Source organism: Leuciscus leuciscus (genome assembly GCF_965113295.1).
Source record: "Leuciscus leuciscus genome assembly, chromosome: 20".
Taxonomy (NCBI): domain Eukaryota; kingdom Metazoa; phylum Chordata; class Actinopteri; order Cypriniformes; family Leuciscidae; genus Leuciscus; species Leuciscus leuciscus.
Window position 1 is genome coordinate 35,551,410 of NC_138744.1, and position 144,179 is coordinate 35,695,588.

General features: G+C 38.6%; 5 protein-coding genes, 1 long non-coding RNA gene and 2 pseudogenes across 11 annotated transcripts; 6 read left to right on the forward strand and 2 right to left on the reverse strand.

Moving 5' to 3' along the window:
• The first annotated feature begins 6,868 nt into the window (after window positions 1-6,868).
• LOC309483406 (leukocyte elastase inhibitor-like) lies at window positions 6,869-11,389 on the forward strand. 2 transcript variants are annotated; one of them, XM_082149236.1, is made up of 7 exons: window positions 6,869-7,152; window positions 7,278-7,454; window positions 7,652-7,831; window positions 7,945-8,062; window positions 9,811-9,953; window positions 10,034-10,201; window positions 10,915-11,389. In XM_082149236.1, the coding sequence occupies exons 1-7, from the start codon at window positions 7,141-7,143 to the stop codon at window positions 11,329-11,331; spliced, it is 1,215 nt and encodes a 404-aa protein (XP_082005362.1). In that variant the 5' UTR covers window positions 6,869-7,140; the 3' UTR covers window positions 11,332-11,389. The 2 variants fall into 2 exon arrangements, with proteins under 2 accessions (XP_082005362.1, XP_082005363.1); XM_082149237.1 differs by having other exon boundaries at window positions 6,872-7,137.
• A 4,249-nt stretch (window positions 11,390-15,638) lies between these two features.
• On the forward strand, window positions 15,639-22,269 carry LOC309483409 (leukocyte elastase inhibitor-like). Its single transcript, XM_082149239.1, has 7 exons — window positions 15,639-15,762; window positions 15,911-16,087; window positions 16,255-16,434; window positions 16,548-16,665; window positions 20,733-20,875; window positions 20,994-21,161; window positions 21,786-22,269. The coding sequence occupies exons 2-7, from the start codon at window positions 15,920-15,922 to the stop codon at window positions 22,197-22,199; spliced, it is 1,191 nt and encodes a 396-aa protein (XP_082005365.1). The 5' UTR covers window positions 15,639-15,762; window positions 15,911-15,919; the 3' UTR covers window positions 22,200-22,269.
• A 7,154-nt stretch (window positions 22,270-29,423) lies between these two features.
• LOC309483573 (uncharacterized protein) lies at window positions 29,424-32,456 on the reverse strand (the record flags this gene model as incomplete). The annotated part of the gene is made up of 3 exons (XM_082149465.1): window positions 32,391-32,456; window positions 31,590-32,222; window positions 29,424-29,428 (listed from the first exon to the last, which is right to left on the reverse strand). The coding sequence occupies exons 1-3, from the start codon at window positions 32,449-32,451 to the stop codon at window positions 29,424-29,426; spliced, it is 699 nt and encodes a 232-aa protein (XP_082005591.1). The 5' UTR covers window positions 32,452-32,456.
• Window positions 32,457-33,437: 981 nt separating this feature from the next.
• Window positions 33,438-115,085, forward strand: LOC309483407 (leukocyte elastase inhibitor-like; annotated as a pseudogene). Its single transcript, XR_014211707.1, has 6 exons — window positions 33,438-33,512; window positions 33,656-33,827; window positions 34,456-34,635; window positions 34,722-34,839; window positions 35,199-35,520; window positions 114,613-115,085. The product of XR_014211707.1 is annotated as a leukocyte elastase inhibitor-like (transcript).
• On the forward strand, window positions 43,030-51,585 carry LOC309483408 (uncharacterized protein). Its single transcript, XM_082149238.1, has 8 exons — window positions 43,030-43,811; window positions 44,758-44,923; window positions 46,964-47,410; window positions 48,348-48,399; window positions 49,271-49,347; window positions 50,004-50,071; window positions 50,332-50,375; window positions 51,250-51,585. The coding sequence occupies exons 1-8, from the start codon at window positions 43,599-43,601 to the stop codon at window positions 51,251-51,253; spliced, it is 1,071 nt and encodes a 356-aa protein (XP_082005364.1). The 5' UTR covers window positions 43,030-43,598; the 3' UTR covers window positions 51,254-51,585.
• Window positions 52,861-62,627, forward strand: LOC309483417. Of its 2 annotated transcripts, none has more exons than XR_014200550.1 (4): window positions 52,861-53,412; window positions 58,755-58,993; window positions 60,207-60,391; window positions 61,683-62,627. It is a non-coding gene; the product is annotated as an uncharacterized lncRNA (long non-coding RNA). The 2 variants fall into 2 exon arrangements; XR_014200551.1 differs by lacking the exon at window positions 52,861-53,412 and adding an exon at window positions 53,447-53,832.
• On the reverse strand, window positions 62,738-90,384 carry LOC309483393 (uncharacterized protein). Of its 2 annotated transcripts, none has more exons than XM_082149219.1 (15): window positions 89,168-90,384; window positions 74,497-74,616; window positions 74,129-74,376; window positions 73,805-73,867; window positions 72,794-72,856; window positions 72,179-72,247; window positions 72,053-72,094; window positions 71,838-71,957; window positions 71,413-71,583; window positions 70,459-70,715; window positions 67,686-68,005; window positions 67,431-67,606; window positions 65,048-65,220; window positions 64,279-64,493; window positions 62,738-63,574 (listed from the first exon to the last, which is right to left on the reverse strand). In XM_082149219.1, the coding sequence occupies exons 1-15, from the start codon at window positions 89,178-89,180 to the stop codon at window positions 63,306-63,308; spliced, it is 2,319 nt and encodes a 772-aa protein (XP_082005345.1). In that variant the 5' UTR covers window positions 89,181-90,384; the 3' UTR covers window positions 62,738-63,305. The 2 variants fall into 2 exon arrangements, with proteins under 2 accessions (XP_082005345.1, XP_082005344.1); XM_082149218.1 differs by having other exon boundaries at window positions 72,053-72,100.
• A 15,298-nt stretch (window positions 115,086-130,383) lies between the features above and the next one.
• Window positions 130,384-143,255, forward strand: LOC309483414 (leukocyte elastase inhibitor-like; annotated as a pseudogene). The gene is made up of 6 exons (XR_014211708.1): window positions 130,384-130,559; window positions 130,938-131,101; window positions 131,188-131,305; window positions 131,660-131,802; window positions 131,888-132,055; window positions 142,952-143,255. The product of XR_014211708.1 is annotated as a leukocyte elastase inhibitor-like (transcript).
• The last annotated feature ends 924 nt before the right edge of the window (window positions 143,256-144,179 follow it).

The window sequence follows — 144,179 nt, forward strand, 5'->3', positions numbered from 1 at the left end:
TGTTGTGTGTTTTAAGAACTACAGTCTTTATGATTATGGTGACACACGTATGTTCACAGTTATTGGGTGTTTTTAGTGAGAATAAATCGTTATAATTTTTTGATGTACCGTTTGTTTTTAAAGGAATAGTTAACCCAAAAATGAAAATTCTGTCATCATTTACTCACGAATTTCTTTCTTCTGTTGAATATATATATGTATATGTGTGTGTGTGTGTGTGTGTGTGTGTGTAACATTTAGTTTTTAGTTTTTGCTGTTTCATGATAAATTGGGAATTATGACAATGGAAAAGTATTTTTAATTACCTTGAGAAGGTAAGCTTGCAGAAAATACAAGGTCACCTCTACATTTAATCAGCTACACGTTGCTCCTTGTAAGTGCAGGCTCAAAAAAATTACTATAGATTGCAGTCACATCTTATCTAAAAAATAATCACAAATGACCAGACCCTGGTTTCCAGTTTTTCTTTTTATTTACTTTGGTACTATTTTCACAAGCAAGGTGTACATTCTCAAAACTCTTATTACTAATATCACAACAGATCATCAAAAGTGGCCCTTTTTTCAAACATTTTAGAATATTTTCAATTGTGTTAGTACAATACACAAAATCACAAAGTATCCTTTTCACAACACAAAATATCTGTTTCATGTCGCTGAGTTACAGATCATTTTCTGTCGCGTTTCAGAATGATCTTCACATTTAGAGAGACGGGAGAACGCGCCGGAGCGATAGCCGACCCCAGGGGGTTAAAACTAACATCTCAAATCAAATATAATGCTTTTTTATAATAACAACAACGTTATAAGATTTTAACGATATAGGTCAAAAATATAATAAATATGTAATATAGTCATCATATTTAGCAAAATACTCCTCTCTATAGCAATTTTTTTTTAAGTCCAACTAACGTGCTATGGTCATTAAATGGCTTTCCAGGGTTAAATGTAACATTACGTGACATATTTTTTCTCCAGCTGTTTTATGGACCTCTTTCCGCAGTTGAAAAACACTGATCGTTCGATTTTATTACATTTCGATAAGTTGAACTGTATCTTTCAAATTATCTATTGATCATTCGTGTTTATTTACCATTAACTAGTAGTAAAGGGTAACTGATGATCGGTTCACGTGCCGCTTGAACTGCGATCTGTCAGAGATCTGTCACGTCACATTTACAAGGGCCAAAACGGTGTTTATTGTTTTAATTTCATCATTTAGAATTTCAGTAACCTTCTCTGTCTTGTCTGTCGGTGTCAGTGTCCTCTTTGCTTCATGATTTTTCTCTGCGTGAGAAAATGGATGTGTGGCCTGAGAGTGTATAAAAAGTGACAATGGGCTACTTGCACTGAGCCTCTTGACGCACTTCCACTTTATAGTAATACATATCACTTATTTCCAGTATATATATATATATATATATATATAAGCAAGTGTATACATTAATACTTAAAGCTGTGCTTATGCTATATCTTCAAACAGGTTCCCCAGCTACCGTCACCTCATGTCCTTTTGGAGGCTAATCGAGCCTTCCGTCCACAAAATAATTCATGTGTCCAGGTTCAAAGCTGCTGCTAGGAAAAATGAAGAAAAATGAAGAAATTACACATGCACGGCTATCATATGCCTCCACAACTCTGAACATACAAGGATCTGGTAAAGGGCCCACCATCCCTCTGTAGAGTCCACTTCTGTAAAGATATGTTTAACATGAAAATTAATGTTGACAATGTTAATTTTTATAAACATAATCTTTGCATTTCTATCTTCTGTAATAGTGTGGATTATTTTGAATGTCTGTTATGGACATGTTTAAAGCAAATGTCTTTTAAAAATATGGTCTTCATATTGTTATTAGTTATTTTTGTATCCTGTACATGAAACATAAAACAAAAGTTTCAAAATGCCACAGCTGAACTTACCTCACTCCACCTGGTTCTGTACGATTTGGTACAGGTTTTGTGATGACCATGGAATTGATGGGTCCTGGTTTTACACCCTAAAGACAGAAGGAAATAGCCTAAAGCTAAAACTGTAAACAAAACCCTTCCACAATTGACATTTTCTATAAGGCAGTGGTGTTCTCTTTCCCTCTACTATTCTGTGAACATACTGTCTGGTTCAATGATTACCATTGTTCGTGGTTTATGCCAGCATTGCTCTGTTTCTGTGCAGCTAAGCACAGGGGGTACAACTGCCATATTAAGCTGAGAGTAGTGGGCAGTTTGAAAAAGTAAAGCAACAGTATGGTTGCACAAAGCAGTGCCTGCCACACACAAGCACTTGCTGTGCGTTACCACCACAGGCGAAGCATCCCGAAGTCCAACCTATAAAAAAAATAAGTACAATTACTAATAAGTATTTCTGAAAGTAAAGTAAAAGTTAGTAGATGTTAGTAGTGTGTTAATGTTAGTAGAACGATAAACAAGGTGGCTTTGCAGGACCAGCTTATTGGATTTATGTGATTATTTATAGCAAAATTACAGATTTCAGATTCTTCTACAAAACCTCCTTATTTTTATTATTTTTAAAGAACATGGAACACATCTGAACACATGAACACTTGTACTGGGTTTTCAGAACAGTTAACCCTAAGCCTCTAGCCTGCTATTAGACTGTGTGGTGGTTCATTCTTCCTCATCGACCTGTAACACCAGGCCCTAATGCTGATTTCCCGTCAGCTTGTCTCTATTTGATACTATAACAACACAAGTACATGACGTTAACGTTAGCTGAAAAAACAAACGTATAACATTATCTGTTAAACATAATCTATTCTAGGCTGTTAGACGCTAGCTAACAGTCATAGCATTGAAAACTTTGGAACCTTAGGTTTTTTTCTTACGTAACCGTGTACATACGAGGCGGCATACAATTTAAAACCTTTCTCCAGCTTGCTTGATGGGGCTTTGCTGTTTTTTTGGCAAAAACGATGAACATCATTAACACTGATCTTCGGAAGATCCTGAAGACAGCGAGTGTAGTAAGTAGCCATGGTAGCCATTGCCATAACCGGAAACGAGTGATATGTAATACGTAGTACGCGGAAGTAGTTGTGCAAGTAGCGCATTGCTAGCCTGGCAAGCCAGACCTACATCAAGATGTTAGGTCTGGCAACTCACCATTGTCAGGGCTCAATCCGAGGGGCGGGATAAACGGCTGTCTTTCAAATTCGCTCTGCTTGCAATAGGACAGCGCTACAACCAACCAGAGCGTTTTCCCAACAGCGGAGCTAGTTGAGAGATTAAACTTTTGCCGTATCTGGCCGGCAAAACTACGAACACATCTTCCTGTTTTAAGAATGACTTAATTGCCGTTTTTTGTTCTTTTCTCAGAGAAAAGCTTAACTCTGTCAAAATCACGGACAAAGCCAATTCGAAAGACCGCTGTTCTCCAGCAGCAGCTCTTCTTTGTTTTCAGGTAGCAGGGAATTCACACGGAACCGTCACAACTCTGTCGTCATTATGTAAAGCCCGCCCACCGACTCTATAAACGATGTGATTGGCCTGACTAGAGTTTGGTTTTTCCAGCTCGAAAGTCAACGGAGAGTTGCTAGACTACCTTGGCTGCAAATTTAGCTGCCGCTAGGGTGCGTCTTGATTTCTAGGCTAGCGCATTGCGTGAGTCTCACGGTGAATTCGTGAGAGGTGGCAGCCCTGCCGTTTCAGTTTGTAAATGTTTTTGGCAGGTGTGCTTGTGCTGCCACGGTCTTGTTCATTTGCCATGTTGTTTGAGTATCTCTATGGCATACGCTGATCCCGTTCGGAACTACGGGAGCCCAGAGGGAAGCGTCGGCGGATGTAAAAGAGAAAACCGATTTTCATTCAAACAAATCGACGTAAACCACATTCGAGTTAATCGATAAAATCAATTTATCGCCCTATTTAAAACAGTACTCTTTCATTTTAATCTTTTTTTAAATTAATGTAATCTTTTTGCGTTGTTATCGTATAGTGGGTACAATTTTGCAGATTGACAATTATAATACATTTTCAGTGACTTAATCACAAATCAACTCAATGAAATGCTGAACAACTCAATTAAACTAAATGTGAAGGGGAAACATCCCCACCCAGTGGTGAATATACACAATACTACATGAATAAAACAATGAATCCATTAAACACATTTATAACAGCATATTTTATACACATTACCTGCACAATGGAGATATAAAACGTTGAAATAGGGGTTTCACTTCATAGAGAATTAATCAGTTCTACATAAAACACAAGACAATTCACAAATTAATTACGATTGTGCCTCGTAATACAAAGTCAAAATAACTCGATATAAAATAACACACTCGACGCCAAACACATTTCAAAAGTTGCCTAACAAGTTCATTGCGGGATAAATCCACAATAAAGCAGTTACTTATGTGTTATGGACACTTTTAACTGATAATTCTCCGACTGCTCAAAACGTGCCACTTACCCACAGCATGTCTGGTTATCTCTGCTGTGGGCGGTCACTATTACGTACACGAAATGCCATCACGCATCAGACAGATGGCGCTGTCCCCATTTATGCAGTAATTTAACATTTCACACTCCGTTACATATTATTGTATACATATTAAAACAGTATAAAATATGCGGTATTGCTGTAACGTTACTCATCGGCAATAAAGGCCAATGTCATGTATACCGGTGGTTGTATGGAATAATTTACGAAGGTTTAGAGGAAATTAAAAGTTAATATTACTCATACAATAAAAGTCAATATTACTCATGAATAAAAACAGTTAATATTACTCATAAATATAGTTTTTGACCCTATTTACTTTGTTAGCGCATATTACTAGTCTTGTGGTGAACAATTAATCCGTGCAAGTTAATACACAGAAAAAAATTGTTTGCCGTGGTAATCTTTAATCAAAGTCTGAAAAGTTACTTCCGGTCTGGAATGGCGGTCCCTCTATGATGACATAGGCTTGACGGCTTGGGTTGAAAGACGCTTAACCACTCCCCTCAAACGGTTAGTCTGCTATGAGTGAGAGATGGAGAGGAGGAGCGCTAGAGTAAAACCCTGCCCTCTGTTCAATATTCCGTTTCACTGGGAAATACGTCACAACACTGGAGAAAAGTCGTTTGCAACTTCCGGTTCACAGGGACTTTAATGTACCAAAATGCCAAATTTTACTTACATTTACTCAGTTCATACAGTGTATGTAATTGATTTCACTGCATTAAAATTGTATCAATATTTTTAAATGTAAAAATGTTAATCCAATTTTTTTTTTGTAAATCATAGTAAAAGTGTTTAGAGTGTTGTCTGTTATTTAATCCAACTGGTTTTAATGGTTAATCGAGGAATCATTTGGTACACCTATAGATTTCTATAGATATTGATTCTATATACAGTTTTTATAGAATTTGTTTGCAATCCATAAATTCCGATATGGATAACCAAATGTAATGAATTTTTACATAAGTGGTTAAAGATAATAACCACCACTATGTTCAAAGTGTGTGCGTGTGTGTGTGTGTGTGTGTGTGTGTGTGTGTGTGTGTGTGTGTGTGTGTGTGTGTGTGTGTGTGTGTGTGTGTGTGTGTGTGTGTGTGAGAGAGAGAGAGAGAGATAACAAGGGAGAGGAGACTGTATGACTGTATTGTAATGACTGTACAGTAAAATCAGATTGATCAGAGATGCATCAGTAGAAGGGAGACGTATGGCATCAAATACAGCATTTTACATTACAGTATGTTTGCCATATAATACTGTAAACAGATTACCATGGTAGAGACTGCCACATTAGGCTACTGTAACTCACCCTTCAAAGGTCAACTACAGTAGCCTATAGATTCAGTCATTTTGCACAGTGAAAACATTTACTGTAATCCCAGCAAACTCTGTTCTAGCACAAAACCGTATAGCAGTTTCATAACTTCATCACACTTGTGTGTGTGTAATATATATAAATAAGCCTACAGCCTATGTTGCATGATCATATATTCTGACACATAAACAGCATAGAAACCATAAAATAATTAGACCAACATTTACTTGCATCAAGTAACTCTGTTGGTAGGCCTATTTTTATTTCTGTATAGTATTAATACAATTGTTACATTTATTGTATTGCCACACTTTAATATGTGAATTATATTATCAGAAAACTGAACATTTAGCGTTGTCAGGCTTTTATTTGTGTTTAATGGATAAAACAACCACTGCTCATAAACATGGCTGCTATAAATTTGACCTGCCACAAGATGGCGCTGTTTTCGACACTCTGGTGCTTCGAATCTTTTCTTGAAACATTCAGGGGAAAGCCTCAGTGCTTCATGAGGCTTCATTTGCCCATCCCTAGATTGAGATAACCTGTAAATCTGTTGTTCCAGGTGGATACACATCAGTTGAGTAATTGTTACAAGCTGGGAATGATACAAGCTGATTTCCTGATTGGCTTAAAGCCTGGGCATTTTAGGGTGAGGCAATATTTATTACAACAGCATACACAACTGTCGATTCATTTGATAGATAGATAGATAGATAGATAGATAGATAGATAGATAGATAGATAGATAGATAGATAGATAGATAGATAGATAGATAGATAGATAGATAGATAGATAGATAGATAGATAGATAGATAGATAGATCTATTATATCACATATGAAAAGGCATTTCATGATACACATATGCACACCACATGACCTTGTTTTACCAACTGACACGAACTGCTAATAATTGTAATTCAAAAGATGTTTTAATTATGTTTTTATTGTTTTGTAAAAGTCTCACAGTGACACCTATACTTCCAACCATCAACAGCTAATCCAGTATTGTGTTGTACACACATTATAATTCATACAATTATCATTTATCTTTCTTGTGTTCAGGTTAGTTTCTTCAGTTACACACAGTTTTATTTTTGAAATTTTTTTTTTACTTATGATAAACAAATCAGAAGGAATCACTCAATTTAAGTCTGATGATGTTCCAGGTGGATAAACATCCACAAACATCAGTTGAGTAATTACAGGGAATGTTACAAGCTGATTTCCTGATTGGCTTAAAGTCTGGGCGTTTTAGGGTGAGGCAATATTTATTAGAACAACATCCACAACTGTCGATTCATTCTCCTCAGACACGCTGGGAAACTTCATCATTTCTGACGACTACTCTAGGTAATGCTCATAGAGGTACTTTTATGTATGCGATTTAAATGGTAACTCACACAGTAATAACATTAGATCTAATAGAACTAGATTGTGTGAAGAAGATTTTCAAATCTGCTGTTGATAAAACTACTGATATTTCTTTCTAGCTTGTGAAAATGGAGCCTTTGACTGCAGCAAACACACAGTTCTCCCTCAACCTGTTCAAGAAGATCAGCGGAGGAAACGCATCAGGAAATGTGTTCTTCTCTCCTGTCAGCATCTCCTCGGCTCTGGCCATGGTGTCGCTCGGTGCAAGAGGAAACACAGCAGATCAGATGATTAAGGTGATCTCACACTTATGTAATATGTTTTATGGTCAGTAGTTCAAAATTCTAAATGTATATATAGGCTATATGTGTGTGTTTGATGCATCATCATGCTCAGTATTTTAAACTATTATATGCTGTATTTTACTATATGCTGAATTTATCAGAATAGTGAGGTTATCTTTATTAATTCTACCCACAATAATGCTGTGCAGGTCTTGGGCTTTAAAAACCCTCTCAAACCCGACGCTGCGACTCCAGGACATCATGATTCAGTGGACCAAATTCATTCCAGCTTCAAAAAGTTTATGAGTGAGCTGAACAAACCAGGAGTCCCGTATGTGTTGAGTCTTGCCAACCGCCTCTACGGAGAGCAATCCTACCAGTTTGTTGAGGTAAGACTCGAATCAAATAATCCTAGGTTTGCTCATGTTATTAAAGGACAAGTTTCTGGAAATGTTCTCGGCTCTAAAATCATTTGCACGTCAATCGGTTTGCTATGTTACAGAAATTCCTCAGTGACGCAAAAAGCTACTATGAAGCCGGACTGGAGAAAGTGGACTTCAAGAACCAATCAGAGGCTGCTCGTGTCATCATCAACAAATGGGTGGAGGAAAAAACACAAGGTGAAATCCAGCATAAACTTACTCTACAAATAATTCTCTGTGTTTTTGCTGCTTTTTAAGTTCAGCAAAATGTTTTTTTAAGGACCATGTTCAGCTTTATGAGATATTGAGTTGAGCCTTTTAGTTTTTCGGAGGTAAAAGTTTGAACTTCAGTGCTCTTTTTATTTGGTGTTTAAGTTTCCATTTCAATGAGAACTTTGAGACAGACACTTTAATATTGTTTTTTGATTGATACCTAGTTAAAGGGATGGTTCGGAGTAAAATCAACCTAGGGTCCTTTGCACCATGACATCGAGCCAAACACCCCCCCAGAAGCCTTTTTCCCTTGGTCGAACATTATTAAAGTTTATTTAGCTTATTTAGAGAGATCAGCCGGATGGCTTAGTGCAGGCGCTAATGGCTCCAAATTTGTATCTCGTAAATTACCCCACTAATAATGCCCAGAATGGTACCAAACTTCTACAGTAGTACAAATAGGTTCTGTACTCATAAAACGAGGCATTGGAAAGTTTGAAAGTACATCAGGAGTTTATTTAAATAACACTTGCCTGACGGCTAATGCTACCGCTAACCTGGACACCGACGTCACTTCACTGAGTTGAGAAAAGCACGTAAAAGTCCTGACAGAAAGTGATGCATAGGGAGGTAGTGTAATGTAGCCGTCAGGCAAGTGTTATTTAAATAAACTCCTGATGTACTTTCAAACTTTCCAATGCCTCGTACAGTACAGAACCTATTTGTACTACTGTTTAAGTTTGGTACCATTCTGGGCATTATTAGTGGGGTAATTTACGAGATACAAATTTGGAGCCATTAGCGCCTGCACTAAGACATTCGGCTGATATCACGAAATAAGCCCTAACTTTAAAAATGTTCAACCAATGGAAAAAAGGTTTCTGGGGGGGTGTTTGGCTCAATGACATGGTGCAAAGGACCCTAGGTTGATTTTACTCCGAACCATCCCTTTAACAATATAGTGTTCACAAGTTCACACTTACATATATTCAGATATAATATAAAATATGCGTATTTGGCGTGCTGTCCAAGGAGAGGGCTCCGAGCTCGTAAATTGGCCCTAACCCAGAACACTCTCACCCATCTCTGACTGGGAATAATCAAGAGTGAGGAGTTGGGGTGGAGGAGGGACGCTGGAAAAACCGAGTCTGTCGTGGAACAGGGGTAAGTCGGCTATATAAGCCTCCTCTCGCGCTGATAGAGTAGATTATATGAACGTGCTTCTCTCGAACTTTGTTAATAAAACGTAATTTAGAGATTCAATCAACTAATTTAGACCTATGAAAATCTATTCAAATCACTGCTCAAAGTGGACAATTTCCATTTATGTCATGACAACTCTCGAAGTGATTAGCATGGTTATGGGTAATGGGCTGTTGCTTTTATTGCTGCGGCAAAGCAAGTACGGGATTTGCTTCTGCCATACACACACAACACGCTGCTGTGAGCAAGTAAGACACGCTGCTGCTGTACAATATAGCATACATGAATTACCCGTAGCAGATCAATACAGGTGGAGCTGGGGAAGGTGGTGGGTTTCTGAAAGCGCGCTGCACTGCTAAGGCAAATGCTACCAAAGGATTTGATGGTTGAGCAGAAAGCTCATTGGCTACTGATACGGCAGGAACCAATCAGCTGCGCCCTATAGATAGAGATGTGATTATGAACAGGTGAGTTAAAGGACCTATTAGCCAGCGCCATCTTGAGTTTCATACCAGAACTTTGTATTTTAGAGAAGATTAAGGACTTGGTGCCAAAGAGAGTCATCGATGGGATGACGAGACTCGTCTTGGTGAACGCCATCTACTTCAAAGGAGACTGGGAGGAGAAATTCAAAAAAGAAGACACCAGAGATGGGCAGTTTAAGCTGAACAAGGTGAGATTTCATGCTTTTTAAAATATTTTCGACAGTCACGGAAAGAGCAGTTATAAAGTGTTTCCACTGATATTTGGCAGATTCTAAATAAACCAGTGGAGATGATGCATCAAGAGGAGAAGTTTCGTCTGGCCTTCATCCGAGAGATCAACAGTCAGGTTCTGGAGCTGCCGTATGACGGGAAGAATCTCAGTATGTTGATCATCCTTCCTAACAAGATGGAAGACGACACCACTGGCCTTCAGAAGGTGAAACAGCACAGATTGATCTTTTTCTTTTTGCAAGTAAAAGGCCTTTTTGTAAAGACGTTCACCTTCGCTCGTGCTTCACATGTGTTTTTACTGTGAAATCATTTCTGATATTTATAAAGTACACGTAAGAATACCTTTTAAATTATTCTGATGAACACTTACTGGACTGAAGCAACTTAGGTTTACTTGATTATCCATAAATCATTTTTTTAGAAAAATCGTATTTTAGTATAAAATATGATCTATCAGGCTTTTGATGAGTGTTTATTTGTTCATCTCAATCATCATTGTATTGCATTGCATTATATGTTTTAAAACTACAGAGTTTTGATCATAAAACTAAACACTTAAATATCATCTTACTAAGACATATTATTGGCATATATAGAGGGACGACTGATATTATACGTATTTTATGTCGTCTGCTATACTGTTATAAAGATTTCATTGATTTCAGTATAAGCTATCAGAATAAAATTTTTCCTTTTGGCCATATAAATTGCAGCATCTGCACCAAATTGGATATTTTTTCTTAGCCTGTCAATAAAATCGTATATAATCAAGTTACTGTCTCCATGACTTGCATTTTGTTTGAATGAAATGGCCGATCCAAACACAAAGAAAAAATCATCATATCATTGATACTGTACAAACAGACCCCAGTTTATGCAGATAGACACACATTAACAATATCTCACTTTATTATCCAGCTTGAAAAGGCACTGACCTACGAGAAGCTCATGGAGTGGACCAAACCCAGCAAGATGATCCTAGAGCAAGTTCAAGTGTCTCTGCCCAAATTTAAGATGGAGGAAACCTACGACATGAAGAGTCTTTTGATCAGCATGGGAATGGAGGATGTTTTTGACAAGAAGAAGGTGAACCTTTCAGGCATGTCCTCCAACAACGACCTGGTGGTGTCGAAGGTGATCCATAAAGCCTTTGTTGAAGTAAATGAGAAAGGAACTGAGGCGGCTGCAGCCACCGCCATCGTCATGTCTTTGGGATGCTCAATGAATCCACCCCCTCCCCCAAAAACCTTCACTGCAGACCACCCGTTCCTTTTCTTCATCCGACATAATCATTCCAATGTCATTCTGTTTTATGGACGCCTCTGTTCTCCTTAAAGATAATGATGATAACATTCTATATGACTTCTGATGAATAAAATGATTAAATAATTGAGTGAAATTGTCTGTATGCATTTAGTTTCACAGAGTCATTTAAGAATCTTGATACAGTTCTGTACAAGATAGAAAGTGTACAATTACAATTTCTTTTTTAATGGATTAATCTGTTCAACATTTAGTTTTTTTTTTTGTATGCTACTTATATATAGTTCTGTCCTCCATAATTTTCTTGGCATTGAATGTACAAGTTCACAACAAATTTTCACATCTACTCTGTTTACCTCTTGGATGATGACCTTGTCTCTACAAAATCCCCCACAGACGCTCAAAAGTGTTGAGGTCGGGTGAAATACTTGTTGACTGAAGGATTTTAACCATAAGAGAATGTACAGTGTCATTATCATGTTGAAAAAGATTTTGTATTAGCCTACATAAATTCAGTGGTCTGTGAATTCATGACATATTTATTAAGAAAATCTCTCCCACTACTTCAGCACTTATTCACGCCTTTATAGGAAATGTATTACTGAAAAATAACCAAATATCTCCGAAAAGGACAGATGAGAGTACCGGGAGTATATGCGAGCTGCCGTACACTAGAATCAATCACTGTGTGAACAGCAAAACAGAACATGCACGCAACTATTCGATTTTAAACTCTTATAGTCAGGTAAACAACACGTAGCACTGGCAGCGTTACGTCAACGTTCGTTGGTCAAGTCTGTGGAAACACGCAACAGGCCTGAGAACAGGCTCTGGCTCCAGAACGCGAACCATTCTGGTGGAAATGAGGTAAGCAGAGACCAGACACTTCTCATTGTACTCCTTCCCCTTGCAATTTTATACATTTTAGATGCTGTTAGATCAATGCATTTCACTTCTGCACGTTGCGTCTTGCAGTGTGAGATGAAAGCTTAAAGTCAGCATGAAACGGAAGTTGCGATTATCCTTTATTTCCCTGTTGTGATGTAAATCTGAGTTAAATGGCTTCTGAAATGAGAAAAAAAAGAAAAAAAATAGGGCCGGGCTTGATTTCGGCCATCGGTAATAGACCTTTCACACAACTTCCGTATTTGTGACCGGAAATACGCAATCGTCGTGATAATCTCCTTCCTCATCGGTCAGGGCAACAGGTAAACAAATGGGTTAGACATTATGTCTAAGTGGACACGCTAATGATTTGTCATTCTAGTTAACAGTTCAGTAACAGTTAGCCTGATCGCTCTCTACTTACCTTGATACTTATGGACAAATTACTTGTGGAAACTTTTTACCCTTTATTGATTTTTTTTTCTTTTTGGTGACAAGAGTTTTCCTCTACGAGTCTTGTAACGTCGACAAATGTAATATATGACAAACCCGTTTGTGAAGTTGTGTAGACTCTCTGATCCATTTTCTCTTGCCCGGGTATGTTTTTCTGATGTGTCGACGCTTGACAGGAACTCCGCTTCCGCAACAATTACGTATTTCCGGTTATTGTGTGAAAGGTCTGTAGACTGGATCGTTGGAAGTTGGTTGTTGCTAACAATATGGAGGCAGATCTGAATGTCAGTTTGAACTCAGTTGTGGAGGATTACTCTCCACCGGACTCACCGTCAGCACCCTCCCATTTATGATTTTTTATTTAGGAGCCCAACGACGATGACGAGAACGAAGATGATCAACTGCAGCTAAATTTTACGGACAGAATCAACCCATATTTATTCGAACAACTGCTTCCCGCGAACTGAGAGAGGGACCAAGGCGAGGCAGCTAATGGTCAAGTTCACCCTCGAGAGCATCTCGACGTGTCCGAATGGTAAAAAATAATTTCTAAATGTAGTTATTGACCTGCCGTAACAACTGTCATAACAATGAGGGGCATTCATCGACATACAAAAAGCGGCATTTCAGAACATCCATCTAAAAAAGTTACACGATTCTTTCTAGTTAGCAAGTTAATTCGTTTTACTAACCTTCACATTCGTTGACGCCCCAACTGTGTTCACAGATGGGACAGCTGTGTCTGTCAAATGTAGGACTTGAACTAAACTCATTTCATACCGTCTGAAATTCTTTAAACATTCTTCAACAAAATGCCTTGCACACAGATGCGAATTCGCCGGTATTCCTCCTTCTTCAAAGTGTAGGAATTCAAGCCACAGAGCACGCAGACTGGGTTTTTTGGGGACAGGGCAGAAGACTTGAGGAGTAGCACAACCAAAAAGGCACTTAATCACCATAGTGCCGATTGCTAATTGCTATTTGCTGCGATCTTTTCACTGACAGGTTTCTGGAGAGGAGGTGTGGAAAAGATAGCCTTGCCCTCGCGCCATAGCACATGACAGGAAGAAAAGAGAAGCCGCTTCAAGGGGAGAGAGAAGGTTAATGTTTTTGATTAAAGTTTATAAGGGCACATACATTTTTTACAAATAATGAAGTGCACAGATAAATAATTTATAATAAACACTACAATGTTACACAAAAAATAAGAATTGTCAATTTTGATTTCATGGTGACTTTATGGTGAAGGCCTGATTGTTCCAGGGACTTTGTCACAAGTCCATTCTTGTTGAGTTTCTGGGTTATTTTTGCTATATTTTCAGACTTGAAACATTGCTTTGGTCCTTATCTTGGACCATTGTCTTCTTTTGTGCAAAGAAATGTGTCTTCTGACAATTCTCCCCTAAGTGGTTAAATTATTTACTTTTACCATCGTCACCCCGTTCAGCTGAGTCCCTGTCTCCACCTCAGACCCACGAACCAGCAGCTTTACCTTTGGGCTTCACATGGAAGTCACCCTGGTCCGTCGGCCTCTCTGCTTCGCCGGTTCCTCCACTCACCCTGATTCCGCCTCCGTTGATCGGTTCCTGGGCTCAACCCAGCCCTTCAGCCAAAGCTCCACCCTGGTTCCTCCCACCGTTAGCTCCACCTTGGTGTTTGTCTCTGACTTCTCCTGGTCATCCCTGTCCATCACCATGCCCAACTCCAAAGCCCCCTCCCACCGCCCTCAGTTGGACGAGGACGCGCCTTTCCAAGGGGGGCGTAATGTCACGTTTATGTTCTGTTTAGTTGTTCCTGTCATGTCTGTATGAGTTCTCGTTAGTTTCTATGGTTACTGATTAGTTCCTTTTTGTCCAGCTATTCCTGTTTAGTTCCCTCATTTACTATGGCTGCAACCGAAAAAGTTGCCCTATCAGGCAATGACTTTCCTGGCAGCGTTTGCGCATGAAGGTACCTCACACAACTGATTTCGGACAGACTTCTGAGGCAGTGTTACGGTTTAATGATCTACAGCAAAATAGAGCGAGCTTTGGTGAAAACTAATATTTAATTACTACAATAGTGATTTCTCTCTAGAAATGACATCATAAGTGGAAAACATTGATAAAAAATTTACATTTACACACAAACTGACGACCAGCCGCAACTTTCAGACGCCATAATATTATTCTAGCTCAACTGTCACAGACTGGAAAGCACAGGATTCTGGGATATCAAAGGCGATGAAGAATACATCTATGCCTCCTTCAAAAATCAATCAGAGGAAGGGATCTCAGGAGACAGGAAGTGAAACTAACCGGCTAAAAGGCCTTCCGACCTTGGGACGTGTCCTTCAAAGGCAGCATTTATCAGTATTCGGACGCAGCCCACATGTACATTTACTCCCTGATCGGTTCAGTCCGTTATTGTTTCGTGTATGTGTCTTTCTACTTCTGTTTCCAGTAAAGTGTATTTTGAAATATTATCTTTCTATCATATATATATATATAATAATACACATATTACCTAGCCTAATAAATAAATACATAATCACATTAATTATTACACTTGGGTTATATTTATATTATATAATTATATCACATATGAAAAGGCATTTCATGATAGACATATGCACAACACATGACCATGTTTTACCAACCAGCTGACACGAACACCTTAGTAAAGATTACAGATCACAATCACTATGAAGTGTTAATAATTGTAACTCAAACGTTGTTTAGACAAGCATTTGTACTTTGGGTGTGTGTTGATGAGGATTATTATTTTTATTATGTTTTTATTGTTTTGTAAAAGTCTCACAGTGACACCTACTTCTAACCGTCAACACTAATCCATTATTGAGTTGTTCACACATGATTAATACAATTATCATTCATCTTTCATGTGTTCAGGTTAGTTTCTTCAGCTACACACAGTTTTTATTTTTTATTTTTTTGCTTATGATATAAAAATCTGAATGAATCACTCAATTTAAGTCTGATGATGTTCCAGGTGGATAAACATCAACTGAGTGATTACAGGGAATGTTACAAGCTGATTTCCTGATTGGCTTAAAGCCTGAGCGTTTTAGGGTGAGGCATTATTTATTAGAACAACATCCACAACTGTCGAATCATTCTCCTCAGACACGCTGGGAAACTTCATCATTTCTGACGACTACTCTAGGTAATGCTTTTAGATGTATTTTTATGTATGCAATTGCAAGTAACCCACACAGTAATAACATATGATTAAAACAGATCTAATTGAACTAGATTGTGTGAAGAAGATTTTCAAATCTGCTGTTGATAAAACTACTGCTATTTCTTTCTAGCTTGTGAAAATGGAGCCTTTGACTGCAGCAAACACACAGTTCTCCCTCAACCTGTTCAAGAAGATTAGCGGAGGAAACGCATCAGGAAATGTGTTCTTCTCTCCTGTCAGCATCTCCTCGGCTCTGGCCATGGTGTCGCTCGGTGCAAGAGGAAACACAGCGGCTCAGATGATTAAGGTGATCTCACACTTATGTGGTATGTTTTATTTAGGTTGTATGTGTGTGTTTGATGCATCATCATGTTCAGTATTTTAAACTATTATATGCTGTATTTTACTATATGTTGAACAAATCAGAATAGTGAGGTTATCTTTATTAATTCTACCCACAATAATGCTGTGCAGGTCTTGGGCTTTAAAAACCCTCACAAACCCGACGCCGCGACTCCAGGACATCATGATTCAGTGGACCAAATTCATTCCAGCTTCAAAAAGTTTATGAGTGAGCTGAACAAACCAGGAGTCCCGTATGCGTTGAGTCTTGCCAACCGCCTCTACGGAGAGCAATCCTACCAGTTTGTTGAGGTAAGACTCGAATCAAATAATCCTAGGTTTGGTCTTGTTATTAAAGGACAAGTTTCTGGAAATGTTCTCAGCTCTAAAATCATTTGCACGTCAATCGGTTTGCTATGTTACAGAAATTCCTCAGTGACGCAAAAAGCTACTATGAAGCCGGACTGGAGAAGGTGGACTTCAAGAACAAATCAGAGGCTGCTCGCGTCAACATCAACCAATGGGTGGAGAAAAAAACACAAGGTGAAATTCAGCATAAACTTACTCTACAAATAATTCTCTGTGTTTTTGCTGCTTTTTAAGTTCAGCAAAATGTTTTTTTAAGGGCCATGTTTATCTTTATGAGATATTGAGTTGAGCTATTTCGTTTTTTGGAGGTTAAAGTTTTGACTTCAGTGCTCTTTTTATTTGGCGTTTAAGTTTACATTTCCATAAGAACTTTGAGACAGACACTTTAATAGTGTTTTTTGATTTATACTTGATGATGATAGTTTATTTGTCATTGCATATCTCTACACAACGAAATTAAGATGACATCAATCACTCAGTTAGCAGCCTAGGGGATAAAAGTAACACCGTCAACAACAGTTCATAGATAAATATATATTAATAAAAATAATAATATATATATATATATATATTTAAAATGGATTAATAAAACTAAAACAATTATAAAACACAATATAAAACAAGTCCGGATTTACTTAGTCTTTCAACCTTTCAGCAGTTCATTAATGGCCCTTGGAAAAAAACTGTTTCTCATGCGGTTTGTCCGCGCCCTCATGACCCTGAGCCGGCCTGACGGTAAGGTGTCAAACAGAGTGTAGCCAGGATGTGTAGGATCCGCCCTGATGCTTGCAGCTCTTCTCTGCAGCCTACTGGAGTAGATGTCGTCAAGGCTCAGAAGAGGTGCCCCAATGATTCTCTGGGCAGTTTTAATTACCCGCTGCAGGTCTTTTTTCTCCTCAACAGTGCAGCTGGAAAACCACACTGTACAGCTGTATGCCAGCACACTCTCTATTGTGCATCTGTAAAAGTTTATGAGGAGTGTCTGCGGGAGCCCAGTGCGTCTTAGGGTGCGCAGGAAAAAAAGTCTCTGCTGAGCTTTTTTCCCTAGCTCTTTGGTGTTTACTCCCCAGGTCAGATCCTCCGCCAGATGTAGCCCCAAGTATCTGAAGCTTCGGACCTGTTCCACCTCCTCTCCATGTATCTCGAGAATTTCATGTTTGTTGTTTTTACATTTTCTAAAATCAATTATGATTTCTTTTGTTTTCTTTGTATTAAGAATTAAATTGTTCCTGCTACACCATGATACAAGTGATTGGACCTCCTCCCTGTAAGCGGTCTCATCATTGTTGGTTACCAGCCCCACCACAGCTGTGTCATCTGCAAATTTGAAAATGGAATTTGAGTCATGAATGGCAAAACAGTCATAAGTGAATAGTGAGTAAAGGAGCGGACTAAGAACACAACCCTGGGGAGTGCCGGTGTTAAGGATGGTGGTGGAGGAGGTGATATTTCCAAGTCTGACATGCTGGGGTCTGTCAGTAAGAAAGTTCTTAATCCACTTGCAGAGGTGAGAGTCCAGGCCAAGTAATAGCAGTTTGTTGACTAGTTTGCTGGTATTAATGGTGTTAAAAGCTGAACTGAAGTCAACAAAAAGCATCCTGACATATGTGTTGGGGTTCTCCAGGTGAGTGAGGGCAGTGTGAAGTGCGAGTGAAATGGCATCATCAGTGCATCTGTTGGCTCTATAGGCAAATTGGTGTTGGTCCAGATTTGCTGGAATGAAAGACTTAATGCTGTTTAATACCAATCTCTCAAAACATTTCATTATAACTGGTGTTAATGCTATTGGTCTGTAGTCATTTAGACATACAACAGTTTTCTGTTTTGGAACAGGAATGATGGTAGCAGTCTTTAGGCAGATAGGAACTATAGCCTCCTTCAGCGACTTGTTAAATATGTCAGTCCAAACAGCTGCAAGCTGATGAGCACATACCTTTAGTACACGTCCTGGGACCCCATCTGGTCCAGGTGCTTTTCTGATGTTAATGTTCTGCAAGGCCCGTTTGACCTGGTGCTGATCTAGTACGATCGGTTGCTCATCCACATGAGTACTGACGATGGCCTGTCCTGCACTGGCTCCATCCTCAAAGCGGGCAAAGAATGTATTCAGCTGGTCCGGGAGAGAAGGGTCAACAAGAGAGGGTGGGCCATAATTTGCGGTATTGTTAGTTATTGTCCTGATTCCCTGCCACATGCTGCGATGGTTATTTTCTTTGAAATGCTGTTCAATACGCAGCTTGTAATTTTTCTTAGCAGAAGTAATCCCCCTTCTCAGGTCAGCTCTGGATTTCCTGTAAGCTTCCTGGTCATCAGATCGCAAAGCAGCATCCCTGGCTTTCAGAAGAGTGTATACGGTTCCGTTAAACCAGGGCTTCTGATTAGGGATCAATTTAACATTTTTTGTCTGAATGGTGTTTTCAATACAGAACTTAATGTATGACAGTACTGTGGTGGTGTATTGCTCAATGTCTGCATGGTCAAAGAGCTCCCACAAAGTATCTTCAAAACAGTCCTGTAGTGCAGATTCTGTTTCCTCAGTCCAAATCTGCACAGTCTTGATTTGACATTTAGTTCTGCTAGCAACAGACCTGTATTTTGGTCTCAGGAAAAGGGCCAGATGATCAGATTGACCGAGGTGGGGGGCTGGCAGTGCTCTGTAGGCTCCCTTTATGTTCGTATACACCTGATCCAGTGTTTTCCCCTTCCTTGTTTCAATCTTAATTTTTTTGTAAAATTTAGGTAGAACTGATTTTAGATTTGAATGATTAAAGTCTCCCGCCACAATGAAAAGACTGTCGGGTAGCTTGTTTTGTTGTGCACTGATAGCCTCATACAGTTTTTTCATGGCTAACTTAGCGTTAGCACGTGGGTGAACATACACAGCAGCCACAAACACAGCAGTGAACTCCCGGGGTAAATAGAACGGTCTGCATTTTAGCAGCAGGAATTCCATGTCTACACAGCAATGTCTCTCCATGACAATAACATTCTTACACCAGTTATTATTTATAAACACACATACTCCTCCCCCTCTCGTCTTACCAGACTGTAGTGTGCGGTCTGATCTGTAAACACTGCGGCCCGCTAACTCCACAGCTGTATCTGGGATGTTCTCATGTAACCATGTCTCTGAAATTATTGTAACACAACCATCCCAGCGGTAATCCGTAGTCCGTAGTCTCATCTCGTCCATCTTGTTTACGAGAGAACGGGCATTGGCAAGAAATATGCTAGGCACAGCAGGTTTGTGTGGAGCTAGACGAAGCCTGTCCCGGCTCCCAGCCCTCTTCCCCCGCTTTTGCTTCCGCGTCCTTCTCGGTCTGTATTTCTTCCCGGAGACTCGGATTTGTTGCCTACGCTTCTTTGGCCGAATAATCTCCACCGGGAATGTCCCAAAATTGCCAGGTACATATACCGAGCTGTCGTTTCTTATCGTCAAAAGTGAAGATCGAGTGTACTTCACCAAAAAGCTGCTAAGCAATGGAGAGACACAACTTCCACAACTTCCGCCATTTCGCCATTTTGGTTAACAATATAGTGTTCACAAGTTCACACTTACATATAATCAGATATAATATAAAATATGTGCATTTGGCGTGCTGTCCAAGGAGAGGGCTCCGAGCTCGTAAATTGTCCCTAACCCAGAACACTCCCACCCATCTCTGACTGGGAATAATCAAGAGTGAGGAGTTGGGGTGGAGGAGGGACGCTGGAAAAACTGAGTCTGTTGTGGAACAGAGGTAAGTCGGCTATATAAGCCTCCTCTCGCGCTGATTGAGGGCTGCGTTCCAGTCCACTTTTAGACACGCACTTGCGAACTTCCCTAAGCACTTCCCCTCGGGGGAATCCCTGCCGCCATTTTAAAGTGCGTTCCACTTCGTGAAGTGGATAAGGGAAGTTTATATGGACAGACCCTCGTTCCCTCGATTTTGACCGATGGAGCGAGTCTACTTCATATGTACACTTCAGGCGCCTATATGTCCCACAATGCAGTACGATTGTGACGTCACCACAAATCTCGTCTAATCACCACACAACAAACAACTCTATGAATTATATATATTTTTTCATTTAAAACAACCCAAATACACCTATATACATTTGGATGCTGAATTAAACAAATTATTAAAGGGAAAAAATAGGCTGCGCCCTATAGATAGAGATGTGATTATGAACAGGTGAGTTAAAGGACCTATTAGCCTGCGCCATCTAGAGTTTCATACCAGAACTTTGTATTTTAGAGAAGATCAAGGACTTGGTGCCAAAGGGAGTCATCAATGGGATGACGAAACTGGTCTTGGTGAACGCCATCTACTTCAAAGGAGACTGGGAGAAGAAATTCAAAAAAGAAGCCACCAGAGATGGGCAGTTTAAGCTGAACAAGGTGAGATTTCATACTTTAAATTTTTTTTTAAGTTTTAATAAATTATTTAATACTTTTAATAAATTATTAACTGTCACTAAAAGAGCAGTTATAAAGTGTTTCCATTGATGTTTGGCAGATTCAAAATAAACCAGTGAAGATGATGTATCAAAAGGAGAAGTTTCCTCTGGCCTTCATCCCAGAGATCAACAGTCAGGTTCTGGAGCTGCCGTATGACGGGAAGAATCTCAGTATGTTGATCATCCTTCCTAACAAGATGGAAGACGACACCACTGGCCTTCAGAAGGTGAGAGCACAGATTGATAATTTTTATTTTTTTAGCAAGTCTTTTTGTAAAGATGTCTACCTTCGCTCGTGCTTCACGTGTTTTTACTGTGAAATCTTTACTAATAATTATAAAGTATACAAAATAATAACTTTTAAATTATTTTGATGAACACTTACTGGACTGAAGCAACTTAGGGTTACTGGTTTATCAGGCTTTTGATGAGCATTTATTTGTTCATCTCAATCATCATTGTATTGCATTGCATTATATGTTTTAAAACTACAGAGCTTTGATCACTTAAATATCATCTTACTAAGACATATTATTGGCAGATATAGAGGGACGACTGATATTATACGTATTTTATGTTGTCTGCTATACTGTTATAAAGATCTCAATGATTTAGATTACAAGCTATCAGAATTTGATCTTGGCCATATAAATTGCAGCATCTGCACCAAATTACATATTTTAGATCAGTTTGGGCCTGTGAATAAAATCATATATTAAAGTTACTGTCTCCATGACTCCACTGGCCGATCCAAACTCAAAAAAATAATCGTCACATCATTGATACTGTACAAACAGACCCCAGTTTATGCAGATAGACACACATTAACAATATCTCACTTTATTATCCAGCTTGAAAAGGCACTGACCTACGAGAAGCTCATGGAGTGGACCAAACCCAGCAAGATGATCCTACAGGAAGTTCAAGTGTCTCTGCCCAAATTTAAGATGGAGGAAACCTACGACATGAAGAGTCTTCTGATCAGCATGGGAATGGAGGATGTTTTTGACGTGCAGAAGGTGAACCTTTCAGGCATGTCCTCCAACAACGACCTGGTGGTGTCGTCTGTGATCCATAAAGCCTTTGTTGAAGTAAATGAGAAAGGAACTGAAGCGGCAGCAGCCACCGCCATCGTCTTCGGTGTGACATCTGCAATGCCATCCTCTCCCCCAAAAATCTTCACTGCAGACCACCCGTTCCTTTTCTTCATCCGACATAATCCCTCCAATGTCATTCTGTTTTATGGACGCCTCTGTTCTCCTTGAAGATAGTGATGATGACATGATAATTCTAGATGACTGTGTTCCTCTGATAAATAAAATCATTAGAAAATAATTGAGTGAAATTGTAAGTATGCATTTATTTTAACGGAGTCTTGATACAGTTCTGTACAAGGTACAAAGAATGTAGAAAATGGTATTTTGGATTAATCTGTTCAACATTTAGTTTAATTTTTTTTGTATGCTACTAATATATATAGTTTTGTCCTCCATAACTTTACATATAGGCTTCTGACCGTTCTTGGCATTGAGTGTACAAGTTCACAACAAGTTTTCAAATCTTTTCTGTTTACCTCTTGGATGATGACCTAATCCCCCACAAGTGCTCAAAAGTGTTAAGCTCGGTTGAAATACTTGTCGATTTAAGGATTTTGCCCATGGGAGTGGGAGAATATATAGAGTTATAGTCATGTTGAAAAGGATTTTGTATTAGCCTACATCACATATTTATTAAGAAATACTCTTCCACTACTTTAGCACTTATTCATCCCTATATAAGAAATGTACTACCACCGATAACAATATACCTAAAAAAAAAAGGACAGATGAGAGTACACAGTTTATGCGAGCTGCCGGTACACTAGAATCTCTTCCGGCACTGTGTGAACAGCAAAACAGAACATGCACGCGAACTGATTGATTTTAAACTGCTTATAGTCAGGTAAACAACACGTAGCACTGGCAGCGTTACGTCAGGGTTCGTTTGTCAAGTCTGTGGAAACACACGACAGGCTCGTGACTGGCTGAGAACAGGCTCTGGCTCCAGAACCATTCTGGTGGAAAAGGGGTAAGCGGAGACCAGACACTTCTCACTGTACTCCTTCCCCTTGTAATGCCATACATTTTAGATGCTGTTAGATCAATGCATTTCACTTCTGTACATTGTGTCTTGCTGTGAGATGAAACAGTCACTCTCCAAAAATCAATCGTCACAAAACGAAAGCTTAAAGTGAAGGCCTGATTGTTTCAAGTCCATATATTTTCACACTTAAAACATTGCTTTGGTAATTATCTTGGACCATTGTCTTCTTTTGTGCAAAGAAATGTCTTCTGACAATTCTCTCCTATGCGGTTCAGTTATTGTCAGCATTTAGTCTGAGAATGATTAAATGAGCTACATAACACTTTTTATATATTTCAATTTTTTTATAATAATTCAGCGATGCATATATGGCCACGCTGAACATGGCACTATGGATGAGTAAGTCATGATCAATCACACTGATGGTGTATGGAGCTTATAATATGACAAAATGATTTGAATTTGAATTGTGTAAATTTGAATTATTTGCAAGTGTAATCTAACTAAATTGAATTTTAGGTGGTAGTTTAAATAGTTCTGAATTTGATTTGTTTTAAACGAATATTGAACGTTTGAAATTTAACAAATTGAAATGTTTTTATGGCTGAATTGTATTTTCAAACAGCTAGTTTTTTTGTTCTGAATTCGTATAGTGCAAATATTCAGTTTAAAAAAATACAGATTCAAGTTTTCAAGATGAAGAAATTCGGAACTTCAAATTCAGTTTTCTAAAATTCAAGTTCAAAAATTCAGATCTTACAGAAAGTAGGTCACAGGTCATCCACAGGGAAGAGTAAAGGATCTCAGATAAGTCGAACAGAGCATTTTGGCTGCACTGCAGTAGTTTTCTGCCGCAAACGCGGTGGTGGTTCAAGAGAATCCGTGTATCTTTCGTTCAGTCGTTTTTTTTATTTAATATTAAGAGTAGAAAAATGAGAAAACAGCTTGAGTATTAGATTTCTTCTAATATTCTAGTAACAATAGTCCGCTGCAGCAGTTGCACGGAGCTTACAAAACGCGTGTATTGCAACTATAGGCTACATTTAATTTTCTCATCAAACAACTAGACTAGCGAATGGCTCGGCACAACAGAAGACCCTAGAAAGGGCTTTCTCTCTGTGTAGACCAGCAGTTGGTCTGAATTTGCCTATTTTCTCGACTGTATCGGCTAAGTCACGTTTTATCATGAAATACGCTCTGATTTATTCCAAAGTGACTCAGGCATATATAATGCATTTAATGTTAAATAATCTAAATGTTGACTTTCAAAAGTAGGCCTGCCAAGAAGGCTATTCTCTGTATTTTGGTTCATTTTTGGTGAGCGCCAGAAAGATCTAAAGAGACCGAGACGCGCTAAAGCAGCGCATCATGTTGTTTTATTTATTTTTCAATGGCATGATATTTTGTAGTCATTTTGAATGTACACAAATAAAAATATACATTTTACTGTTTCGGATGATGTCATATTATCTGTATGACTAAATAACAAAGTATTAAGTTATTTCCCAGCAGTGGAACAAATCCAAGTGATGGCGCTCGCGCATCGCGCTCTCACACAACATAGTATCAGTTCTGGCGTTGCTTCATATCGCAGACTGTTCATTATCAAAATGAAACACAGTCAACCAAACATATAAAAAGTTATTCTGCATAATTTAATTGGTCTGTTGTACAATATGAAGGGCAAGCTTTGCCGCACACAGTCCTACTCCAAACATTTCCCTTGCTGTGAAGACGCTGATTTAGCCTATAGGCCTACGTGTATTTTGGGACTCGACTGAAGTATGACGCCTTCTTTATATTAATAGTTAGCATCCACATGTTACATTGCAATGAAAACTTTTGACTGAATGAGAGATGCGCGACCGTTTCGATTTAAATAAATTTGTTTAGGCTTGGCGTTTATAAAGGGCACAATATAGGCTATTTTTATAGTCTGTAGCCTATATATTATTTTATTATAGCCTAGCCTACATACTTATTTTTCATTCTTGTTGTTTTTTGCATTCATTTGTCATAAGGGAAAGTAAAATAGGCAACACATAGCCTACATGTTAATAGTGTTATCATGTAAATGCTGTATTTTATTTACAGGTCTTTTACACTATTGCTGAATAGGCTAATATAAAAAAAAAATACAAATAATTATGACGCCTTTCTCTCTCAACATGATCCAGTGTGACTTGCACTCATGTGCATGTGACTTATTTTCTGGCAAATACGGTCAGTTAAAAAATGTTGCTGTATTATTACAAAATGCATAGAGTGGAGACCATTTGGGCAAAAAAACTAATAAACAAAAAACAAACATATTGTGTTCATTACCCCCACCCACATTTGGGCTTAATCACTGTTATTATTAGGAAATGTATTTAGGTGTAGACAAAATCAGTTATGTTTATTTATAAATATGAACGTACCTCGCATTTCCCGGACACTAGCCGTTAGTCTACTTCTTTGGCCTATTTTTTTTAGCTGGCCAGTTCTCAAAATCTGTGTGGAAAAGCTGCGGAGCGAGGAGAGAACGCACAATGGCTTTGCTTTGGAAGTTTTTTTTTGGAAGTTTTTTTTTTTGAAAGTTTAGTTGCCAGAGAAAATAACACACCGTTTTGTTTAACATCAATTGATACTCAATATTAATTAAATAAATAAATATAATGTCAGAGAATGCACAAAGCGCATCCTTTTGAGATGTAAATTATAATACATTTTAATAAAACACACAAGGCCTACATCATAAAACTCAGAAGATTATGTATTTTAATATATTATATTATAATACAAATAAAAAGGCGTCATACTTCAGTCGAGTCCCAAAATACACGTAGGCTATAGGCTAAATCAGCGTCTTCACAGCAAGGGAAATGTTTGGAATAACAAGTAGGACTGTGTGCGGCACAGCTTGCCCTTCATATTGTACAACAGACCAATTAAATTATGCAGAATAACTTTTTATATGTTTGGTTGACTGTGTTTCATTTTGATAATGAACAGTCTGCGATATGAAGCAACGCCAGAACTGATACTATGTTGTGTGAGAGCGCGATGCACGAGCGCCATCACTTGGATTTGTTCCACTGCTGGGAAATAACTTAATACTTTGTTATTTAGTCATACAGATAATATGACATCATCCGAAACAGTAAAATGTATATTTTTATTTGTGTACATTCAAAATGACTACAAAATATCATGCCATTGAAAAATAAATAAAACAACATGATGCGCTGCTTTAGCGCGTCTCGGTCTCTTTAGATCTTTCTGGCGCTCACCAAAAATGAACCAAAATACAGAGAATAGCCTTCTTGGCAGGCCTACTTTTGAAAGTCAACATTTAGATTATTTAACATTAAATGCATTATATATGCCTGAGTCACTTTGGAATAAATCAGAGCGTATTTCATGATAAAACGTGACTTAGCCTATACAGTCGAGAAAATAGGCAAATTCAGACCAACTGCTGGTCTACACAGAGAGAAAGCCCTTTCTATGGTCTTCTGTTGTGCCGAGCCATTCGCTAGTCTAGTTGTTTGATGAGAAAATTAAATGTAGCCTATAGTTGCAATACACGCGTTTTGTAAGCTCCGTGCAACTGCTGCAGCGGACTATTATTACTAGAATATTAGAAGAAATCTAATACTCAAGCTGTTTTCTCATTTTTCTACTCTTAATATTAAATAAAAAAAAACGACTGAACGAAAGATACACGGATTCTCTTGAACCACCACCGCGTTTGCGGCAGAAAACTACTGCAGTGCAGCCAAAATGCTCTGTTCGACTTATCTGAGATCCTTTACTCTTCCCTGTGGATGACCTGTGACCTACTTTCTGTAAGATCTGAATTTTTGAACTTGAATTTTTGAACTTGAATTTTAGAAAACTGAATTTGAAGTTCCGAATTTCTTCATCTTGAAAACTTGAATCTGTATTTTTTTAAACTGAATATTTGCACTATACGAATTCAGAACAAAAAAACTAGCTGTTTGAAAATACATGTCTATAAAATTCAGCCATAAAAACATTTCAATTTGTTAAATTTCAAACGTTCAATATTCGTTTAAAACAAATCAAATTCAGAACTATTTAAACTACCACCTAAAATTCAATTTAGTTAGATTACACTTGCAAATAATTCAAATTTACACAATTCAAATTCAAATCATTTTGTCATATTATAAGCTCCATAATGGTGTAGATGGCGATCGGTTTTGTGTGTGTGTGTGTGTGTGTGTGTGTGTGTGTGTGTGTGTGTGTGTTGCTATACTTGTGAGGGTCAAATATAATGACAACCGACTAGTGAGGACATTTTACTGGTCATACATTTTCAAAAGGCTTATAAATTGGCCAAATTGTTTTTTTTTATTTCTTTTTATGTTTCTGTGATGGGTATAGGGGTAGGGGTAGGGGTTGGGTTAAGGTGATAGAATTAACCTGATATAAAATCAATGGAAGTCTATGCAATGTCCTCACTACTATAGTGAAACAAACACGTGAGTGTGGTTCAGGTATAGGCTACATACGTTATAAATTATAAGGAACAAAAAGATATCCAAAATCCTTGTCGGGATATTTTTTGGTTCCTATGACGAAAACAGCTTATAAATCATACTAAGTGATGTTTTTTGAAAATGTAAAACTGCAGAAAGTTTTCTGTGATAGGTAGGGTTAGTGTAAGGGGATCGAATATACAGTTTGTGCAGTATAAAAATCATTATGTACGGAAAGTCCCCATAAAACATGGAAACCCTACATGTGTGGGTTGTGGACTTCACATCAATTTGCTCCAGTTTCACTGTAATACTGTAAATCACGTCAGATATAATCATTCACTGTAATACTTTAAATCACAATCAAAGTCACAATAGCTGATGCATTCCTGTAATATTAGATCTCTTTTAGACAACAGATATTTAACCTATAGTCACATTTACGGTCTGTTTAGGGTACGTTTACACGACAACGATATGAGAAGTTTTTCCTTTGAGTTTTCCGCGTACAGACGACAACATTGTCAAAACGATCCCCATTTACACGAAACGCGAAAACATCTAAAAGCGCTGTATTCTTCTACTAGGCCATTAGATGGCAATGAAATACTATAGATTGAACACGTAATACGCATGTGCGTGAAGCGTCCTTGTCTTCAGAGATTTGTGCACTTTGAAACCAGGGGGGTAATCTATCAGCCGGAAACTGAAGCTTCCCCGGGTGCCGCTATTGCTTAGCGGACCCTCACCTGCTGTTAGCATATCATTGACTCCAATTCATTTTGGCGTCACTTTAACAGCGAATAACTTTACATCTGAGGCGTTTAAAGACTCCATTTGTCCATTATTTATTTCTAAAGAAACACGAAAATGTATAAAAGGCTCCATTACCTTGTATCGATTGCGTCATAACCACGCGACTCTCTGTCGCACAGTAGAGAAATTACCGTATGGACAGGAGGAGAAGCTCGCGCGCAATCGGGGGGACGTGGAGGCAAAATGACAAAATAATTCATCAGAATACTTAGCAAAAGTTGCTCCTGCTCCTAGCTCATGGACAGCTCCTACTCACACTCTCCGTCTCTGCAAGTTTTGTAAGGGAATGATTCAGATTTCTCTTGGCACAGCTACTAGAAGACAGACGGGTTGCTCACGTCACATCTACGTCGTCAAGCTCAGTTTGAGTCTGCGCAGTACGCTCAGCCATCAGGAAGTGAGTGCTTCTAATTGACTTCACTTTTCTCCGTTGAATCCAATGGGGTCGCTGTGTCCATTTCTTTTACTGTCTATGTTTGAAACCCATTTTCAAAATTTCGCATTTTCATGCACCCAAAACGCCCCTTCGTTGTTCCTGTCACGTCTGTAGTTCTCGTTAGTTTCTATGGTTACTGATTAGTCAATCTTTTTCTAGCTTTTCCTGTTTAGTTCCCTCTTGTACATTTAATCTCTGTTCTGTTCAGTCCATTGTCGGTTATTGTTTTGTGTATGTGCATTTCTACTTCTGTGTTTCCAATAAAGAGGACTAAAGAGGGCGATGTTTTACAGCCACGAAGATCTGCTGAGATTCCGATACAATGTTAAAACTCCACCAAAGTTCCTTCATGAACCTTCTGAAATAATCTGTCCTATCCATACAACTAATAAAGAAAGAAGAAAGTGAAACAGAGGGGCTCTAGAGTCGTTTTCCTCTTTGTTCTCTCCAAAATAAAATGCCCGTACTCACAGCATTGGTGAAATATAACAGAGACTTCAATAGAGCTACCCTGATCTGCATTACGGAGACATGGCTGACGGAGGCGATTGACAACATAAACTTGGACGGATACTCATTAATCCGCCTGGACCGTGACAGTGCCAAGTCAACCAAAACCATTGGAAGAGGACTGTGTATGTTCGTTAATAGCAGGTGGGCGAAGAATATTAGCCTGCGGTATGTGAAACACATTGCTCAGCTCACTAAGAACTATTGACTCATTCAGGCCACATTATTTGACCTCGTGAATTTGGACAAATAACAATAAATTTAGAGTATGTGCCTTGGCCAAACTTTGCACTTGCTGCCGAAAGCATAACTGCTAATTACAACAGAGCGCTGTGCAGTTCTGCCGATGAGCCAGTCTTTTTACTTGGAGATTTCAATAAATGCGATGTATCTAAGTTTTTGCCAAATCTTGAGCAGTATGTAACCTGTCCGACAAGACTGGTTAAGTCTCTGGATAAATGTTTTGGTAACATGGAAGGTGTATATAGTATGTGCCGAGGTTACATCCACCTCTGGGACGCTCGGATCACAATGTTATTCATCTGTTACCAAAATATAAGGCAGCTATTAAAGAGGATTAAGCAGGTTCAAACGGGTCCATAGACTTAATGGAAGAGCTAAGAGGCTGTTGTGAGTGTACTGAAGGGGACTAGATTTGAAACATGATTTAAATATGAAGAAAATTGCTTTCTTGCAGAATGATCAGCAGAAAGTAAAAGAATTAAATAAAGCAGTAAAACGTAAGATAAAAGATGCACAGAATGAATATAAAGAGAATGTTGAAGAGAAATTCAAAACGTGGAATGTAAGAGATGCATGGAAGGGTTTGCATACAATGAGATGGGTAAACAAAAGAAAAGAGTTCAACAATATGAAGTTTGTGTTTGTTCATTAAATCTCCTCTGCACTTGAATCCTCGTCTCTCGTTTAGTATTCCGTGACAGAACGAACCAGCCAAATATGTGGATTCAGCGGAGTGAAATTTTTTCTGGTGAGGATAAGGGATCTTCAATTTCCTTGTTTGAATATTTCGCCAAATGTGCTCAAAGGACTATGGAGGAGGAGAGGACCATGGCAGATGACGGTCAGCAGAAAGGCAAGCCTTCACCGCTGGTCCCGAAACGGAGGAGAGGAAGGAAGAACCCCTCCGTGACTGTTCCGGTGGTCCCAGTTCCGGTGATCCCGAGTCCGGTGGTTCCAGTTCCTGTGGTCCCAGTTCCGGTGGTCCCGAGTCTGGTGGTCCCAGTTCCAGTGGCCCCGAGTCCGGTGGTCCCAGTTCCGGTGGTCCCGAAACGGAGGAGGAGAAGGAAGACTTCCTCCATGCCAGTTCCGATGGTCCCTGTTCCGGTGGTCCCTGTTCCGGTGGTCCCAGTTCCGGTGATCCCAAGTCCGGTGATCCCAGTTCCAGTGGTCCCAGTCTCGGAGGTCCCTGTGCAGTCTGAGATAGACAGAGCAGCTGAGACTCTGTTGGATTACTTCGAAAGACTATACAAGATCCTAGAGTTTCCCAGAACTGTCCACGTCACATCTGCCCAGCCAGAGACTGTCCACGTCACGTCTGCCCAGCCAGAGACTGTCCACGTCACGTCTGCCCAGCCAGAGACTGTCAACGTCACGTCTGCCCAGCCAGAGACTGTCCACGTCACGTCTGCCCAGCCAGAGACTGTTCACGTCACGTCTGCCCAGCCAGAGACTGTTCACGTCACGTCTGCCCAGCCAGAGACTGTTCACGTCACGTCTGCCCAGCCAGAGACTGTTCACGTCACGTCTGCCCAGCCAGAGACTGTTCACGTCACGTCTGCCCAGCCAGAGACTGTTCACGTCACGTCTGCCCAGCCAGAGACTGTTCACATCATGCCTGCCGAGCCTGTGTCTTCGGACAAGATGGCCGCCGCCGAGCCTGTTCACGTCACGCCTGCCGAGCCTGGGTCTTCGGACAAGATGGCCACCGCCGAGAGTGTACACGTCACGTTCGCCGAGCCTGTGTCCCCTGACAAGATGGCCGCAGTCAAGCCTGGGTCTGTTCCTGAGCCTGAGCCGGTGGTCAAGTCAAGTCAAGTCAAGTTTATTTGTATAGCGCTTTTCACAATACAGATTGTATCAAAGCAGCTTCACAGTATTAAATTAAAATAATACAACAAAGTTTGTTTCAAGAGGAATTTATTGATTGATAAAATTAAATTAAATATCCCCAAAATATCCCCAACTGAGCAAGCCAAAGGCAACTGTGGTGTCTGTTCCTGGGCCGGTGGTATCTGTTCCTGAACCGGTGGTGTCTGAGCCCGAGCCGGTGGTGCCAGTTCCTGAGCCCGAGCCGGTGGTGCCAGTTCCTGAGCCCGAGCCGGTGGTGCCAGTTCCTGAGCCCGAGCCGGTGGTGCCAGTTCCTGAGCCCGAGCCGGTGGTGCCAGTTCCTGAGCCGGTGGTGTCTGTTCCTGAGCCGGTGGTGTCTGTTCCTGAGCCGGTGGTGTCTGTTCCTGAGCCGGTGGTGTCTGTTCCTGAGCCTGAGCCGGTGGTGTCTGTTCCTGAGCCTGAGCTGTCTGTTCCTGAGCCTGAGCTGTCTGTTCCAGTTCCTGGGCCGGTGGTGTCTGTTCCAGTTCCTGGGCCGGTGGTGTCTGTTCCAGTTCCTGAGCCTGAGCCGGTGGTGTCTGTTCCAGTTCCTGAGCCTGAGCCGGTGGTGTCTGTTCCAGTGCCAGTTCCGGTGGTGCCAGTTCCAGTGCCTGAGTCGGTGGTGCCAGTTCCAGTGCCTGAGTCGGTGGTGCCAGTTCCAGTGCCTGAGTCGGTGGTGCCAGTTCCAGTGCCTGAGTCGGTGGTGCCAGTTCCAGTGCCTGAGTCGGTGGTGCCGGTTCCAGTGCCTGTTCCGGTGGTTCCAGTGCCAGTTCCTGCGCCGTGGCCGCCCGAGGGGTCTTCACCGCCCTGGCCGCCCGAGGGGTCTTCACCGCCCTGGCCGCCCGAGGGGTCTTCACCGCCCTGGCCGCCCGAGGGAAGGTCTCCGCCCTGGCCGCCCGAGGGAAGGTCTCCGCCCTGGCCGCCCGAGGGAAAGTCTCCGCCCTGGCCGCCCGATGGACTGTCGCCTCCGCCCTGGCCGCCCCGATGGACTGTCGCTCCGCCCTGGCCGCCCGATGGACTGTCTGCTCCGCCCTGGACTCCCGAACTTTGTGTGCCTCCCTGGCCTTCTGAACGGTCCATTCCCCTTTTCCCGCCCTGGTCTTATGGAGCGTCTGGTAGCCGCTCCGTAGGGAGGGGGTAATGTCACATGCCTGTCCTGTCTTGTGCTGCACATGGGTGTTTCGTTATTTTGGGCCATGTGCTCGTGTCTATTGTCTAGCCCCTCCCATCTTGTTATCTGATTATTGGTTAATTTGTCCCACCTGTCTGTCTCGTTACCCTCCTTTGTTTGTTCCCCTATTTAGCCTCCTTGTGTTTGTAGTCTTGTGCTGGTTCGTTGTCCGAGTTACCTGTCCTTGATGTTCCTGTCTGTTGGCTATCTGAGTTCTGAGTTTTTGTACTTTGTTTGTGTTTGTTCATTAAATCTCCTCTGCACTTGAATCCTCGTCTCTCGTTTAGTATTCCGTGACAATAATACATATATTATATAGCCTAATAAATATATACACAATCACATGAATTTTTATACTTGGGTTATATTTATGTTATATAATTATATCACATATGAAAAGGCATTTTCATGGTAGTAATATTCACAACACATGACCTCGTTTTACATAACCAACTGACATAAACGCCTAAAGGCTACAGATCACAAGCACTAAATGAGTGCTAATAGTGCTAAGTACTAAGTGCTAATAATTGTAACTGAAACGTTGTTTAGACAAGCATTTGTACTTTGGGTGTGTGGGGATGAGGATAATTTTTTTTCAATTATGTTTTTATTGTTTTGTAAAAGTATCACAGTGACACCTACTTCCAACCGTCAACAGCTAATCCAATATTGGGTTGTACACACATAACGATTAAGAATGACTAATACAATTATCATTTATATTTCTTGAGTTTAGGTTAGTTTCTTATGATAAACACATGAAGAATGAATCACTCAATTTAAGTATTATGCTGATCCAGGTGGATATACATAAGTTTAATAATTACAGGGAATGTTACAAACTGATTGGGCTTCAAGGCTGACCACTTTAGGGGGAGGCATCATTTATTAAAACGACACCCACAACCAGAGATTCATTCTCCTCAGACACGCTGGGAAACTTCATCATTTCTGACGACTACTCTAGGTAATGCTTTTAGAGGTACTTTTATGTATGCAATTTAAATGGTAACTCACACAGTAATAACATTAGATTAAAACAGATTGTGTGTCATGATGAAGAAGACCTTCAAATCTGCAGTTGATAAAACTACTGCTATTTCTTTCTAGCTTGTGAAAATGGAGTCTTTGACTGCAGCAAACACACAGTTCTCCCTCAACCTGTTCAAGAAGATCAGCGGAGGAAACGTGAAATGTGTTCTACTCTCCTTTCAGCATCTCCTCGGCTCTGGCCATGGTGTTGCTCGGTGCAAGAGGAAACACAGCAGATCAGATGATTAAGGTGATCTCACACTTACTGTATGTAGTATGTTTTATGGCCTGTAGTTCAGAATACAAACTGTATATAGGCTATATGTGTGTTACGTGCATCATCATGTGCAGTATTTTAAACTATTATAATCTTGTATTTTAATACTAACTCTAAAAAGTTGTTGTTTCAACCCATGTTTGGGACATACAGTATATGGACAAACCTAACTGTTGGGTTAAAAACTGAGTTAAAAATTAAACCAACGGTTGGGTTTGTTCATATTTGACCCAAACATGGGTTGAAACAACACAGCATTTTTTAGAGTGCCCCTATTTTAACGTTCTAAGTACATGGTCTAAGCACACGGCTCAAGCAGACAATCTACGGGACAAGCCGGATTCCAACATATATTTATGTACACAATAATGATGTTTTACATTGTAATCCTTTTATTTTTTTTATATTTGGCATGTGTGTGTGCAGCTGCGCATCCCTTTGTGTGGACCTGCCTATAGGCGCACATTACTAACGCATCAAAAAACAATTGCGTCTTGCCCGGCGCCGCATTGCACCAGGTGTATGATAGGGCACTATATGTTGAACATATCAGAATAATAAATGTATCTTTATTAATTCTACCCACAATAATGCTGTGCAGGTCTTGGGCTTTAAAAACCCTCTCAAACCCGACGCCGCGACTCCAGGACATCATGATTCAGTGGACCAAATTCATTCCAGCTTCAACAAGTTCATGAGTGAGCTGAACAAACCAGGAGTCCCGTATGCGTTGAGTCTTGCCAACCGCCTCTACGGAGAGCAATCCTACCAGTTTGTTGAGGTAAGACTCGGTTTATTCACTGGAGGTTCTGGAAATGTTCTCTTCTCTAATATCACTTCCACCTCAATCGGTTTGCTATGTTACAGAAATTCCTCAATGACGTAAAAATATACTATGAAGCCGGATTGGAGAAGGTGGACTTCAAGAACAAATCAGAGGCTGCTCGTGTCAACATCAACAAATGGGTGGAGAAAAAAACACAAGGTGAAATCCAGCATAAACTTACTCTACAAACAATTCTTTGATGTATTTTTGCTGCTTTTTAAGTTCAGCAAAATCTTATTTTAAGGACCATGTTCAGCTTAATGGGTTCTTGAATTGAGCTATAAAGTTCTTTGGAGGTTAAAGTTTTGACTTTAATGCGTTTTTTATTTGGTCATTAAGTTCATAAGAACTTTATTCCATAAGAACTTTGAGACAGGCGCTTTAATAGTGTTTTATTTTTTTTTATTTTTTAGACTTACATAACAATAGAGTGTTATAGATTCAGTAAATTCCTTTAGGCCTATGAGAATCAATTAAATCACTGATCAAAGTAAACAATTTGTCCATTTGTATTTTAGAGAAGATCAAGAACTTGGTGTCAAAGGCAGACATCGATGAGAACACGAAACTGGTTTTGGTGAACGCCATCTACTTCAAGGGAAACTGGGAGAAGAAATTTCCAAAGGAAGCCACCAGAGATGGGCAGTTTAAGCTGAACAAGGTGAGATTTCATGCTTTTAAATTTTTTTTTAATTTTTTTAAAAGAAGTCAATGTTTCCTCTGGCCTTAATCCCAGAGATGAACAGTCAGGTTCTGGAGCTGCCGTATGTCGGGAAGAATCTCAGTATGTTGATCATCCTTCCTAACGCAATGGAAGACAACACCACTGGCCTTCAGAAGGTGAGACAGCACAGATTCTGCTAGTATGGTGCATTGTTTAATTATTTGGAATAGCAGTTTAACCCTATAAAGAGTGCTGTTGTCACAAACTACTCAGAGACACACACACAGGTTGAGGATCCAAATGCAGCTGTTTATTGGGGCAATCCAGAATCGTAATCCATAAAACAGGCAAATGATCAAAACCACAAGGCAAACAATCCAGATAACAACAGGGAAGAAAACACAGGCAAACAGGAAAATCCAGAAAACCATAAGATCTAAAACTATTACACAGGAAACCAGAAAAGCGCTCAGAAATGCAGTGTGACACAAACAAGACTTCACAAAGTAAGAATAGATACACAGGGCTTAAATAGGCAAGAGTAAACGAGATAACACACAGGTGCAAGTAATCAGAACACGATGAGTCCAGGCAAGGGGTTATGGGAAATGTGGTTCATGATATGATCAAGGAGACAGTAAGAGTGCCCTCTTGTGGCTATCATTGAACTGGAACAAAGAGCATAGAGAGGTTAGGTTTGGCCTCTAGGGCCGTGTCAAAACAGGCAGGGAATTCAGTAATGGCCTCAGTGGCCATAACACGGCATGTAGGACATTCAAGAGTGATGTCTGTGGCAAGGCAAGCAGAGTCTTAAATCACGGCTTCCTTGGCCGAGACTATGGAACTTAGAACGGCCTCTCTGGCCGAGACGAGACAGGCAGGGAGTTCAGTAATGGCCTTCGTTGCCATAACAGGGCAGGCAGGCTGTTCCAGATTGACCTCTGTGGTCATAATAGAACAGGTTGGGAGTTCCAGGGTGACCTCTGTGGTCGTGACAGGACAGACTGAGAGTTCATAGTGACCTCTGTGGTCGTAACAGAACAGATTGAGAGTTCCTAAGTGACCTCTATGGTCATGTAGGGACAGGCAGATAGTTCATGGACAGCCTCCGTGGTCACATATGAGCAAACAGTAAGTTAAGGGGTGACCTCCGTAGTGTCATAGTGGACAAAGAGTTCATGAGCGGACACTGCCACCTCAGAAAGAGTAGATGAAGTGTGAACTGCCCCCACACACAAGATGATGGTGGTTGCCTTCACTGGAAGCACAGCCGACAGTGGAAGGACCTCTCAGATCCACAGACTTGGGACCACTGGAATTGAATGGTGCGGGACCACCGAACTAGAAAGTGCTGAGACTACTGGGCTGGGGACAACTGAACTTGGATGCGCTGGGCTCGAGGACGATGTTGGGACCACTGAGATGCCAGCCACTCGCACGACATCAGCGGTGAGTCCACCAAACTGGAAGCCAGTCTCAAATACCTAGGGACCGCTTTAGTAGCTTCAGGAGCAGTGGCCATGATGGCTGGAGACCTGCCGTGGTGGCCATGACGTGAAGAGGCTCTGGACTGGGAAGCACTGAGAGCACTGGACTAACGATCACTGGACTTGGAAGCGCTGGAATCCACAATGGGCAAAGCTCTGTGGCCATCAGAGCTTTATGGACAGTGTAGTTCATGATATTTGCTATGCAAATTTCTACTGAATTTCTTAGGCCTCTATATGATCAACATGACCAAATGGCAAAACTTGTTGCACACAATCTACTACATGCCTTCTGTAATCTTACAGACAGTCTATATAATTTTGACACGCTGAAGTAAGAAGATTCAATTGCGAGCAAACAATGGAGTTTATTTAACACAAAATAGAGAGCGAGAAGAAACAGGTCATATGTAGAAGGTGCAGGTATAAGTCTCTCTAGGTAGCGCAGGGATGTAGAATGGGCAACCTGATCCTCTGTGGAAGATGAAGGAGCGATCAGACCCACACAAACCCAGGCACGAAACTCAGGAACTCCAGAATATTACTCTGAGGAAGAAATTCAGAAAACTCAGGAAGCGCCAATAATCCAAACACGAAACACAGTTAACTCAGAATAGCCAGGAGACAAGACACAACCCCAGGAACATCCACAATGATCTGACAAACACAAGGCGAATGGCAATGAATATAAATAGGCACGCCTGATCGGTTGCAGCTGGCACCGATGATCAAATCAGTTGTGATCAGCAGCCACACACAAACACACTGTGAGAGAAAGAGTCAGTAAATTCATGAACTGTGACAATTTTAGCAAGTAAAAAGGCCATTTTGTAAAAAGGTCCACCTTCAGCTTTTGGTTCAATATTTTATTTTTTATTTTATTTTTTTTACTGTGAAATCTTTACTGGATTATAGAAAGTGAGTGTAAGAATAACTTTTATATTATTTTGATGAACACGATCATGCAAGTATAAAATATGATCCATCTGGTTTTTGGTGAGCATTTATTTGTTCATCTCAATCGTCATTGTATTGCATTGTATTACATGTTTTAAAACTACAGAGCTTTGATCATTGTACTAAGCATTAAAATATCATCTTACTAATACATAATAGAGTGACTACTGATATTTAAAGGGCACCTATTATGCAAAAATCACTTTTACATGGCTTTTGAACATAAATGTGTGTTGGCAGTGTGTGTACACAACCACCCTATAATGATAAAAATCCACCCAGTGCTTTTTTTTAAATCCGCATTCCCCATAAATCATAAGCATGGTCTCAGAACAACCCGCTCTCAGAATCGGGGCAATGTGACGTACTTTTGCACAAGCCCCGCCCATGTCTGTTGATTGACACTGCAGTTTTAGCATAGACCCGCCCTGAGTGAGCTGGACACAGTACGACATTGTTTCGACGCTGGAGCAACTGTAGACAAGAATGTCTCCAAAGCGATTGAGGTGTTTTGTTTTTGGATGAAAGAATGAACATAGCAGTCTTCATTTACTCTCGTTGTGACTCGACGATGGATATGTACCAACAGTTCTTGATCAAGCTTACAGTCTCCGGAGCGATAGGCCTGACGTTACTGATCACGGCAGAAATGAAAGTGAGAGCGCGCTCTTTATTACAGTTAGGAGTTGTTTTACGGATATACACTTTACCAGTTTATTAAGCACCCCCTGAAAAGGTGTGTATATATTTGTTTACTGTTAGTTGTAATGAGTGTTTTGTTTACTTATGTTGATGATAATGAAAGGGAGAGATTTTATGGATGAGACTTTAATGCGGACTTCTTATATAGTGTTTGTTGGCAACCCAGTCTCACGGCAGTTCGTGACATAGTCACGAAATTTAATCTATTGATTCGTGTTCGTGGACACGAATTTCCCCATTTTTTCGTGTCACTCTGCACGACTTTCAATCTAATGTATTTCAATGGGACGTATTTTTCGTGCCTGCACCACGTTTTTCTTTCGAGAGCACAGTATTGTTTTTTCTCAATTGTTATTCATTTTGCAAACTTTAAGAGCTGCATTACTCAACATTTAATCAAGAGATTTTAATCCTCGTTTTTAATTGCTTTATATTCGGTAGGTTACTCAACATGAATCTATTGATTCGTGTCTATGGGCACGAATTTGCTTCTTTTTTTTCGTGTCAATCAGCACGACTTTCAATCTAATGTATTTCAATGGGGCGTAGATATGCACCACGTCTTTCTTTCGAGAGCACACTATTGTTTTTTCTCAAATGTTAGGCTATTCCTTTTGCAAACTTTAAGGGCTACATTACTCAACATTTAATCAGGAGATTTTAATCCTTGTTGTATTGCTTTATATTCGGTAGGCTACTCAACACGAATTGATTCGTGTCTAAGAGCACGAATTTCCTTCTTTTTTTCGTGCCACACAACACGACTTCCAATCTAATGTATTTCAATGGGACGTATTTTTCGTGCCTGCACCACGTCTTTCTTTGCAACATGGTCTCACCCCCATTCGTCACATAGGCTATGCCGTCTGGTCATTTCCCCCTCACGTCCAAAGCCGACGTTGAGGGTACCCCCTATTCGTCACTTGACAACGGAGAGGGTCGTTCGATAGATTTGAGTGCAAATCCCTCATCTTTGAATTTTGAACTTTGATTATTTTTCTAACCCTAACTTTTTTCCTCTCTTTTTTATATAATTTTGGGCTACATTAAAATTACATAATTACAGGACGGTATATTTTCTATACCATGCCTTAATTTAGGTGGGATATTTTATAATTTTCGATCACATATTGTGCTAATTTCCCCCTTACGTCCATAAGCCGACGTTGAGGGTAGCTAGCTGAAACCCTTTTCTAAATCGGTAATATCAACGATTTTTCCTCTCTTCTTTTATATAATTTTGGACTACATTAAAACGACATAATTGCAGGACTGCATATTTGCTGTAGGCTTAAAACATGCCTTAATTTATTGTGGGATATTTTACAATTGTCGATGGTATTTCAATTTGCAATGGCTTATAGCAGGGGTGGGGAACGTCCGGCCCCCGGGCCGTAACCGGCCCCCAAAACAGTTTGATGCGGCCCGCGAGTCAATTCCTCCCCCCACAAAAAAAAAAAAAAAAAAACCTTCAGAAACAAAAATCTCAGCAATTACTTGTGATAGAAAACACAAAATAGGCAAAGTGGCAAGCAGTACAAGTCCACGAGCCGTGAGAGCAGGGCGAGGCCAGTAGCGCGAGTGTTAATGAGTCACCTGCGCGCCGCACCGGTTTCAAGTTTCTCACGGATGAGCTTCGGGGGCGCACGCGCCGTACCGGTTTCAAGTTTCTCACTGATCAGCTTCGGGGCGCATAAAAGGATCGGAACGATGACAGCGGAGGACCAGACATGGACTTTGTGTATGTGTGTGTGTGTGTGTGTGTGTGTGTGTGTGTGTGTGTGTGTGTGCGCAGACTAAATCACACGACTGTGTGTGTGTGGTAGTCGTCCACGAGGGGCTGCTGCTTTCACTTTCGTTTTGTCATTTGCGTATTAAAGTGGAATGAGTGGCCGACTAAAAGTGGCCGACAGCAAGTGGAATGAGTGGCCGACAGCAAGTGGTATGAGTGGCCGACAGCAAGTGGTATGAGTGGCCGACAGCAAGTAGAATGTGTGGCCGACAAAAAAAAGAATTTTTTTTTTTAACTACAAGCAACCCAATTTGTCTAGATCTGTATTATTTCCTTTGTATAATGAGCTTAAATATTGCTGCGCAGTCGTGTGAATTAGTCTGCTTGATTAACATTATTACAATGTATTCCTATTTAACTCTGATATGTAGCCTATATATATATATATATAAGGTCCTCGAATGTGTTCGAATATTTCACCAGCATCAGCCTTTTCACAGTTTGTATCACTCCGCTTGTCTGTGCTTGCGCAACTTGCATCATTAGGCCAGTAGGTGGTGACAAGTGACTGTCTTTATGAGTGAACAATTGAAATTTAATTGAACTGATTTAATAGTGCCAAAAACATTGATTAACTCAAGAAAGAAACAAGTTGCTGAAACCAATCTTTAATGCTAAAAAGTTTACATCTATGCAAAATAATCCTTGAAAGATTTCTCATTTAAGGCCATTCCTGTTTGGAATATGTGATTGTGTATTGTCAACAATAAGCAGAAACATTTTGCATTTCCATTTTGTGGATCATTCATTTCAACATTTATCCTCATTCTCATGTTTAAGAATCTGTTATCTGCTTGACAAATAATTTATGCTACTGCCCACTGACATGCTTTTAAAGCAGCACTCAGTAACTTCGGGACTTCTTCGCTGTATTCTCGCTTTTTGCTCGCAGGTTTCTCTCTAGAGCTCCCCCCACAGCTTCGGAATAGATATTTGACAACACTGTCGTAAAAACTCGTTGTTGATTCTCAGACACCAGAGGCTATAGATCAACGACATCAAAGCAGATGGGACGTTCTTTAAAACGTCTTCTTCATTCGGTTTCGGACAGCGTGAGGGAGCGCAATAATGACAGCATTTTAGCAGATTTCTTTTGGCCGTAAAGCAATTGTTTACATCGCGAGACCTGATATCACGCGAGACTTCCTGACGCAGCGGCCCGCCGGCTCAAAGTTGCAAGTGCGTATTTTCCGCTCACGGGCACCAGGGGGGTGCGAAACGACCACCATTCAACCTGAAATAAGTAATATAACCATTCCAATGACTCCGAAGCTGTTCAGTTAAGGTAAAAAAAGTTACTTAGTTCACCTTTAAAGCTATATTCATCAAAAAATGTTGGCCTTCAAACACCTTAAAATGCACATATGTAGGTCCGAGAAATCAAAATTTTCGCTGGGGAGCATGCCCCCGAACCCCCCTAACTACCTCACATTTGAATGTGTGTGTCTGTGTGGTAGTATGGCCTGGTGTGGCTACAGTGCCAGGACTGAATTTTTTAACCAGTCTGCCCCCTGCATATAGGCCTAAAATATACATTATTCTCTGTATTGAATCATGTTATCTTGTTACCCACCCCAGCCCCTGATGTTTCGGGCTCAGCCCCTGATGTTTTTAAAACCTAGAAACGCCCCTGCTCATTACAATGGCCCTTAAAGAATGTAAAAAAATTGTAAATGGCCCTTTATAGGAAAAAGGTTCCCCACCCCTGGCTTATAGTGAGCCTACTTTGCTTTTTTTTTTTTTTTTTTTTCGCAAAAAAAAGAAAAAAAGAATAGCCTAGTTTTATAGAACTTTCATCTCAATACTGATTATGAAGTTGTAATAAATTAATTATATATCCTACTGCAGAAATGTTTAAATTACTTTATATGGACATATCCTTTGGCAAAGAGATGGATGCATTCTGGGAAGTGATATGTGTTTAAATGTAATGGCTACATACTCGTGTTTCCTTCACTTGGACATTTATGCTGACCCCTTTAAAATTTTTAGCACGGATATAAAATATTAAGACTGTACTTTTTAATTATGATTGATATTTTGGCGCAATTTTGTGCAACACGTCACTGTGTGTGCGACCATCGCAGAAACCATTGCCCAGCGCGATTCCACCACGGTAAGTCGCTTACAACAGCCTAATAAGCAAGATGAATTCATAAGCATTATTTACACGTCCAAAATTAATAAAATTACGAGTTTATAAAAAAAAAAACATGTTCTAAGCCTAGATGTAGGCTATATATGTATATATAGGTATATAAAAAAAAAACATGTTGATATATATATATATACATATATATATATATATATATATATATACATATATATATATATACATATATATATATATATATATATATATATATATATATATATATATATATATATCTCAACATGTTTTTTTGTTTTTTTGTTTTTTGACGTGTAAATGCTTATTGAGAATTTATTGGGGGAATAGTAACTTTAATTGGGGACATCTAGATGATGTAATTTTCTCTCGATCATCGTGGTTCACACACAACGTCACTGTAATGTGTCAGTAATAACAATATTATCACTTGATCTAACGTTATAACGTTACTGCACATAATGCTGGCTTTATATCTGGGATGGCGAACCCTAGACACATAACGTTACACGCCATTAAAAAAAAAAAATGTTACGTGACTTTTAACAGTAGCACAGGAAATAGGAACAACGTGAATCTGTATTTATTTATCCTAAGAATCTACACGAAAATTGGAATCACTCACTATTAGAGTACACTTTTTAAATCTTATATCAACATAACACTACATAATTAACATTTTCTGTTGTTCTCCCTGCAGATCCTGTCAAACATCACCTGTCGAACCTATCCGAACCTGATTTTCAAAACCCAAAGGCACTTTTAAGAGCCAACCTCTATCTCTTCATTATTTTCTATATCTTACATCCTCTCTGTTCTCACTATCTATATTTCTGTCCATCTCTTCAATCTTTATCTATCTCACAGTCTTTATCTATTGCTCTTTCTTTCCTCCCTGTCTGTCTTTGTCTACTTGTCTGTCTTACCCATCTTTGTCAGTCTGTCTGTTTGTATCTGACTGTCTGTCTGTATCTGACTGTCTGTCTGTCTGTATCTGACTGTCTGTCTGTATCTGACTGTCTGTCTGTCTGTATCTGACTGTCTGTCTGTATCTGACTGTCTGTCTGTCTGTATCTGACTGTCTGTCTGTATCTGACTGTCTGTCTGTCTGTATCTGACTGTCTGTCTGTATCTGACTGTCTGTCTGTCTGTATCTGACTGTCTGTCTGTATCTGACTGTTTGTTATAATGCCAGGGGGGTCTACAAAAAAGATCTGCCCCTTTTGCCAGGGGATTTTATTTTGCGCTCAAAAGATCTGCTCACATTGTAAAAAGGAGCAGCCTCTGAAGCAGCGCCTCAAGAAGAAGCTTCAGAGGTTTGATGAGAAGCGAGAGGAATGGGTGGTTGGTCGTAAGAAAAACCACAACACTGCATCCATCAAGGATGAAGCCAATATCATGGTACGTACAATTTCATACATGACAGTAAACTGTCCAGATCATCTAGGAAGTACATTCAGTGGTACCATTTGTTATTAAGTGAGCATGCCAGCGCAAGGTCAGAAAGGCATTATTTTTTGCCAATATAGATTAATTTGAATCTTTTTTTTCCAATGATACTTTGTCCTCCCTGTGTCATCAGAATCAATTTAAAAGTATAATTTAACTATCAACTTTGAAGGCACACGTAATTGTGATTTGTAGTTTTTATTTTAGTGGTAATACCCTTAAGTAATCACATCTTCACCGTAATACATCACATACCTAAATGATCTACCAGAGCAAAATTTGAACACACAGCAAATATAATTGAAACTCAGGAATTCTTGAGTTCATAACATATACAGGCATGCATTATGACAGAATTACAGGTGCAATTTAATAATCAAACTTTCTTATCGAGTGGATGAGAAATAACACATGAACTGCATTCATACTGTACTACTCAAAGCACTTTAAAATGTGAATGCGTCAACTGTAAATATGTGCAGCATTCACCCATTTGGTCACGTAATCACTAAGGTTCTGCCTTTATTTTTAATAAATCTTTAGATTGTCATTGTCCAGTTGCACAATGGTTACAGAATCTTATCAATGTAGGTGCAAAACCCGAGCTACTAATGTTACAAAAATAAATATTTATATAAAGTTATATAAAGGGTTCCCTCATGGTGTCAGATTAATCTTTTTACTGTTTTTCTATATAGAGTTGTTTTTTGCTTCTAATGTATGAGCCTTTCCTGTTTGCACATAAAGCTAAACTCACCATTAGGTTAATAATCCTGAATGGCAGTAACCTGGATGCTGTCATTAATAATGTTATAAATTTTTAATTAATATTCTTAGTTATTTTTTATGTTGTTTTTCTATTACTTTAAACAGCAAACACACAATTTTGTCATTGCAGCTTGAGAAACTCCATGCCATTGGCTACAAACCAGTTCTGCTACTAGGAAAGGAGAACAAAAAAAAAGAAATTAAGTGCGAAATATTAACGCCTCGCTGCACACTCTCCACCTTTGCCCAGGACTACCTACAGAAGATAGGTTCATTTTATGAATACCTTTGTGAAGGTGAGATGCATGCACTGTATCTTAAAGTCACAGTTCACAACTTGTGTTGAGTACGCAAAATATTTTATTAATGTTTAAATCTTAAAGGAATGGCTCACCCCTAAAACTTAAATTCAGTCATTCTTTTTTTCTGCTGCTGAATGCTTGTATCATCATAGTCTACTCTATGTGACGTCTCTACCAACACATTTAATGTAGACGCAAATGGGTAGAAAAACATAAAAATTCACACCTGGCAATTGATTATGGGAATTGAAGTAAACTGTTTCAAAACAGTAGTTTCCTGCAACTGCAGATGTAGACATGTAGATTCTGGGCCCTATTTTAACGATCTGAAACGCAAGTGTCAAAGCACAAAGCGCAAGTAACTTTGTGGGCGGGTCTCGGCGCTGTTGCTATTTTCCCGGCGGGATAAATGACTCTTGCGCCAGGCGCAAATCTAAAATGGGTTGGTCTGAAGTAGCTTCATTATTCATAGGTGTGGTTTGGGCGTAACGTGAAATAAACCAATCAGAGCGACATCTCACATTCCCTTTAAGAGCAAACGCGCTTTTTCCATAGCGGATTGCTATTGTAACGGCGGATTTGCCAGGCGCGCGCCAGGAGCGGTTCACAGCCAAGGAGAGCAACGCTCTCGTCACGGCCGTAAAAGAGAGAAGTTACATTGAAATGGAGAAACCCACCCAAATTAACTTCGGTTAAACAGGCGTATGATAATTTGGGTAAATGTGTAAGCTAGATGTATGCTTTTATAATAAATTGTCTATCTATCTATCTATCTATCTATCTATCTATCTATCTATCTATCTATCTATCTATCTATCTATCTATCTATCGTAATAATGTATGATTTGCAAAAATGAAAACTGCTGCTTCTGTGTAGATGAGAGAATCAAAGTGTATGCGCGTTGTGCACACGCTACATTGATTATGGCCAAGCATGCACCCTTAAAATAGCATATGAATAACATGCGCAACGCGCCACTGACTTTAAACTATTTTTTTCCTGGTTAGTGGCGCAATTGTTTTCTAAACCTGCAAAATAGCAAGAAGAAACGTTTGCGCCGGAACACGCCTCCTCTTTGCGCTGAACCGCCCCCGGGAGCGCAAGTGTATTTCCTAACTTACCGACGTGCTTCTGTGGAGGGAAAAGTCCGCTGTGCGCGGGTGCAAAATAAGAATGATACATGCGTCGGTGTACAAAGTCACTTGCGCTGGGTGCAAGATAGGGCCCTCTAAGTGTATTGAGCCCTGTTTGTATTAATAGCATGCAGCACACTGGTCTACAATGGGATTTGGCACCCAGAGTTAAGTGCATTCAAGCATATACTGTCAACTTTAGAATTATGTTTGGTATGTTTTTGTAGGAGACATATTTCATTTCTGTTTTCAGCCCACATACAACCATATTTTTAATGTTTAGGCACTCTGACCACAGCAATTTTTGTAGTGACATACTAATTGAACACATTACATTTGCAAAGACCCGTTTTGGTCACTGGGTCAATGAATCAAATGATAATGAATCTATATATACTCATTGAAACAATATCGAGGACAGTGCTAAAATGTAGATCATTAACGGAAATAGCACAAAGAAAAAGAAAACCATCAAATTTTTGCTGGATACACCACAAACTTACACTGCTACTAACTTTGAGGCATAAAGCCCAAAGTTTTTTAGCGCACGCAGTCTAGTCTTAACTGAATAGTTTGACCCAGACTGTAAACGAACATTATACTTGTCATTTTTTCAATAGATATTATGAGCACTCTGGGTTTTATTTTTCTGACTTAAAGACATATTGTATTGGTTATCGTCATAGAAAATCAATCAAATATATTACAGATATCTAATACATCCAGTAGACTCTCAATAGTTCTCCTGCAATCAAAAGTGCCTTCAAATCTGGTTGGGGAAAATTTGGTATATATTATTCAAACACATTTACCTAACAGTTAAAACAGGTACAGATCAAGCTTATGGTTAACCTCTATGTTTTAAATAAGCAAAACACAACACTTGTTTAACTTGCACAGGATGGACCCAGGATTCCAGTGGCAATGAGGATCAGCTGATTACTCTGCAGCTCACACCCTGCGAGGCGAGCCCCACGGGGGGGCAAGTGGAGCAGGCGGAATCCACGGAGGGGCAAGTGGAGCAGGCGGAATCCACGGAGGGGCAAGTGGACCAGGCCGAATCCACGGAGGGGCAAGTGGAGCAGGCGGAATCCACGGAGGGGCAAGTGGAGCAGCCGGAATCCACGGAGGGGCAAGTGGAGCAGGCGGAATCCACGGAGGGGCAAGTGGACCAGGCCGAATCCACGGAGGGGCAAGTGGAGCAGGCGGAATCCACGGAGGGGCAAGTGGAGCAGCCGGAATCCACGGAGGGGCAAGTGGAGCAGGCGGAGTCCACGGAGGGGCAAGTGGAGCAGCCGGAATCCACGGAGGGGCAAGTGGAGCAGGCGGAGTCCACGGAGGGGCAAGGTAATTAGAACAAATTTAAAGAGTTACAGTTTATATTTGTAAAGGCCAAAAGTGTTTGACCCATGGGTTACCTTAACTTGACTTCCAGTGTTTTTCCCCCATAGAGCTTGATGCAGGTTAGGGCTCTTTTCAACGAAATGAACTCAAACACACCATGCTATAACTTTTTTGCTGCTTGATAAAGTAAAACTCACTAGGTGATGATACACAGGGCAACTTTTTGAGCAATGTTGCTGGGCAATCTTGCCGAGCGATTGTTCCTTGGGCACTTTCACATTGAAAATGGGCAACACATTTCTATCTGGATAATTTAGATGGGTTGTGGGCCCTGTGTCTCATCTGGTTGCCCGTTGACGGCAACATTGCTCAAAAATTTGCCCTGGGTATCATCACCTACAGGGTTCTCATTTTCAATGGATAATCTGCTAGAAAAGTTGATCTGATATTACATAATTAGATAGATGAAAGGTCTATCTGATTCTGTACTAGGGCTGTTGGAAGGAATTTTGTGAGTCTATTATAAATCTAAAAGTAAAATAAGTACTACTAATCAAATGCTGAAATTACTAGGCCAAATTTGATTATTAAAGATATTAGGATAATTTGAATATTCAAAATAATTGGGAATGTCAGTGTCCCATGAACACTTAACTTAACCATTCTCCCACCCCTTGCGTTCCCTGAACAAGTCAGCGCAGGATCAGCGCTTGTTGAAACAAATTAGGATTATCACAAACAGGAAGGACAAAAACGATAAAATGAAACACGTGGAGTTAATGGAGCAACCTTAATTCAATCGTAATAAGAATGCATGTACTTTACACCTATTAATACATGTACTGCCACACTTGTGCGATGTTGTGATCTTCAAGTATTTTAAATATTAAGTTAAAGATTTATTTGGTATATGAGTAATTTTCTTTCTCCAAACCCACAGCTGTCTTCACAGGGTCAGCCAGGGGCACAGTCGCAAGTCGAAAAAAAAAAAAGTCAGGTATGTAAATAATGTTTGTCCGTCCTTCGGATGAGATGTTAAACTGAGGTCCTGACTCTCTGTGGTCATTAAAAATCCCAGGGTGTCCTTCGAAAAAGTAGGGTGCGGTGGGGTGTAGGGGTGTAACCCCAGCATCCTGGCCAAATTTGCCCATTGGCCCCTGTCCATCATGGCCTCCTAATCACCCCCATATACTGACTGGCTTCATCACTCTCTCCTCTCCACCAGTAAGCTGGTGTGTGGTGAGCGTTCTGGCACAATATGGCTGCCGTGGATGCTGCACATTGGTGGTGGTTGAGGAGATTCCCCCTTCCATGTAAAGCGCTTTGAGTACCCAGAAAAGCGCTATATAAATGTGATGAATTATTATTATTATTATTATTAGGGTAATTATTGGTGGTTCTGATAACTGTTACCATAGCTTGGTAACTATGAAACTCATTAGTCAAGCAGATTCTCTAATAAGTAAATTAATTACTTAAATAGAATTTAAAGGGGACCTATTATGTTAATTTCCAGTTCTATATTTTTATTCTGATACTCCACTAGAGTAGCTTTGCATGATCCTAAAAAAGTCCTTATTTATCTTGAACTGGTCCTTTATGCAGACCCGGTCTGAAACAGGTCATTTTAGATGGAATATTCTAAAGGCCTACTATGATTACTATTTTCCAATGAGCCTGCATGTGATGTAAAATCTGGAGCCAAATTAAACAGCGTGTTTGCACACACATTAACTGAGAGGATGGTCTTTTCTCATATTTCAGGGGTGTCTAGACACACCAGGGACACATATTTATGTTGAAAAGACATTACAAAGTGCATTTTGTTTAATTATTGTAAATGTGTTTTGGTTTTTTTCTGAGTGGATATAACTGGACTGTAATCTTATATCCCACAGGGGGACCAAGGCATATGCCTGAAAGGAAAAGGCCACAAAAGAGTAAGTGCATGTAAATGCAATGATTCATACTTTGCTAAACATTGCAACTTAACCCCTGTTAATTCGCTTTAGTTCAATTGCTTATTTTTTTAACTACTACAACAGACAATTTCCGGTAGTCACAATTTTATTTATTTAATGAATTATTTAGCAAACGCTTTTATCCAAAGTGACTTACATATAAATACAATATTTACAGTACAAGCAGTCAAATCAACAACAGGGCAACAATACTGTATGTAAATGTGGTGACCAGTCCAGCTAGTTCAGCGTAGCACACATAACCATGATTATTCATAATAGATATAGAATAGGAATGATTAGTATTATTGAGATTATTACAAATGACAAGCTATAAATTCCAACAGGCTTAATTAGTCAAATTTGACCAAAATGCATTGCCAAGTAGTAGAAGCAGCAGCAGTGGAGTATTCTCAGTTGTGAGCTGTGGCTTAGCAGTAGGATGGTTATTCAAGCAAGCACACCACATTGGAACCGAGAGTAATTTGGTTCCATGATACATGTTTTGATTAGTGATAAACATCACTTGTCATCCTTGCAAGTCTGGTCACTACTTAAGTCTTCATAGTTGTGTTTATTTTGTTTCTAATCTAACTATCTAAGAAATATTTGAAATGTGTTTTTAATGTTCACAGATTGCTCCTACCACACTCGCCTAGAGGCTTTCCCCATCAGGAGTGTATTAAGAGAAAGAGTGAGAAAGGTTAGACAGTCATAAAGGAACTGCAGAGTGTAGGCAGTATGCAGAGTGTAATATAGGATCTAGAAACTTCCTTGTGAGTTGGCAAATACATATTATACATACCATAATTGTTAGGTAGATACTTTTTATGTGTTCAGTCTTTTTGAATTACAGTTTATGAGGAAGTGTCTTCTGAAAATCAATGAAACTCAATGCCTATAATCAGACATAATAGCCTTATGCTAAGAATGGATTTTATTTTTTGTCTTTTCTTACATTAGGGCAAAGCAGAAATGCTGGTTGACTGGGAGCCCTGTCCAGTATGGTATGTATTATTCTGTTCTTCTGCTTTATGAATTAATGCATTCATTATTTATTTGCTTAAACTTTTTTTTTTTGCTACAATTTTTTTATTAATCTGTTCTGTTTCAGATTAAACAAGCCTTTTAAACAAGTGTAAAGCACACATCATTACCGAACATGTCTTTTATAAGTATAAGTTTCATTTTCCATCTATGAAGGACCACCACCATTAATGCATGCATGAAGGTGGTGGTCCTTCATAGACGGAAAATGAAACGTATACTTATAAAAGTCATGTTCGGTAATGTTTTAAGTTTATTGGAAACCTCAACCAGTAACAGAAAAAAATATCCCTTCTGTTTTTAGTGGTGAGCAGTGGCGGGGCATTCCTGGCAGCCAAAGGATTCACTCCAAAATAATGAAAATAAATAAAATGTATATTTAGAACTCCATTTTGGTTTCAGACTATTTATTAAATTGTTTCTGTGCTGCATTTGAAGTCATATCTCATCTTTCTGTAGTAGTGAAAAGGGGAACATCTCCAAGAATATGACCTGGAGTTTAATCTCGAAAGGGAATGTACTAGAAATGTACTTAATCCAACTGAATTTTCTTTTTCAGATGTTATTCAAAAGCATGTTTCATATTTCATGATTATAAATTGCACTGTTATTTTATTACAGTTGACGTGTAATTTGATTTCATGTTCTGTTTTCTGTGCTTTTCAAGTTCACTTAACCTCACAGTCCACTGTTAAGAAATACAACCTTATGGCTTGTTTGACATGAAGCTAAAATATGAAGTTCAACAAATAAGACTGTCCTTCTTTATACTCGCACATTATATCATATCTTTTACATTGTCTCTCTCACTCTCTTCTACTCCAAACTCATTAGCTGACTGGGTGTTTTATGTCCAAATGTATTATCATCTCAACCCTCTTGAGCCAATCGTGTCATACAGTAGGTCCCCCTCCACTGTGGTCATCAGGAGAAGAGCTCCACATTCATCTAGATCTCAGCATTGCTACTCACCCCTTCACCACCACCACCAGTGTCGGCTCCATGTAGGGGATATCCCTTTTCATATCATGCTTTTCTCTTAAAAGAATGATGTCTTGATGTGGTCCAATTGCCAAAGACTATATAGTTTCAATTTGTTATGCACCTTGTCAATAAATTTGTTTGATCATTCTTTAAGCCTCTAGTGAGTAATTAAGCAATAAATAAGCATTTGGCATATTTTCACTTATATTTTTGTGAAAGAACACAAATACACTACAATAACACTTGCAAAAGATAATTTTTGTTTTTACTTTTCCATACATAAATTTAATTCAAAACAATATGAGGATGAAGTGGTTGAGACAAAAGAAACAGACTACATTGAGCATATTTATATGTGAAATTTGTTTAACTTTACAAGTGGATTCTTTTTTAATTAAAATTTATATAATTTAATCAGGGCTCTCAAGTTTGGTGAGGTTACATTTGTTAGGGGAGGAGCCACTCACATATTTGAAACAGTGGCCCCAAGTTTTTGCTTGCAGTTCAATTTTATCTATTGTTCTTGACCAGCACAAACAAATTATAGCAATTGGTAAATCTGATAAACAGACTAATTCATCCAAATAAAATAAATGATTTTATCTTCTAGAACTGAACAGTTTTTGTCACTAGTTAAAAAGCCAAATATTGATTTATTGAGAAGGTCTTGATCTGGAGAGTAGCCTATTTCACACATTTTGGAATTCTTTAATATTAGGATATTGTTTGTATACTTATTGCATCTAATTCTGACATATTTATAAGTGGCAGTTTATTACATCCATCAGTTGGTAAAACAAACATTTGCAGGCCATAATTAAATAAATAAACATAATGTTAAATAAAACTTTTTTTTTTTTAAGTCGCTCTTTGAAGGGTAGCATAACTCCCGCCGACAATCTTGAATTCATGTCTACTGTAGCCTACCAGCTAAAACCACAGATTTGAAGCCTTGGCGATTTTTTTTTTTTTTATCCTAATCATATATAAATATAACATAATGTATGTTTCGGCTGTATAATGTATGTTTCTTAATATAGAATAGTAAAGACACATTTTTATAACATTATTCCTGGTCGGGAAACCAGAAGAACTACAAGTATGGTGACTGATTTGTACACTTTGTAAGAAGTTCAATGGCGCGTCTCTCGTGGGAATTGTAGTTTATACAGTTTTTTTCCCAACTGCTGACACACAAAATCTTTTTTATGTCACACTATGGCAAGCCGTTTTAACATTTAATCATTTAAACCGACTAGTCTCTATTTTCATGCTACTAGTACTTATTTTTTAGATACTAGTATCTATTCCATTAAGTACTAGTACTTATTCATTAGCTACTAGTGCTTATTCTTTAGGTACTAGTGCCTATTCTTTAGATACTAGTACTTATTCATTAGATACTAGTACTTATTCATTAGATACTAGTACCTATTAAATAGATACTAGTACTTATTCATTAGATACTAGTACCTATTAAATAGATACTAGTACTTATTCATTAGATACTAGTACTTATTCCAATAGTGACTAGTATTTAATTATACCCAACTTGTTAAGAAAAAATAGAACTAGTGCTTATTTTTTAGTTACTAGTAACATTTTAGATCAAAGATATCCTTACCTTAATAGATACTAGTACTATTTAAATAATCAGTATGCAAATAATATGTTGAATATTAATGAACCAACAACATATTAAAGAGAGATGACAGGAAACGGAAAGAGAAGAGGAGAAGGAATTAAGGTGCAATATGTCAGAGGTTGTTGAACAAATTCGCAGAAAATGCAGTTATGTAGAAAGAGCACATGGACATGGAGTCTTAGGAAGCGCACATCTGAATGCCATTGATTCGACTTTATTGAATTTAAGAAGAATTGAAGGCACGCTGTCTCCTGAAACAATGGAAGAACTTGTTAGTAGTCTATCGGATCTCAGAGCTTTCGTCAGACAGTCCGTGTCTCTCGAGGAGCGCAGGGCAGACGCCTTCACAGTTCCTAGAATTCGCTCAGGTCTGTAGCATATTTTTACTTGAGTTTTCACAGATGCTGCTCGGAAACACACTTTTACTTTGGTCCCGTTCAAAAGAGGCCGGTATTTATTAATCTCGCGCCTCGCCTCTCGTTTTCATGTCTGTTCCGCATTCCCCAAATCTTTCCGAATGAATAAATATGGTGTTCATGAGAAGACTAATTAAAAAGTAAGTAAACCTCTCCGTGTCTGACCAGCGCCTGTAGTGTTTACCGAGATGACTGGTGATAATAAAAAAAAAGTAATCAAAATGCCACAGCACTAGAACGAATTAAACTACTGACATTGGCTTTTGGTTTTATGAACTGATGCCTTGCAAATACCTCGTTACAGTAGCCTACGTGAACGAAGGAATAATTTAATATCCACTGTAGTAAGTCTACAGTATTCACTGCAGCATGGTAGGCTACCTTTAATATTATTTTCAAAAACTTCAATTCGATATGTTATGTAAATAGGTAAAAAAAAGAAAAAAAGAAGCTTGTTAAATGTGAACACATGCAGTTCTTTTTTATTGCAAGAAAATAAATATCACTGCATGCAGGGGCGTGTCTAGAGGGGGGGCACGGGGTGGCACCGGCCCCCCCTGGAATATGACTGGCCCCCCCTGGTGCCCCCCCTCCAATCTCATTGGGTTAGATTTATTGTCAACCTGAAAATGCCCACCGCACCACTGGACCAGAGCGCTGTCAATCACTGTTTGATTTGAGACTCGCGCGAACGCGAAGAAGAAGCGAGCACAGTAGTATGGCAAGCCAAGAGGCTCAGAAATACGCCATAGATTAATCGCGTTTAAAGCCAAACGCCGTCAAATACGGCGTTTTAAACCGTATTGGACGCCGTAAAATACGCCGTTGTAATTACAAACGCCGTAAAAGACGCGCGAAATACGTCAATGACGCCGTATTTGACGGCGTTTTAGTGTGCATGGAAAGCGCCGCTTTTTACGCCGTTCATCTCGCCATATGACGCCGTAAAAAACGCCGTTTTGGTTGCACAGAGCGCGCGCTATTTTACGGCGTTTTGCTTATAGTATAATGAGACACGCCCGCTGATTTCCACAGCCAGTAAGTTTGAACTGTTCTCTCCCAATAAATGATGAACTGAGTCAGACCAGACGAATTCAGCACGGATCATTTGTGGTAATCCAATTCGTATGCTCCCAAGGAATTATTAATTTTATGTATTAAAATAATCCAAGATAAATAATAAACTGAAATTAAAGAAAATATTAAAGAACATTCAAATCAATAAAGCAAAATGAATAGGATTTTCACATTTTAAAAGGGTGTCACACAGGGCTTAATTTGAGCCGGAACATGTGAACATGGGTGACACATGACTTGCCCGCTTGTTGTGCTAGTTGAGATTGCTGTTAGCCTCGATCGTTTCACTCAGGGGAAAAATGTCAAAAAGACAGCAAAGTTTGCTTAACTTTTTCAAATACGCTGGCCAGTCAGATCCCAAACAAGCAAAAATCGTTTCCGCTGATCAAGAATGTGGAGACCATGGTGGACACAGCAGTAGTATCGACATAATATCTCGTTATTTCGACATAATAAGGGGACATTCTAATCTGCAATAAGCCACATTAAGCGTTCTTATAATGGTTTTCTATGGGGGGAAAATACTTAACGTGTAATTGCGTTCTGGGCTCATCTGATTTTTTTTTTTTTTTGTACATAGCATAGCCCACATTGTTATGATTTTAGTATCATAATGATTAATAAATGCACGCACAATTATCCGTGAACTTGATTTGAACAAATGCCTTTCAACTTGTGTGTGCAAAATTCAGTATTAAATGAATGTGCAGCAATTTGTACAAATAGAGAGTCTGTAGGCCTACTGTACTGTTGTAGCCATTAAATAAGCGCATTTAGTTTCATATTTGTTAAAATATTATATATAAATATATGTTATTTTTTCCATTTATGTTGATTTATGAAAAGTGAACAGCACGAGTAAGATAGGATGCGCAATATGAGACATGGAGAGGTTCAGACATGATTTTGACCAATTCATTAAGTTTTGTTTTGTAGAAAACCTTTCTTTAAAGTGAATTTCGTTTTGTATAAATTGTATCTTAATTTTAATAAATTTTTCATCAACCAATTGCGGACAATATAATCATGGAGGCGCCCGCGCGGTCTCTTGCATTGCACGTTAACTGGAGCGCATCTCATCCTAACACTTAACGAAACTCAGTGTAAGCCTCACACAGAGAAATACATCAAATACACAAAGCTTGAAATGTCTTTAAACTAAATAATAATAATAAAAAAAAGAAAAAAAATTATAATTCTCATTTCCGTTTAGTTTAAGTTTTTCAACTAATAGTTATATTTTCCTTTATTTCAGGTTTATTTCGATTAGCATTTAAATGTTTTTTTATAGTTTTAGTTTTACTTTACTAACCCTGCCTGGGCAAAACATCAACAGAACTGTACATTTTCCAACTCTTTCAAGCCACGAATTTTTACAAATATTCACGAATTATTTAATGCCGGTCTGGGACACAATATTAGGCCAATCACACTCATCCAGGCCAATTAACCTACAGCTATTGTTGCAAGCATAATTTACATTTCTTTTCAGAATAATGACTCAAATGTGGGAAAGAAATAACTAGGCTATGTTATTTTTATTTATTTATTGTCATTTGCTGAGTTTGCTCCCCTTGCACCTTATGTTTTATCTTTTAAAATGACGGAAATTATTTCAAAATTCGTATTTTAAAAACGGCTTTACTCACTGAACTTCTATACCCACAAACGGTTGACTTTTTCCCCCAAGTCGTTTATTTCACTATGAACTGGACGATGGAAAGGGCAAAATATTTGAATCTTCATTTTACAAAAATATATTGGATATAACGAAATGTAATAATGCTATTTAATGAATATCAATGTAATATGAATAAAACACGAATTTAATTAGCCTACAAAAATCGGAATACTATTTAATTCTGGAAGGAGATAGCTTATAGACATACCAACAAACCTGCCACATTTTTTAGAAATAGCAAAAAATACATTCGTCTTATTTTTTTCAAATAGGCCTATTTAAAACACAAATTCATAGGGCATTCTATGGGTTATAATATTTTGTGTTATTCAGCACTTAGATGGAAATGTGCCGAGTTAAGCCAATACGACCTGGATTCTTTTCCTTATTTAATAACTCCTCATATATGAGCATAAGAATTGGATTAAATGATCCGTGCTGAATTCGTCTGGTCTGACTCAGTTCATCATTGATTGGGAGAGAACAGTTCAAACTTACTGGCTGTGGAAATCAGGGGGCGTGTCTCATTATACTATAAGCAAAACGCCGTAAAATAGCGCGCGCTCTGTGCAACCAAAACGGCGTTTTTTACGGCGTCATATGGCGAGATGAACGGCGTAAAAAGCGGCGCTTTCCATGCACACTAAAACGCCGTCAAATACGGCGTCATTGACGTATTTCGCGCGTCTTTTACGGCGTTTGTAATTACAACGGCGTATTTTACGGCGTCCAATACGGTTTAAAACGCCGTATTTGACGGCGTTTGGCTTTAAACGCGATTAATCTATGGCGTATTTCTGAGCCTCTTGGCTTGCCATACAGTTGGGCGTTTTTAAAACCGGAGGAAAGAGACACCACGGCACCCACCACACCATTGGACCAGAGCGCTGTCAATCACTGCTTGATTTGAGACTCGCGCGAAGAGAAAGCAAGCACAGTTGCGCGTTTTGAAAACAGGAGGAGCGATACCCCACGACACGTCAGTGTTTACGGTATGTAGCCTACATGTATGATGAGCGACTGAGTGACCTGGGAGTGCTCAATGTAGAGTCACGGAGAGCCAAGTCCCTGGACATGGATGAGTTTATCAGACTATTTGGTAGCCAGCACAAAAAAACGCAGGATACAGCTGTTCTGAGGCAGAGCAGAGCATAACACATGTGATGGTGCAGTTAACCCACAGGAACAGGCACATTTCATGCTGAGAATGTTTACACACACACACACACATTTAATTTTTGTGTTGAAAATAAAGTAATGCAAAAAGTAAAGTAAATAAAATAATGTTAAATTACTAAATAATGTCTGTGTGATTTTTATTTATTATTTATTGGAACAGAACCGTGTTATCTAATCCATGCAAAACACACAAATTTTATACCATCTATATTAGAGCACTTGGCATTGCACAAGACTTTGGAAATCGTGCTTAATATTTTCTAAACCAGTATTTATTTTCAGTAGAATTTTCTGATTGGCCCCCCCTGACTGATTCTTGGTCCCCCCTGTGCCCCCCCATTTATAAAATCCTGGAATCGCCCCTGACTGCATGGAATACATTAACATAAAAAGGAAAAGGAAAAAATACAGACAAATACAATCATAATTCTTAAAAAAACTTGTTCTTGTTGTTATCAATGAGTTTAAAGTTGTTTTTTACAATAATGGAATTCCCAACGATAAAGATCAAATAGGGAGAGTCTTGATATTCTATGTGCAGTTAAAAAAATGCATATAAAGTTGTCATGATATCATTGTTTTGTTTTAATTAAAATGCATGGTTAGTTATAATTATACAGATAATTTGAGCTAGAGAAGTCATACAGTATAGGCCTACATTATTGATGCACAGTATTTATTATTCAAGAAAATGGAAAATGTTGGGTGAGCCCAAAGTTAATTTTTGCCCCAATACTGATAAAAGTCTATAATCACCCCTGCTGCCAAACATTCTGTTCTTACAGGGTTTCCCAGTAAACAATACCTGTCTAAATATGTTTATTAGACATTGAAATATACATCCATAATGATATTGGTAAGATCAAATGACAGTATTTAAAGCAAAGCACGTCATTAAAAAACAAAATTAAAGGAGAAAAGGAATTAACAATTTATATTAATCTCAACAACCCAAATTTTGCATAATACTGGTGCATTTGCTGGCTTTTTTAGTTATCATACAATGGAAACTAGCTGTAAATAAAAATATGTTTTATATTTAAGGTTTTGTATTCATATACTTACATTTGAGAATACAATAATTTATTCAAAAATAAATGTGGCAATAAAAGAAAAGATAATTAGGTGTCCCTACATCAGCTTCAGGACTTTGTCTTGTATTGGTACATATTTCATGTTTATGCTTCATAAAAAACAAAATCCTATCACTGCCATACGACTAAATGCATTACTATTCATGGTTTCTGTTAAAACATGATTTGCATATCCTCAAGTAAAGTTTCGTTTAAATATTTTACACAATAAAACATTAATTGTTGTTAGTCAATTTTGCTTAACAGTGTGTGTATATCCATAGGTCAGCGAGGGAGACCTAAGGTCACAGTGACGAGACAACAGCTGGAATTCTTGGTGACCCAGGGCTACACCATCAAGCGCATGGCCCAACTTTTGGGATGTTCGGCATCATTTTTATATAAGAGGACAAAAGCTCTGGGGCTGCCAACTAGGAATTCCATGTCAAGATCATTGACTGATGAGGAGCTGGAACAGCACATTAGACGACTTCATGGGTTATATCCCAGATCTGGCAATGAGGTAGTACCAAACTTTTTTATCTCTATATTGTTGTACATTATTATTGTAATTTTACATTTTGTTACTTTAAAGTTAAGTTTTTAAAATGTAGGCTGATCCCGAGTAAGAGTAGTATTCTTGTATGCAGTTCTGATCAGAGGTGTTTAAGTTAGCCAGAATCCACTCACCAATCAAACCACTCACCATGATTTACTCACCCTCAAGCCATTCTAGGTTTATGTGAAATTCTTCTTTCAGATGAATACAATTTGGAGTTATATTAAAAAATGTCCTGGCTCTTCCAAGCTTTATAATGGCAATGAATGGCTGTTTCTGTTTTGAAGTCCATAAAAGTGCATCTATCCATCATTAAAGTGCATCTATCCATGATAAAAGTGCTACACACAGCTCTTGGGGTTAATAAAGGCCTTCTGAAGCGAAGCCATGCGTTTGTGTAAGAAGAATATCCATGCACTTAAGGTGTAAGTAGACTACGTATGTGCGTTCGGCTGGAAGCTAGAATTTTACTTTGTAATGTGTTAAAGGTGCTCTAAGTGATGTTGGGTGACGTCACTTCTTGTTGACGTTTAAAGTATTGTCAAACAAAACGGAGGCTAGCTCGACCCTCCCTCCTCCTCATCCGCGCACTAACTCCCCAAACCCCACCACAAATCCTTCTTGTCGGTTATTGGCTGGAACACTGTTTGTTTTGTGGTGCGGGTTTTCCCAGTTTGTTTTTGTTGCCGTTTGTGGAGCCTGTCTACAGAGACCATGTTTTAGTGTGTTCAGGGGACAGGCAGCTAGTGGATAGTGAGGAGATGTTTGCTGTATGTGACAACAAATGTTTTGGCCTAAAAAACGCGTGACATCGCATAGAGCACCTTTAAATATGGATATTTTTCTTACACTAACTCATGGCTTCACTTCAGAAGGCCTTTATTAACCCCTCAGAGCCATGTGGAGCACTTTTATCATGGATAGATGCACTTTTATGGACTTCAAAACAGAAATGGCCATTCACTGCCATTATAAAGCTGGGAAGAGCCAGAACATTTATTAATATAACTGATTGTTTTCGTATGAAAGAAGAATGTCATATACACCTAGGATGACTTTAGAGTGAGTAAATCATGGGCTAATTTTCATTTTTGGCTGAACTATCACTTTAAGCATTGTCTGTGAAACTGGGGGGTAAATCAAACTCTGTAATCATTTGCATACCAAAACATCACAGATGATGAGAGCATTGCTGCGAGCAGAAGGATTGCTGGTATCACGACAGAGAGTGAGAGTAATGTTGACGAACATTGACCCAGCAGCAGCTGCACGTAGATGGAGTGCTGCCGTGGCCAGAAGAACATATCATGTGCCATATCCAAACAGTCTGTGGCACATGGATGGAAATATGCGTCTCATCAGGTATTTAGGATTTTCTTTTTATATATATATACAGTATATACAGTACTGTGCAAAATAGTTTTAAGTCAGTTATTTATATATTTTGCTGTAGTGTGTCAGAAGGAAATATCAGTTTACATTTCCAAACATTCTTTTTGCCATTAATTGTAATAATCCAGTGAGATTTGTGTATGCACAAGGAGTCTGACAACAGCCGGTATGATCTGATCTCACCATCATCGAGTCCGTCTGTGATTACATGAAGAAACAGAAGAAACTGAGACAAACTAAATCCAGAAGAACTGCGGGAATGTCTCCGAGACGCTTGAAGAAACCTTCCTGCAAAGCTACAGGACTGTGGAAAGCACTGGCACTCGTGTTAAAATGCTGTAAAGTGAGAATGCTTTCAAAAATAAAATCACAAATTGAATTTATTTATGATTTTAACTTCTATTAACTAATTCAAATCAATATATGGTGCAACGACCCTTTGCGTTTAAAACGGCTTTTGTCCAGGTACACTTGCGCATAGTTTTTCAGGAAGCTTTGCAGGAAGGTTTCTTCAAGCATCTCGGAGACGTTCCCGCAGTTCTTCTGGATTTAGTCTGTCTCAGTTTCTTCATGTAATCACAGACGGACTCGATGATGGTGAGATCAGATCATACCGGCTGTTGTCAGACTCCTTGTGCATACACAAATCTCACTGGATTATTACAATTAATGGCAAAAAGAATGTTTGGAAATGTAAACTGATATTTCCTTCTGACACACTACAGCAAAAGATATAAAAAAAAAAGGTGTTAACATGCCTAAGACTTTTGCACAGTACTATATATATATAGAGAGAGATATATATAGATTATATATATATATCTATATATATATCTATATATATATATATATATATCTATATATATATATATATATCTATATATATATATATATATATATTAATCCTTGTGTTCTTATGTGACTGACCTTAATTGAAAAAAAATTTTTTTTACATATTTTTTCTTACATAAAGCAAATCTGTTTAGCTGAATCCTCCACGTCCACTGTGTGAAAACCAGTAAAGCAAATCTAAATAGACAATTAGTATGGGTGCATTGTAATGTCAGTGTTTTGGCTGATCAGATTGTTTGTTGAATTTTCTATTCATTAAGAATAACAACTAATCCACAAAGTATGAATCAGCAAAAATAATGGCAAAAATAAATCACAAATCATTTTAATTTCTGCTTATTAGTTTTTTAGTGAGTTATAGCAGTATGGTAGAGCTGTTAAATATCTGATGGGTTTTTTTTTTTTTCAGATGGGGCTTAGTCATTCATGGAGCTATAGATGGATAATCTCGCCTTATAACATACTTGAACTGTAATACCGACAACAGAGCTGCCACAGTGCTCACACAGTTCTTAAAAGCCACATGTGTTTATGGACTTCCATCTAGAGTGCGGTCAGATAATGGTGGAGAGAACACACAAGTGGCATTGTTCATGAATGTTGTTCATGGAGTGGAGCACAGAAGCCACATCACAGGGGAGTCTGTACACAATCAGAGGATTGAGCGCCTTTGGAGGGATGTTTTCCTGCATGTTTTGCACAGTTTCTACAATGAATTCTACAGCTTTGAGGACAATGGCACCCTAGATCCTGCAAACGACGTCCACAAGCTTTCTCTTCATCTTGTGTATTTACCTGAAATTCAAAGTAGATTGAGCAGGTTTCGTGAAGCCTGGAATCATCACCATCTGAGAACGGAAAACAACCGAACACCCTCTCAGATCTGGACTGATGGCATGCTGACCAACATGGGGGTAAATAGCACGTCTATCAACAATGTGTTTGGTGATGATCCATTCACGGAGCAGAATTTAGAGGGACTTCTGGCACAACATGGCATTAACAACTTGCCTGCTGAAATGGTTGACCAGTTCCCTGCCGTTAATGTCCAACCACCCAGTGTTGATCTCAGCCAGGAACAACAGGAAGAGGTTTTGATTGCCATAGAAGGCATTGCGGACTTCAAATTAAAATATCAAAGGTGCTGCAATGAAATTTCCCATCGACTTTCATGAACTGTGTTAAAATAAATCTGAAAACCTGTTTGCTGAGTGTTAAGTTTTTAAACCTATTTGTTTGTCAATGTAGAATAGACAAAATATTTTTTCAGAATATTCAAGTCAATTTTTCTCAACTTCCATGCTGCCAAACAGGTAAACACTTTCTTTGCAGTGTTTTCTTTTAATAAAAACCATGAAGAAGATTTTTTTTTTCACAATATTTTACACTGTGGCCTCAGTAGTTTTACTTGTATATTTCATACACACACAAAAAAAAACACCCTTTAAATATATTTGTTTGAGTTTTTATTTTAATTGTTAACATTTAACAGTTGTGTACAAATTTAGAGTTTAAGTACCAAGAGGTTAAAACGCATTATGGATAGAACTTATCCAATTTGTTGGGATTTTATAAGGTTGTTGACCAACGTGTCAGTTTATCACCCAACTAAACCAGTTTTTGCTAAACAGTTTTTTTACTAAAAATAAAATAAAATAAAAATAAAACTTTTAAAGGGATAGTTCACCCAAAAATGAAAATTCTATCATGTACTCACCCTCAAGTTGTTCCAAACCTGTATGAGTTTCTTTCTTCTGTTGAACACAAAAGAAGATATTTTGCAGAATGTCAGTAAACAAACAGTTGATGGACCCCATTGACTTCCATAGTAGAAAAAAAAAAAAAAATACTATGGAAGTCAATGGGGTCCATCAACTGTTTGTTTACTGACATTCTGCAAAATATCTTCTTTTGTGTTCAACAGAAGAAAGAAACTCATACAGGTTTGGAACAACTTGAGGGTGAGTACATGATAGAATTTTCATTTTTGGGTGAACTATCCCTTTAAACAAACTTATGAACAAAGTAGATCTTACTCTTGACCAAACCCTTGAGTGTTGCAAATAGCAAAGTCCATGTTAGACTTAAAATTGGCATAGTCTTTGTGTAAAGGGAGACGCAAGCAGTTGATGCACGTGTTTGAAGTTGGAAACTTCTCTCTTAGTGAAGCAGACCAAGGTGTAGAATCGGGAGTATGTAGGAACTCAATGGATGGCTGAGGCTTTAATCCAATTGCAGGCAGAACATTGCATCCAGTTGCGAACATAAGGATTTTTTCTAGCGAGCAGTTACAGTTGCCCTCTGAAAAAGAAAAATGTGACAAGGCGGAGTAATAAGATTATCATTTATAATTTTTTTTAGCTTTAAATTTTGGGCTGCCATTATATTGCTGGATTAGCCAGGATGTGTTTTAATATGACGCGTTGTATTCGTCTGAAAGAAGAAAGTCATATACACCTAGGGTGGCTTGAGGTGCAAGTAAATCATGGGATCATTTTTGTTTTTGGGTGAACTATACCTTTAACTTGGGTATGCTGATTCCAAAAACGTGGTTGGGAGCAAGTTCAGTCAACCCAGAATATGTTCACAGTAAAAACACAAAGAAATTCTCAACAGAGCGCCGAATCCATGAGTCGCCATGGAAAGGGACTCAAAGAAAGAGTGTGTCGCTGTTTGCGTCCATTCCCACGGTGACTCATGGATTTGTCACTCAGTTAAGAACATGTTTGTGTTTTCACTGTGAACATTGACTGAACTTACCCCTGGTTGCGTTTTTGGAACCAGCCAACCCTGAGAAAGCAAGGACTGGGTTAATTAACAGAGTTCAGGGTATCTGTGATGGTAAGTTAACCTTGCTTTAAGGAATACACCCCTTGTTACTAAGGCTACCAAGCCAAAAGAAAATTATTTTTTATGATGTAAATGGTACATGCCGTTTTATGTTGTTACTAACTATTCCCATTGCACAAGAAGTCATTAACATACCAATCAGTAACATTACTTGCCTTCTGCATCTAGAAGGTAGTCCCTCCAGAAGGCTACTGCAGTGTTTTCTTCTGCCCGCCTGTTACTTCCAGCAACAGAGTAGCGAATGTTAAACAAGTCTTCAAGGGTGTCTGCAGTAAGTGGCTGTTGTGGGCTGCAGAAAAGGGGTCTGAAGGCTTCTTTGCGTTTAACAACAGCCTCCAACAGGCCAAGAGTTGTCAGGCCCTCCCGGAATCTTCAAGAACAAAAAAAATAGTTGTGCATAAAAGTATTATTTGTCCTTTTCAAACAACATTGTCACATTTTCATGGGATAATGTTTTGTTATTTATGATGACCGGTAAACTATACAATTCTCTACAGTTTGATACATAATTACATTTATAATAAATACAGATTAATTTTCATGGAAATTATGTGAAGAGACCTCTATTCAAGAGTATAAATTCAAGTTGTAATCTACCTGTTGCTGCAATAATAACTCTAATCTCACTGATCACTCGTCATAAGAAAAAAACTAATCCATATTTCAGGTTTTAGAGATTGCAATGATGTGAGAGGACAAGAAGAAAAGCACACATAAAAAGTAAAGAACAAAATTGCCAGAAAAAATTAAATAAGTTTGGAATGTCATACTAAATGTAAAGTTAATCTGTAAAGTAAATTATATAATAAAAGTAAATTAAATCTGCCCTACTGTCCAAATATGTGGCCATTAAGAAATATTAAAACTGATAGTGCAATTGAATCAACTAATCTCGAGAGCATGATCATTATAAATCATTCTTACCGTTCAAGTGGGCCATGGACTCTATTCACAACCTGAAACATTAAAATATCGTCTACAAGTTGATCCTTGTCTCCGAGGCATTTTATAGCTCGAAGACAGCCTGCATTTGCCAGGTACTCTGTAATACTCTCAGTTGCCTGACATAACTCGTCCATGGTCGCAGCATTTGCAATCTGGAAAATATACGTATATATATATATATGAATTTTAATTTATTACAATGCAAATTGTGACATTAAGTAAATAATAATAATAATAATAATAAGTTTTATTTATATAGCGCCTTTCCAGGGCTCAAGGATGCTTTACAATAAACAAACAACAATAAAGGCAATTGACAAAGACAGCACAAAAAACAACAGTAGGTAGGTGAGAATGTAGGTACAGTAAAAGAAAAATGGGTAGATGGGGTGGCAACCAGCACAATACAAACAGATATAACTTAAAAAAATTTAATAAAAATAAAAAACGTACGAATTATGACATTCAGAAAATAGGTGAGTTTTGAGCATGGATTTGAATTCAGAAATAGTGTTAACAGAACAGAGTGATCGGGGGAGAGAGTTCCACATTTTGGGCGCAACAACACTGAATGATCTGCCCCCCATTGAAGCAAGGCGATGCCGAGGGACGACGAGAAGGCTGGAATCAGATGATCAAAAAAAAAAAGCAATATCACAGAAAGCAATATCACACTCTGTGTGCATTTTGGCTCTATGTCAGCACATCTGTGATTCGGCTGAGTGTGACATTGCATTTATACAACAGATTGATGGCACAATTGTCAAAAAAAAAAAAAAAACAAGAAATCTCTTTTGTGCGAAACTACTTCCTTCCACCACAGATTCAAATAAATGAATGAGGCATTTATACAAATCTCAAGTTGGCAGTTTAACAGTTTGAGCCCAAGCCTCCATTACTAACTCTAAAACGTCACTTTAGAACTACCAACGAAGGAATGCGGAGTTGCTTCATTGAAGCGTAGTATAAATGTAAAGTATTTGGTAGAAAGGGAGATTGACTCAGTGAGTGTATTCTGCAAATTCCAGAAGTACTGTCTGAGATGGCCACTGATGGCCTGGAGCTCACATCCCTGAAAACGGCCAAGTACATTTTCAAATAGGTGCTATCTTTATAAATTAACCGTATATTTGAAGTTTAAACAACTACATTCTCGCCTAAAAAAAAAACACCTCTTAAAAAAGTAGTATTTGTAAAATGATGGTGGGTTTGCTCATCCATGAAACTTGCTGTGAGAAATCAGTTAGCAGAGTGATACAACCGGTGAAACGGTTCCTGTGGAGATACTGGTAGAACATCGCATGGCTGGAAAGACCTCAGCCAATCAGATTCAATGACCAGAACTAATTGTTGTATAAATATAATAAAACTGCTAGTTCCTGTCCTTGATTCTGATTGGTCAATAGCGGTTTTATTCACGATAAAGCACAACTATAACCCCTTCACCCAACGGTTCTGTTTATCTATTCTTAGATACATCGCGATGTGGGTGTAGACGATTCTGAATCGATTCACAAATGTCAAAAATCGATTTTCAAATGTTGTTTTCTTCTAATAACACAATATTGATGGAACACAAAAGGCAGAACTCTGAAGTGCGGACGTGCAACGCCCAGACAGTCTATGGCGTGCGCATAATAGAGACGCATGATGGCTGAGCGTGAAATCCGAACTGCACTCTCTTTGTTAAAAGCTAACGTACGGAAAATTGCCATAATTTCATTGTGGCCTATTTTGTATTTTTTTAATGAGAGCTGCTTTCTGTATTGTTTGTTTTTCACATCAATCTGTTTATGCTGTAAAATAGATCTGTAATACGTAGGTTTACTGTACTGCCCTCCACAGTCACTGTGTGTGTCAGTGCAATGACAGTCACAACAAGTTACATTTTGACTGTGCTCTCTGCAGATGTTAATGTATGCAGATGTTTTGTACAAGCTGTTTTTGATTGTGTCATACAGCAACAATTTCAAGTCATAAGTCTTAGACTCTTATTTATTTGTGTACAAGAGCAACTTTTTTATGTGAGCTACTGGTACATAATTCTATTTTTTTTTTGTATGAAAGCTTTTTGTGATTTTGCACAAAATGTCCCAATGTTGGGACATGTGCTGGCAAATGTAACCTTACAGTTGACTTGCCAAATCACTTCCATTTGTTTTATTAATAAAAGATATTGGAAGTTAATTCTTTATGGGTCATTATAAATACTTTGATTTAAAAGTACCAAGTAGTCACACACACACAAAAAAAACGCATCGATAATAGTTTAGGCATCGCAGCCCTCTGAATCGAAAATCAAATCGAACCGTGAGGTGCCTAGAGATTCCCACCCCTAAAAAGTTACTTATACAAAAAATACCTTTTGGATTTTAGCTTGCAAATCCAAGTCATTCACATCATCTATGGTTGGTGACACGTTCCCGTTACAGATGCATTCGAACAAAGTTGATGAAAAGAATCCAGGAGAAGGTCCCCCGTGAACCATGCTGACAGCAATTGCTTTACCAGCAAGGTAGTATCTGTCTTCTCTGAAAGCTGGAGTGGAAAAGTGACAATTATTACAAGGTTGTAAAAACAAATGTGTGATTGAAAAACGTTAAATTAAATAGCGCACCAACTGAGTCAAGAGCAAGGTTTTTTCTTCCATCTGGGCCAGCAAGCAGTGCAGATTTTTCAATTGCTTCCATAAGCAAGGTGAGGAACTCTCTCCTAGGACCTCCCAAATCCACAGCCTCCTCAAAATTTCCACATTCATCAGAGAATCGGACAGAAATTCTTTTAAAAGGATCGTAGTATTTTCGTGTGAATGCTCTAAATGCACCATCTAGTACATTTTTTCGATTAATGTTGAATCTGCAGCTTTGATTGTAGTTTATTTCTTGCCCAAGCTCCAGAAGAATCTCCTCTGTAGAACAGTCCAGGTCTCCCATGTACCTGACAATGTTATCACAACACAATAAGCAATTTAAAGGGATAATCCACCGTTTTTTCATATTAAACTATGTTATTCCCTTAACTAAGACAAGTTGATGCATACCTCTCTTATCTCAGTGCGTGCACTCAATCGCTCTGGCGCGTGGCCTCACTTTGATAGCACTTAGCTTAGCCCAGTATATTCAATGGTATCTAACAGCAATGAATTTAGAAGTGACCAAACACATCAACGTTTTCCCTATTTAAAAACAGTTACACAAGTAGTTATACGACCAAGTAGGGTGACACAAAATAAAACGTGGCGCTTTTCTAAGCGGGTTAAAAAGGATAACTATAATGTATGGCGGAATAGAACTTTTGGGAATACTTCGACTCGGCGCAGTAAAAAGTCACGCCTGATCCTCTTCCTCTTGACAGAAGTGAGAGGAAGAGGATCAGGCGTGACTTTTTACTGCGCCGAGTCGAAGTATTCCCAAAAGTTCTATTCCGCCATACATTATAGTTACTGGGCTAAGCTAAGTGCTATCAAAGTGTCACCGCGCACCAGAGCGATTAAGTGCACTGAGATGAGAGAGGTATGCATCAACTCGTCTTAGTTAAGGGAATAACAGTTTAATATGAAAAAAACGGTGGAGTATCCCTTTAAGGGGTAGTTCACCCAAAAATTGTCATGATTTACTCATCCTCATGCAATGCGCAATGTATATGGCTTTCTTTCTTCAGATAAACAAATGAAATTTTTTATAGATAAATGCATGTAATACAAATGAATTGCTGCCACTCATTTGAAGCTTGAAAAACAACATGTGACGGTAATCCATAGAAACCCAGTGGATGAATCAATGCCTTCTGAAGCTAAACAAATATTTTTGTAATTTTAAAACAATTGCTTCCAGTCTACTGTCATAGAAGTGCATTGGGAAGTTGTGATGTATGATGCAAGTGCATTGTGCAGCTTGTGCGAGATGCGGCAGTCATCAGTGGTTCTACATTACTTCTGACACAAGCTTCACAACCCAATTACATTGTCACAATTTCCCTCTCATGGTCACTCATATGACAGTAGACTGGAAGCAATGATTTATAGTAAAAAACAAAACAAAAAATGTATTTAACACACACACACAGACACACATTCATCCACTGGGGTCGTATGCGTTCATGACCTCAAGGCTAGATTATTGTAATGCTCTACTGGGTGGTTGCCCTGCACGATTAACAAACAAACCACAGCTAGTTAAAAACGCAGCAGCTCGAGTTCTTACCAGAACCAGGAAGTATGACCATATTAGCCCAGTTCTGTCAACACTGCATTGGATCCCTATTAAACATTGTATACATTTTTAAATATTGCTGATTACTTACAAAGCACTAAATGGTTTAGCTTCGCGGTGCTTGAGCGAGCTCTTAACGCATTATAGTCCTTTACGTCTATTGCGATCTCAAAATTCCGGCCAGTTGATAATCGACTGCTGGTGGTAGATCCTTTTCCTATTTAGCACCAAAACTTTGGAACAGTCTTCCTAACATTGTCCGGGAAGCAGACACACTCTGTCAGTTCAAAGCTAGATTAAAAACACATGTATGTGACCTAGCATTCACATAACACATTATAGACTTCTATAATTCAATGTTAGGCTGCATAGATTACTGCTAATCTATAAAATTCTGTATAAAATCTTTAAGGCCAGACAAGTAGTTTGTTAAGGCTTGGTTTGTAGGGAATTACAAACCTGCGCACATTCAAATGCGCATAACTATAGAATTATTTCTTGATGCGCACGTGAGCACCATCAGCGTTTATCACAGGTTCGTGTTTAAAGTCTGAGTAGAGAGAACGATGTCGTCTTAACGCCCTCTAATTTAATAACTAATGATCATTGCGACGGAAGTGAATCAATCAAAACTAATTTAGCTGGAAAATATCTTTATTAAAGAACCGCTATAAAGCCAAAACAATCTCTGTTACCTTAAATTATCTGTTTATCACTGTAAAGCCGCTTTTAACAATCTACATTGTTAAAAGCGCTATATAAATGAAGATGACTTGACTCGTATACGGCCCTGAACCGTAACGAAGAAAAAAAATTAAATCATGCGTTTTAATTACAGAATTAAAGGTTGGACTCCATAAAGGTTTTTTTCTTTTTTCTTTTGCGGAGTAAGTGTAATTTTCACACTGTCCTTTGTGTATGGTAGTCAGGGCAAGATCTTAGTTTGAAACATAATTCTGTAGCAAAAGATGATTGTCTCTATTCAGTGAATCATTCAGTGAAATATTCAGTGAAATAATCATGTAATTACTACTTTATTTTCGTAATGTTTCGACATTTTAAAACTTAAGGGCCTAAATACTCTAAATTGATTTATCAACTTTTAATACTTTTTAAGACCCCGCGGACTCCATGTATAAGTAAAATTAAACAAAGCAACAACTTCACAATGGAAGCCACTTGATTTCAGACCCATCTTGAAGTTCTTGGTCATCTGGCTCATCTATGTCATTGTCTGGCATTATGTCAATGTAGTTGGTGTATATTTCTGGTCCAGGATCCACTATTTCCAAGTCACTTTGGAAGACCTCACTGTGGTTGGAGATGATTAATTCTTGAGAACCAGAATCCATTACTTCAAGGTCAACCTGGATGACCTCACTAGCCTCAAGTTCGTCTGAAGTTGTTAAAACTGGATTTTGCTGCACACAAATGGCCTGAAATAAAATAAAATATTCCATTAGCATTTATGAAGGATGACGACTTTCTGTGAATTCCCTTGAAAACACAGTATGTGTAGCATACACTGAAAACTTTTTAGGCTTCACTTTTTACCTGGAAAAAAGGCAGTTTATAAGTCTGAACAACGTAAATCTACATTTTAAATGTTTTGTTACTTTGCAACGATATCCCTAACTAAATTAAAATTCCTTAAAATTGTTATCAGTCATGTGATGAGCTGAAGACAAAAAAGAATGAAAACCAAACACAACATCTCACAGCGAATCACTGAGAAACGTCCTGCTTTTTATGAGGTCATTTTGTTGCAATAATCAGTAATAAAACAATAATGAATAAACAAATTACAAGCAGAAGCTTAAATAAATACAAAATATACTGCACTGTTTAATTCATTAAGAAAAAAAGATTAAACATTGCAGTATATTTTTCAGGTAGGTCTAAAAGTAGTATTCAGATAAGAAATACCACAGAAATTGAATAATCAAATTAAAAATATTTGTGCAGTCTTAACTGTTTAAATTAAATCTAAATTAATCCTTAATAAAAAGTTCCCGTTTGTTGTTTGATTATCATTAATGACACAGATAACGAACAATAGACAGAAGCAGGTTTAAAGACTGCGGTCACTTTAAGACCTAAGGTTAGGGTTATTGCCAATAGGAATTTATTTACCTGTACATCCTCCATGTCCATCCATCGAACATGGATGTTCAATGGGGAAATCAGGTAATGATCCAGAAGAGTTCCAGAAATTGTGTTGATTATTGATACTGCTGAAGTAGCTTCCTTAATATAAAAATACTCAGTGGCTGAGGAGTGTGTTCCCACAAAGTCAAACAGGACCTGAAAAAACAAAAATGTTGAAATGCCCGTCTTGGCGAAAATTCACATAAACACTGTCGGTTATGTCTGAAGGAAAAAGGGAAAAAAATAAAACGCGTGTAGCACTATATTGGATCCATGAGAGCAGGCTAACTGTCCGTTCACACCACCGCTGACGAGAGCATCAAAATTCGCTGTAGCTGCCCTGCCAACAACACTGTAGAAAGATTTGATAGACTCAACATAACATTATCTTGATTATTTAACAACTTTACCTGCATTTCATCAGATACTTGGAACCGTCTAATTTTTATTGTGCCATCCGGGAAAGTAAATTTCAGTGGTATGCCTTCAGCTGGTTCTTCAGTTCTCCTCATAAGTCTTTCCTCTATTATCTGAGAGACATAAAAGTTATTTGGAAAAAACTGTTGGAATGTGCATGCGATTTTTAAAAGGAGCGCCTTCCTGAGTATAGGTAAGCTGAAAGCACCTTTAAGCGCCTTTCTTCATATTGTGACATTTCTTGTCTCCTCTGATCCTGCCAATAGGGAAAACTATCAGGATCCATAAAAAATATTTTACACATGCAAATAGTTACAAATATTAAAAGACATACCTTTTCCTGATCAGCTCGCAATGATTGCTCATACTCTAGGTCTTGTTGTCTTCTTATAGCTCGCCACTCCTGTGAAGATATATTTATACAGTATAGTTCAGTCATAATATTTTCTGTAGTAATGTCAATTAACTTAAAATTGCCTTGTATTTAAATTTGTGCATTGTTACAATACTTTAAAACTGTGGTTAAGAGGATTGCTTTTGTAAATGGACACTAAAATTTCCATAGCAATAAATGGTTGGTGGTCATGTTATTATTTTCAGATTCATCTGAGCAACTAGGGCTGCCCCCTAATAGTTGACTATTTGTTAGTCAACTAGAAACAGCTTAGTCGAACAACATTTTATTAGTCGGTTAGACACCGAAAAAAATAGACCTTGTAGCGAAGTCACACAGTCCGTATAGGAACAGATGGTTAACAGTGGTTCCTTGTGGTAATTACAGTATGTCGGGCAGTAAATCCAAAAGTTTGCCAATATTTATATTTAAAGTAATTCAATGAATATAAACATGCAATTAGTTGACTAATGGCTTAAATGAACAACCAAAAGTAAGAAAAAAAAAAACTTTAGTCAGCCCTAGTATGAGCAACTGAAATAACTTTTACATTACCTCTAAACCATTTGTTGTTTCAGGTCCATCTGCTATTGCTGGATTTAGTGGCATGTTGCTTGTCTGCAGAGACATCACCATGAAAATCTCAGTGAATTTAAAGCATAACCAATGAAACATTTGGATGTAATATGGAATATATATATATATATATATATTAGATGTCAAATATTTATAGTTATATATTTCCCTTTTGAGCTAATATGCTACACCAACTTTTCAGAAACATCAGTCAATCAAGCATTTTTATTACAGAACTTTAATAATTAGAACTAAAACGTATCAACCACGTTTAAGGGGTCATAAACTGGCTTTTTAATTTTTTTTATATTGTTGTCTGAGGTAAACTTATGACGTTCCCTTGGTTTTAACAGTCAAAAACATCAAAATTAATAAGTAATAGGCTATTTTCTACCCTGGTTTTGAGCCTAGCTCCTGAAACGCTCGGTTTTTATGGGTGTGCCGCACTGAAGACTTGGAAGTAAACGCCCACTTCTATGATTGGATAACAGTTTTGCATATTTAATGAGTTTCATTTAATGTGCGAATCGATGGGCGGGGCTAAACAGGCAGTGTTGAAGTAGGCTTTGATCTTCTTCTGCAGAGGCAGCTCTTTGATGTCATAGATTCCCACTTTTAAAAACCTGTTGTTCTCTGTGCCTGGTGTCAATAAAAGCTTTTACTGGACTAACAAGGAAGTTTTCAGTTTTGAAATTTACAGGATATTCTTATAGTATGATGACCTCTTATTTGTCAAAAGCTAAAGGAAAATTTGATTTCTCAGTTCATCACCCCTTTAATGAAAATATTAACAATGAACTGATGAATTATTTAATTTAATGACTGCCAATGAGATGATTGGTCATTCAGTGTTTCTGTACAAGACTAACAATAAAGAGGTCTGACAATAAAAACTAACTGTTATAAAAAATAAATAAAAAAAGTTTAATATTTTATCAGTTTAAGTCTTTATTTTTTTTCATAATTTAATTCTGTAAAAAGAAAAATTACCTCTAAACCATTTGTTGTTTCAGGTCCATCTGTGATTGCTGGATTTGGTGGCATGTTGCTTGTCTGCAGAGACATCATCATGATGAAATCTCACAGTGAATTTTAAAGGGATGGTTCAGAGTAAAATCAACCTAGGGTCCTTTGCACCATGACATCGAACCAAACATTTAATAATGTTCAACCAATCATTAATAATGTTTGGTTCGGGGGGGGGGGGGGGGGGTTTGGTTCGATGTCATGGTGCAAAGGACCCTAGGTTGATTTTACTCTGAACCATCCCTTTAAGTACCTTTAATACATTTGTACACTGAAACTACAATGTACCTGGCACACTTCAGCACGAGGGACAACATAAAGTCTGCTTTTCCCCACAATCTTCTTTAGATCTCTCATAGAGTTTGCTTGGATCTTCTTAATGCGTTTTGCCTTATCCACTTTTGCCAACTCAAACCCAATCAGGTTTAAGCTAATCATAGGGAAGCTCTGACAAACAAAATTATTTAAATCTCCCAGACTCCAGTTCAAATCGATTGTGGACAGTTGGCCATCTGCTATCTCCTTTGCTGGAATTCCTTGAAAAATATATTGTGAAATCTATTGTGTTTTGAAATATATTCATAAACATAACTTTAAAAAACATTTATTTATGTAATACAATGAACCACTCCATAGCTTCAGAGTGAATGACAAACCTAATCCATTATTTGTCAGAACATTACGCTCAGATAAAGGAGGCAGTCTCTGAATATCTGGTCCTGGAAGGAGAAAGAGGCCCACTTGCCAGGTTGAACGTCCTCTTCTGGTGGATGTGCCTAATCAAAATAGGGATTAGTGTTAATCAAATTTATGTTCTTTATTTCCCTGTATTGCATGGCCCTTCAGCACTGCATGATATCGTCCTTAATGGACAAACCCAATCCATGTCTTGTAGTCTCTAAAAAATAAGTTGATGAGTTGAATCAGGTGTTTGGTCACCAATGGTCTTTAGTTATTAGTGGTCTTTAGTATTTAGTCCTTAATAAGCTGTGGTGATTGTTTGCAGGTGTGGATGGTTACAAATTTGTGGAACATCACAGGATGTAGGCTAATAGGTGCACTAGGCAATGTTTTTTATTGAAGTTCAGACCTTCATGTTTCCCTGCTTTATTCATGGATTTCATCAGGTCCCTTTCCACAGGTGTATATAATCAAGCACCTAGATTATGAATGCAGACTGCATTGTGCTTGATTAATACACCTGTGGAAAGGGACCTGATGAAACCCATGAATAGTATGGGGCTGCATTCCAGTCCAAAATTGTCATGCCCTTCACTCGCTAACTTCCCTCCGTCTCGTTCACTCGGATGTACGTCATTGCTTACGTTGCACGAGTGCCCCCTACTGGCGGAAACTGCAATGGGCTGAATTGGAACGTCCTAAGCCCTTGATCACTTGGAATCAGCTATGGAGTTGATTTAGGGCGTTTTTCCACTGGGTTCGTTTGCTGCGGTCCGAACCCGAGTGCGCTAGTTCCCGGCGCCCCCCGCAGCGTTGGTCTGGTTTCACACTCAATTAGTTGTATCGAACCCAGGTGCGTTTGCAGTGATCTTACGTCATCGCAAACGCACACGGAAAACGCATGGAGAATACAACTCGACTGAGCATAGCTGTAATTTGTCTGTTTTTTTGGTGCTATTATGCACAACATAGTGAGGGACAACTACGTTTATGTTCATTACATGGTGTAATTCAGCACATATCCAGGGGACGCTGTGTTTCTGCTGCTCGCAGAAGATTTTTCACTGATGCGACAGTGATACGCATGCGCGGGATACTATACTTCCTGAACAAGCACGCACCCGAGTCCGTGTTGCTTGCACATTTACGCGAACCGCGCCACGGATCGGGAGCAACCGAGCTCAGACCACCTCCTCCAGGTAGTCTCGGGTTCGGTACTCTAGTGCGCACCCGGGTCCAATGACAGCGTTCACATTAGCGATTTTTCATGCGAACCGTGCCCCGGTCCGCACTAAACTGCCAGTGTGAAAGCGCCCTTATATGTCTATTGCTGCGTTCCAGTCCACTTTTAGACACACTCGCGAACTTCCCTAAGCACTTCCCCTCGGGGGAATCCCCGCCGCCATTTTGAAGTGCGTTCCACTTCGTGAAGTGGACGAGGGAAGTTTAGATGGACAGACCCTCGTTCCCTCGATTTGGACCGAGGGAGCGAGTCTACTTCATATGTACACTTCAGGCACCTATATGTCCCACAATGCAGTACGATTGTGACGTCACCACAGATCTCGTCTAATCACCACCACAACAAACAACTCTATGATATATTAATTCTATTTTTTTTTATTGAAAACAACCCAAAAACCATATATACATTTGGATGCTGCATTAAACAAATTATTAAAGGGAAAACAAATGTAAATAATAAATAAACTCCACAGCTGATGTTGAGGCAAAAACAAGTAACTAACAAAACAGCATCAGGCATAAGAGACATCAAGATCAAATTGTCCTTAAAAGATATTTATTTCTTGCAAGAAATGTTCCCAGTCCACCCGCAGACCAGCTGCAGACGGAGTGAGACCCAGAGCAGAGGTTGGGCCGCATTTTTATAGTGTTATCTCTTTCAAAAGCTATCTCTTACAGCCCCCACTAAACAAAAGACACAGAGGAACCCCTGTGGCTCCCCTTACCCCCTAATCTTCTCACCTCTGAGTCACACACACACCCTGCAGCTGTATTAACATCATAAAATAAACTCAAAATACAGACAAATGAATGTATGGCATTCATTTGTTAAATCATTGAAAATAAAAACAAAAGAAAAGATTAATTTTTTCCCACAACAATTCCTCCTCTTTATCATTCTCTGATAAACTATATATAAAAATTCAGCCTTGTTTTCTCATTTTAATTAAACCCATTACGCTATTAAATCTTCAGAATAGAATCAATTCAAGTCTTTACATAAGACTAGAATTAATTCAAGTTTCTTACATCACAGTTATGCCCTTCATGTCTTATTCTCGTATACCTGATCACTCTACTTGAACTTTGAAAAAGTAAAAAGCTTGTATCAAATAAATAAGCATTTTTTCTGAAACCGAGCTAAAAATGAACAAACATTGTTATCGCATTTTCCTGGTTGAGAACCAGACCCTCAGTCATCCCAGACATAGCTCAAAGCATATAGTAAGAAAAACGTAAATGATTATAATTGCAACTTCCGTCACTCGTACCATCTGCATATTTTGTTCATCCCTAGGATAGACTGTACCCATTAATAACAAAATTATCAGAATAACACATACAATCATAACACTATGTATTTGTCTTTGTAGCTTTTTCAATTAATCACAATATTTTGTCAGGAAATGGTTTTACTTCTAAAGCTATATTTAATTCAAATCTATTTAATAAAATCTAACCCGAAAAGTTTTATAATTTGATCATTCGTTGTTCGAAATTATCCCTGACTCTTCCATTACATACCGTCTTTTTTTTTTTCTTATCACCATACTTCACATTAATTAATAGATCTTCTACCTGAAAACACATTTTTTCTTTGCACAAGTCAAATTATTAGATTTATATCAATACTAAGCCCTAATTTGATTCAATCAAATAAAAATCACAAAACTTTTCTTCAACCATTAATTGGTCAACATTTTCTCCAGATATGTTGATCATCTCGTTGCCTCATGGACGTTCCATCTTCACCAATATGACACTTTGCATGCCGTAGAGAGGATTTTTCCAACGTTGGCGGGGTAGATAGTTTCTAGCACATATCATTGATCCCCCACTTTATTCTTTGCGTTGGTGTTTTGGGTTGCTGACGTTGGTTGGTGTGGTTAAGGTCAGATGCTTCGACCCAGGTCTAACACTCTTCAATCATTTTCAAATCCTTACAAGATTTTCCCTTAGATCACGATCGCACCCCCACTGGAATGAGTCATTTACTGTCTGCTGTCACCTGCGAAAGCAGACCTTAAGTGATTTTGTTTGTGACCGCTTGTCTTGCCGTCCCTTTGGTGTGACCTGTGAAATTTTCAACCTGAAACATATCACCGGATAATTTCTTGCTCATTGAATAGCACTCGGGGTCCTTGTTCCCCTAAAAAACATTCAACCCATGTTGCTCATGTTAACAAAACAATACAGAATCAGTTCTGTTTGGTTCAATCCGTTCTGACATCCTGCAAAATGAAAAATGTTAAGTTATGCGCAAGGTGCCCCCCTGAAGAGTTCAGGCCCCCCCCTGAAGAGTTGAAAGGCTCTTATCTGACCATTTGTGTGTGTGTGTGTGTGTGTGTGTGTGTGTGTGTGTGTAAAAGTCTGCATCTTCTGTAAAGAAAAACAAATGTTGAGGTTATTGTCACATAGTTTTCTTTTGTCTGCTGTGCTGCCACATCTGCCCTGGCGTTTCCTGTCGAAACAATTCTTGTTATTAGCACACTTAAAATACAAACAATGCACACAATTAAACCCAATGTCCTCCCAACATTTATCTTCCCACCTGTGCGATGGCTTTCAGCAAATGTGAACCCCAAATTGTCCTTCTGACCCCCTGAAGAGTTGAAAGGCTCTTATCTGACCACCAGTGGGTTCCTCCTGGACTCACATACCGATGTCCTCTTGCTCGCAAATCATCTTTTCAACAGCCTCCTAGGACTGTAACTAAAATAATCATAGTCATAGTCAATCCTTAATAGTTCACAAATGTCAAAATACAAATATTTGACTCAAATTAGAACCATTACAATAATCTAAAATACATTATGCTATGATCTTTTCTAAGGTTATCTTTAGTTTAAATACTCAATTCACCTAACCTTCGTTTTTTTTTTTTTTTTTAAATTTCTCTTGACTCATCACAAGCTGTTCTCATCTTTAGCCACCACCATGTCTAACGACCTTCAGAAGTTCAAAAATTTTCTTTGCCCATAAGGCAACCAACATCATGTTCCTTATATAAATTAATACGTCTTGTTACGGTCTCTACAACAAATAATGACAATCACCTCACGGTCTCAGTTGGCTCTTTAAAGCCTATTTCCATTAGCTCTTAAGCAATAATTTTCTTTTCTTCATGGTGTTGTCTCCCTGGCATAGATGCAGACACGTCACAATGGAGGACAAGCCATACAATCAACGCGGTTTCTTGTCAGTGGTATAGGGGCTCACATTTTCTGGGGCAGACTGAACTTCTTACAGCTCATCTCGCCTCTCAATAATCTGCTGAAGCTGATCGCCACTCAGTCAATCAGCGCCACTCTCATATCCATCTCACATAAAAAAAAAAAACACCTCCATCAGGAAATGCCCAGTGTTTTTGCGTGATCCTTCTGTCTTAGGTTGTCCTTTTGGCCTTAAGATCTTACCCGTCTTTGAAGTAATCACTCGTACACACTGGTAACCGCTTTTCCCCATTACAGAATCTGTGACCGTTTTCTTCAACATAATCTGTTGTTTTCTGGAGCTTAGGAAAAGGCGCATTCAAGAGTCATCAGAGCCATTCGGACTGCCTACTAGTGTTAAACATAGGGAGACGGATTAATAACAGCAGTATTTAATCACTTAAATTCATTAATCATTTTAAAGGCAGCAACCTAGCTGCTTAGATTATACTCAGTGAATTTAGATCACAATCGTACATTCAGTGTACTTGTCAGGGTTTGGGTAGGTGGAAGTAGCGAGGACTCACGTGCAGATCAAATGGGCTTTTATTAAGCATAAAATAAAACAAATACAAACAAAACTACCCCGAGGGGGAAAAACAAGACAGACTAGACTTGACTCAGCTTGACTTGACAGCAGGGAAACACACAGCATAGATACGACGACGAACCAGCACAGGACTGCAAACACAAGGAGAATAAATAGGGAGAGCAAACAAAGCAGGTAACGAGGGAGGACAGGTGGGGAAAATGAATCAATAATCAGGTAACAAGGTGGGCGGGGTTAGACAATCGACTAGAGAGCACATGGCACAAGGAAACACATGACAAGCCATGTGCTCACAACAAACAGGACTAGAACACAAAACGAGACATGAACACGCAGCTAGTGAAAACTCATAAGCCACGTGTTCACACAAAACATGACAACATGAAAGCACACAGCCAGTGAAAAACAAGCTGTGTGCTACACAGCACAAGACAAGAAAAAACACATGCAGACAGAAGAGCGCGCGGCTCGAGCGAACTCGAAACCGCGCGCGCTCACGTGACAAGACAGAGCGCACGAGAACAAGTGAAAGCTCATTCCGTGCGCTCACAAAAGAAAACAAACACGCGGAGCATTGATGTCCGAATCCCGACACAGAACCGAAACCTAACCAGACAGACGTGTCGGGATCCAAACACCACGCCCCGCACATATAACAAGGCACGTAGACAAGTGAGTGCACGGCCCGAGCGCGCTCGGAACCGCGCACTCACACAGAGACGAGACAAAACAGGGAGTGTCAGAGCTCTGTCACAAAACCAAGAAATTAACTAGACCGAAGTGACAGAACCCTGACACTACCCCTCCTCCAAGGGACGCCACCTGGCGTCCCAAAGCGGGACATCAAAAACAAGACAGGAACATGACAAGACAACTCACCAACAGACAACACAAGACAGGAAGATCAAGACACAGAGACAAAGTGGGGAGGGAGGGAGGGGAGCCAAGTCAGAGCCAGCAGGAACATCCACAAAGTCAAAAAGAGGGACCAGGGAGGGACGGGCGGGTTGAGCCAGGGAGGCTCAGACAGATCTGGGGTCATGGCAGAAGACCAGGGTGGAACCGGAGGGACAGACCAGGGAGATTCCGGCGGGTCTGGAATCCTGGCTGAGGGCCAGGGCGGTGCTGGAGGAACTGACCAGGGAGACTCAGGCGGGTCTGGAATCCTGGCTGAGGGCCAGGGTGGTACTGGAGGAACTGACCAGGGAGACTCCAGCGGGTCTGAAACCCTGGCTGAGGGCCAGGGCGGTGCTGGAGGAACTGACCAGGGAGACTCAGGCGGGTCTGGAATCCTGGCTGAGGGCCAGGGTGGTACTGGAGGAACTGACCAGGGAGACTCCAGCAGATCTGGAATCCTGGCTGAGGGCCAGGGCGGTGCTGGAGGAACTGACCAGGGAGAAACCGGCGGGACAGGAGTTCCAGCTGAGAGCCAGGACAGTACAGGGACCTTGGGTGGTGTCAACAGGACAGGTTGCAAGGGCAGGGCCATCAGGGCAGGCGGAGCAGGCTGGCCAGGCTTGGGAAAGACAGGGACTATAGTGAGGAAGGCCATATAAGGAGGAGCAGGCTGCTTGGCGACGGCTTCCGGGCTGGCAACGGGCTCTGGGACCGCTTCCGGGAGCTTGGCCGAACCCGGCATGACTGGGAGCATGGGTGGCGCCGGCAGGGCAAGGAGCTTGGGTGGCGCCGGCAAGGCCAGGAGCTTGGGTGGCGCCGGCAGGGCAAGGAGCTTGGGTGGCGCCGGCAGGGCCAGGAGCTTGGGTGGCGCCGGCAGGGCCAGGAGCTTGGGTGGCGCCGGCAGGGCCAGGAGCTTGAGCGGGGCCGGCAGGGCGAGCAGCTTGAGCGGGGCCGGCAGGGCGAGCAGCTTGAGCGGGGCCGGCAGGGCAGGGGGCCTGGACGGCGAGTCAGGGATAGCAGTCACCTCTGGGACGGTCCCCGGACCCGGAGCCACCGGACAAGTCGTTGAGGAGGCCTTTCTTTTCCTCTTCCGTCTCCGGACCACAGACACAGGGACCACTGGAACTGGAACCACCGGACTCGGGACCACCGACACTGGGACCCCCGACACAGGGACCACCGGAACGGGAACTGGGACCACTGGCCTTGAGTGAGCAACAGGAGCCCTCCTTCTCTTCCTCCGTTTCCGTGAGCAAGGTGGTGCTGCTGCAGTCTCAAGAAACGCCACAGGGGGCGTTGAAGTCTCTTCAGCCGCCAGTGGGGGCGCTGCAGCCTCTTCAGCCGCCAGTGGGGGCGCTGCAGCCTCTTCAGCCGCCAGTGGGGGCGCTGCAGCCTCTTCAGCCGCCAGTGGGGGCGCTGCAGCCTCTTCAGCCGCCAGTGGGGGCGCTGCAGCCTCTTCAGCCGCCAGTGGGGGCGCTGCAGCCTCTTCAGCCGCCAGTGGATAGGAGGCAGATGAGGCGGAACTGTTCTTCCTCCTCCCTCTCCCCGAAGGGGTCATCGGAGGACTGGGGACCTGGCAGCTTGTGAGATGAATAGGAGGTGGGCCAAGAGGTGGAAGGCCTCCCTCCTCACCACGGTTGTATACGTACCCCACAAACTGCCAGAATGAAAGAATCCCCAGCATTCCCATCTCCCAGGCACGGACAGGCTCATTAAGGCCGTTGTTGAAAATGTCCTTGAGCGCAGTGTTGTTAATGTCAAGCCCCTCTGCAGTGATGACAAACTGATGGGCAAACTCTTTCACTGTAGACACCCCTTGGCGAAGAGAAAAGAGCTTGCCATAGTGCTTCGTCGTCTGACAAGTGGAGGGGCAAGCACTGGGAGATGGAAACAGGAAGATGACCATCTTTCTGCTGAGTCCTCTGATGGCTGGTTCGTTCTGTCAGGGTTTGGGTAGGTGGAAGTAGCGAGGACTCACGTGCAGATCAAATGGGCTTTTATTAAGCATAAAATAAAACAAATACAAACAAAACTACCCCGAGGGGGAAAAACAAGACAGACTAGACTTGACTCAGCTTGACTTGACAGCAGGGAAACACACAGCATAGATACGACGACGAACCAGCACAGGACTGCAAACACAAGGAGAATAAATAGGGAGAGCAAACAAAGCAGGTAACGAGGGAGGACAGGTGGGGAAAATGAATCAATAATCAGGTAACAAGGTGGGCGGGGTTAGACAATCGACTAGAGAGCACATGGCACAAGGAAACACATGACAAGCCATGTGCTCACAACAAACAGGACTAGAACACAAAACGAGACATGAACACGCAGCTAGTGAAAACTCATAAGCCACGTGTTCACACAAAACATGACAACATGAAAGCACACAGCCAGTGAAAAACAAGCTGTGTGCTACACAGCACAAGACAAGAAAAAACACATGCAGACAGAAGAGCGCGCGGCTCGAGCGAACTCGAAACCGCGCGCGCTCACGTGACAAGACAGAGCGCACGAGAACAAGTGAAAGCTCATTCCGTGCGCTCACAAAAGAAAACAAACACGCGGAGCATTGATGTCCGAATCCCGACACAGAACCGAAACCTAACCAGACAGACGTGTCGGGATCCAAACACCACGCCCCGCACATATAACAAGGCACGTAGACAAGTGAGTGCACGGCCCGAGCGCGCTCGGAACCGCGCACTCACACAGAGACGAGACAAAACAGGGAGTGTCAGAGCTCTGTCACAAAACCAAGAAATTAACTAGACCGAAGTGACAGAACCCTGACAGTACTGTTACTTCTGTAGCCGGAGCCATCAGCCCTGTTTTATGGTGGAGGCTAAAATGAGACAGTCACTGGTCCCAAAATAAACAAGTTCAAAACAGTATTATTTTAAAGACTTCTTTAAAGTCTTTCAGTTTTACTTTTAAAACGTTTTAAGTACAAATTGCCCTTTTGAATGGCAATGATTTCCTTTAACATCTCTGTGTCTATGATTTTCAACTGAAACACTGTGCTTTACACAGGCTCAGACAACAGCTTTCAGCTGACATTGAATGAGAGAGAGACTCTTGAGGCATTCAGGACTGATACACTGCATTCTCATAAACTTTTAACTTCAGACTTTATCTACCATCTTAAGGCATCTTTTCCATAAATTACATGTATTGTAATTTAGACATTACAAATTTCCACTCAGAATGAGTCTCTGTTGCACTGAAACTGTGGCAGTTTCAGTCACAGCACATACCAAATCCAGATAAGCAAACCTGTTTTGGCCAATTCACAATCTTATCTTTTGAACCCAAAACATCGGCTGTTGGCTCTTTTCATAGTCAACAACAAGCTTTTGTTTAATCAAATGCCTTTTTTATACATTTTACATTTTGCAACTGTTAATCCTGTAACACTGCTTCTGCTTATTTTTTCTTAAAGAAATAATAATTATTCTAGTTCTTAATAACGTTTCAAATTTCATTTCAATTTTAGTTGTCAGGTTTTCAATTACCATAATTTAATACCCGACTTCAATGTTTTCTCTAGGAGTTTATCAATCTGCTTCTATGGTTCATACTATCTTTTTAGACTGCTCTCTCTGCTTGTCATACATTTTATGATTATCACTATAAATCATTCGTTAGATTTGTCTCTCTATATCATCTAAAACCTTATCAAAGCGTTTCATTCAAAACACAATCATCCTTTTAGTGACCGGTACTTTTAAAATATTTTGCAACTCATTTAGCTCATCTGTAATTTTACGTCAACCGGTACTTTTTATAGTTCTTTTCCTTTCAAAAGGAATTCCTTACACTTAGTATCTTTCAATCTTCTTGACAACTTTCAAAAGTTTATCTATCAAATTTCTTTTCTCCCTCATTTACTTTTACAGTCACTGAATGACCCCGCTGACCGCAGTAAAACACTCTTTGTTATTCTACCTACAATCACTGTGATCTTTCTAACATCTCCACCCTACTTTACACCCCTGAAGCAGAGTGTTCTTATTCAGGAAATGCAAACAGAGCCCCTGATAAGTTCTCTGCATTTTCCCCCACTGTCCCAGCTGCAAATTCAATTACAATAGCCGAATCACAATCTTCATCATATTAACACTGATCTACTTTCTATATTAACACAGACTTTTCTTTAAATTTGTGTTAGTTTGGCACTTTCTTTGTTTGGAGCCAGTCAAAGTTGATCTTTCCAATCAGAATCAAACTTTTACAAAAACATAATCTGCAATTCTCTTTAAACTGAGAGCTTCAGAGCAGAGCTGCTTACAGCATTTGCTCTCTTTTGTATCAGGACTATTCAGTTACTCTTCATACAGTATAAAGAAAATTTAGCATGTCATTAATTTCATTAACACTGGTTTGATAGCTTATTCAAATGGTTAGTATGCAGATTCAACTTAATATTATCATTATTCAGTCCCACTTATCTCTACTGTTCCACAGAAATCACAAGATTCCTCAAATCTTGTTCTCAGTCTCTAAATTACACATACAGCTATCCTAGCCGTTTGCACCTTCAACTCTTGTTATAAAAATATGGCAATCTACTCTTAAATAACCTTGTTTTCATAACATTAATACAATAAAGCACATCCACATCATTATTATTGGCAGAACATTAATTTTCATAAGCGACATGGAAAATCAAAATATTCTAAGCGGGTTTCACAAAGTTTCTGATTAACTTTTAGTCATACGTGTCTAGGGAAATTATTTCCAACCCATAATTTCCTTTATAAAACAGACAATGTCCTTGTCTTTCAATGACTTAATTTCAACAAAATATCTGACTTTGTACATTATTGATTTCCCAAATCTTCAGACATAGCTGTCTTTACATCTATCTAATTGTGTTATCATCAACAACACTGATTACAAATCACGTACATATTAACATCCAGAAGCTGGGTTGAACAAGCAAGCGCTGTTGCTATACTCCCAGCATAGCTGGACCCTTTAGGTTCAAAAGACAATGGTTGTCAAAATAAACATCATTTCAATAATTATTTTATCTCTAAAATATAGAATTTTTCCCGTTCTGCTTAATGAAACATTCCTTATCTTTATATCATGTTAATCCCTGTTAATCATACTCAATGCCTTATTTTTATCTAAAACTTACTTTTCATACCATTTACTTAATCAGGCGTTCATAAATATGAATTTTATCTTCCCCTACATGCCAGTTCCCTCTGTATCTGTTCAATCCAACAATTCACTGTTTGTATTTTCCATCAGAAAAAACATTCTCTCTTCCCTACATGTCAGTTCCTTCTCCTATCGACTCTGTTCTCTTTTATCTGCTTCTTTTCCATCCAACAATTCACTGTTTGTTCACATTTTTACACTCATGAACAAACTACAACAACTCTTTGACTAGTAACGGATAAATTGGCACTTCAGAAAAACCCTGTACTTTTGCACAATCTCATACGCTCATCATTTACAACACTGCTCAAATCATCAGTCATAGCTTTGCTCAAAGTTTCATCAGACACACAAAAAGATTTGCAAGCAGTTTCTTCATTGCAGATAGCAGAAAGAAAATCAGTGTATGTGTTTGTGTGTGCGTCGTGTGCGTTTGTTAGTACAAATATTACTAACTTTTTTTTACGTAATTTTTCCATTTTACAGAAAACCGGTGTGTAAAAATGGTCTACTTTACTGTTAGATGACTCCATTTTTGGCTGAGTTCCTCTTTTCTGGATTTCACAATTCGACACGTGTCTTACAGAATCTGTCAAACGTCTTCGACAGACCCGATCTTTTACTCCGAGATCGGACGGACCTCTGCTTGTTTACGTTCCACTCAAAGTTTTCTCACGTGCGCTTATTCGCTTGCTCAATTCTTTTTACTTGATTAATTCAACCTGGTCTTGTAATTACGTTCCACTCAAAGTTCCCCCACGTGCGCTTATTCGCTTGACTCAATTCAATGTGGTAAAACTTCGAGTAGAGCACAATCACCCAGAAACTTCTTAATCCTGTTTTAAACTTTCTCTAAGGTTTACATAAATTTCGAATAGAACGTAATCATCTCAGCAGCTGTGATTTCTCTGAATCACCAGTGGATCCCCTGTCCACTAACGAGCTAAGTGTGGAAAAAACCGATCCGAAGCTACTTCAATTTCTTCCCCAAACAATTGTGATTATCTGAATCACCTCTCGCTCGTACCAAAGCAAAACTCAGCCAAAATGGTTCACGTTCACTCACAGTCATATCAGATTACACCACACAAAATAAAATAATTTTAACTGTCTCTTACCCGAGATGCTTTTACTGCCTCCGAGTTCTTTCTGAATCCAGTGGGTTCCTCCTGGCCCTGATAGCAGTTTTGGCTCTTCTCTCTCAATTCGGCGAGGTAAGACTAAAGCCTTTTGTGCTTTAGGGTGATCAGTCCGTCAATCCGCTTTCTCAGGGCCAGAAGAAACCTCATGGATCCCACGTTTCTGACACCAACTTGTTGAGGCAAAAACAAGTAACTAACAAAACAGCATCAGGCATAAGAGACATCAAGATCAAATTGTCCTTAAAAGATATTTATTTCTTGCAAGAAATGTTCCCAGTCCACCCGCAGACCAGCTGCAGACGGAGTGAGACCCAGAGCAGAGGTTGGGCCGCATTTTTATAGTGTTATCTCTTTCAAAAGCTATCTCTTACAGCCCCCACTAAACAAAAGACACAGAGGAACCCCTGTGGCTCCCCTTACCCCCTAATCTTCTCACCTCTGAGTCACACACACACACCCTGCAGCTGTATTAACATCATAAAATAAACTCAAAATACAGACAAATGAATGTATGGCATTCATTTGTTAAATCATTGAAAATAAAAACAAAAGAAAAGATAAATTTTTTCCCACAACAGCTGATTCCAAGTGATCAAGGGCTTAGGACGTTCCAATTCAGCCCATTGCAGTTTCCGCCAGTAGTGAGCACTCGCAATGACGTACATCCGAGTGAACGAGACGGAGGGAAGTTAGCAAGTGAAGGGCATGACAATTTTGGACTGGAACGCAGCCTATGTATGGTTTCACCGGAGCTAAATGACACCTGCAGTGACGCGACGACATGTGCTGATTGGCTCTTTTACTCAGAAGGCGTCCGGGACGTTTTAACGACAGAAATTGCGTTCATATTAATATAGTCTTTGTATATGTATAGGCTCAGCTGTATCCGAAATCACCACCTAACGTTATACTCTCAATCATTATTCCCTACTTTAGTGCACTAATAATAGTCCACTTAAAGGAGTAAATTAAACCAGTGACTGAATTCGGACAATAGGGGGTGATCTTGAACAGACATTTTGTCGCTGCTAAGTGCTAACAAAGCCCGCCAAAATGAGTCGATCTTTCTACTCTCAAACTAGCAGTATTCGCATATTTCTCTTAAAATATTTTCCATCTCCCAAATGTGTTGTTAATGTTATCATAGTCCACAGCTTACACAACTACACTACTCATAATGCTTCATCAGCTTACAAGTAACGTTAAGTTACGTCAGTTCAATTCTTGTAGGCCTACCATTTAGGCCTAACTTACTCCTTTTTTCTCCTTCTAACTTTAGGTTTATAGCCTTTTTCGATGTAGTCACCATTCAAATAAAATTCATCCATACCCACAAAATGTAGGCTAAGTTACCTACCTTGGACTCGATTTATTCGCCTCCTGAAGAGTGTTCTGGTTGCAGTTAAAATGTTAGTATCAGCTGTATTTGAAGCCATTAATTCGCGTCTGGCACGTTGCAGTGCATTAAACACTCTATCAAATATGGCTACTGTAGGTTGTTCGTTGTTTTGTATGAAATTGTCGCTGTTCTGCTGTTGCGTGTCCATGTCAGATCAGAAACCGATGCACTTTCAAAAAATGACTCGTAAGTGGCACTTGACGTCATCATTTTAGGGGCGGGGTATGTCCGTGTAACTTTTATTTATTTATTAATGACAGTGATTGTCTGTGAAAATCCTGCATATATAAACACTAATAATAATTAGCACTTGATGTTTTGCTAGTGTTTCTTTATTATTAATTGTGCAATAGCAATATCTGAGTGAAAATATGTTTTTATATGTCTATTGCCACAATTTTCTCTTCAAAAGTGGTGGAAACGTGTGCTCTAAGCCATGCATCATGATAAACCTAAAATGATTGAAACTCCATAAACTCAGCAAAAAAAGAAGAAGAAAAAATAAACAATCTCTTCAATTAAATTCTCTCTTTTCTTTCAGTAAATTTCTTAACATGTGTTACGTTCCTCTCCCAGTCTAGGGGACAGTGCCTTAATTCATAATTGCGCTCTATAGTCTTAAAACGCTCACACTATTGCTACATTATCATGGAAAACGTGAAAATATTCAGAGAATTTAAAAATTGTGATTTACAGGCCATGTAAAATCATGAAAATAAATAATTAAAAAACTTTTAAAAATATTCCACTTTTGTAGTAAAATATGGAATAATTCTGCCTAGCTCCTAGTATTTTATCAATATCCGCATTGTAGGCCTACTCGTTAGCCTCATGAAGTCATAAATTATGTACAGCTTGCAGAATTAAGATTAATCATAAATTAGGCTACATCTTTATTTAGCACTGCAACAAATATTTATTAACAGATGTTTACATATAGCCTAGTCCACAAGATATATCCTAATAAATCTGCATTTACACAAAGTTCAAACGTTTTATCTGATTCTCAGTACTATGTGTCATTACCTTGATAATGCATTAAAGTCCCATGTTTGCCATGTACACCTGTTCTGCTCACAGTTCTTCAGAAAAGTCCTCCAGGATTGTTGGCTTTCCAGCATCTTCTGCATGATTTCACTCCTTCCAGCAGTGACTGTATGATTTTTGAGATCCATATTTTCACACTGATGACAACTGAGGGACTCACAACCATTAGTGAAAACATTTATGCTCCAGAAGGAGGAAACGCAATTGCAAATTTTTGTTGTTATTTTTGTGATTGTTATGATTTTTTTGTGATTGTTTGGAGCATTCTACAGCCCTTCATCAAAACTTTAAACACAGAGCCCACCTCAGATTATTTTTAATCAATGCACAAATCCTAGAAACAGATTAACGCTATAATTTCCTAAATGGAACCACTTTACAATACGGGTGCACTAATATGCATTAATTCATGTTTAACTAATGCACAGATAATCATGTGTTAATGTATGACTCATGAAGTACTAAACCATTAATTAATGATTACTGCATCAACAATTAATACAGATTCTATATGGTTAATATATTAAGTAATATAATTGTTATTAATTAAATGTGTCAATGTATTAATTAATTAATAACATATTTTATTAACTAAAAGTGTCAATGTAGCTGTACTTCTGTTACGAATAAGGACAAATGGACTTGCAATGGTCTGTCATGTCCGGTTGGTCTCGTCCCGTTTAAACACAGTGTAACACATTCTTTGACATTACATTCATTGCATGTGTACTTAACAATTAGTTAATAGTCATGTACCTCAAAAAGTCATAACATGATACATTTGCAAATCATTAGTTAATGATTAAAGCAGACAACTGGAAGTTGAAGTACATTGCTTTGACTAATTGTGGTAATTAACGCATTAATTGACACTTTAATTAATAAAATATGTTATTAATATTTTATTAATTAATTAATACATTGACACATTTAATTAATAACAATTATATTACTTAATATATTAAGAATCTGTATTAATTAATGCGTTAATTGCCATGCACAATGGATTGAAGTCAAGTCATGTACCACAAAGATTTCACTGAGTCCGATGAACTGCCGCATCCAGTAATTTGTTCATGGCACAGGAATATGTCAGGTTAAGCTCGAGGTTGTGGGGGACTGAGAACATGCGGCCGAGAAAACACTGTGTCTAGACTGGACAAAGACAATAGAACGTCCATTAGTCAGTGATATACACTGGATGCGGCACGACACTACATGACATTTACATTTAACCCACTAGACCACCATCTCCATGACAAAACCCCGACAGTAAACTGATGCCACATTCTTCAATCCATTGTGCATGGCAATTAACGCAATAATTTACACTATTAGTTAATATAATATGTTATTAAGGAATTAACACATTTTGACACATTTAATTAATAAAAATTCATATATTACTTAATCTATTAATCATTAAGAATCTTTATCAGTTACTGTATGAAGTAATCAATTAATGGTTTAGTTCTTGAGTCATACATTAACACATGATTATCTGTGCATTAGTTAGCCTAAAGGGATAGGTCACCCAAAAATGAAAATTCTGTCAGTAATTACTCACCCTCATGTTATTAAAGACATGGTTAATATTAATTTCCTTCTCTCTGGGCCTCGAGTGAGTTCACGTAGTAAAACAGCGCAGCGCTTCTGTGTTGCACGTCACACGCATCACACACATGACCAGCGACGGCCAATAGTGAGCCTACGTGTGACGTACAACACAGACGCGCTGCGCTAAAACACTACGTGAGCTAACTCGATGCCCAGAGAGAAGGAAATGAATAGTGGAATAAAGTCGTTATTTTTTGTTTGTTTTTGCGCACAAAAAGTATTCTCATCGCTTTATAAACTTAAGATTGAGCCACTGTAGTCACTTGGACTATATTAACGATGTCTTTAATAACTTTTCTGGGCCGGCAAGTTTCAATCCCTTAGAAGCCTATGAAGCAGTGATCCAGCTCTCAGATTTAATCAAAAATATCTTAATTTGTGTTCCGAAGATGAACGAAGGTCTTACGGGGTTGGAACTGCAGAATTTTCATTTTTGGGTGAACTATCCCTTTAAAGCATGAATTAATGCATATTAGTGCACCTTTATTGTAAAGTGTTACCATAATATTCAAGTGCTTTCATGAGAAGCAATTAATTAATTTGCAATTTGTAGGCCTACATAGAATCAGATGAGCGTCGGTCAGAGAGACAGCTAAATCTCGCTTAACGGTCAGTATGCTTCCAACCTTTTTTCTTTTGAGAGCTACTTTTTAAAAATGAAAGTGGACGAGAGCTACTCATGTAATACAATACTTAAATCTCTTAAATAATGTCTCATAACTCTCATATTAACAACTATCCAAACTGTTTTAGACCTAAAAAATTGTTTGTTTAGGCCTATATGTCAGAGAAAAGAACAGAATCAGAGATGAAAAAAAATATATAGAAAATTGTAATTTGCATATTATACTTTAAAAACACATAATTACAGTTGATTTTATAGTGCATGATAACTAGAGATGAAATGGCATGAAAATTTAATTTCATGATTATAGATAGGCCTAAAGATATTAGCCTATTCAGGATTTCATGACAAAAAATTATCACGGTTATCACAGAATCCTGTTCAAAAAGTACTAATACTACACAATAAAATCAATTCACCAAGTTTTATGTCGAAAACCAGCAAATAATAAACTTAGCATCAATATGCATTTTTGGTTTACATAAACATTAAAATAATAACATTAAAAATGATGGCCAGATTTTAAAGGAGTGTCTTATGTTATCTACTAACATGTACAAGTTCAAATAAAGTTTTGACAAAAAAGTTTTTATAAAAAGATAAACCTCGCATATTTCAGCCTTTAAATAATTTTTAAATTGGTCACATTCGGTCCGATTTTCCCGTGGCGTCTGTCGTTGCTATGTAACCATGCACTGCGCTCTCCACAATGAAAAATAACTTTTAATAGCTAATTAATGGATTTCCACCACCGAAAAACGCTTGCTGTAGCTCTGCTACAAGATTTATTTATGGAGAAGAAAAAACACCCGTAGTGTTTGGGTGCACCCCCATCCTTCATGTTGACTCACTGCGCCTGGAAAAAATGTAAATTGTGGGAAAAAAAATCACTTATTTGAAATAACGAACTCGAGCGCGCAAAAGATGCGATATGTGAACGTCCCATGGAGATAGCGACCCCTAGCCTATGCCCGCACAAAAAAATAGTAGGATAAGCTTGTAATTCGATTTTGATCTCGATTCAATATCGATTCATTATTGTGTATGTGTTATGAATTATCTATGTGTAGCTATGTGTTGTCTATGGTAGGCCATGATCATTTTTGTCAAAGAAAAAAACACCTTATTCAACTGATGTTGTAATGGAACCTGCAGCTGCAGAATATACAATAGTATTAAAGTTTAGCAACATGTTGAATTTTTTTATTCAATTTTTATAAATCACAATATAATAATAGCCTACCTTTTTTTATGTTATTAGAGTAAAAAAATAAAATAATGAATAGGTAGGCCTATATGTAATATAGTGCATATAGGCTACTCTTATTTTGACATGAATCGCATATCAGACGCAGAGATGTATTGCGTTTTTTTTTATTATTGTGAATTATGAATGCCCTCCAAAATCACAATCTCTGGGTATTGTGGTTGTTTGGCTGTTGAATATGAACCGGTTTTTCACTGATGTTTGGATTTTATTATTGGCAGTTAAGTCTTTAGTATGGCCTACTGTAAATAAATCTCATATTAAACGCATCTCTTCTCCCCTTCATGCTAACCAAATATCTAGATAAACCAACAAAGCCAGTAACTTAGGAAAAACCATTCTTCTATAGTAGTTTAGCCTGCATTACCATATGAACTCTGATTGGATGGTTGAGAGTATACTCATGTTTATGTAATGATCTGCTTGAAAGAAGATATCTCTTAATATTTTCTTACTAGTTCCTTATGAGGTTGAAGATATCTGCAAATTAATAGATACTAGTAGCTATTCTGTTTTGATATCATCTATTTATTTATGACTAGTAAGTATTCCAATTTTGACTAGTATCTTTTAAAATATTACTAGTACTTATTCATTAGATACTAGTACTTATTCATTAGATACTAGTACCTATTAATTAGATACTAGTACTTATTAATTAGATACTAGTACTTATTCAATAGATACTAGTACTTATTCATTAGATACTAGTATCTTTTGTAATTGTTACTAGTAACTATTCTTATGTTACTAGTCACAACTGCTTTTTTACTCGTCTTATGTTTTGACTAGTCAGAACGGCAACTGGATAGTTATATTAAAAATCTTACTAGTAACATTTGGAATAAATACTAGTATCTAATAAATAGGTACTAGTATCTATTGAATAAGTACTAGTAGCTAATTAATAAGTACTAGTATCTAATTAATAGGTACTAGTATCTAATGAATAAGTACTAGTATCTAATGAATAAGTACTAGTAGCTAATTAATAAGTACTAGTATCTAATAAATAGGTACTAGTATCTAATGAATAAGTACTAGTATCTAATGAATAAGTACTAGTATCTAATGAATAAGTACTAGTATCTATTGGATAAGTACTAGTATCTAATGAATAAGTACTAGTATCTATTGAATAAGTACTAGTAGCTAATGAATAAGTACTAGTATCTAATGAATAAGTACTAGTATCTATTGAATAAGTACTAGTATCTAATGAATAAGTACTAGTATCTACTGAATAAGTACTAGTATCTAATGAATAAGTACTAGTATCTATTGAATAAGTACTAGTATCTAATGAATAAGTACTAGTATCTATTTAATCAGTACTAGTATCTATTTAATAGGTACTAGTATCTAATGACTTAGTACTAGTGTTTATTGAATACATACTAGTATCTAGTAATAGTTACTAGTATCTAAAAAATAAGTACTAGTACCTAATAAATAACTACTAGTATCTAATATATATGTGCTAGTCACAATTGGAATACATACTAGTCAGAACTGAATAGTTGATATCTGAATGACAGATCCCCATAGAAGTCAATGGCAAAAAAAATTATTTGTTACTAGTAACAAAAGAATAGTTACTAGTCACTATTGGAATAAGTACTAGTATCTAATGAATAAGTACTAGTATCTATTTAATAGGTACTAGTATCTAATGAATAAGTACTAGTATCTAATAAGAAGTACTAGTAACTAATGAATAAGTACTAGTATCTAATAAATAAGAACTAGTATCTAATGAATAAGTACTAGTATCTAATGAATAAGTACTAGTATCTAATGAATAAGTACTAGTATCTATTGAATAAGTACTAGTATCTAATGAATAAGTACTAGTATCTAATAAATAAGAACTAGTATCTAATGAATAAGTACTAGTATCTATTGAATAAGTACTAGTATCTAATGAATAAGTACTAGTATCTAATGAATAAGTACTAGTATCTAATGAATAAGTACTAGTATCTAATGAATAAGTACTAGTATCTATTGAATAAGTACTAGTATCTAATGAATAAGTACTAGTATCTAATGAATAAGAACTAGTATCTAATGAATAAGTACTAGTATCTAATGAATAAGTACTAGTATCTATTGAATAAGTACTAGTATCTATTGAATAAGTACTAGTATCTAATGAATAAGTACTAGTATCTATTGAATAAGTACTAGTATCTAATGAATAAGTACTAGTATCTATTGAATAAGTACTAGTATCTAATGAATAAGTACTAGTATCTACTGAATAAGTACTAGTATCTAATGAATAAGTACTAGTACCTAAAGAATAAGAACTAGTATCTAAAGAATAGGCACTAGTACCTAAAGAATAAACACTAGTAGCTAATGAATAAGTACTAGTACTTAATGGAATAGATACTAGTATCTAAAAAATAAGTACTAGTAGCATGAAAATAGAGACTAGTCGGTTTAAATGATTAAATGTTAATACGGCTTGCCATAGTCACACGATTTTTTGAAACCTCTCACTCAAAGTGCAAAACTTCACACCACATCTCCAAAAACAATAAACTATTTCTCAGCCTTTGACTCAGTTTTCAATTGCATAAAACACTTTTTTCAAAACACTAGGCTACACACAATTTTGTGTGTGCAGTTTTGGGAAAGTTTTGAAAAAAGGTGACATAGTTTTGAAAATGTGTGCAAGCAGTTGGAAAAAAATTTTAAATAGTGTACATTGGAGACGGCCCTGATGGTTGTTCTACAACTACAATAACAGTCAAATATACTCAATGACCTGATAGCCTCTCGATTTTTTTCATCTTGATCATTTAAATATAGTATAATGTATGTTTCAACTGTAGGAGATTGTTGATATATACACTCACCTAAAGGATTATTAGGAACCCCATACTAATACTGTGTTTGACCCCCTTTCGCCTTCAGAACTGCCTTAATTCTATGTGGCATTGATTCAACAAGGTGCTGAAAGCATTCTTTAGAAATGTTGGCCCATATTGATAGGATAGCATCTTGCAGTTGATGGAGATTTGTGGGATGCACATCCAGGGCAGGAAGCTCCCATTCCACCACATCCCAAAGATGCTCTATTGGGTTGAGATCTGGTGACTGTGGGGGCCATTTTAGTACAGTGAACTCATTGTCATGTTCAAGAAACCAATTTGAAATGATTCAAGCTTTGTGACATGGTGCATTATCCTGCTGGAAGTAGCCATCAGAGGATGGGTACATGGTGGTCATAAAGGGATGGACATGGTCAGAAACAATGCTCAGGTAGGCCGTGGCATTTAAACGATGCCCAATTGCCACTAAGGGGCCTAAAGTGTGCCAAGAAAACATCCCCCACACCATTACACCACCACCACCAGCCTGCACAGTGGTAACAAGGCATGATGGATCCATGTTCTCATTATGTTTACGCCAAATTCTGACTCTACCATCTGAATGTCTCACCATTCTTTGTAAACCCTAGTAATGGTTGTGCGTGAAAATCCCAGTAACTGAGCAGATTGTGAAATACTCAGACCGGCCCGTCTGTCAACTGCCATGTGATTGGTTGATTAGATAATTGCATTAATGAGAAATTGAACAGGTGTTCCTAATAATCCTTTAGGTGAGTGTATAGTAAAGCTACAATTCTATAACCCTAAAACTAACCCTACTCTGGAAACTGGAAGAACTTCAAGTATGGACGCTGATTTGTACACTTAGTAACAAGTTCAATGGCACGTCTCTACAGGGGGAGCGTGCCTATGTTCCCACAGCCCTATGTTCCCAGAGCCCTAAGTGCCCACAGCTCTTTGTTCCCACAGAGGGTTAGGGTTACCCTAACCCTAAACCTAACCCTAACTAGCTGTAGCAGTGTAGAATAGCTGTAGTGTAGACTAGCTGTAGTAGTATAGACTAGCTGTTGAAATTATAGGGAAATGTATGAACACAATACTCAATTTTGAAAATGTCCTAATGTGGGATCATAGAGTTCCTGACAGATTTCTCCCGACCTTTTGGTGACTTGGCGCTTCTTGCTCACAGTAACTGTTTGGGGGACAGGGGAGGGTTAAATGTGGTAAGAAAATGACTTGACTTAGAGTTTCATTTTGAGAAAAATCTTTGAAATTTTAAAAATATTGAGAGAACATAGGACTGTAGGAACATAGGGCTGTGGGAACATATGGTTGTGGGAACATAGAACCTAATTTTCAAAATTTTCTGTAAAAAAAAATTCTCAGAAATGTGGGAACATAGGGCAGAGGGAACATAGGGCCGTGGTAACATAGAGCTGTGGGAACAGAGGGATGACCCCAACTAGGGAGCTGGCACAAATCTCATCTGAGACTGCTTGTCTCTTAGCCCTTTCCCTTTCTCCTCCCCCTCTCATCTTATCCGTTTCATCGATCTGTTGAAGGTTCTGATTGCTGTGTGATTAGTTTTGACTCTTTGTGTAGTGCTTTCTAAATTACAACATTGTGTAGGCAATGATAAATGGATAATGTGTGTAAAGTTTTGCAGTGAAAGTTGAACAAATCTGACTCATGTGTCAAAACTGGGGAGTAGTGTTTATAGTTTGGGGAAAAGGATGTGCTTTTTGATAAACGGTGTTGTGTTTTTGAAATTTGAGTTCAAATCCATAGTTATAGTGTTTCAGCAATCGAGAAAAACTGTAACATTATACACCTAACAGATACACATTACTTATTATGATAGATCTTGTTTAATTACAAACAAGGTTGATTGTTTGAAAATAAGTAAAAAGACATGCATTAAAGTAATTAATTAATAATGCAGTTTGATGTTAAACAGAGTTTAAACTGTTAAACAGTTTATCTGTAAACAAGATTCCACAGTGTGATGTTTTTTTAATCAACTATACAAATATAAAATATTGTTTTTCAATAAAGTATGAAAAAGTAAAAACAAAATATTCATCTTTGGAAATACTTTATTTCTTGTCTTTCACAACAATACCAGTAAAAATACACCAAATGCATATTTGTCAAACAAGCCATAAGGCTGTATTTAAAAACATTGGAATGTGAGGTTATTAAGTTTACTTGCAAAAAGCTCAAGCAGAACAAAGAATTAAGTCATCTGTCAACTGTAATAATATACAATATAAAGTATAATCGTAAAATAAAAAACGGTGTATTTTTCTGTTACATACTATAATGCATCTTTGCAGTAATATAAAGTTACACAACAGTTATATACACTCTATCAAGTAGTGATCCATAGGCAGCCTCCTCTGGGGAAAAACAAAATGACATAGACTGACACAGACACTGCTGCTGCACCACAGAATAAGTGAATATTGAGAAATGCAATCAAGAATGAGTTTTTACATTAAGGCCTAAATGTGATGATAGAGGAATTGTCATGAGGTCACCAAAGTCATCATGTGCTTACAAGATTTCATGGCAATCTGCCCAATTAGACAATATTCAATTTTACATTCTGGTCTAATGATTGTGCTACAGGGAATGTCATAAGGTCAACATGACATGATTCATTGCTCAGCAAATTACAGAAATCGGTTCATAACATTTGTTGTATGCAAGTCAAAAGTTTGGCCTAACGTTGGTGCAAAAGGAAAGGTCACAGGGTCACCACAATTAAGGGGAGTCTCTCTTAAAAGAGTATACACTACCCTAATATCATATGAGCCCAGTAATTACATCTGGTAATATCATACATGCAAAGTTTACATTTTTGGATAAGATTGGTGCACCTATACTGAGAGGTTTGTGCATTTTCAATGAACTGTGCAATGTGCTTACTAAATTGCTTGGAAAATCTAAAGACACAGTTTGAATTTTTAACAAGATTTTGATGTGGTTAATCAATCAGCATACTAATAATACACAGATATAGGGCAAGTCCATTTCCTTCAACATAGTCCTTCGTGCAGCTTCCATCTGGGGAAATACAGAAAAACAAAAAAGCAAGAATTAGGATAAGAGGGTGAATTTCAGCTGTTTTAGAATAAGTAAGGTGTGTAAAGCATTAATAAAACACACAAATAAATTATTAAGAATAACAGTAACAGGGGGTTATTCCAAAAAACAAACAAACAAACATCCATAATAATAATAATAATAAATAAATTACCTAAATTGTGTTTTCCTCTTCATCCTCACTGGTTTCTGGACTACTGAGGCCACTTTGATCTTCCTCTTCAACATGTAGAAGGACAGAGGCCTCAGGACCTAAGGCAATCTTGTACTGTTGGAGGACCACTTGGAACCTTTCTGACACCTCTGACAGTCTTCTTCTCAAGAGACAGCAAAGTCCCTCATTTCCCTGGTCTACGTCTCAAAATACAAACGAGATTACATTAAAGACAAACTATATTAAAGGTTGTATCAGTGATTTCAGGCCCAAACATAAAAGATCACATTCATCTAATCTTTCCTAATGATCCGCTAGCTGCCCGCCCCATAAGCAAGCCGTCAAAAAACGCGTCTCTGTAGGCAGCCTAGGCTCTGAGATCTGCACACAAAAACAATTGCACTCACCACCACTCAAAACCAAAACAAATAGTGTTCCAACCAATCACGGCGGGTGTTGTGAGGTTTTGCGCTCGTGCAAGGCTGCCTATGACGGCTGCACGCGAAAACCTCACAACACCCACCCCTGTCGGTGATTGGTTGGAACACTATTTGTTTTGTGAGTGGTGGTGAGTGCAATTGTTTTTGTGTGCAGATCTCAGAGCCTAGGCTGCCTACAGAGACGCGTTTTTTGACGGCTTGCTTATGGGGCGGGCAGCTAGCGGATCATTAGGAAAGATTAGATGAATGTGATCTTTTATGTTTGGGCCAAATAACTTAAATGGAGTAAAAAGATATCACCAATTCAAATCTACATAGCAGGATAATTGGCATTTTTATGTGTATCGCTGACATGGGACCAGGCTAGCTTCTGTATAAAACAACTTGAGGCAACATGGCTCACTGAGGTGACTTTATGGAGGGAGGCCCAAAGCAGCATATACAGTATATGTCTGATAGCTGTTTTAAGTTAACAGTTTTCTTCTTCACTACAGTTGTGCTGAAGTAACACATTTTGTTACTTGCTGACCAGCAAGGTTTTCTATGTTGACTGGAGGAGATAATAATAAGATTAATCTTGATGTTATCCTAACCCCATGTAACACACCAGGACACAAATTCCAATGTTCAAATTCTTTTGTTGATTTCCGCTTTCCAGTAACAGACATAGTACAACAAATCTGCACATCTTTCAAGCAAATGTGAATCTGTATAGCCTTACTGACTTGTTACCATAGCTACAGTAACAACTTTAATCCCCATTTTTTATGTATATCCCAAAGGACCACGGCAAAGAGAGCCATAACCGTTCTACTCCATCCAAGTTCTGTGACTGATGTGTTTTTTTGTATGTTTTTTTTAAACACATTAGATGGACAGGGTTTAATTAAACTTACCCTCCTCAGCCAACTTGTTCTTGAGAACCATTGCCAGGCTCTGCAACCACGTGCAGTGTTGTGCCATCTCCAACACCAAAACGCTTGTTTCCTCATGCAGTCGCCTTGTTAACATCACTTGGTCGTGCACTCGCTTCTTGATCGAAATGTTTGCTAAGAATCAATAACAGTTATATGTATACATGAGACAATCTTGCATAATCACTACAAACATTGACTTTTTTTTTATCAAATTGATACATAAGAAAACTGAAAATACACCATTAAACTAAATTAATATTACAACACTCAATATGTAACATTCATGCCTTAGTTCAGTATACTCTATAAAGCAGAACTGTAAATAAATTCCTGTGAAGCATCTAAAAACAGACATACCACTGCCATGAACCTCCCACGGCCATATTTGAGACACAGTACTCTCTCCAGTTAGGGAATGCTCCACCACAGCTACGTCAATGGTTGTTGCCGATTCTAGTACAAGATCATTGTATTTCTGTATCTCCTGAAGAAGGAGTTTTTTGTCTTCTGCCAGCTTCCTTCGAAGGCGATGGCGAAACTTGCTGCTGTCTAGAAAGACATGAAGTACAGAGGCAGAGGTTTTTGACAGAACTCTTCAACAAGAAAAAAATTATAGCACCAAAAAATTGAAACGCAAAGCTGCAGTTATTGAAGTATGTGAAAATTATAATGTAGACTGACATGGGAAACAAATTGTCCAGTGTGTAACATTTTGGGGGGAATCTATTTGCAGGAATAACTAACACACACACACACACACACACACACACACACACACACACACACACACACACACACACACACACACACACACACACACACACACACACACACACACACACTTTTCATGATTGCCTGAAAATAATAATTGTGCATTAATTAATTTAGAATTGGCAGTTTTTTTATCTAAATACGTTCCCCTTTCACGGAGGCCGCTATGTTGCACCTCCATGTTCCTACAGTAGCCCACAACGGACAAACAAACACTGGATTTAGATAGTACCTCTCACATTTTCTCGTCGGCTACCGTAGCTTGGAAAGATAGAGGTGAGGGAAGCTGGTTGCAATCGTCAAACCTTACTGATAGATACCACTAAATCCTACCACTAATACCTACAGACTGGTCATTTAAAGAACAGAATTCAATGATTGAGCTGAACTGTGCTACTACATTATTTGCTAATTCCATGTTGGTGGAGTAGGATGCATACAGTAGCCTGAATTTATCAACCTATTATATTATATAGTTATACCATTCTGACGGTAGAGGGTTCGCTTCCGGTGCCTCACACTAAGGTAGAGCCCCTCAATTGATTGCTGAAGTCCTCTGTGTGTGGTGCCTTGACTGGCACGAGATGTATCAGGTGTCTCTGTAGAAGATATAGTGAAAGCAAATTCACTGTTAAAACAACACAGAACCGTTTCTCTGCTTGAATTTCATGTAAAACCTTTTAATCCAACTTATTTAAAAACTTTGTATGTGCACTTCCTGCAGGGAACTGGAATATACTAATAAACCTGACATAAATGTGGCATCAGATTAGATGATGATCCGCCTACTATTTTTTGCTGCTCTATAATATCAAACATAAAATTTAGATTGCAGAAAGGGATGTTTGTTGTTTCTTTTATCTGGTCATGCTTACCACCAGCTGCCCATTCCTTTACATCAGATAGCCACTGTGACACCACTTCATCTGTGCAATCTAGCTCTGTTTTTAGGTCAGCTAGCCTTGCAGTCTCATCATGGAGTCTCTGACAAGTCTGATGAACAGTGTTATACAATAATCAGGATTAAAACTTTGTATGATTAACAACAGGCCAAGTAAACACAACAAAAGGACACACAAAACAATTAATATGAGACTTACCTTCACATATCTTGTGGAAAGTGCCTGATGTAAAGAGAGATTTTTTTTCTCGTTCCACCCCATTGCATGCAATGTAAGCATGTCCACCCGTGCGGTTGAAAGCAAATAATGAGGTTACGATGATCAATCTAAAAAAAGTATACACGAATATTGCAAACTCCGGTCACCTGCTTTGGACATATATTTGGTCGTCAGGGCACAACGTGAGAGGTAACTGTTCACTTGCTCCACCTCCTCACCAGCGGTTGTCCCTGCCCCTTCCTGGTTCCTGCCACTCCAATTAATCTGTTAGTAAAGGGTGGAAGAAATTCAATTAAATTTTATTTATATAGCCCAATATCACAAACCACAATTTGCATCAAAGGGCATTACATTCCATGCAAGAAATGGTTATGCAAAAAGACAAGATAATATAGTGTAGCTTAACTTATATTTCATATTATTAATGTGCTTGTAAATATTACAAATGTACATACATATGATGCCAAAATATTATACACACCTCACACTTAGTAGCATGGGCTCGAGCATGCATTACACTGAGAAAGGGTTTCATAGTGGTCAGTTCCTGAAGAGCAGGAAGGACACTAGCAACTTTCTCCAGGTATGGCCAGTATTTGCATGCCACGTCCATTGCGAAGAATTGTGCCTTGGCTGGCATGAGCTCCCTTTGAAGGTACAGAGGGTAGGCAAATATCTCCCCCCTGTACATATTAAGGGCTTTCAAAAGGAACCCATGGCGACACACAGCAACCTCCATCCCCTCTTCATCCAATTTTGAAGCCCTCCTTGAAGTTTCCCTCGCTGCTGTCCACTGGGAGTCCCCACATGTGCCTCTTCCCTGTGTCTATGACACACAAAACAAACATGACAAATCAAATAAAAGCAATGGTGTCATTCAATATATAGCATTTATTCTCTCAATTTGATTTTGTAATTGGTAGGCAGGAGTAATTGAAGTGGGGGTTACGTTTATTATTGTAACAACTATTTTGTCAACTTGCATTTTTCACTGCTTTCTGTATGGTGTCGACAAATCTAGACACCGCACTGTCTTCAGCCACAAAGACCCCCTCAAAAAAGCCAGGATCATCAGAGCTGAGGAAGAAAGAAAAATAGAAAATCCATTCATGAAATATATGAAGTAAGAAAATAAATCAATAAAAAGACTGGAAGAAAGATCACCTTCCGTTTCGGCGAAAGCGATATAGCTTTCTGTTTCCATCTGCTGAAACAGCCAACATTTCCGGCGTGCAGGCTGGGCAAGTGAAAGGAGCACTACAGCAGAGCTGGTCTTCCTCAAATGATGCATATGAAAGCTCTAAGAAGCTGCGCTGCAGTGCATCGCCGTTGATAGGTCCAGACTGGAAAATATATAGAATGAAATAGTATTTTGATATTGTCTGCTTATGGATTTTTTTTTTTTATAAAATGGTAATAACATTTACACTTACTCTTCCTCCACACTTAGTGCGATGCTCCAGCAGTTTTGCGAAGGCTTGTCTGGAGAATCCCGGAGAGATGATCTTGAGTTCCTGAAGGGAGCTCAGGAGGTCCAGTGTATAAAGTGTGGAATTGGTGACGGAGGCTGGCCAATATCCACTTCTTAGGAGGTCTTTTAAGTCAGGGGTCCACTGCTGCTGGCATGTTTGACATTCATACAGTGGCTGATGCAAGTCAAAACGCCCTTGGAACAAAAAAAATGTATTACAAATATAATACACATTTACCACATACTTAATTTTACAACACTTGGTTCATTCTGCACATTGTGAATGGTTGAGAGACATTGCACAAGTTCCTATAATCCCACATTTATATTTTCAAATTCACTAAATTCCACACTGCTGTGTTGATTGGACATCATGCTGGAAAGATGCTAATAATTTTTTTCTTTGCAGAGGAAAAAAACAAAAAAACATCTGTCTTTGTTTCAGTTAATTACAATACCATGTGCTATTCCATATGTTCTGACACTTCTGCAATTGTAAGCACAATGCCACAGCACACTAGTGTGAAAAACATCAAATCTACAATATATATATATATATATATATATATATATATATATATTTTTTTTTTTTTTTACCATTGATGGTAATTAAAATCACTGGTTTGCCTGGTAACACAGTGAAGTTTGTGCCTCCACAGGAGCAGTCTGGCACCTTCACAGTTGGCAAAATGCAAGCTGGCAAAAAGAAGGAAAACCAATAATTTAGATTATCTGTAACTGTCTGCAGACACACATTGAACAGCAAAATTAAAGCTTTCGTGAGAATGTACCTTGCTCATGGGTGCAATATCCATCTTCCCCTTTAATGATGCATGTGGTTGGAGGAATGGCTTCAAAAAAACCACGAATCACGCATTCCCTGTTGTGGAGTGGATGTTTTTTGTGATGCAATACATCACAGTCCCCACAGAACCACTCCTCAGGAAGACACTCTCTGCACCTAAGGAGAAAATAAAACAATATGTCTGGATATAAGATTTAAAAAGTGTACTCTAATAGTGAGTTATATAATATAATACATTATTTCAGGTGAATAACTTATATAAAGTACTGTACACTCTATTTAAGCTATTTCACTTTTACTAGGTTCGATTTTATTGTAAAGGATTGCATAGTGGCTCAGTGTTTAGCATTGTCACCTCACAGCAAGAAGGTCCTAGATTTACTTTTCTCATTAATGTGTTTTTCATCTGGGTATCTAAGTCTTCTCCCATCCCAAAAGACATGTATCTTAGCCTATGAAGCAGGGCACTCAGCAAACCCACCCTGGGTAATTGAAGTTTGGTATTAATGAAAACCAACCTAATAACAGCAGGCTCGTTGCAAAGGCAACACAGGGGATGACCAACAGCCTCTTTTGAAATAAGGCATTTTAGGTGGTATGGTCTTGCTTCCTTCCAGCGCTCTGAGGCTTTCTGCTGCCGAAAAGACCATGATGATGCAGAGCTACTTTGAGGCTGAGCAGCAGAAGGACATGATGCCAAAATATCAGAGAGCCTCTCCCTATTTTTTTCTGTAAAGAAAATCCAAAAATAAAGCAGTAAGGGATAATTTAGATAAGGAACAATTAAAAGTCAACTGATCAGTATTAGAATGAACACTTTTTTTATACTGTACATGCATAAATTCATCACTGTGAATTACCAAATTCCTCTTGAGGATTTAGTTTTGTTGAGGTTGCAGTAAGTGGAACCTCCACACTGGATGACAGGGAGCACTCAACCGTGGGGTATGTGGCTGTAAAACAGCACATAGAAGAATAAGAAAAAAGTTAGGCTATCACACTCTATTTTTGTTCTTCTTTTCAAACTATATACTAAACAATTTATGAAATCAGACATTTTTTATGTCTTTTTAGATATTTGAATATTTTAAACTCTCAATAAACAATTACAGTGTTCTAATTTGAGTTGGTCCAACACTGTCATAGTAAATTCCTACAAATGTCAAATAATTCAGATATAACCTGTGGCGGAGGCTTGGCGTCGCCCTCCTCTCCTCCCCCTCGGCTTACCACGTCCTACAGAGTCCCTTTTAGAGGTGTGTGGAGCAGGGGCGATTCCAGGATTTTATAAATGGGGGGGCACAGGGGGGACCAAGAATCAGTCAGGGGGGGCCAATCAGAAAATTCTACTGAAAATAAATACTGGTTTAGAAAATATTAAGCACGATTTCCAAAGTCTTGTGCAATGCCAAGTGCTCTAATATAGATGGTATAAAATTTGTGTGTTTTGCATGGATTAGATAACACGGTTCTGTTCCAATAAATAATAAATAAAAATCACACAGACATTATTTAGTAATTTAACATTATTTTATTTACTTTACTTTTTGCATTACTTTATTTTCAACACAAAAATTAAATGTGTGTGTGTGTGTGTAAACATTCTCAGCATGAAATGTGCCTGTTCCTGTGGGTTAACTGCACCATCACATGTGTTATGCTCTGCTCTGCCTCAGAACAGCTGTATCCTGCGTTTTTTTGTGCTGGCTACCAAATAGTCTGATAAACTCATCCATGTCCAGGGACTTGGCTCTCCGTGACTCTACATTGAGCACTCCCAGGTCACTCAGTCGCTCATCATACATGTAGGCTACATACCGTAAACACTGACGTGTCGTGGGGTATCGCTCCTCCTGTTTTCAAAACGCGCAACTGTGCTTGCTTTCTCTTCGCGCGAGTCTCAAATCAAGCAGTGATTGACAGCGCTCTGGTCCAATGGTGTGGTGGGTGCCGTGGTGTCTCTTTCCTCCGGTTTTAAAAACGCCCAACTGTATGGCAAGCCAAGAGGCTCAGAAATACGCCATAGATTAATCGCGTTTAAAGCCAAACGCCGTCAAATACGGCGTTTTAAACCGTATTGGACGCCGTAAAATACGCCGTTGTAATTACAAACGCCGTAAAAGACGCGCGAAATACGTCAATGACGCCGTATTTGACGGCGTTTTAGTGTGCATGGAAAGCGCCGCTTTTTACGCCGTTCATCTCGCCATATGACGCCGTAAAAAACGCCGTTTTGGTTGCACAGAGCGCGCGCTATTTTACGGCGTTTTGCTTATAGTATAATGAGACACGCCCCCTGATTTCCACAGCCAGTAAGTTTGAACTGTTCTCTCCCAATCAATGATGAACTGAGTCAGACCAGACGAATTCAGCACGGATCATTTAATCCAATTCTTATGCTCATATATGAGGAGTTATTAAATAAGGAAAAGAATCCAGGTCGTATTGGCTTAACTCGGCACATTTCCATCTAAGTGCTGAATAACACAAAATATTATAACCCATAGAATGCCCTATGAATTTGTGTTTTAAATAGGCCTATTTGAAAAAAATAAGACGAATGTATTTTTTGCTATTTCTAAAAAATGTGGCAGGTTTGTTGGTATGTCTATAAGCTATCTCCTTCCAGAATTAAATAGTATTCCGATTTTTGTAGGCTAATTAAATTCGTGTTTTATTCATATTACATTGATATTCATTAAATAGCATTATTACATTTCGTTATATCCAATATATTTTTGTAAAATGAAGATTCAAATATTTTGCCCTTTCCATCGTCCAGTTCATAGTGAAATAAACGACTTGGGGGAAAAAGTCAACCGTTTGTGGGTATAGAAGTTCAGTGAGTAAAGCCGTTTTTAAAATACGAATTTTGAAATAATTTCCGTCATTTTAAAAGATAAAACATAAGGTGCAAGGGGAGCAAACTCAGCAAATGACAATAAATAAATAAAAATAACATAGCCTAGTTATTTCTTTCCCACATTTGAGTCATTATTCTGAAAAGAAATGTAAATTATGCTTGCAACAATAGCTGTAGGTTAATTGGCCTGGATGAGTGTGATTGGCCTAATATTGTGTCCCAGACCGGCATTAAATAATTCGTGAATATTTGTAAAAATTCGTGGCTTGAAAGAGTTGGAAAATGTACAGTTCTGTTGATGTTTTGCCCAGGCAGGGTTAGTAAAGTAAAACTAAAACTATAAAAAAACATTTAAATGCTAATCGAAATAAACCTGAAATAAAGGAAAATATAACTATTAGTTGAAAAACTTAAACTAAACGGAAATGAGAATTATAATTTTTTTTCTTTTTTTTATTATTATTATTTAGTTTAAAGACATTTCAAGCTTTGTGTATTTGATGTATTTCTCTGTGTGAGGCTTACACTGAGTTTCGTTAAGTGTTAGGATGAGATGCGCTCCAGTTAACGTGCAATGCAAGAGACCGCGCGGGCGCCTCCATGATTATATTGTCCGCAATTGGTTGATGAAAAATTTATTAAAATTAAGATACAATTTATACAAAACGAAATTCACTTTAAAGAAAGGTTTTCTACAAAACAAAACTTAATGAATTGGTCAAAATCATGTCTGAACCTCTCCATGTCTCATATTGCGCATCCTATCTTACTCGTGCTGTTCACTTTTCATAAATCAACATAAATGGAAAAAATAACATATATTTATATATAATATTTTAACAAATATGAAACTAAATGCGCTTATTTAATGGCTACAACAGTACAGTAGGCCTACAGACTCTCTATTTGTACAAATTGCTGCACATTCATTTAATACTGAATTTTGCACACACAAGTTGAAAGGCATTTGTTCAAATCAAGTTCACGGATAATTGTGCGTGCATTTATTAATCATTATGATACTAAAATCATAACAATGTGGGCTATGCTATGTACAAAAAAAAAAAAAAATCAGATGAGCCCAGAACGCAATTACACGTTAAGTATTTTCCCCCCATAGAAAACCATTATAAGAACGCTTAATGTGGCTTATTGCAGATTAGAATGTCCCCTTATTATGTCGAAATAACGAGATATTATGTCGATACTACTGCTGTGTCCACCATGGTCTCCACATTCTTGATCAGCGGAAACGATTTTTGCTTGTTTGGGATCTGACTGGCCAGCGTATTTGAAAAAGTTAAGCAAACTTTGCTGTCTTTTTGACATTTTTCCCCTGAGTGAAACGATCGAGGCTAACAGCAATCTCAACTAGCACAACAAGCGGGCAAGTCATGTGTCACCCATGTTCACATGTTCCGGCTCAAATTAAGCCCTGTGTGACACCCTTTTAAAATGTGAAAATCCTATTCATTTTGCTTTATTGATTTGAATGTTCTTTAATATTTTCTTTAATTTCAGTTTATTATTTATCTTGGATTATTTTAATACATAAAATTAATAATTCCTTGGGAGCATACGAATTGGATTACCACAAATGATCCGTGCTGAATTCGTCTGGTCTGACTCAGTTCATCATTGATTGGGAGAGAACAGTTCAAACTTACTGGCTGTGGAAATCAGCGGGCGTGTCTCATTATACTATAAGCAAAACGCCGTAAAATAGCGCGCGCTCTGTGCAACCAAAACGGCGTTTTTTACGGCGTCATATGGCGAGATGAACGGCGTAAAAAGCGGCGCTTTCCATGCACACTAAAACGCCGTCAAATACGGCGTCATTGACGTATTTCGCGCGTCTTTTACGGCGTTTGTAATTACAACGGCGTATTTTACGGCGTCCAATACGGTTTAAAACGCCGTATTTGACGGCGTTTGGCTTTAAACGCGATTAATCTATGGCGTATTTCTGAGCCTCTTGGCTTGCCATACTACTGTGCTCGCTTCTTCTTCGCGTTCGCGCGAGTCTCAAATCAAACAGTGATTGACAGCGCTCTGGTCCAGTGGTGCGGTGGGCATTTTCAGGTTGACAATAAATCTAACCCAATGAGATTGGAGGGGGGGCACCAGGGGGGGCCAGTCATATTCCAGGGGGGGCCGGTGCCACCCCGTGCCCCCCCTCTAGACACGCCCCTGGTGTGGAGGGTCTCGTATACGTTTCCTCTCATCAGCTGCTCTCTGTGTATTGGAGTGAATATTTCTTGTAAGACTGATGTTGATAAAAGTAAGGTAACCAAAAGGCAGGTAACTTGTGAAAGGAAAACACAACATAAGGTGTTAGTAAGGTGTTGAACAGCTTAAATGAGCCTTGGAATAGATTCTCCAAGTATCTGTAACTCAGAGGGATGGAACTGCATATACTATTATTATTATTATTATTATTATATTCCCTTATTAACACATGTCACAGAGCATGGCAGGATGCATCATGCAATATACCTGTATTAAATCTTCTGCACTCATCATTCTTACATATTCCTCATCACATTTTACTTTAATTTGTTATGTTTGTTATAAAATGATTGAGGTGTACAAAAACTCTAACCTTGGCTTCAGCTAGAATGTGTTCATGTTTCAGCTCCAGAGCCATGCGTCTCCCCTCTTGGTAGTGGGGATCCTTTGAATCAAGTTTATGCTTGGTGGCCATTGCTATGCAGTCAGATACAGACAGACAGACAGATACAAACAGACAGTCAGATACAGACAGACAGACAGTCAGATACAAACAGACAGTCAGATACAAACAGACAGACAGACAAAGATGGGTAAGACAGACAAGTAGACAAAGACAGACAGGGAGGAAAGAAAGAGCAATAGATAAAGACTGTGAGATAGATAAAGATTGAGGATGAAAGAGAGTAACAGAGAGGATGTAAGATATAGAAAATAATGAAGGGATAGAGGTTGGCTCTTAAAAGTGCCTTTGGGTTTTGAAAATCAGGTTCGGATAGGTTCGACAGGTGATGTTTGACAGGATCTGCAGGGAGAACAACAGAAAATGTTAATTATGTAGTGTTATGTTGATATAAGATTTAAAAAGTGTACTCTAATAGTGAGTGATTCCCATTTTCTTGTACATTCTTAGGATAAATAAATACAGATTCACGTTGTTCCTATTTCCTGTGCTACTGTTAAAAGTCGCGTAACATTTTTTTTTTTTAATGGCGTGTAACGTTATGTGTCTAGGGTTCGCCATCCCAGATATAAAGCCAGCATTATGTGCAGTAACGTTATAACGTTAGATCAAGTGATAATATTGTTATTACTGACACATTACAGTGACGTTGTGTGTGAACCACGATGATCGAGAGAAAATTACATCATCTATGATGTCCCCAATTAAAGTTACTATTCCCCCAATAAATTCTCAATAAGCATTTACACGTCAAAAAAAAACAAAAAAAAAACATGTTGATATATATATATATATATATATATATATATATATATATATATATATATATATCAACATGTTTTTTTTTATATACCTATATATACATATATACATCTAGGCTTAGAACATGTTTTTTTTTTATAAACTCGTAATTTTATTAATTTTGGACGTGTAAATAATGCTTATGAATTCATCTTGCTTATTAGGCTGTTGTAAGGGTTGTAAGCGACTTACCGTGGTGGAATCGCGCTGGGCAATGGTTTCTGCGATGGTCGCACACACAGTGACGTGTTGCACAAAATTGCGCCAAAATATCAATCATAATTAAAAAGTACAGTCTTAATATTTTATATCCGTGCTAAAATTTTTAAAGGGGTCAGCATAAATGTCCAAGTGAAGGAAACACGAGTATGTAGCCATTACATTTAAACACATATCACTTCCCAGAATGCATCCATCTCTTTGCCAAAGGATATGTCCATATAAAGTAATTTAAACATTTCTGCAGTAGGATATATAATTAATTTATTACAACTTCATAATCAGTATTGAGATGAAAGTTCTATAAAACTAGGCTATTCTTTTTTTCTTTTTTTTGCGCAAAAAAAAAAAAAAAAAAAAGCAAAGTAGGCTCACTATAAGCCATTGCAAATTGAAATACCATCAACAATTGTAAAATATCCCACAATAAATTAAGGCATGTTTTAAGCCTACAGCAAATATGCAGTCCTGCAATTATGTCGTTTTAATGTAGTCCAAAATTATATAAAAGAAGAGAGGAAAAATCGTTGATATTACCGATTTAGAAAAGGGTTTCAGCTAGCTACCCTCAACGTCGGCTTATGGACGTAAGGGGGAAATTAGCACAATATGTGATCGAAAATTATAAAATATCCCACCTAAATTAAGGCATGGTATAGAAAATATACCGTCCTGTAATTATGTAATTTTAATGTAGCCCAAAATTATATAAAAAAGAGAGGAAAAAAGTTAGGGTTAGAAAAATAATCAAAGTTCAAAATTCAAAATTCAAAGATGAGGGATTTGCACTCAAATCTATCGAACGACCCTCTCCGTTGTCAAGTGACGAATAGGGGGTACCCTCAACGTCGGCTTTGGACGTGAGGGGGAAATGACCAGACGGCATAGCCTATGTGACGAATGGGGGTGAGACCATGTTGCAAAGAAAGACGTGGTGCAGGCACGAAAAATACGTCCCATTGAAATACATTAGATTGGAAGTCGTGTTGTGTGGCACGAAAAAAAGAAGGAAATTCGTGCTCATAGACACGAATCAATTCGTGTTGAGTAGCCTACCGAATATAAAGCAATACAACAAGGATTAAAATCTCCTGATTAAATGTTGAGTAATGTAGCCCTTAAAGTTTGCAAAAGGAATAGCCTAACATTTGAGAAAAAACAATAGTGTGCTCTCGAAAGAAAGACGTGGTGCATATCTACGCCCCATTGAAATACATTAGATTGAAAGTCGTGCTGATTGACACGAAAAAAAAGAAGCAAATTCGTGCCCATAGACACGAATCAATAGATTCATGTTGAGTAACCTACCGAATATAAAGCAATTAAAAACGAGGATTAAAATCTCTTGATTAAATGTTGAGTAATGCAGCTCTTAAAGTTTGCAAAATGAATAACAATTGAGAAAAAACAATACTGTGCTCTCGAAAGAAAAACGTGGTGCAGGCACGAAAAATACGTCCCATTGAAATACATTAGATTGAAAGTCGTGCAGAGTGACACGAAAAAATGGGGAAATTCGTGTCCACGAACACGAATCAATAGATTAAATTTCGTGACTATGTCACGAACTGCCGTGAGACTGGGTTGTTTGTTCAGCTCATACAGTGATTTTCTGGAGTAAAACTGTTGCTTCATCTTTTGTGTGATGTACAATAAACTTCATTGAATTCTTCAGTATATTTTTGGCAATCATTCGGACGGGGTCCGCTACAACAGGCTTGTAGCCTACTAATTCTAATAGTGGATAAAAGCAAGATGGAAAAACAAGTTATAACCGTAATTAAACTAGACAATACCTGTTCTATCTACATACAGCACAGTGCCGGCCTGAGCCTTTTGGGGGCCCTAAGCAGAATTTGATTTGGGGGCCCCCTCCCACCACGCAGAGTCACCTGTGCTTGACGATTATTGACACAATGTCACGCTATAATGTTACATTATAAATTGAATACAATGAGGTTATGTATTAATAAAGAATAAATACTTAATAAAAAATAGATACTTAAAAAAGTTTTAAGTTTTTCTTTACTCTTTTACTAACTCTTGGAAACTTCTGAAAACAAACTGTCACAAAACATATAAAAAAAATTATTTGCAAAATATCCTCCAACGTTTTGCAACACTTTGCAGTTTGAATGATGTCTTGTATGAACATGACGGAGTATGTTTTTATGTTTCCACTGTCCGATCGCGCCCGCGACTCACACACACACACACACACACACACACACACACACACACAACATATTCCAGCTTTGTAATCTTCCACTGTGATGTTTCCAAGCACATTTTTGCGCGTGTGAAGAGGATGATTTTTTTCCGTCGATATTGGAACATGAGTGAAGTACAAAGCCTAAGAATAGTTTACCATCCAAATCCATCACGAATGTTGAAACATTTTTATTCTAATGAGAGCGATACGTGAGCCCAACGCTACTTACTTTCACTTTCGCTTTAAATTATTTCGTTTTGGCTTGTTTATAGTTATTTTTTTAATTCTTGTTCTGTTCTGAATATCATTACATTTAAAGGATAAATCATTGATCAAATCAAATTTTTTGTGACATGGCTTAACATTACTGTGACTTTGCGCACAAATTGTCTATGCACGCGAGGTTATGCACATGACTCAAACACTGGCAGACACAGCAGCAGTTGTAGGCAGGTATATTGATCATGAAATCAGAATTTTCTTGTCTTGAATTATTAATCATTTCATTCATTTATGTCACTTGTTTAAGTTAATTAATATGTAAAAAAAATAAATAAATAAAAAATCGATTGGGGGCCCCCTGGTGGCGAGGGGGCCCCAAGCAGCCCCTTAGTTCGCTTATGCCTCGGGCCGGCCCTGATACAGCATATATTCTCTGGATCTGAGGTCATTATTGTCCAGGTCGAAATGAACACCAGTACTGAAAGTTTATGTTTTGAGATGATCATTTCTTGAGATGGGATTGTCCTGACACTGAGCAAGAGCTCGTGAGGCTCCGCCCTCTGGGCCGGCAGCAGCAGCTCATTTGCATTTAAAGGGCACACACTAAAACGTTTTTCTGAGCACCAAAAAGTGACAATTTAAACATGCTGTAAAAAATTATCCGTTGGGTATTTTGAGCTAAAACTTCACATACACACTCTGGGGACATCAGAGACGTATTTTACATCTTGTGAAAAGGGGCATAGGTGCACTTTATGTCAGTAGTCTGCTATACCATGAGAAAGATCTCATAAAGAGATCTAATTTTTTACATTACAGGCTATCAGAATTTCATACTTTTTGGCCATATAAATATCAGCATCTGCACCAAATTGCATATTTTTGCTCAGTTTCTGCCTGTGAATATAACTGAGCTGTTTTTTTCCTCCATATTTTCCCTATATCACACTATGTAGCCATAAAAGCCTGGTGTATCAAATATGATTCTGCACTTTTTTTGTAGATTTTTAGATGCAATTTTTTTACAACTGTTAATAAACTGTTCCAATTGCAAAATATATAACTAATACATTATTTCATAAATCAGGTTTTACAGGGTTAATACTTCATATATCTAAGCCATTGAAGAGGTGTATTCAAGTTACTGTCTCCATGACTTTGCATTGCCGATTCAAATACAAAAAAATAAACGTCACATCATTGATGCTGTAGCTACAAACAGACCCCAGTTTATGCAAATAGACACACATTAACAATATCTCACTTTATTATCCAGCTTGAAAAGGCACTGACCTACGAGAAGCTCATGGAGTGGACCAAACCAGCAAGATGATCCTACAGGAAGTTCAAGTGTCTCTGCCCAAATTTAAGATGGAGGAAAAATACCAAATGAAGGATCTTCTGATCAGCATGGGAATGGAGGATGTTTTTGATGAGAAAAAGGTGAATCTTTCAGGCATGTCCTCCAAAAATGACCTGGTGGTGTCGAAGGTGATCCATAAAGCCTTTGTTGAAGTAAATGAGGAAGGAACCGAAGCGGCTGCAGCCACCGCCATCGTCATCATCGGTATAACGTCTGTAAGGCCATCCTCTCCCCCAAAAATCTTCACTGCAGACCACCCGTTCCTTTACTTCATCCGACATAATCCCTCCAATGTCATTCTGTTTTATGGACGCCTCTGTTCTCCTTAAAGATAGTGATGATGAAGTGATAATTCTAGATGACTCTGTTCCTCTGATAAATAAAAGCACTAGTAAATAATTGAGTGAAATTGTAAGTATGTATTTACTTACAGAGTAATTTAAGAATCTTGATACAGTTCTGCACAAAATGCAAATAATGTAAAAAAAAATATATATTTTTTGATTATTCTGGGTAACACTTTATAATAATAATAATAATAATAATAGTAATAATAATAATGGTCCGTCATTAATAAGTAACTATGCAGGAAGTAATGCAGGACTAATGAGTAGTGCAACATTAACACTTCAGCTACTACTATTAACTAATATAGAAACAAGCTTGACTAATCAGTAGTAATATCAAATTTAGGAGATAGTTCCTTATTAGGTAATCAATAATTACTTAATGAGATAAGCCTGATTAATAACTATTAACTAACTGACAAATTATAAAGAACATTATTGTGGGACTGAGACGTAATCAGTCATAATTTTTACTCTGAATATAGTCATAAAATGCATCACTAATTACTCAAGTGTTACCAGGTCGGTACTTGACCATCTTCTGAGTAATAAAAAAAAAAGACAATCTTCAAGAACTAGTAGTGACCTGGACCATTATTTTAAAGTGAAAAAGATGTTTTTCACTTTAAAATAATGGTCCAGATCACTAGTAGTTCCTGCATAGTGAAGTAACACTTGAGTAATTAATGATGCATGACCATGTTGAGAGTAAAAAAAACACAACTGCTCACGTCTCAGACACGTTAATGTTGTGATTAGTAATTAATTAGTAATTCTTTATAATTATATATATCACCTTTTAGTTCTTAATGATGCCAATCTCATTAAGTAATTATTGATTACCTACTAAGGAACTATCTAGTCCTACATTCGATATTACTTACTGATTAGTTAAGCTTGTTTCCATATTAGTTAATAGTAGCTGAAGTTTTAATGTTTTACTACTCATTAGTCCTGCATTACTTCCTGCATAGTTAGGATACTTATTAATGATGGACCATTATTCTAAAGTCTTACTTTAATCTGTTCAACATTTTGATTTTTTTTAAATAAAAAATAATATTCCTCCGAAAAGGACAGAGAGTGTAGCCTACCGGGAGTTTTATGCGAGCTGCCGGTACACTAGAATTACTCCCGGCACTGTGTGAACAGCAGAACAGAACATGCACACGAACTGATTGATTTGAAACTGCTTATAGTCAGGTAAACAACATGTAGCACTGGCAGCGTTACGTCAGGGTTCGTTGGTCAAGTCTTTGGAAACACGCGACAGCATATGAAGCCATTTCAGTCATCCCATCAATCCAATTTTTTGGGGCATTTCCATTTGCGTAAAATCCCCCTGGCAGCTGTGATACAAGCAATCTTAATAAGGACACTGATTTATATCCAAGAAGGCATAGTCTTGCATGTTCCACAGGTAAAAAATTTATTTATTTATTTGACCTTTATTTAACCAGGAAAATCTCTCTGAGATTAAAAATCTCTTTCACAGGAGACTCCTGGCCAAGAATGGACAGCAGTTACAGTCACAACTTACAGATTAACACAACAAAAGATAAAAGATAAAAAACAGATAAAAACAATTGCAAATCAATGAGTCTTCTTCGAGTGACCGAGTAATAGATTTAAAATGTTCCATAGGCACCAGAGTTTGTAATTTCAATTTCGTTTGTAGTAAATTCCATTCAAATGGAGCTGCGTACATGAAAGCCATTTTTCCCAGTTCAGTTCTCACAAATGGAACAGAGAGAGTAAAATAATTATCAGACCGGAGGGAATAATTCCCAACACTTTTCTTTTGAATTAGACAAACTAGATACAAAGGCAACAACCCCAGAATAGTTTTATAAATAATTAGGTAATAATGAATTTTCCTTCTAATAGACAAAGATGGCCAGGATACTCTATTATACAATATACAATGATGAGTTAAAGGTTTACAATCTAATATGAATCTTAAAGCGCTGTGATAAACAACATCCAAAGAAGAAAGAAGTTGAGAGGAAGCAAATTGATACACCACATCACCATAATCGAGTACAGGCAAGACAGTAGCAGAAACTAACCTCTTTCTTACACTAAATGAAAAACAGAACTTGTTTCTAAAATAAAACCCATGCTTTATTTTTTATTTTTTATTTAAATTAGTTATGTGAGACCCAAAAGATAATTTATCATCGATAGTGATGCCAAGATATTTATATTCTTTCACTAACTCAATCACATTACCTAGTCTGGAGAGGAATAAAATTGTCTACCGCCTTTTTCGAGCTTGAGAATAACATGATTTTAGTTTTATCTACTTTCAGAACAAGTTTTAGTGTGTGAAGCCGAGACTGAATAACATCAAAAGCCGCTTGAAGTTTAAGCAAGGCTTGCTGTTTCGACGGTGCACCACAATACATAACAGTATCATCTGCGTAAAAGTGAAAATTAACATCTTGATTATCATGATCAATACTGTTAATGTAGATAGTGAATAAAAGAGGCCCCAACACGGATCCTTGAGGAACACCTTTAACAATCTCCAATAGTCCTGAATTTTTACCTCTCAGCCTGAACACATTGAGTTCTATTACTTAAATAATTTTTAAACCAGAAAATAACATGATTTGATAAGCCAACACTCCTTAATCTATGCAGCAATATCACATGATCCACTGTGTCTCGAAAGCCTTTGATAAATCGATAAAAAGGGAAGCGCAGTAATCACCTTTATCAACTGATCCCACAATGTCATTTTAAACTTTCAAAACGTCTGTTGTGGTACTATGTTTTTTGCGAAACCCAGATTGATTACTAGATAGAACTTTGTGTACGTTCAGATAACAAGTCACTTGATCACTAATAAAACTTTCTAAAATTTTTGATAGGACACAAAGCTTTGAGATTGGCCTATAATTATCTAGTATAGTAGGGTCTCCCCCTTTTAATAAGGGAACAACAAAAGCTGATTTCCAGATTTCCGGAATAACACCAGTATCTATTGAAAGATTAAAAAAATAAGTTAAAGGGGTCGAAATAATATCAGCTGCCATTTTCAAATAGATAGTTTCCACACAATCAGGGCCTGGTGATTTATTTATATCAAGCGATTTAAGTGCTTTATGGACATCAGAACTCTTGATGTGTACAAAAGTGAACTCCTCCTTTTTAAAAATAGTTTCTGCACTAACAAAGTCATTATTTGAGGGCAAAAAAATTGTGTGACTCAAATAAAGACCCAGAGTCAATAAAATGCTTGTTAAAATGGTTAAGTTTTTGCTCTTTATCAGATATGATAGTGAAATCCATAGTTATACATGAAGGGAAATCAGATGATTTTTTGTTCCCTGCTATATAATTTATGTTCTGCCAACATTTTTTAGGATTATTTAAATTTGTCGTAGTTTTTGCAATAAAATAATCAGCTTTAGCTTTCCTAATGGCGACTGTACATTTATTTTGAAGCTGTCTAAACCGAATCCAATCAGAATCTGAATCAGATTGCCTAGCTTTTGCCCAAGCAGTATCCCGCTCACGTATAAGAATAGACAATGCTGTGGAAAACCAAGGGTTATCCCTGCCTTTAACTCTAAATATACCCCATGCACTGATCCAGCAGCCATATCACCCTGTAGCCCAAGACTGGTTGTCCACTGAAGCTAAGCAGGGTTGAGCCTGGTCAGTACCTGGATGGGAGACTCTTGGGAAAACCAGGTTGCAGCTGGAAGAGTTGTTAGAGAGGCCAGCAGGGGGCGCTCACCCTGTGGTCTGTGTGGGTCCTAATGCCCCAGTAAAGTGATGGGGACACTATACTGTCAAAGAGCACCGTCCTTCGGATGAGACGTTAAACCAAGGTCCTGACTCTCTGTGGTCACAAAAAATCCCATCCTGGCCAAATTTGCCCAGTGACCTCTGTCCATCATGGCCTTCAGTAGTGTTAAGACCCAGCATGTGTCCAAAAAATGATTGATGACCGTGCAATTGATGATTGATGACCGTGTAATTGATTGTACTCTTGACCTTGCCCCTCCCCCTGCCCTTGCGCTGACCTTGACCTCACATGACAGTGTCGCCTTTGACCTTGTATCCTCCGGGGGTGGAAATGACTTATAAACATTGACTAATTGGTTAATGTGAATGACCTCGTGAGTATAAGATGCCCATTTATTAATGTTTGAACTTTGGTCCGTTATAATGGAAGTCATGAAGGGTTATTTTTGTGAGCTCTGACATCAGGTTGTGTCACATGCAGCTCCACTCCATCACAGGAGGGGATTGCTGGGCACTGTGGAAGTGATAAAAAGAGGTTTTCTAATAATGGCGTATATTTCACACTAACTAAAGTTGAATAGAATAAATCATCTTACATTTTCAGAGAGTTGTAGAAGTAGCTCCTTACATATAGTTGTCCATACAACATGTGAATGGGGTTTACAAAAATGCAACAAGTTAAATAAAAAAGAGTCATGAGACATTGTGAATGTTTTTAGTGCTAAATTTATTTCAAAGTATAATCTTAAAAGTTTAAATTATGTCTTTTAAAAATAAAAGATGTTTTAAATTCAATTCAATGAATTATTTAAAGTCTTAATAAAAACAAATATTCTACATCGATGGTCTGTGGAAAAACTTGACTTGAACTTAAAGTATATTTTTTATTTATCAGGGGTATGTAAAATAATTAGAAATTTGAGTGTCACAAGTTATCTCATACATGTGAAATGTGTTTTAAGTTGTATCTGTGAGAAAATCACCACATAGGCCTATTTTCAGAGAGAGAGAGAGAGCAACAATGAAAACATTTAGAAACTGTGAACCCTCAGGCCGTCCCCATTGATAGGCTGCTTATAAAGTACTTCTAATCACCACTGCATCTTCTGAGAAAGAAGTTACTTGACAATCATTAATGTTAGCTTCAGGATAAAGGGTGACAGACCAGATGAGCCTCTGTGCGTCATGTCACAGCGTATGTAATGTTAGTCTGCAGGGGCGTCATGCAAGCCAAAATTCTGGGGGGGCACAATCTGAGACGTTGCAATTGTTTTCTGACGGGTGATAATGATCATGTTTACACACACACTTACTGTACACTTAGGCCTACTACACATGATTTTAAAAACAGTACCATTGCAGTTTTTATGTTATGATAATTGGTATGTGACCTAAGAACGATCTTACATTAAAGGTACATAAAGGTGCTGAGGTCTGACTTTGTGGTGCTCTGAAATTAAGTTATTTTAATATTAATATGTGATGAAGGACTTTGAAAGAAGTTTGACAGATTTCAGTGCTGAATAAGATTAACACTACCCCGTTTATTTGAAAATGGTTAATGTTTGACAGAAATGTAAAAAGTAATCAAAACCGATCAGATTACTATGGCTTTGTATGGCAGTAACGTTAGCCAACTAGTTTACGGTTAGACTAGGCTAGCTATCGATAACGTTACACTGACACAACTTAAGTTAATGCTCTGAATTCGCAGCTAATATCAAATCCATAACTTTTTGATCAAGTTAAAATTTCCAGGTCAACCACAAATAATCCCACTACCTTTTAATATCATCCGATAACTAATTCAATGCCGATTTGTTGCTTTGCCCACTTACCACTTCAAGACCATCTGTAAAACATTGCCAGCTCACCGTGCGAGACGAGTGAGTTGCTTGAACATACACAGCTCTAGATTTGATATACACAGACACCATATTAGGAAAAAGGGGCGGGCTGATGCATTGCTGACCGATTTATTACACATCCAGAAGAATACACTTGAGTCGTTATAGGCTCTGGTATATTATGGAGCATAATAGGAATAAAGTTCCTTTTTATCAGGGAGGAAAAATCTGAGGGGGCACGTGCCCCCTCACTTTGAATGGGCATGACGCCACTGAGTCTGCTAAGTCTTTCCAGAGCCAAAGTTTTGTTCGTACTAAATTTCAAAGCATAATCGTAAAAGTTTAAATATGATCTTTTAAAATGAAAAGATTGTTTAAATCAAATCTTTAAAGTTTTGTCACAGGTCGGGGTGGGCCAAGCCAGACTGCACCCACCCCTGGAGACCGGGTACCACCTCGAGGAGCGTGTCAAGGAACCAAACAGCAGACAGAGGATAAAGGAATAACAATTTCTTTGAGTTAAAAGCGGATAATTCAAAAGTCCTAATTAAAATCTTCCTTCTTGTCGCCAGAAGCAATTCGATGGGCCCCCTGGACCAGAGCGAGATGGACGTTCGTGAACACCCTGCGGCTCGTCGGAGAGAAATCAAAGGAGGACACACACCATCCAGGTAGGTCACTGGGTAAGTACTCTTTACAGGGCTCACAAGGAAATCTTGGATACCCGGACCCCATTCAAACTGGAACCAGGTAAGTACTCGCGGGCGGGGATGGAGCAAGTCTCGGATGCTGTCCACAGGTAAGTATCCAGGGAGCGGTGGCCTCAGACTCGGACGGAGCACAGGGACGCAGGTGGCGAGCAGGCCGGGCCAGGAGGGGAAACAGGTGAGTATCCCGGTAAGTGTCATTGGTGCCAAACCAGTTAGAACGGGGCCTCCAGCCAAGACATAGGGGATCCTTAGACCACAGGAAGACACTTCAACCAGAACACGCACCGCGGCTGATCCTCTTCCTTCTCAACAGGGACAGCGGCTTACAACACAGGCATGGAGGGCCACCAGGCCGAAGAACACTTTGAGCGAGACGCTCCCTTTCGGCTGTGTACTGCAACACAACAGAGTTCAATGGTTTCAGCGGTATACAAGCGCTCAACAGTAATACCTTCTCTCTTCTGAACAGGGCGGAGGCCTTCAATGGGACGTGTGGAGACCACCAGGCGGAGAGGACACTTGAGCGAGACACTCCACTTCGGCTGTGCACTGTAGCCAGGTAGCAGGGTCTAACTATTCAACAGCGCAATAAACATTCAGTTAAAAATACCTTCTCTCTTCCTGACCAGGGCAGGGGCTTTCGATGGGGCGTGTGAAGACCACCAGACGGGGAAGACACTTAGAACGAGACACTCCACTTCAGCGGTACACTGTATCAATGTAACAGGGTTCAACTGCTCAACCGCATATGAAACATTCAGTTAAATACCTTCTCTCTTTCTGGACAGGACAGCAGCTTTCAATAGGAGCGTGTGGAGACCACCAAACGAAGAGGATGCTTTAAGCGAGACACTCCACTTCAGCTGTCCACTGTAACAATGCAACCGGGTTTAACCATTCAACAGTAGATGAACATTCAGCTGCAATACCTTCTCTCATTCTAAACAGTGCAGCGGCTTTCGTGAGGGGTGTGTGGAGTCCACCAGGCGGGGAGGATGCTTTAAGCGAGACACTCCACTTCAGTTGCACACTGTAACAATGTAGCAGGATCTAGCAGTTCAACAGCATATAAAACATTCAGCATTAATAGAGCCAGGCTGTCTCAAAGTGGTAAGTTGGGCGTTCGATATATCAAAACCTTCCTTGGAGACAGCGGGTGAAAGACTGTAAGGAGAGAGTGCACAGCAGACTACTATTACCTCTCCACCCGATGAACCTCACTCCATAACACAAACCGTGTGAATCGTCACTTCAGGCACTGCATTCCGCTCGCACACCGTGCATTCGGGCCAGCACTCACCCACCGGTCTTCCTCCCACCAGATCAACTCTCGTTTCTCACAAGGGCTCAACTTCTCTCCAGAGACAGCAGAAGACAGTTGCAGCGATCATCACATTCAGCGACAGAAGGACAAAAGTTGGAGACAGATCAATAATTCACTCAGTGTACTAGTTCACTCGTGCCACACGCTTTCCAAACTCTCTCCACACCACTTCAGTGTTAGTGCAATAACAACGAATCTAATACTCATCACTTTGCGTCTTTCCCACTGCTGACGATGATCCCTTGGGTTTCTGTTGACAAATACTTCACTTTCTTCTTTCCACTTCTCAACTTCAATCTTCACCCACTTCCCAGCCCAGCCTCAAATACAAGCAACCCGCCGACAAACACAGTATCTCACGGGAGGAGAACCACACGACAGTCTGTTTCCTCTCTCTTTTTAAAGCCCCATCTGAATCTGTGTTCCTCTCCCAATGCTCTCTGTTAATTTCTCCACACCTGCTGTCAATCGGGCAATTGGCCTCGCTGCCATAGCAACAGATTTGCGGTCCACAGGAGGTCTCCAAATAACACTATTCACGAGGGTTTTTAATCTCTTTTCTAATTGTTTTTGTCACACCGTGACATTTTATTACAATTGTATCTTCTATTTATCTTCTTAGAAGATTACTGTAATGATTTTGTTTAATGGTGACCTAAAGTATAATGTTTATTAAACAACGTCTGTTCAAACACTTTAGATTGTTGAACATTTTGTTGAAAAAACTGTACTTAGTCGTCTTAAATATCATTTATATGAAAAGATTCACTCAGCATTTTTATCCATGTTGGGTTTCAATTTGTATGGGGGGCTTTCCATAGCCATTATGATTTTTGTACTGTAACTGTATATTCTATCGTGTACACCTACACACAACCATCACAGAAAAAGGCATTTTTACATTTTCAAAAAGATTAAATAAATAAATAAATAATTTAATTAAATTTCTTAAATTATAGCTGTTTTGCGCCCACCCACAGAGGATTAGTTAGGATTAGTAACTTGCAATTTTGTGACATCTGGAGTTATTTTTCTACTCAAAATGACCCATTAATAACACAAAAATGATCCATCAAATGTTACCGTCATTGTGTATTGTCTACCAAGTATTGAGGTCTCTGCATTCACATGGCATAACTTCTGATAAACAGGAATGGTACATACACTATCTATTATATTAATTATAGATATTTGTAAGTGAACCATATACTTAAACAGTTTGGATTAATTCAATGCTATATTGTTAGAATTAAATATATTATAAAAGAAACTTCAACTAAATAGATATTACTCAACCTTTTACTAGCCAAGTCAAAATTACTTATTTTCTTTGTTACTTTCACACAACTTCGTTAAGTAGAGTTTCCTTTAAAAATATTCGTGCAAAAACAACAAATTGTGTCATTTAGCTTAATCTTTAGTTTTTAAGGGAAATTAAATAACAAAAATAAGCCTCCAAAATCGAGGAGGTCAAAGGGCATGGTTCCTGCTATAGTATCATCAGCTCTCCCCAAAGTCTGTTCATGCAGCCAACAGACAACCTGTCGCATCAACAAATGCTAACATTTTAAAATTCTACATGTATTTTGAGTAGATAACCGATAGTATATTCTCAGTAAAGGTTTTCACCTCGTGTGTTCCCACGCTGATTAAAGATAGTTCGGGAGATACAAGACAAGTAAAAATGATATACATCTTATACGTGCAATAGATCATAGCTACCGTAGAAAAAGTAAGATCATGCTTTGAATTAAGACAAGTAAAATGAAATATTTGCTCAAGACAAACTTTACTTGTGCGGCGTCATGGACCACAGAGGCACATTGCGTGTGTGTGTGTGTGTGCAAAACAGCTTAGAAATTATATTATATTATTTGTTTTATTTATTTTTGAACATTTAAAAATGCCGTTTTCTGTGATGGTCATGTTTAGGTGTACGGGATAGAATATGCAGTTACAGTACAAAAATCATAATGGGTATGGAAAGCCCCCCATACAAATTGAAACCCAACATGGATAAAAATGCTGAGTGAATCTTTTCCTACATGATATTTAAGACGACTAAGTACAGTTTTTTTCTTACAAATTTTCAACAATCTAAAGTGTTTGAACAGACGTTGTTTAATAAAAATTATACTTTAGGTCACCGTTAAACAAAATCATTACAGTAATCTTCTAAAAGATAAATAGAAGATACGAATGTATTAAAACGTTAAAGATTTAATTTAAACAATCTTTTCATTTTAAAAGATCATATTTCAACTTTTACGATTATGCTTTGAAATAAATTTAGGCTCTGGAAAGGTGTCTGTCAAACAAACAAACAAACAAACAAACAAACAAACAAACAAACAAACAAACAAACAAACAAACAAACAAACAAACAAACAAACAAACAAACAAAGGTCAGAGGCAAAAGAGTAATCCACGGAGTGCAACAACATACAAAACTTCCCAGTGAGTGAATGAGTGAACATGGTATAAATAGGCTGAGACTAACAGGGTAATGAGACACAGGTGAATGCAATCAGTGATGATGTGTCCGGGCAGTGAGTTATGGGAAATGTAGTTTGTGAGGGAGTGATAATAGTCTGGTGTGGAGTGCCCTCTGGTGGCTCTCAAGGGTACTCCAGCTGGTGACCGTTACACTAACATTAAAGGGATACTTCACCTCTGGAAAGATGAATGTGTATTTAAAATGGGTCATTTATGTAGAAGAAATGTGAAATTATTTTTGAATTTGGAGCTTTCTAGACTGAGAAAAGCCAGAAAATGTATTTTTGGCTTATGTGGATGAAAGACAACAACTCCCAGAATGCACTTGCTTCGCTGCCCTAGGAGGCCACTCCCAAGCCACGCCTACCGGTAAGAGAGCTCGCAGTTAAACAACAAGGCTAGGCTACTAGTGAGGCTCCGTGAAGAGTCTGCCCGGGATTTCACGATCGCCCAAAATGTCCAGGATTCAGCTTTTACGTTCTACAGTCGCCATTCATCATGTTTACTGTGGCGAGCAGGATGAGGCTGAGGGCCGTGGGAGAACGGCGCGAGGCCGGTGGCGTGATTACCGATGAGCAGGACGCGCTGCAGTCAAAGACTGTCTGTGAGACGCAATGGTCTCGTATCAAAACAAAAGTTCGTATCTCGTAGCAAAAGCCGAATCCCGGACATTCTGGATGATCTCGGCGGCTGGAAATGTCCGGGAAAAAGAGGATGGAACCCCTACTACTCAGCTTTCTCCTACTACTCAGCTTTCTCCACAGATCAAGAGCCTGCTAGCTTAGCTTCCAAAGAAAGACGGCTGACACTGTGTACATTCTGTGAGTGAGATCCCATCCTCTATGGGCGGGTTGAAGACATGCGGGACAGCCCCTCCTACTGGCTGTAGTCTTTAGCCTCTGGCCAAAAAATCCTCCGATGACGCAAAATTACGATTTTTGCGTCATCGGAGGATTTTTTCCAAACAAAAAATACATAAATCTCTCGTCTCAGGGGGATATGAGGGTGGAAAGCACAGTAATTCGAAAATACTACAGGTTTTCTACTAATACAAAGCTTAATGCTAAATCCTGAAGTATCCCTTTAAAGACCCACTCCGATGAAAATCATGTTTTTCTAGGTGTTAACATGTTCTTGTGGTATTTTTCTGATGTTAGAGGACATATCTAGAGAAAAATAAATTCAAAGTTGTATTTCTGAGTATTTCTGCATTCAAATGGCTGTGAATCAGTAGCAGACGCTAAAATGCCGGCTAAAATAGACTGGAGTTGTGACGTAGTAACTCCACTGGGCGGGGCCCGCCCGGTCAGGTTCTGAGGAGTAGAGAAGACGATGGCGGATCAATACCTATGTGCGGTAGCGGGTTGCAATGCTAAGAGGAGAGATATTGGTATTAGCTTTCATGCTTTACCAAAACATGTTGCTGTGAGAGATGAATGGATTACGTTCCAGGGTTCCAGACTGCGACCATTTTTTGAGAATGTGCGAGTTAAAATTTTATGTGGTCGCATTTGTGCGAGTGCATGGTCATGTAACTACTCAGTTAAATTCACGCATGAATTTTCCTGCATTGAACTTGTTTTAGCGCCCGCCAAAGTGAATTTTTGTCCCGCCAAAGTCTTATTTGATCGGTGAGTAATGTAGATGAACTGCTGCGCTTGTTTAAATGAAAGAACGAGCAGAGAGAGAGACCCGGACGCGCGCGCGCGCACTCTCTGTCTTCGGAGCCAGGCGAAAATGTAAACAAGACCTCACCGTCTCCAAACTAAGCGCTGTCTTGCTCTCTCTCCCTCGCACATATTAATCAAAATAAATCGACACGGCGGTAAAAGGTCGGAAGACCAAAGTTTCATGTGGAGCATTCTGAGATTATTGTTTTTTTTTTCTGAATTGCCGCTGGGTGTGAATTGTGCTAAAAAAGTTGCCTTATCTTCTCTGAAAAGCGTTCCGGACATTCAGCTGACATAAAACAACACTTTAATTAAACGAAAAAAACTATCCAGTGATGAAATGTTTTCTGTGTTGACAGAAAGAAAGAAAGACAGAAAGAGGCTGTTGCTGCCTATGTGTCTCGCTTCAGCCAACGGCTCCGCCCACAACGCAGAGGCGAATTGCTAATGAGCTACTGCCGCTCTGCTGAAACGAAGTCCCAGAAAACGGCACAGGTTTTGTGATTTTGGCTAAAAACGGCATAATCATAATTTAAAGACCACTGAGAATGTTTAAAAATAGCTCAAAATATGATCGGAGTGGGACTTTAATGATTGTCACGTAACTTCTTTCTCTGAAGATGCGGTGCTGATTAGAAGCACCTTATAAGCAGCCTATCAATGGGGACGGCCTGAGGCTTCACAGTTTCTTCCTTGAGTCATATTGAGTGTTTGCTAGTTGAATAGACTGTTATTATGAAGAAAACGAGGTCAACCAGAAGACGATAAATGAAATTTATTGAAGATTGAAGATTGGACAATTGATGATTAAAGAGATAACATGTGTTGCGTATTTGAAAATGAATTTGCATTAAAAGAAACACAAGTCTAGGAACAGTATATGAATCTATGAACAGTATAGGCTTTGACCAGGTTTAACTGGCGCTTTTGCCCTTAAAGGTGAACTAAGTAACTTTTTTTACCTTAACTGAACAGCTTCGGAGTCATTGGAATGGTTAAATTACTTATTTCGGGTTGAATGGTGGTCGTTTCGCACCCCCCTGGTGCCCGTAAGCGGAAAATACACACGTCTCGCGTGATATCAGGTCTCGCGATGTAAACAATTGCTTTACGGCCAAAAGAAATCTGCTAAAATGCTGTCATTATTGCGCTCCCTCACGCTGTCCGAACCCGAATGAAGAAGACGTTTTAAAGAACGTCCCATCTGCTTTGATGTCGTTGATCTATAGCCTCTGGTGTCTGAGAATCACCAACGAGTTTTTACAACAGTGTTGTCAAATATCTATTCCGAAGCTGTGGGGGGAGCTCTAGAGAGAAACCTGCGAGCAAAAAGCGAGAATACAGCGAAGAAGTCCCGAAGCTACTGAGTGCTGCTTTAAACTAAAAAACTCTGATAATGCACACTTAAGGGTGTGTTGCAGTAGGCCTACTAATACACCTGCCGTAGCCTATTATCATTACAATGGCACATGAAACAATAAATACAACTTGTCAGTCAAAAAAAAGTACCGCACGAAATAATTCACTTACCGCACTCAAAAACAGCTAGCTTTGCGGCTTTAACTCCAAAACGGCACAACGTAAAGAAGAAATGTTTTTGCGGGTATGGTAGGCAGTGCTAACGAAATTTGACGTACATGACGTGAGTGGTTTTCAAGGAAATCTCAGTGTTTCATCCGTCCCGCGTTTCAATCGTCCCGGCTTTCCCATAACCTTTGAGAGCCAGCAAAGAAGACCTTAAAGCAGGGACAGACAACCTTAAACGCATTTAAATCTCGATAGGAATAATACTTGCATGGATCTTTGTTGCATGAGCAAGAATGCGTGTGTGTGAGTGTCCGTCCTTGGTGTGTCCGTTAGTTTGAAGCGTTCGGTTCTCCGGAGCGCGTGTCGTTCGCGGGAAGTTCAAACGGTTTACTTGTAAGCAAAGTTGCCAGAAACTCAGTTTAAGTCCATTTCACTCGTAGATAGAAATGAATGAGCACGAGACTAAAACGAGGCAAGACATAAAACAAAACTCGGAGAAAGGACAAACTTAGAGAGACAGAACAAACTTGAAGACAAAAGCTTAAAGAGAGAACTTGAAGAGAGAGCTTGAAGAGGGCGTCGTTATCCTTTAAAGAAATTGTAGTCCACACCTTTACTGGATGAACCGGCCAATAGAATTCAGAAACTTTGAGCGGGAGAGAGTTTCTTTGTCTCCTCTTGACAGCTTAATTTGCATGGTTTATGGCGGTGTTAGAATTCGTCATTTCTACTCCAAAAGATGGTAAACATGGTATAATATGGTAACCTAATATATATATTTAGCTTAGGCAAGTCTCTTACCGCCACCTGGACTTCTTGCTTGCCGAGAAAGTTGAGTTGAACTGATTATGATCTGTTTGAAGTTCACGACGGAGCTTGGAGGTGTTTCTGTTAAATTTCCACCAAGCCACAAACGTGTCAAAGGGAGCTATTCGATTCAGACTCATTGGCGCTAAGCTGTGATTTACATGCAATGAGTCAATAAGTTAAAAGCTTTCTGAATCTTAGAATGAGCAAGTCATCGGTATTTGATCCATACGCTACAGTGGGTAGTGTGTAATACCGGTTTGAAATGTGTGTGTGTGTGTGTGTGTGTGTGTGTGTGTGTGTGTGTGTGTGTGTGTGTGTGTGTGTGTGTGTGTGTGTGTGTGTGTGTGCATATTGTGATATGGTCTGTTACATTTTTTCCTTAATCTCATCATTAGAGAGGAGACCCCCATAAATATAATGAGATGGAATGCAGATGCAACATATGGGCGTACAGACCCATCCTGATATCAGGTCAAAAAATAACCCTTAGGACTTCCATTATATCATGTCAAAGTTAAAAAATGAATCAAAGGACAATTTATACTCACAAGGTCATAGACATTACAAGTAGTCACTGGTCATTTTCATCCCCGGAGGATACCCAAGGTCAACAGCGACACCGGCCTGGAGGGGTCAAGGTCATCGCTAGGGCACGACTTGGGTGGGCCGTGGGTGTTGTAAAAAAGGTCAAGAGGTCACCATCAATCATAGGGTCACAAGGTGGGGCATAATCACTACTGGGTTGTACACACATTAGGATTAAGAATGACTAATACAATTATCATTTATATTTCTTGAGTTCAGGTTAGTTTCTTCAGCTATTTTAATTTTGTACTTATGATAAACAAATGAAAAATGAATCACGCAATTTAAGTATTATGCTGATCCAGGTGGGTAAACATAAGTTTAATAATTACAGGGAATGTTACAAACTGATTGGGCTTCAAGGCTGACCACTTTAGGGTGAGGCATCATTTACGACACCACAACCAGAGATTCATTCTCCTCAGACACGCTGGGAAACTTCATCATTTCTGATGACTACTCTAGGTAATGCTTTTAGAGGTACTTTTATGTATGCAATTTAAATGGTAACTCACACAGTAATAACATTAGATTAAAACAGATTGTGTGTCATGATGAAGAAGACCTTCAAATCTGCTGTTGATAAAACTACTGCTATTTCTTTCTAACTTGTGAAAATGGAGCCTTTGACTGCAGCAAACACACAGTTCTCCCTCAACCTGTTCAAGAAGATTAGCGGAGGAAACGCATCAGGAAATGTGTTCTTCTCTCCTGTCAGCATCTCCTCGGCTCTGGCCATGGTGTTGCTCGGTGCAAGAGGAAACACAGCAGATCAGATGATTAAGGTGATCTCACACTTATGTAGTATGTTTTATGACCAGTAGTTCAGAATTCAAAATGTGTATAGGCTATATGTGTGTGTTTCATGCATCATCATGTGCAGTATTTTAAACTATTATATATTGTTTTTTAATAACTCAAAAAATTCTGGGTTGTTTCAACCCATGTTTGTATCAAATATGGATAAACCTAACTGGGTTAAAAACTGAATAAAAAAAATCGGGTCTGAATTAAAAAAAAAAAAAATACGTTTGGGTTTTCCCATATTTGACCCAAACATGGGTTGAAACAACCCAGCATTTTTTTTTTTAGAGTTTATATGTTAAACATATCAGAATAGTGAGGTTATGTTTATTAATTCTACCCACAATAATGCTGTGCAGGTCTTGGGCTTTAACAACCATCTGAAACCCGACGCCGCGACTCCAGGACATCATGATTCAGTGGACCAAATTCATTCCAGCTTCAACAAGTTCATGAGTGAGCTGAACAAACCAGGAGTCTTGCCAACCGCCTCTACGGAGAGCAATCCTTCCAGTTTGTTGAGGTAAGATTTGGTTTATTCACTGGAAGTTCTGGAAATGTTCTCTTCTCTAATATCATTTGCACCTCAATCGGTTTGCTGTATTACAGAAATTCCTCAATGATGCAAAAAGCTACTATGAAGCCGGACTGGAGAAGGTGGACTTCATGAACCAATCAGAGGCTGCTCGTGTCAACATCAACACATGGGTGGAGAAAAAAACACAATGTTTAATCCAGCATAAACTTACTCTACAAACAATTCTTTGATGTTTGATGCTTTTTAAGTTCAGTAAAATTGTATTTTAAGGACCATATTCAGCTTAATGGGTTCTTGAATTGAGCTATAAAGTTCTTTGGAGGTTAAAGTTTTGACTTTAATGCGGTTTTTATTTGGCCATTAAGTTCATAAGAACTTTATTCCATAAGAACTTTGAGACAGACGCTTTAATAGTGGGTTGTTTTTTTGTTTTTTTGGACTTACATAACAATAGAGTGTTATAGATTCAGTAAATTAATTTAGGCCTATGAGAATCAATTAAATCACTGCTCAAAGTAAACAATTTGTCCATTTGTATTTTAGAGAAGATCAAGGACTTGGTGCCACAGGGAGTCATCGATGAGAACACAAAACTGGTTTTGGTGAATGCTATCTACTTCAAGGGAAACTGGGAGACGAAATTCCCAAAGGAAGCCACCAGAGATGGGCAGTTTAAGCTGAACAAGGTGAGATTTCATGCTCTTTTTATTTAAATAATTGTAACTGTCTTAAAAAGAGCAGTTATAAAGTGTTTCCACTTATTTTTGGCAGATTCAAACTAAATCAGTGAAGATGATGCACCAGAAGTCAACGTTTCCGCTAACCTTAATCCCAGAGATGAACAGTCAGATTCTGGAGCTGCCGTATGTCGGGAAGAATCTCAGTATGTTGATCATCCTTCCTAATGCAATGGAAGACGACACCACTGGCCTTCAGAAGGTGAGACAGCACAGATTCTGCTAGTATGGTGCTTTGTTTCATTATTTGGAATAGCAGTTTAACCCTATAAAGAGTGCTGTTTTCACAAACTGCTCAGAGACACACACACAGGTTGACGATCCAAATGCAGCTGTTTATTGGGGCAATCCAGAATCGTAATTAGTGATGTTACGTATGACACTGAAGCTTCGTTGCGCGTATCACACAAGCGACACAATTTCTAGTGAAGCCCCGTATCAGGGCGTGTATCAGTTTACTAGAGTCACGTGATCGATGACAAACGAATCCTCACTTTCTGTCAAATCACGTGCGCGTTTCGCTTTGGGTGTCAGAAGGCTCGAACTCCAGGGGCCTGTTTCAATAAAGAGGTTCAACCAACTCTGAGTTAAAACTTGAACTCTGAGTTGACTTACCCTGAGATGGGAAACTCTGAGTTTTTGGTTTCAGAACAGCTGAAATGAGTTAGTTCAATCAACTCTGAGTTGACTGACTCTGAGTTAAGCGCGTGCGCCACAACTATAAAAAGCCATTATCAATGGAGCACAGATATTATGAGTCACCATGGCAACAGCGCCAGACAAAAAGAGGTCTGCATATTTCTTCACATTTTAATTACTGTTATACAGTGTTGGGTGTAATTAATTACCAAGTAATCTAAATACTGTAATTTAATTAAAGGGATTACTCTTAATTCTTCTGTAATTTAAAGTTAAATCTGATGTAATTGTATTAGACTATAGAACAATTCTGTATAGGCTATTTAACATACATTTTTAAAAGTTATATTTTTAATGTAACCTTCTCCCTCTACACACTTTGGTCAATTCAAGAATAATTCATGCAATTGTATATTGTTTATTTGAAAGCATTAAAAGTGCTGTTTCTTGTCTCTCCTTGTATTGTTCAAGTGTTTAAAGTTGACATGGGATTTAGTAATTAGTAATAAGTAGACCAATAATTTCTAAAGATAGTCATTATTACATTAATCTAATTACAATGTTGAAGATGTCATTTGTAGTTAGTAATACAAGTAACTTGCCCAACTGTTATAATATCAGAGGTGAAACTGGAAGAACAGTATGTTATTCAACCTAATTTTAATTTTCATGTAGGGGCAATCCTGCAGGTATTAAAAGAACATGGCAGCAGCTGAAATTTAAATATAAAAACATAATTCAGTCAAGTAAGGCCTACTGCAGTGTAGGCTACCTAGCTTTACAAACATGTGACATATTAAATAACTAAAGCATCCAGTGTCTAGCAGTGCAGCAGCATTTTTGGCTGAGGGAATTCCTGGACGGACTTCAGAGCCAGTCACTCCCAAAGATCCAAGGGCCTTCATAAAATGTAAGAGGTTTACATATGTGTTATTTTTGATATAGGCTATTTTTGATATTTCCATTTATTTTACTTTGGGTTACGATTTTTGTTGGTCCCAATAGATTCTGATGGTAATATCTGTCTTTTGGAGCCTCCTGTCCCAACAGAAACCCAGGTAGTTGTAAGTTGCCTACTCAATACACCAGAAATGATGACAAATAGTGTTATAAAGTGTACTCAACCAAATGCTCATCACATGGGGATAAAGAGTTTCTGCTGCTACAGAGGTAATGTTAACATTATGTGTCTACACATTCTTTCACATTTTTATGTGGAGTAGCCTATAGAATCTACATTTAAGCATTTGGCAGACGCTTTTATCCAAAGCGACTTACATTGCATTATCCTATACATTTATACATAGGTATGTGCAATCCACTGGGATCAAACACACAACCTTGCATTGTTAACGCAGTGCTCTTACCACTGAGCTACAGGAAAGCTACTTTTCAATCTAAGTCTAAATCTAAGTTTAAATCTAAGTATAAACGGGTATTCTTATCTCTCCCCGCGCCCCCAGAGTGTGGAAGAACAGCAGGAGGACGGTCCATCAACTTCTGGTGCACAGATGAACAGTTCAGTGATTTCCAGTAAATGCCACAGTTTAATTCTGTAGAATTTGTTTAGAACTACATTATGTAACTCTAATATACTACTGTGTTTTCAGTTGCCAGTTAAGGAGTTATATAGACTTCATCTTATTATAAAAAATAAAAAAAGCAATATTTTATTTATTAATAAAAGATTAATTTTATTAATAAAAATGTACTGAAAGAATGAATGAGGTGTTTAAACACCACTTCCTCTTTAAAAAGAGGAGGAGACCGAAAGAAACTCTGGGTTTACTGAAGAAAACCTGCTCCCGACCAGGTTAGGTTCACAGAGTAAGTTACCATGGTAACTGACTCTGAGTATAAGTTACCTCTCTTTCTGAAACAGGCTTGACTTACTCTGCTTTCTCAGGTTTAACATACCTCTTATTCTGAAACAGAAAACTCAGAGTTTCCCTCATTTCAGGGTTAACATACTCAGAGTTTTCACTTAACCTCCTTTCTGAAACAGGCCCCAGATCTTATTTAACGAGTCATTGTTGCCTCAGTCTGGTTGATGTGTTTGTGAGGAGAGTGCTGTACTTTGAAAGTTAATCAATATATTACATTTAAATAACCAACATTTATTTTTCACTACTTAGGCTATTATTTTTTTTGTTGTTTTTGTTTCTTTTTGTTTTTGTAAAATCTTTGCACTTTTTGGTGATTTTAGGTAATTTGGTGTTGGTATTTGGGTTTAAGGTGGGATTGGGGGGAAGAGATAGGGTGTTGGTGTTTGGTGAAGGGTTTGTATTTAGAGCAATGGCAACAGACAAAAATAATAAATACAATTAAAAACTTTTTCACCTTTCTGTCATTCCTACAGTTAAGCACTATCAGTAACAAGTGTCATAAGCACATTTAATAACAGATGATCCTATCAGACAATGTCCTTATTCATTTTGTGTGTGTGTGTGTGGAGAGAGAGAGAGAGAGAGAGAGAGAGAGAGAGAAGGCCTACATTAAATATTGTTGAATCATATAAGCTTATATTATATTTTATTGTCACACTTTAATGGGAAATTAAATTTATTTAATGAACAAATGAAACACAAACATGTAAGGCTTTTATTTGTACACATAACATTGAAACTATGGAGTGTGTTGTGGTTGCTTCATCTGCCAGAGCTTCTAACACAGGCTTCTGGCTGCTTTATTTTAAATAACCACCAGATGGCGCTGTTCTCGACCAGTTCTCGACACTCTCGAAGCTTTGAATCTTTTCCCGGAACAGTCAGGGGAAAGCCTCAGTGATTCATGAGGCTTCATTTCCCCATCCCTGATCGTAATCCATAAGGAAAATGATCAAAACCACAAGGCAAACAATCCAGATAACAACAGGGAAGAAAACACAGGCAAACAAGAAAATCCAGAAAACCAGGCAGACAATCAAAAACTATTACACAGAAACGCACTCAGAAATGCAGTGTGACACAAACAAGACTTCACATAAGAATTAATACACAGGGCTTAAATAGGCAAGAGTAAATGAGATAATAACACACAGGTGGAACTAATCAGAACACGATTAGTCCAGGCAAGGGGTTATGGGAAATGTAGTTCATGATATGATCAAGGATACAGTAAGAGTGGCTATCATCGGCACTTCAGCTGACAGGTTTGACATAGCAGCAAATTTTTTATCTACTACATGCCTTCTTTAATCTTATTGATAGTCCATATATTTTAGCACGTATAAAGGCCATTTTGTAAAAACGTCCAACTTCAGCTCATGGTTATTTAATTTTTTTTTACTGTGAAATCTTTACTGATTAATATAAAGTAAGTGTAAGAATAACTTGTATATTATTTTGATGAACTCAGTAGGTTTACTTGATTACCCAGAAATATATATATTTTTTTTTTCAGAAAAATCATGCAGGTATAAAATATGATCCATCTGGCTTTTGGTGAGTATTTATTTGTTCATCTCAATCATCATTGTATTGCATTGCATTACATGTTTTAAAACTACAGAGCTTTGATCATAAAACTAAGTACTAATACATTATAGAGTGACAACTGATATTTAAAGGGCAATATTATGCAAAATTCACTTTTACATGGCGTTTGAACATAAATGTGTGTTGGCAGTGTGTGTACAAAACCACCCTATAATGATAAAAATGCTTCTTTTTTTTTTTTATCCCCATAAATCATAAGCACTGTCTCAGAACAACCCGTTCCCAGAGAGTAAAAAAGTCATCTGAAGTAGAAATTAGCCTATATATCAGTGTATCAGTGTTAATGAAATGCAACGGTTACAAATTTGATTGGACAAATCAATTTTAATTGATCTTTATCTTTAATAAAAGATTTCAAATCTTTTTTAAATGCACTGTTTGTGGACTGTGATTTTGAACTGATAAGTGACTAAATGTCACAGAGGCTATTATGTATGGAAGACTAGGAATGCAGGATTTGTTGTGACACCTTATAAACCGAAAGAATAAGGAATAGCATAAATCTATTTAATTAAAACATATATGTACTGTATGTTTTGTACGTAAATGAATAAATCATTTTAAAATGAACAAATGAGTAGACATTTAAAATTGTTGTGCAATTCTTGTTTTATGTTAAATGTTTGATTATTCATGTTAAATGTAAAAATGTTAAATAAAAAAACAATAAATTAATAAATAGTAGGCCTATATTAAAAATAAATAGACATATTAGACTCTTTATTCGCATGTTTAAAACATAGGCCTAGTTTAATAAAGCCAACATTTAAAAAACTTTTTGGCCGTTTTTTTTTCTTTTTTTTTTTTTTTCTTTATCCATCTGAAAATCTTGTTAAAATATGCTATTATAAACTCCTGGGGCAACAAATGAACTTCCGACTGTCTCCCATGCCTCTCAAAGTAGATATAAGATGGGCTGTCATCGGACAGTAAAAACAAACGTCATTAAAGCTGTAATGTTTGCTCTTAAGTTTTATTACGCATTTAGGAGAGTATTGCAAGAAGCTGCTTACATTAACCTTACTTTCAAAAAAAAAAAAAAATACAATCATGATTTTTTATGAAAAATTATGTTAGAATTGTAGGCCTAAAATACCTTGGTATCTGCTTGTTTTCATCAATGGTATAATTAATACAATTACAATTAATTTGGTTTGTCATGATTAATTTGTGTTCATAATCAGTAAAACAATACAAAAACTTATAACAAGAATAAACATATGAACAATTAAATTATTATTGTATTATTAATTATTTTTAACTATCTTGAAACTATCCAAGCAGTGTTTTGTGCTCAGATGTGACGGCGGAATTAATACATTACTAAAATGTGATTACAGAATACATTTAAATTACAGAATACTTTTTTAATGGCTTGTCAACTTTCCATTCCTCCACTGTGTGATTCTAGCCACCACCGGATTGTTGTCAGTGCGAAACACATTTTTGAGCTTGTGAATGCTGATTCTTGTCAGCTCTGGTTTCTAGTCAGTGCTTGAGCGCTGGTCTATGACTGGAAAAATAATCGAGTCCCATAGTTTACATGTCGCATTAAACTGGCAGATTTTAGAATGTAGGCAATAATTTTGCAAGTAATTACATGTTTAATCTTGTCTTGCCTGGATCTTTGGTGTAAACTCGTGAACGCCCCCATGAACACCTGAATGCCCCCTTTCAAAAATATTGCTTCCAACACCCAGAGATGGGCAGTATTTTACTTACATGTATTTGAAATACATATTTAATTACTTTTGAGTATTTTGTTTTACTTTTTTTTTTTTAGGTTTGTACTTTTAATTAATTTAATTCGTATTTTCCTTAACAAAAGTGAAATGAAATGTAATATGTAATTAAATACTTCGAGAGACTGTAATTTGTATTTAAAATACTAAAATACTTTTTTAAATATATAATTTTATTTCGCATATTTTAACTTTCATCACCAGGCTTAAAGGTATAGTTCACCCAGAAATGAAAATGTTCCCATGATTTACCCTGAAGCCATATAGGTTTATATGACTTTCTTCTTTCAGATGAATACAATCGGAGTTATAAAAAATGTCCTGACTCTTCCAAGCTTTATAATGGCAGTGAATGGCCGTTTAAGTTTTGAAGTCCATATCTATCCATCATAAAAGTGCATCTATCCATCATAAAAGTGCTCCACAGGCTCTGGGGGGTTAATAAAGGCCTTCTGAAGTGAAGCGATGCATTCGTGTAAGAAAAATATCCATATTTAAAACTTTAACGACTAAAATAACTAGCAGACGGCAGACGGCCGTACACATCGATTTATGGCAAAAGAGCATCACTTGACCCGACGCATGACGCAATGATGAACGCGGAGGCGCAGAGGATATAGCAAAACAAAACACCAGTCACGAATTAGAAGTCTAAAACGACATTTTTTTAAGAGAAATGTGGGAGGAACTTGAGTTTGTTGGCCAGCCCTGTTTGTTTGAACCGCGAGAGGCGTCAAAGCTTACGCTACTCCTACATCCTACGTCTTACGTCGTCAAGTGTTACTCTTGTGGCGCAAGTCGACTTGCGTAGGCCGTCTGCCGGAAGCTAGTTATTTTAGTCGATAAAGTTTTAAATATGGATATTTTTCTTACGCGAACGCATCGCTTCCCTTCAGAAGGCCTTTATTAAAGGGTAACTAAACCCTTAACCAACTATTTTTAGTTAATGATCTGTAAGAATGTTTTTTTTTTTTATTAGTGCTGTTCATTGATTCGAGTAACTGTTTTGACATTTGGGTATAAAGTGTTTTAATTCCACAATATATGGTGTAAAAACGTCTGAGTGCTGCCCTCTTCAGGTTGAACGGTGGCTACTGCAGTTGAATTTTCCTATTGGATGTTTGCGGTACTGCGTTACGTAAGCAGTGGCATGTGACGTAAGCAGGTTCCAGCTCACCACGCCCTTGGCGGTATAAAAATGTTACAAAACCACTGTAGCGAGTCAGGAGTTGGAATTGCGAGTATTGAAAACGTTCAGGATAGAGTAGAAATGGAATTCTCCACACAGCTCACGCTGAAAAGCGACGCAGTGCCAAACACTGCTCCTCCTGCATGGACTCCACCACCGCAGCGGCGTCTTGATGTGAGTGATCATATATATTTTAATCACAATTTATGGTTAGGCTAAAGTTAATCCTCTGGGGTCGACAAACGCATAGGCGCATTTTGCTGGATTTTTTCACATAGTGGCAAAATATGAATATGCCTACAGAGAGCACGCGCTATTGACATCAACTCGATAAAACTCATCAGATGCATGTACTTTACGTCGTCTTGCAACCCTGTGAGGAAGTATTTATTTTCACTCAGACACTATGGCCCCATTCTCCCTTGCATGGCTGCTTTGCTAGCATAGTCGGATGCCGATCGCGATGCAGGAGTTAAGACCGCAGTTTGTGCCAACGGCTCGAATTGATATGGCTCTGGCCCTGTGTCCACAAACAATTCACCCTCCTCCACTTCAGGTGAAGGTGGGGGAGAAAAGTCCTCGACTTCAAATGACAGCTCTGTTGCATAACTGCATCACTCCAGCCACTCTCCATTTTAGAGTCTGACAGCAGCTGTCAATTAATCCGTCACTGCGGGTCTCAGGTGCACCTGTGGAGCACTTTTATGATGGAGAGACACTTTTATGATGGATAGACACACTTTTATGATGGATAGATGCACTTTTATGATGGATAAATGCACTTTTATGATGGATAGATACACTTTTATGATGGATAGATACACTTTTATGATGGATAGACGGACTTTTATGATGGATAGATGCACTTTTATGATGGATAGATGCACTTTTATGACGGATAAATGCACTTTTATGATGGATAGATGCACTTTAATGATGGATAGATGCACTTTTATGATGGATAGATGCACTTTTATGATGGATAGACGCACTTTTATGATGGATAGACGCACTTTTATGATGGATAGATGCACTTTGATGGACTTCAAAAAATATACCCATTGACTGTCATTATAAAGCTTGGAAGAGCCAGGACATTTTTTAATATAACTCTGATTGTATTCTTCTGAAAGAAGAAAGTCATATACACCTAGGATGACGTCAGGGTGAGTAAATCATGGGTTAATTTAAATTTTTGGGTGAACTAACCCTAGGACCATAGACATAAAATACAAATAGGACTACCAAATTACCTATTACAGTTTTTGGCAAGTAAATCACGTGACGTGACACATCCTATTGACCCTGTTCATATTTCTGGGTTTCTCAGAGGTGGAAGGTGTCATAGTTGGGTAAACTTCTATAGCAGTGAATGAAAGACTACATTAGATATATTTTTTGTGTTCCAATTTGCTCAAATAGCAAAAGAATAACGCCACACAAGCGTTTTCACAACTTTCAAAAAGAGTAAAAAAATAGATAATGGCAGTCGGAAGATAGAAAGTTGTCAACTTTGTCACAGCTGCGGTATATTAGAAACACCCTCACAGCAGCGTTAACTAGTTTTTGTGTAATATAATACAAATATAGTGTTATAGGCGTAATTATTTATTATTATGACAGAATGTGGCAACATGTACGTTAAAAGTGCATCTTCTGCACTAAACGATGATATTGCGATCAGTGTTGGGTAAGTTACTTTAAAAAAGTAATTAGTTATAGTTAATAGTTACTTCTCACAAAAAGTAACTGCGTTAGTAACTGAATTACATAATTACAAAAGTAACTAATTACCAGGGAAAGTAACTATTGCGTTACTTTTTCTTTCTTTTTTTATGTTTAAATATAAGACATTTCTTGGATACCCCCAATATGAAATGTTAAATGAATGAAATGGACACTAAATAGAACATCTTATTATTATAAAACATTGTACACTATTCTACACTAGTTTAATGTTGCTGTGGGACAATGTGAGAGACACCTATTAACTTAAATATTAAAATATTATCATTACTATAGTGGAACAACAAAACACAATAGATGGTTTAGAACTTTTAATATTTATTGCACAGACCACAACTGGCCAACAAATAAGTCTAAAAATAAATTATGCTTCTTAAGAAATGTACCAAAAATAAATAAATAGAAATAAAAAATATACATACACATACACTAGTGCATATCATTAAAATGACAAAACTCACACACCTTTACAACTGGTAGACATACTGTATAGCCTTGAAGTATTTTCTTCCTCGCAGTAAGTTTAACAAAAAGTTCTCTCAATATAATAATAATGAACAATGTACCAACATAAATAATAATAATAATAAAATATAATCTTTTGGGGGTTTATTTTTATAACCTACAGAGAACGTCATCATCAGAGGTTATTTTAGCCAAATTCTAGTCGTGTTTGCCGCACGTGTTCACAACCGGTCAAACAAAGATGTTTTCTTTGAACGTTCCCTGCAGGTTATTTTGGAGTTTTATTTTATAACCATGTTATATTAAAACATTGCATATGATACCAATATGCTACAGAGATTATTCTAATGCTGAAATGTGTAATTTATTTATAAATAAAGTATTTATGCTCGGACACATTCGGTCTCTCGCGCGCACTGTCGAGCGCGTTCTCGGACACACTCGATCTCTCTCGCGCACTGTCGAGCGCGTTCTCGGACACACTCGATCTCTCTCGCGCACTGTCGAGCGCGTTCTCGGACACACTCGGTCTCTCTCGCGCACTGTCGAGCGCGTTCTCGGACACACTCGGTCTCTCTCGCGTACTGTCGAGCGCGCTCGCGGCGTTCGCCTCGCTTTTGTCCAGTCCGGCGCCTCATAAACACACACACTAGAGAAAAAACTTTGCAGCTCCTATATGGCGTTATATATGTGCCTCATTCCTGAGCGAGTAATTGTAAGTTTTGAGCACAGATAACTATATTTTGCAAGCACATTACATTATATTTTGAACAGAAATTAACAATCGCAAAAAAAAAAAATGCTATTATCCATATTAACGTGCAATAATAACCCCTCTCACGCAGTTTACTCAGGTGCTCTCTCACAAACTTATTCTCTGCGCTCCTGTCAAGTCCCCCCCTCTCTCTCCCAACCTCTTAATTCTGTGCGCGCTCAACTCTTGACACACACGCTTGACAGGAGCGCAGAGAATAAGTTTGTGAGAGAGCACCTGAGTAAACTGCGTGAGAGGGGTTATTATTGCACGTTAATATGGATAATAGCAAACAAGCATTTATTGAGCACGGAATCGTTTTTTCCTTTGCTAAAACACAATTTTTTTTTGCGCTTGTTAATTTCTGGTCAAAATATAATGTAATGTGCTTGCAAAATATAGTTCTCTGTGCTCAAAACTTACAATTACTCGCTCAGGAATGAGGCACATATATAACGCCATACTCCTAGCTGAGAGAGCCTACTCGGATGAAAACCGCTTCAGTGAGCTCAATTATAGTAACGCCGCATTTTATTGACAGAATAACGGTAACGGCGTTGTAACGGAGGAAACAGTAATTGATTACTCGTTACTGAAAAAAATAACGCCGTTAGTAGTAACGCCGTTTATTTATAACGCCGTTATTCCCATCAATGATTGCGATATTCTAGACTCTTACATGTATCTAACGCCACACTTACTCTCACACTACAAAAGACTGTAAATTTTGTTTGTTTTTTTGTATTTTCAAATTACAAATTACTTGTATTTTAATTAAATACTTTTTTTTCACAGCAGTATTTTGTATTTTATTTAAATACATTTGATGAGTAAGTATTTGTAATTTGATGTATTTGTGCCCATCTCTGCCAACACCCCCGTTGTTCTCTGAACGCCCCCGTTGAGAACCACTAATCTAAGCCATTGAAGAGGTGTATTCAAGTCACTGACTCCATGACTTGCATTGCCAATTCAAATACAAAAAAATAAACGTCACATCATTGATGCTGTACAAACAGACCCCAGTTTATAGACACACATTAACATGCCTCACTTTATTATCCAGCTTGAAAAGGCACTGACCTATGAGAAGCTCATGGAGTGGACCAAACCCAGCAAGATGATCCTACAGGAAGTTCAAGTGTCTCTGCCTAAATTTAAGACGGAGGAAAAATACCAAATGTGTCACGGTTCATAGATCCAATGTCTCTCTCTAGTCTCGTGCTTTGTTGTTTACATGTGTGTGAGTGGGTGTGTCCGGATCGTTACTGTTGATCAGTATCCAGCTGCAATCACTCATCATCACCAGCTGCCACTCATCTCATCTCCTATAAATGCTCACCACTTTCTTATCTCCTTTGTCAGATCGTTGCATGAAGTCTCTGTGTTGTCTGATCCTGTTCCGTGCCTCGAGTCCTGTCTTGAGTTCCTGTTTTCCGGTTTCGCGTCTTGTTGGATTACGTTTCATGTCTGGATCACGTCATCACTCATCAGAGCACGCTGCACTTCATCCATCACTCCGTGTCTGACCATCAAAGTCCCTGCGCCACCGCCTGCATCACCCGGATTATTCATCATTATTGACTATTAATAAAGAGCTTTTTACTTGCATATTGTGTCCTCGTTTCTGACGTAACAGAACGATCTGACCAAGGATGGATACAGCAAGTACATCAGCGCCGACCATGGAGGACTGTTTGAGTCGTCTGGACATTCAAGAGAAGAATTTAAACGATACTGGTCGCGCTGTTCAGGCGTTAGTGGCGCAGGTGTCCGAGCTCACCCGGCAGATCCAACAGCTACGAGATCCCACTGCGCTGCCCACACCGGCCGCTCCCCCCACACCATCGGAGAGCCCATCCCAGTCGGAGCCACGCCTACCAGCCCCAGAGCCCTATTCAGGTGATCCAAAATTTTGCAGAGCTTTTCTAACCCGGTGTTCCATGCACTTTTCTCTCCAACCCAAGACTTTCCAGACCGAGCGATCCAAGGTCGCCTTCGTACTCACCCTCCTGACAGGGAAAGCGGCGTTATCGGGAACGGCGGTGTGGGAGAATGAAGATCCGTGCTGCGCCTCGTTCCAGGAGCTCTCCGCTGAGATGAAAAGAGTTTTCGACCGGGCGGTCGGCTGAAGAGAAGCTGCAAGAATGCTGGCTGATTTACGTCAAGGAGTGAGATCAGTGTCAGACTTTTCGATCGAGTTCCGGACCCTAGCAGCGGAGAGCAAATGGAACGAGGAGGCGCAGTGGGACATGTTCCTGCATGGGCTGGCTGACCGCGTCCAGAGAGAGATC

Excerpts from the sequence above, each read along its gene's own strand:
- LOC309483406 (XM_082149236.1), top strand. Across the intron at positions 7,832-7,944 it reads AATCCTACCAGTTTGTTGAG|AAATTCCTCAGTGACGCAAA; the intron begins GTAAGACTCGAA and ends GCTATGTTACAG. Across the intron at positions 10,202-10,914 it reads ACACCACTGGCCTTCAGAAG|CTTGAAAAGGCACTGACCTA; the intron begins GTGAAACAGCAC and ends TTTATTATCCAG.
- LOC309483409 (XM_082149239.1), top strand. The coding sequence starts at position 15,920 with ATGGAGCCTTTGACTGCAGCAAACACACAGTTCTCCCTCAACCTGTTC. Across the intron at positions 16,435-16,547 it reads AATCCTACCAGTTTGTTGAG|AAATTCCTCAGTGACGCAAA; the intron begins GTAAGACTCGAA and ends GCTATGTTACAG. Across the intron at positions 20,876-20,993 it reads GGCAGTTTAAGCTGAACAAG|ATTCAAAATAAACCAGTGAA; the intron begins GTGAGATTTCAT and ends GATGTTTGGCAG.
- LOC309483408 (XM_082149238.1), top strand. The coding sequence starts at position 43,599 with ATGCCAGGGGGGTCTACAAAAAAGATCTGCCCCTTTTGCCAGGGGATT. Across the intron at positions 43,812-44,757 it reads AGGATGAAGCCAATATCATG|CTTGAGAAACTCCATGCCAT; the intron begins GTACGTACAATT and ends TTGTCATTGCAG. Across the intron at positions 44,924-46,963 it reads TTATGAATACCTTTGTGAAG|GATGGACCCAGGATTCCAGT; the intron begins GTGAGATGCATG and ends TAACTTGCACAG.
- LOC309483393 (XM_082149218.1), bottom strand. Across the intron at positions 70,716-71,412 it reads TGGACATGGAGGATGTACAG|GCCATTTGTGTGCAGCAAAA; the intron begins GTAAATAAATTC and ends ATTTTATTTCAG. Across the intron at positions 65,221-67,430 it reads TGCAAGCTAAAATCCAAAAG|ATTGCAAATGCTGCGACCAT; the intron begins GTATTTTTTGTA and ends TATATTTTCCAG.